Source organism: Carcharhinus amblyrhynchos, chromosome 33 (assembly GCF_965287045.1).
Source record: "Carcharhinus amblyrhynchos chromosome 33, sCarAmb.v2.hapA, whole genome shotgun sequence".
Taxonomy (NCBI): domain Eukaryota; kingdom Metazoa; phylum Chordata; class Chondrichthyes; order Carcharhiniformes; family Carcharhinidae; genus Carcharhinus; species Carcharhinus amblyrhynchos.
In genome coordinates, this window is record NC_137356.1 from 8,095,041 (window position 1) to 8,239,219 (window position 144,179).

At 45.4% G+C, this 144,179-nt stretch overlaps 3 protein-coding genes across 5 annotated transcripts; all 3 read right to left on the bottom strand.

Annotated features, from left to right (window-relative positions):
- Nucleotides 1-13,299: 13,299 nt before the first annotated feature.
- On the bottom strand, nt 13,300-32,394 carry rnf11a (ring finger protein 11a). Of its 2 annotated transcripts, none has more exons than XM_080216482.1 (3): nt 32,122-32,394; nt 17,799-17,968; nt 13,300-13,550 (listed from the first exon to the last, which is right to left on the bottom strand). In XM_080216482.1, exons 1-3 carry the CDS (start codon nt 32,269-32,271, stop codon nt 13,379-13,381), a joined length of 492 nt encoding a protein of 163 aa, XP_080072608.1. In that variant the 5' UTR covers nt 32,272-32,394; the 3' UTR covers nt 13,300-13,378. The 2 variants fall into 2 exon arrangements, with proteins under 2 accessions (XP_080072608.1, XP_080072609.1); XM_080216483.1 differs by lacking the exon at nt 32,122-32,394 and adding an exon at nt 24,350-24,554.
- A 13,128-nt stretch (nt 32,395-45,522) lies between these two features.
- On the bottom strand, nt 45,523-94,086 carry kri1 (KRI1 homolog). 2 transcript variants are annotated; one of them, XM_080216565.1, is made up of 19 exons: nt 93,977-94,086; nt 91,863-91,927; nt 90,927-91,032; nt 89,040-89,145; nt 87,670-87,721; nt 86,609-86,658; nt 84,433-84,523; nt 80,771-80,848; nt 75,270-75,373; nt 66,019-66,151; nt 64,336-64,431; nt 62,306-62,476; nt 62,103-62,178; nt 60,619-60,737; nt 57,590-57,728; nt 56,624-56,754; nt 54,132-54,196; nt 53,567-53,662; nt 45,523-46,121 (listed from the first exon to the last, which is right to left on the bottom strand). In XM_080216565.1, the coding sequence occupies exons 1-19, from the start codon at nt 94,071-94,073 to the stop codon at nt 45,614-45,616; spliced, it is 2,283 nt and encodes a 760-aa protein (XP_080072691.1). In that variant the 5' UTR covers nt 94,074-94,086; the 3' UTR covers nt 45,523-45,613. The 2 variants fall into 2 exon arrangements, with proteins under 2 accessions (XP_080072691.1, XP_080072690.1); XM_080216564.1 differs by having other exon boundaries at nt 89,040-89,148.
- A 4,540-nt stretch (nt 94,087-98,626) lies between these two features.
- On the bottom strand, nt 98,627-110,133 carry LOC145361014 (cyclin-dependent kinase 4 inhibitor D-like). Its single transcript, XM_080216540.1, has 2 exons — nt 109,895-110,133; nt 98,627-102,640 (listed from the first exon to the last, which is right to left on the bottom strand). The coding sequence occupies exons 1-2, from the start codon at nt 110,030-110,032 to the stop codon at nt 102,269-102,271; spliced, it is 510 nt and encodes a 169-aa protein (XP_080072666.1). The 5' UTR covers nt 110,033-110,133; the 3' UTR covers nt 98,627-102,268.
- Nucleotides 110,134-144,179: the final 34,046 nt, after the last annotated feature.

Below are 144,179 nucleotides of genomic sequence, written 5' to 3' on the forward strand. Positions count from 1 at the left end.
AGCATTTTTTATAACTTGTTATGAAATACTCAGCATGTATTTAATCTTATTCATGGGGTCATGGTAATGAACAAGCCTGATTTCAATCTTGTAGTCCACTGAGATGGAGGAAGGCCACTCATGCACTTTCCCATCACTGTGTACGTGGTATGTTGAGTGTACAAAGCACTGCCTTGTGGCACAGATCATGTGAATATGCCACAGTGCTTTTAAGCTAAATAACAACATTGCCTACTTTGTGTTATCTTTCTCTGACTTAACCACAAATAATTTTCAAAGGTATAGGATTGCAGTTGGCACTGGTTTGTGGAACCCAATTTCATTTCTCCTGGAATAGTACACCCATTCCAAGAGCTGACAAGCGTGCCAAACAGTTTTATGTTTCTGAGACAAATGAAAGTTGTTTGTTGAGAGCGGAAGTTGATATGGGAGCTCAGCTTTGCACTTTATGCCTGGAAATTGATTGTAGTTACATGGGCAGAGGTGGTGTAGTAGTGGCAGAGAGCCAAGCTTGTGCTGTAGGGTGGTGTTTAAATTCAACACTGGCAGCTGGTGCAACTTAAAAATCAATTAATAAAATCTGAAATTGAAAGCTAGTCTCTAATAGTCATCATGAAACTATCATCCATTGTTTTAAAAACCTATCTGGTTCACTAATGTCCTTTTAGGGAAGGAAATCTGCCATCCTTATTTGGTCTGACCTCCGAGCAATTACGGGTGAACAACAAATGTTGACGTATCGTCGTCACCCCCCCACCCTGTTCAGAGTACATTTCATTCAGGGTTGCTTCATGAGCCAGAATCTTTGGGGATTTTTAACCTTTTATCTGAGGATCAAGGCTTTGGACTTCAGTTCTCCTGATGTCCCAGTGCGTACAGAGGCGCTGTGTGAACTTATATGGATTAGAAGTAGCAGCAGATCCTTTTTCTTAAAAAAGGACAGTACTGCTGCCTCACAACGCCAGGAAGCCAGATTCGATTCCTGATTCGGATTACTGCCTGTGCGGAACCTGCACGTTCTCCCCATGTCTGCGTATGTTTCCGCCGGATGCTCCAGTTTCCCCTCTGTCTGCATTGGTCGTGCTAAATTCTCCCTCAGTGTACCCGAACAGTTGCTGGAGTGTGGCAATTAGGGGATTTTCACAGTAACTTCATTGTAGTGTTAATGTAAGCCTACTTGTGACATAAATAACAGCAAAACTTCAGTTCTTTAAAAAAAGTTACCACTGTCCACACTCAGCATTTTGCAATGAGTTCATAAGAGCAATTTCTTGAGAAGAAATCTGTGATTGAATGTAGAATAAACATGATTGGTGAGTAACTCAGTACAGACAGGGAGAGCTGTATTAGTCTGCACTGTAAGTGTGCTACATACTGTATTAAAAACCCAGAAGCCTGCACAGTTAGTGTAGCTCAAAGCACATCAGATAAATCAGTTGTGTTCATTCTTGTCTCATACTATTCACTATTTTTCTAGTGATAGTTGAGAGATTCAGGAGTAGCACGGCTCATAGACCCATGTTTACAATATATATTTATTCCTGGTGATAAAAATTGAATAGCTAAAATTGAGTTGAAGGCAATAATGTACATGCATGGGGCATGCTGGCACAGTGGTTAGCGCTGCTGCCTCACAGGGCCAGAGATCTGGGTTCAATTCCTGGCTTGGGTCACTGTCTGTGTGGAGTTTGCACGTTATCCCCATGTCTGCGTGGGTTTCCTCCAGGTGCTCTGGTTTCCTCCCAAAGTCCAAAGATATGCTGGTTAGGTGGATTAGTCTGGGATGCATAAGTTAGAGGAATTAGCAGAGGAAATATGTGGGTTTACGGGGATAGGCCTGGGTGGGATTGTTGTCGATGCAGATTCGTTGGGTTGAATGGCCTCCTGTACTGTAGGGATTTTATGTTGCATTTAGTCTGCCTTCCAGCCTGCTCATTTCCACCTGCTACCGTTACATTGTACTGTCTACACTACGTTAAAACATTCTTCAGGGGCTGAACACAACCCGTTTTTGGTACTAAACAAAAATGTTGTAAATAGCTTCCGAGTGTTACTGTGTGCACGTACCACCCCACACCAGTATCCTGTTAGACTCATAATAGTACTTACAACCAACTGACATTAGAATGGTCTGCAGCTGGGTTGAGAGTAGCTGTAACATTATGTATCATCTTTTTAGAGTTTCCTGTTGTTAACCGTTGCATTCCTGACGATTGTGTTCAGTAAGGGAGTTGAGAAATTTAGCACCGTCTGTTATGGCCCCGAATAAAGTTGGTGAAGTAAGAGAGACATCGCAGACCTGCCAGACTGCTGCTTGTCACTCGTGTCCTTTTCTATATTCGATGTTTCAGAAGAGATGTGTTAATGATTACTTTCCACCCTACACGATCAGGCCACTCGTTCCAATGAATCTTTAACTTAAAGTGTATTAATTAGTCACAAGTAAGGCTCACATTAACGCTGCAGTGAAGTTGCTATAAGATTCCTGAGTCGCCTGTTCGGATCAATGCACCCTAACCAGCATGTCTTTCAGTCTGTGGGAGGAAACCGCAACACCCACAGAGAAGCCACGCAGACAGGGGAGAATGTGCAGACTCCAGACAGACAGTGATCCAAGCCAGGAATCAAACCTGGGTCTCTGACACTGTAAAGCAGCAGTGCTAACCACTGTGCTATCGTGCCGCCCCTGCACTTTCAGCCCACCAGTCTAGTGAATCTCCCCCAACACTATCAGACCATCAATACAACTCCAAGCACTCAATCCAATTGTAACATCAACCCAGTGATGCGAGGGCACAGCTGCAGAATTAAATATTGATATTACTTTGACCCTATTGCAACAACAGTCTCCGAATATATATGAAAAAAGACAAGGTGATTGCAGAAACGATGCAAAGTGGAGGAGAAACAAATTGGTTTACAGCCGAGTTAAATGGAATTTTGCTGGCTCTGTTGTCAACTGATTAGCATGGGATACGGGTTCAGACTGCCATGAACTAAAGCTTCTATTCGGAGTGATTAAAAATTCTCACTAGAATTATACTGTAGTTATGGCCGACTCCCCATCCTTGCATATAGTGCCAGGTACAAGGAGGCAAAATGGAAACAACGAAGTGTTTGGCACTGCTGCCTTACAGCAGCAAGGACATGCGTTCAATTCCTGGTTTGGGTCAATGCAGAGACTGCATGTTCTCCTCGTGTCTGCATGGGTTTCCTCCGGGTTCTCTGGTTTCTTCCCACTGTCCGAAAGATGTGCTGGTTAGGGTGCATTGGCCGTGCTAAATTCTCCCTCAGTGTACCCGAACAGGTGTCAGAGTGTGACCAGGGGATTTTCACAGTAACTGTTAATGCAAGCCTACTGGTGGAACATAGAATCACAGAAACTCTACAGTGCAGGAGGCCATTTGACCCATCAAGTCTGCATCGCCAACAATCCCATCCAGGCGCTAATGCCAAAATCCCGCATATTTACCCTGCTAACATACACATCCCAGGACACTAAGGGGCAATTTAGCCTGGCCAATCAACCTAACATGCATATCTTTGGACTGTGGGAGGAAACCCACACAGACACAGGGAGAATATGCAAACTCCACAGAGTGACCCAAGCTGGGAATTGAACTCAGGTCCCTGGAGCTGTAAGGCAGCAGTGCTAATCACTATGCTGCCATCACACAGCTGAATATACAAAAGCTTTAATTAGAGGGAAGAAGATGGGGCAAAAATCCTTATGGTCTGTTTATCGTTTTTGAAGGGTACATTTTTACTAGACAATAATCCAGAGGTCTGGACATGTTCAAATCCCACCACAGCAACTAGGGAATTTAAATTCAATTAAATCTGGAATAAAAATTTAGTATCATAATTGTGATCATGCAATTATCAGATTGTCATTAAAAACCATCTAGTTCACTAAGGTTAGAACTGCCGTCTCACAGTGCCAGAGACCTCGGTTTGATTCCCAGCTTGAGTCACTGTTTGGAGTCTACATGTTCTCCTGTCTGCAAGAGTTTCCTCCAGGTACTCCGGTTTCCTCCCAGTCCAAACGACACACTGGTTAGATGCACTGGCCATGATAAATTCTCCGTCACTGTACCCGAACAGGCACCGGAGAGTGGCGATTAGAGGATTTTCACAGTAACTTCATTGCAATGTGAATGTAAGCCTATTTGTGGCACTAATAAATAAACTTTAATGTATTTTGTGGGAGATAATTTTTGCCTGCAGATCATTAATGCAACACTAATTGCTAGACCAGTAACAACCATTCTGCTACCATCATTCGTATCGGAGATTGGGAAAAGTAAATCTAGAGGCATTGGCTCCATCCTGTCTGTGACATTACATTGTTTAGAGCTTTGCAGTAAACACTTTCTGCTATTTTCCCTGTATGTGACTGCAAAGGGGCAGCATGATTCACCTTTAACATGGCCTGGGAGTGCCCAACTCTGACACTTGCATCCTCAAATAAAATGCAAGCATTCCTTAAATGATAAACAGATAATAAAAATGAGAATTTCAAATCAAAAGGTCTCAGTGTTGTTTGAGATGCAGTGCTGGTTTATCTCAGTTAAGGTTCTAGTGAGGTATCTGTAACTGGTTTCAGTGACCTGGAGTAGGGCTAGGGGAAAAACATCATATTGCGTTAATTGCTCCATGTGTGTGTACAGAATCTACAGTGCAGGAGGCCATTTGGCCCATTGGGTCTGCACCGATAACAATTCCACCCAGGTCTCATCCCCGTAACACCCCACCATATTTACCCTCCTAATCCTCCTGACACTGAGGGGAAATTTATCATGGCCAATCAACCTAACCTGCACATCTTTGGAGAAATTGGAGAACCCGGAGGAAACCCATGCAGACACAGGGAGAATGTGCAAATGTCACACAGACACCGACCCAGACTGGGAATCGAACCCAGATACTTGGTGCTGTGAGGCAGCAGCACTAATCACTGTGTCAGTGTGCAAAGACAGGGTTTAGCAGGTAGAGGATTTTTAAAATCATTCATGGGATGCTGGTGATGTTAGCATTTATTGCAGCTTCCAAATTTGAGAAGAGGATGATGAGCTTCCTACTTGAACCATTCAACAGCACTGTATGGGAACAACAAGTTCCCCTCCAAGTCACACACAATCATGATTTAGAAATATGCAAGCTCCTTCAGCATTTAATCTCTACAGTGCAAAATAGGTCATTTGGCCCATCACATCTGCACCAAATCTCTGATAGAATATCTTACCCAGGTCCTCATACCATGTTAATCTATCAAACCTACACATCTTGGGACACTAAGGGGACAATTTAGCATGGTCAATCCACCTGACCTACACGTCTTTTGGACTGTACAGGAAACCAGAGCACCCAGAGGAAACCCACATAGACATGGGGAGAATGTGCAAGCTCCACAAAGTCATCCAAGACCAGAATCAAACCCAGATCCCTGGTGCTGTGAGGCAGCAGTGCTAACCACTGTGCCAGCCACTGCTGTCAAAATCCAACCCCATAACAACAGTTGAGTCTTACATTGCTTAGATTGCAGAGATGCTGTGGAAAACTTATTTATTAGTGTCACAAATAGGCTCATATTAGCATTTGCTTGTCATATGAGGAACGGTTGAGGACTCTGGGTCTGTACACACTGGGGTTCAGAAGGATGACAGGAATCTTATTGAAACTTATAGGATATTGCAACCTGGATACAGTGGGCATGAAGAGGATGTTTCCACTAGTAGGAAAAACTAGAACCAGAGGGCACAACCTCAGGCTAAAGGGACGATCCTTTAAAACAGAGATGAGGAATTTCTTCAGAGTGGTGAATCTGTGGAATTCTTTGCTGCAGAAGGCTGTGGAGGCCAGTCGTTGAGTGTCTTTAAGACAGAGATAGATAGGTTCCTGATTAATAAGGGTATCAGGGGTTATGGGGAAAAGGCAGAAGAATGACGATGAAAAAATATCAGCCACGATTGAAGTCTGCTTCCTCTTTCATGGACTGAATGGCCTAATTCTGCTCCTAGTGTCATATGGTCTTAACACTGCAATGAAGTTACTGTGAAAATCCCCCAATCATCAAACATTGGCACCTGTTCAGGTACACTGATGGAGAATTTAGCATGGCCAACACACTTAACCAGCACCTCTTTCAGACTGTGGGAGGAAACCCACGCAGAGATGGGGAGAATATGCAAACTCTACACAGTGATGAAAACCGGAAATCAAACCCGGGTGTCTGGCGCTGAGAGGCAGCGGCGCTGACCACTCTGCCAAGGAAGAAACCTTGACGTGCTGCTGTGTGGCATCTTGTACATGGGGGAGCATACTGCAGCCCTGATGTGGAACTGGTGAATGCAGTAAATATTTACAGTAGTGATTGGGGTACCAATTAAGTGGATTGCTTTGTCCTGGGTGGTCCTGACCTATCGTCAGGGCCAAAATCATCCAGAAAGAGCCCAAAGGAACACACATCTCCGAGCGCAGTTTACATCCAGCACAATAACACCACAGACCTTGTAGAAATCAACTGTGTAGTTGATACTTTTATTTTCTTAAAAAATATACATACTTTTACATGATTTGTTACCAGCAGCTAGTTAAAAACTAACAAAAGTTATCATTTGTACTCAAAATACAGCATTGGGCAGTTTCCAATAGCAACATCTTGACTGAAATGTGTTCAGGTTGATCTGGGTTACAAAAATGAATTAATGGGAACAGACGTTGTCCGTGGCTGAGCCGAGGATCTTAAGATGTCAGTCACTGGGGATTTTGATGCTTGTCAGTAGCAAGGGACTGTGTGTACATATTTTGCCATATCCGTTATCACAACATAAAAAAGGCTCTTCACATTCAAATACAGACCCGGGATATCTCTGCCCACTGTGATGCAGACACTAATCGTGCAAGACAGCACACAGGAAGAACTCGGGAAATATTAGGGGTCGTTGATGTAAAAAGCCTTCTGTGCAAATTAAGCAACCACTCTAACATTGTTATAAGGTCTTACTCTTTTTGTTGGAGGTCACGGTGTATTCCCAGACAGATTCTGACAAAGTACCTCCATCACAAATGGCGAAAGCTGCATCTATTCTCTCTTTACACAAGATTTCGTGGATTAACACTGAAATGCAGTCTCCAGCCTTCGACACTCAGGTTTAACCCTGACTCAGGCGAGAGTCACTGCCTGTCATTCCAGGAAGGTGCGGACAATATCTGTTCGGTTTATGCTCTTGAACAAGTTACTTTCGCACTGCTCAGGCATTTCCCCGGGACAGCAACCTTTGTAGATCACGCTGACCTTTTAGTTAACGGTCAAATCTGCAGAAACATGGGATGACTGGTTTCTTCACCTCATGGCACAGCCCACCCACCCATTAAGGTCACCGACTCCACGGGCTTCCAAAAACTGTGCATTATTGACTATAAAAGCGCTTTTAAATGTTTGCATCCAGTATTCTCTCACCTGGGCTATCACACGATACATGTTTAATCACTGCTGCCAACTCCCAGGCAAAGGTGAAAACTATCATTCACATAACACACCAGGTGTACATTTAGCAAACTCCTGTGACATTACAAACTCCCAAGTTCTATCTATAAATAAAGGGAAGATGGAAAGTGGGGATCATTTAAGCACAGCTCACAGCCCCAATTCAATCCCCATTATAAAGTCCTGCTTTGTCTCCTCAGATTTCCATTATAAATTCCTGTGTTATAATGGAAATGTGCGTGTGCTACATTGGCAGATATAATTTCAGACATGCTAAACAAACCGCTGCCCTCGAGTATTGCACCTGACCCATTTCAATCTGGATGGTTAGTTACACGGAATTCCCTCTTTTCATCTCTCCCCTCTCCGGGGAACAACCCAGGCATCACCTCACCCCCCACCTGCCCAACAGACGGGTCAAACCGGCATTGCTCTCTCCAACTTAGTGGGGTAAGCAGGACTGACAAATCAATGCTTAAAAGTCAAGTTTGCTCCCTCACACTGCATATTCATATAGCAAGACTCCAAAATCAAACAGCCACAAACTTTAATCACGTTATAGTGCAATCCTAGAGACAGTTCAGTCTGCAACAAGATGTGGCAGTGCATGGGTTAAAGAGCACTTACAAGATTTGCCCCACCGTTGACCAATAAAGGCATCACTTGGTGTAACACTTAGCCAGAATCCAGTCACAGAATTCATTATTGGTTAGTAATAAATTAATCCCAGTTAAGGGATGTGTTAGGAGTGCTGTAATTAAACAAAGGGGTGACAGCCATATTTTATTGCCCCCCAACCCCTGTTTTGTTTTGACATGCAGGTGCCCTGAGATCTCCCATGTACCTCTTCAGCTGGTGTTTACCACCTCCGATGTTTTGCAAAGCCCTAAAAATAGCAGCCTGACCCACTGAAATGAGGGCCTTCATTTCACAGACTCCCCTCCCCGAGTCAGTGCTTGAAGGGGATCTTGTGGGTACAGGCCCCAGCAGAAGCTCCGGGTTCAACTCCCACACCAGGGGTTGATGGCCAAGGAAGGCACATTTGTAACATGGCCAAACAGGTTGATTTATCAATCTGTAAATTCTTCCCACACGCTTATGGCAGGCAGTAAGAACAGGAGAGTTTCGTGGTCAGCCATATGGAGTAGCCCTCCCCTATGCCATCCAACTTTCCAAGGCTGCTGACCTGTTCCAGGACCGAACGAGCCATGGAAACACACATTGTCTGGCATTCGCGTTGCCAGTCTGCACGTGGGGATATTCCATGAGGTCAAACATCCTAGAATCCCTACAATGCAGAAGAAGCCATTTGGCTCATCATGTCTGCACCAACTCAAGACAGAGCATCTTCCCCAGATCCTCTCCTACTGCTGTAACCCCAGCACATTTACCATGGCTAATCCATTTAACCTACTGAGAAGTCTCATAACACCACGTTAAAGTCCAATAGGTTTATTTGGAATCACAAGCTTTTGGAGCGCTGCTCCTTGAGTCACAGATGAACCTGGTGTTAAGAGACATCTTACTGTGCCCACTCCAGTCTAACACTGGCATCTTCACCCTATTTAACCTACACATCTAAGGGACAATTTAGGATGCCAATCCCATCTAACCTGCACACATCTCGGGACGCCAAGGGGCTTATTTAGCGTGGCCAATCCACCTAACCCGCACATCTTTGAGACTATAGAAAGAAACCAGAGCGCCCAGAGGAAACCCATGCAGACACTGGGAGAACGTGCAAACTCCACACTGTCACCCAAAGCCAGAATTGAACCTGGGTCCCTTACGGTGTGAGGCACTAAGTGCTAACCACTGTACCACCATGGTGAGGTAAGAGGGCAGTCATTACCAGTGCAATCATACTCCAGTCTGAGTCATCTTTTCCAAACAGAAATCAATTCTAACCAATGTTAATATGTGACTGCTTTGACTCAAACAGCTGAGACATTTAAAAATTCAACATATGAGCCCTGTGGGTGCCAATGGTACAGTGTGATAACAGCCTGCAGTATTAACTCTTCAGTTAACACCTTCCCTAAAACAGAAGTAGTTTAGATAAATGTATTTCGGACTGTGCAATTTGAATCCAAAGAGGTTTCATTCACTCACGTATCTCCCCAGGCAACATAGAAATGGGAGGCCATTCAGCCCCTCAAGACGATTCTGCTATTCAACAACGTCATGACCTGTGATCCAACTTCATCTACTCACCTATGTTAGCCCCATATCGTTTTAACATCTTTGGCTAACACACCACAGTCTCAGGTTCAAAAAATTAACAGTTCATCATAGAATCCCTATGGGACAGAAAGAGATCATTCGGCCCTCGAGTCTGTACCGACAACAATCCCACGCAGGCCGTATCCCTATAACTGTATGTTTTTACCTTGCTAATCTCCCAATACCAAGGGGCAATTTATCATGGCAAATGCACCTAACGTACACATCTTTGGACTGTGGGAGGAAACCCATGTAGACATGGGGAGAATCTGCAAACTCCACAGTCACCCAAGGCCAGAACTGAACCTGGGTCCTCGGCGCTGAGACACAGCAATGCTAACTACTGTGCCAATCAAGCATCAATTGTTGTTTGAGGAAGAGAGTTCCTAATTCCCACGACCATTTGTATGTATGTGTTTCCCAATTTCGTTCCTGCAAGCGAAAGAGGAAATACTGAAAAACCTCAGCACATCTGGCAGCATCTGTAAGGAGAGAAAAGACTGACGTCGAGTCCAGATGACCCTTTGTCAAAGCTCTGATGATGCCAGACCTGCTGAGATTTTCCAGCATCCACAATAATTTGCTTTCATTCCTACAAGGTCTGGCTCCCAAGTTTTACACAGTAAAAAGTCTGACAACACCACTGTGTTTACGCCAGTCCAACGCCGGCATTCCCACATCATCCCAAGTTTTAGACAAGCATTCCCCAAGTTAGTGACTTAGACCAAATCTGTAAATAAATAAGGCTGCCCCAGGATAGAGATGATGTGGAGATGCCAGCACTGGACTGGGGTAAACACAGTAAGAAGTCTCACAACACCAGGTTAAAGTCCAACAGGTGACTCACCTGACGAAAGATCAGAGGCCCAAAAGCTAGTGGCATTTGCTACCAAATAAATCTGTTGGACTTTAACCTGGTATTGTGAGACTTCTTCCCAGGATAAAGAGCCAGACAGACTAGGAAGGTGCTGGCTTCAATCACTGTCTGTGCAGGGTTGATGGCTCTCAGTTGAGATTAACACTGTTGACCTTTCTGAATTCTGCTGGTCTCTCAAAATTAAGGGCTAGCTGCCTGAAAACTGCTGCAACTTAGCGGGGGTTTAAAAAAAGAGCATTTTTCATTTTCTATTAACTTTCTGTTAATAGTTGTAAAAATACTGGAAATGGGGGAAGAAGCTGTTTGTTGGATAATTCTTGACTGGATGTCAAAGACCCAAGGAAGTTTGTGGCGCAGTGGGTAGCGTGCCTATCTCTGAGCCACAGTAACGTGTTCAAGCCCACCCCAGGACTTGGCGGTTATGGAAGGCGTGTAGCTAACACATCCAAACAGGTTGATTATCAGTTTAAAAATCCTTCCAACACACACCAACGGCAGGCGGTGAGAGAGAGAGGGATTCCCGATCAGCCGTGTGATGGAAAGAACATTGGCGTCCCAACCCTCACTATCCATAGCTCCAGGCTATAACATGCATGTCAAAGTACATGTTACCAAAGCAACTTGAGGCTCTTCTGGGTGAATTGTAACTCACATACACAGCCACCACCACCCCAACTACCACCACCATTAAAGATTCTTATTTACATTCTACTTGGTAGGGGAAGACAGATCCCCATGAGGAGAGACAAAGGGGCTACCAAAGAAGGGGCAATGTGCTGATACCTCCTGGTTTGGCAACCTGACTGGGAAATATTGCAATCTGGACACTTTTCCAGCATTAGGGATTGGATCGCAATCTAATCACCCTTCCGCTTGACCAAAGGGTCAAGCCCTTGTCAAATTCCCCGCTGCGTCCACAATACAACCTTGTGCTTGAAGGCAGACCACTGGAGTATGACAAGGAAGAACAACAATCATCCCTGGGCAGCCCAGTAGATGGCACCAAGTTACAAAGGCACTAGATTCAACAGGCCTGCAGAAGGACTGCATTTAAAATGGTATACAAAAAAAAACTACAGCGCAGAGAGTGAATGGAACTAAATTAGCAGGTCTACCAAAGAGCCAACACAGGCACAAAGGGCCTCCACCTGCACTGCAACATTGGATTATTCTATTCAACTGCTATTTGGTTCATTACAGTGCACTAAATTTCAAGAAATCTTGACACTTGAGCACTTTGGGTGTAAGCTCTCTCTGGTAAAGATTAAAGTGCTGAGAGATCGAATGGAAGTCCTTCTGGTCAAAGCTTCTCAAAGGCTAAGGGGGAGGGGTGGTCATTGCCTTATTTCACATGTTATTGTTGACTGACAGAAGAACTTCACCAGCTCGCTGGTCGATGACAGCCTGTCTCTGAGAAACGTCCTAAGTCCTGCCCCAGGGTAGCCTTGGCAATTTCCTCACCTGCCCAAACATACAACAGTGCAAGGAAACTCACAGGGTGGGCGAGTGGGGTCAGGGGTGGGGGGCTCCACAAAGCATTTCACGCCCAGCTGACCAGAATCCGGACTCCAGCAGCAACACTGAGGGGTGAAAAGCTGCCACCCAGCGCCCACCAAAGGACCCAGCAGACTCAGTGGTTTAAAAAGTCAACACTAACCAGGGCCATCCCTGTGCTGTCTCACTTATCCCAGCCCCTCAAGTGGCGGTTCAGAAGGGATTGTGTTTGAACTCAGCTCCCTCAGCGCCTCGGACAGCGTGAACGCCTGTCATTCCAGTGACTGCTGAACAAGTTGAGGTTCGGCTGAGGAACAAAGTGGGCACAGAAACAATCACCAAACCACACACTGGCTTAGAAATATACGAGCTGTCCCTTTGCTGTCGCTGAGTCAGGATCCAACAGCAGGTGTACCACATGGACTACAGAAGGTGGCTCACCACCACCTTCCCAAGGGAAATCAGGGGTGGAAAATAAATGCTGACCTAACCCAGTGACACCCATCAATTAATTTAAATAAAAAGATGCACCCTCTTTTGCTGAATAGTTTGACTTGCTGGCTATCTCTCTCGGGACACTACTAAGCCTCGGAGGGAGAGAGGCTCCAGACTTAATGTGTGCCCTTTGTTTCCATGGCAGAATCATCTCCTACCCTGACCACTTCCAGTCCCAAACCTGCTCCCTGCGAGGCACAAGGCAGCTGCCATTACTTACTAATTCCCAGCACGAGGCGGCAGGCACCTTGCGAGAACCTCGATGCAAAAGCAAAGGAAAAATCCATCTGAAAGTCAAAAAAAAGTACAAAAAGAAAAAAAGCTCTTCAGCCCCCATCTCCCAGTTAGCAACACAGTTCTGTGTGTGTGTGTGTGTGCTGTATGCGTCTGTGTATGTGTGTGTCTCTGTGCATTTCTACATGCGCCTGTGCATGTGTGGGGGGCCGGGAGCAGGGTAGCTAATACTGCCCATGCAGAGAAAGTTAAAACACCTGTTGTGCTGTTAGAGTGGGACTACTGCCCCCACTTTGGTTTTAATCACTTCCCTTTTAGCCAGTTAGTGTTAAGTAGAAGATTTGGCCAATTGACGGTTTTCCCAGTTGGAGAAATGCACTGTCTGGTACACACCTAAAAGCTATGGTTTATCTAGTGAGACGGCAGACTTCTTTGGTCTTGGTGAGTGCACAGTTCTTCTCCCCCCCCCCCACCTCCCCCTCCTCCACATTATTTCTCTCCCTCTTTTTTTTTTGGCAGCAAGACATTCAAAGTGCAGTGTGAGGCTTGGCGAGGCCGGGTTTAAGTCAGTTAGTCTCGTAAGACGAGAGCAAAGCCGCATCAACGGGTTCCATACATGAAGGACACGTGAAGGACCTCATGAGCCACTCGTCGATGCATTCCATGTGGTATATGTGCATACATGGCAGAAACCGGATTGGATCGCCATACGCAAAGTCCATCATACAGATCACACACCTAGGAGGAGGGAAAAGAAACACAAAGCACAGGTTTAAATGGTGTAATGTTACCGTAAAGGGGCAAAGGAGCAGGGAGAATTCACATACACACTTTTTTGCAGATGGCAGAAAGGATGGTTTAAAAATACAAAATATGAGCATGCAGATGGCAGAACTGTAGAATGTTATGGTCCATCTTTATAAATTACTGGTTAGATCTCTGCTGGAGTGCTGCACCCAGTCCAGTGGGGTGGCACTGTGGTTAGCACTGCTGCCTCACAGCACCAAGGATCTGGTTCGATTCCCAGCTTGGGTCGCAGTCAGTGCCCAGTCTGCACGTTCTCCCTGTATCTGTGTGGGTTTCCTACGGATTTTCTGGTTTCCTCCCACAGTCCGAAAGATGTGATGCTTAGATGCAATGGTCATGCTAAATTCTCCCTCAGTGTATCCGAACAGTTTTAAGTTTATTAGTGTCACAAGTAGGCTTACTGTAACACCAATGAAGTTACTGTGAAAATCCCCTAGTTTCCACACTCTAGCACCTGTTCGGGTACACTGAGGGAGAATTTAGCACAACCAATGCGCACCTAACCAACACATCTTTTGGACTGTGGGAGGAAACTGGAGCACCCGGGGTAATGCGATTACTGTCACTGTCATTAGAGAGGTAGTGCTTGATAGACTAACGGGACTGATGGTGGACAAGTCCCCAGGACTGGATGGAATGCATCCCAGGGTTCTGAAGGAAATGGCAGAGGTGATAGTAGATGCCTTAGTGATTATTTACGAAACTTCGCTGGATTCTGGGGAAGTGCCGGAAGATTGGAAAACAGCTAATGTTACGCCACTGTTTAAAAAAGGTAGCAGGCAAAAGGCAGGGAATTATAGGCCAGTCAGTTTAATGTCTGTAGTTGGAAAAATGCTTGAATCTGTCAAAGAAGAAATACCGAGGCACCTAGAAAAGAATGGTTTGATAGAGCAGACACAGCATGGATTCGTTAAGGGGAAGTCGTGTTTGATGAATTTATTGGATTTCTATGAGGATGTGACTAGTGTGGTAGATAGAGGGGAACCGGTGGATGCGGTGTTTCTCGATTTTCAAAAGGCGTTTGATAAGGTGCCTCACAAAAGGTTGCTTCAGGAGGTTAGGGGGCATGGAGTTGGGGGTAAGGTGTTAGTGTGGATAGAGGATTGGTTGTCTAATAGGAGGCAGAGAGTTGGTATCAATGGTTGCTATTCTGATTGGCGGTTGGTGACTAGTGGAGTGCCGCAGGGATCGGTGCTGGGGCCTCAGCTATTTACCATTTACATAGATGATCTGAAGGAGGGGGCTGAGTGTAGGGTGACGAAATTTGCTGATGACACAAAGATGAGTGGAAAAGCAAATTGTGCACAGGGTGTGGAAAGTCTGCAGAGGGATCTGGATAGGCTGAGCGAGTGGGCGAGGACCTGGCAGATGGAGAACAATGTTAGCAAGTGTGAGGTTATCCACTTTGGCAGAAATAGTAGGAGGGATTACTATTTAAAGGGAGAAAAGCTGCAGCATGCTACGGTGCAGAGGGACCTGGGGATCCTTGTGCATGAGTTGCAAAAACCCAGTCTGCAGGTGATCAAGAAGGCGAATGGGATGCTGGCCTTTATAGCGAGGGGGATAGAATATAAAAGCAGGGAGGTCTTACTGCAACTGTACAGGGCACTGGTGAGGCCGCAGCTAGAGTACTGTGTGCAGCTTTGGTCGCCGCACTTGCGCAAGGATATTTTGGCCTTGGAGAGAGTGCAGAGGAGGTTCACTAGGCTGATACCGGAGATGAGGGGTTTGGACTATGAAGAGAGACTAAATAGACTGGGTCTGTACTCGTTGAAGTTTAGAAGGATGAGGGGGGATCTTATAGAGACGTATAAGATAATGAAAGGGATGGATAGGGTAGAGGTAGAGAGATTCTTCCTGCTCAGAAAGGATAGCAGGACTAGAGGGCACGGCCTCAAGATGGGGGGGTGGGCAGTTTAGAATGGAGTTGAGGAGGAACTTCTTCACTCAAAGGGTGGTGAATCTCTGGAATTCTCTGCCCATTGAAGTGGTGGAGGCTACCTCGCTAAATATATTTAAGTCACGGGTAGATAGGTTTTTGACAGACAAGGGAATTAAGGGTTATGGGGAGAAAGCAGGAAAGTGGAACTGATCCACTTCAGATCAGCCATGGTCTTATTGAATGGCAGGGCAGGCTTGAAGGGCTAGATGGCCTACTCCTGCTCCTATTTCTTATGTTCTTAAACCCACGCAAACACGGGGAGAACATACAGACTCCGCACAGCCAGTGATCCAAGCCAGGAATTGAACCCAGATCCCTGGCACTGTGAGGCAGCCGCACTAACCACTGTGCCACCATGCTGCCCAAGTTTAGGGGGGGGGGGGGGGGAATCAAATGGGCATAACTAACCGTGTAACTAATCTTTCAAAGAGCTGTCAAAGGAAGGATGGCTAACACAGTCTCTTTCTGTACTGTACGAATCTTTGTTTTGATTTTCTCCTGGACAGAGTGTCTTGTAACGAATGTGTACACCCCTCCAGTGCTTCAGGGAGGCCAATTAGCAACCAGAACAGTAAAGGTGTTGCAAGGCCAAACTTCCAGATTGACCACCTGCTAATTCCCTCTCCAGTGTTAGGCAAGTGGGAAACCAGAGTGTCACACTCTGGCCACCTTCCCTGTTTCCTCTTCACCCAAAAACTAATTACATCTAATATATTTGTGGCCTACACTGTAATCAAAATGGAGTATAGAATAGCTGACATGCCCGTGAATAATGATCACTGGGGCAAAGAACCAAAGGGGAGAAAGGTTCACCTTAGCAACAGTTAGCAGGAGGAGAGAACACTAACAAGTGAACAGTGCTTCCATTTCTGCGCACTTGAAGTTACTGATATAACACTGCCTGCTGTAAACAGCAGCAACAGGATACAGAGATGTGGCTTGGAAAATTTATTGTTTCCCCTGTTCTTGATCATAGACTTGTGCTCAATCACATGGCAGAGATCTCCCCCCCACCTTCCCCAACATCTTCATCTGTCACAGTTGATTTCTCTGCCATTTGGCCATTCACCCCTTTAAAGGGGATGTACGAGGCAAGTTTTTTTTTTACACAGAGGGTAGTGGGTGCCTGGAACTCGCTGACGTGGGAGGTAGTAGAAGCAGATACAATAGTGACTTTTAAGGGGCATCTGGACAAATACATGAATAGGATGGGAATAGAGGGACATGGTCCCCGAAAAGGTAGGGGATTTTAGTTCAGTCGGGCAGTGTGGTCAGTACAGGCTCAGAGGGCCTGTTCCTGTGCTGTTGTTTTCTTCATATTCTCTCTGTGGCCTGCTATTAGCAGCCGCCCCTCTGATTTCTGTGGCTACGTCTCATCTTTCATTCCCTCCCCCTGCTGTATAAACATCTCCCGCTTCTCTATGCCTTTTAGCTTTGACAAAGGGTCGTCTGGACTCGAAACGTCAGCTCTTTTCTCTCCTTACAGATGCTGCCAGATCTGCTGAGACTTTCCAGCATTTTCTCTTTTGGCAGAGATCTCTCTGACACATTGCCCATGTCACAGCACCTCACACGCCAGTCTGGACAAATCGGCAGACTATTTGACCATGAGGACGTCGCACCTAAAACCGGATCCTATCCTCACTCAACACCCAGGTACATGCATTTTCCTTCGCATTGCGAATAGAGCAGAGACCTCAGCTGAATGTTCTCCCTCCCTATCGCACGTTCTGAGTGACTCTCACCCACCCTGTTAAAATCAGGTACAAATCGGGCACTGAACCTGGGATCTGCCAATTCCACACTGCTCAGTTTCAGACCGGGAAGAGGGCCAATCCGCTAAGTGACCAGGGAATAGTCACAAGCTATTAAGGGCTCATTTTAAGTGTGAAACATGCAGAACAGAAGGCCATTCTGCCCATCATACTTCTGCCAACTCTCTGAAAGAGCTATCTGGTTAGTACCATTTGCTTGCTCTTTTCCCACAGCCCTGCAGATTTCTCCTTTTTAAGTATATACCCCCGTTGAAAGGCAGGCGCTTTCAGGATCATGAAAAGTGACAGTGTGAAATTCTCCAAGTCTGCTCGCTGGAATATTTTGCCAGTTATTTTGAATCTGGGTCCCCTGACTGTCCCGTCAGTGACAACAGTTTCCGGCCATCCACTCAAGCAGAAGTCCACCTTAGGAGAGAATAACCAGAGTATCCCAACTCCCTTTTCCAACACACTCATACTCACTCCTTGATCTTTTTGTTTTGACTGTCCTTGCCTAGGTCAAAGCTGCCTTTGGGAAGATGTTGGATCAGGCCGAGTCTCTGTGCTATTCGGATCTGTTCTTCCTCTGTCAGCTGAGTTGCCAGGCGGGTTTGACTGGGCGTTGGATGATAAACTGGAATCTGCACCTGTTCCTGAAATGCACGCAATTCATTTGTTAGGGGTTAATCACTGTGACATGCAACAAGATTGCCAACATTCGCTCCTTCGCACAGTGGCAGCAGTGTGTACCATCTACAAGATGCACTGCAGCAAATCACCAAGGTTCCTTTGACAGCATCTTCCAAACCTGTGACTTCTACCATCTAGGAGGACAAGGGTGACAGATTTATGGGGACACCACCACCTCTGCAATCTCCCCTCCAAGACACTCACCATTCTGACGTGGAAACATATCACCTTTCCTTTACTGTCACTGGGTCAAAACCCTGGAACTCCTTCCCTAACAGCACTGTGGGTGTACCTGAGAGCGCAGCACAACGGCACAGTGGTCAGCACTGCAGGGACTCAGGTTCGAATCCCGTGCCTGGGCCACTGTCTGTGCGGAGTCTGCACATTATCCCCATGTCTGCATGGGTTTCATCCACGTGCTCCAGTTTCCTCCCACAGTCTGAAAGGCATGCGGGTTAAGGCACATTGGCCGTGCTAAATTCTCCCTCAGTGTACCTGAACAGGTGCTGGAGTGTGGCGGTTAAGGAGTTTTTACAGTAACTTCATTGCAGTGTTAATGTATGCCTACTTGTGACAATAATAAATAAACTTTAAACACTTAAAACCTATAAATGGATCTTTTAAAAAGCATGAGTTTTACCGGGACAGCACAGTGGTTAGCACTGCTGCCCCACAGCACCAGGGATCTGGGTTCGATTCCCGGCTTGGGTCACTGTGCGGAGTCTGCATGTTCTCCCCGTGTCTGCATGGGTTTCCTCCCACAGTGTGGAAGATGTACTGGTTTAGGGTTATTGACCTGAACAAGTGTCGGAGCATGGCGACTAGGAGAATTTTGCAGTGACTTCATTGCAGTGTTAATGTAAGCCTTACTTGTGACACTATAAATAAACTTTAAAAGAATGAGGACTTTTAGTATGGAAAGCTGTTGGGATCTGGATGTTCTGCCTGAAAAAGGAGTTGGACGGCTAATTGAGGATGAGGAATGTACAAGCAAAAGCAGCAACACAAATGGGCTGAACAGTCTCCTTCAATGCTGCAAGTTTGTATGACTCTATAGTTTCAAGAAGGCAGCTCACTACCTCCTTCTCAAAGGCAATGAGGCATGGACAATAAATACTGGCCTTGCCAATGGCACTTGCACCCAACGAGAAAATAAAAAGATAAACAGGGATGGGAAAATCCATTCTGCCATTGCTGAATTCCCCACTACCAACACCTTAGGAGTTATCATTGACCAAAAACAGAACTAGCCCTACACGTACAGTGGCTACAAGAGCAGGTCAGAGGCTGAGAATTTGTCCAGAGTAACTCATCAAACCCTGTCCACAATTTACAAGGCACAAATCAGGAGTGTGATGGAATATTCCAACAAGGCTTGACATCATCCAGGGCAAAGGAGCCCGCATAAATGACAAGCACCTTCATCATCTGCTCACCCCACCACTGACATACAATAGTGGCAGTGTGTGCCATCTACAAGATGCACTGCAGCCACTCACCGAGACTCCTCCTTCTTCCAAACTCAACCTCTACCACCGAGAAGGACAAGGGCAGCAGATGCATGGGAACAGTACACTTCCAATTTCCCCTACAAGCCACTCACAATGCCAACTCCGAAGTATACAACTGGGTGAAAATCCTGGAATGCCCTCCCTAACAGCACAGTGGGTGCACCTACCACACTGAATTGCAGAGGTTCAAAACGGCAGCACCTTCTCAAGAGGCAACTAGGATTGGGCAACGAATGCTGGCACTGGTGGCAATGCCTATTTCCTGTGAAAGAATTTTTAAAAAATACCTTCTACAGCAGGCACAGTCTGCTAGCACTATATGCAAGCACGCACACACCACCTAACAAAGCAACTGCTCCCCAAGGGGCATTCGGAGAAACTGGGTGAAATATCACAGGAACATTAAGCCAACAATTATACTCTGGAAACTCACCACTGTTTATCAAAATGATCAGAACTCAGGGCTCATAGTTAGATTGTCCATGTGTCTGTCTGTCTCCCTAGATTGTCTGTCTCTGGGAATTTGCATGCCTCCCCGCGTATGCATGGGTTTCCTCCCACAGTCCAAAAGAATGTGCGGGTTAGGGTGCACTGGTCATGCTAAATTCTCCCTCAGTGTACCCAAACAGGCACGGGAGTGTGGGGACTAGGGGATTTTCACAGTAACTTCATTGCAGTGTTAATGTAAGCCTACTTGCGACAATAAATAAACTTTAAACTAGATTATAAATTCAGAAATATATAACTGAAAATGGTGTTTTAATAGACCTGATAAATTACTCAACTGTGTTAACTAGGTCACTTTTTTTTAATTAACAGAGTGTGAATAAAAGAGGAACATAGAAGTCGCTTGTAGTGAAGTCATCGCTTTCCTTTCACCACTCATCCTCAATACACTGTGCATGCCTCTCAGCTGTTCCAAGTTCTGATTTAACACTTAGATAGCTATGGCATTAGGCAACTGAATTGTGACATCTTTAGCCTGGGCACTGCTCTGCGTAAATGATGCTGCTTTTTTTTGGAGATCCTTATTCTTGTGCAACTTCCTGCTTCCCCAGCCCCTCCACCACACCCAGTTTCAGTACCCTCAAAGAACCAGGCTTCAAAGCAGTTTGAGTGCCCAGCTGTGGCTCAGCAAGTAGCACTCTCGCCTCTTGAGTCACAGAGTCAAGAGTTCAAGACCCACTCAAGAAACCACAGCACATGATCTTGACTGAAGCTTCCAGCAGAGCTCTTTGAACCATAGCATCCTTACAGTGTAGGAGCAGCCCAACGGGCTCATCGAGACTGCACCCATTCTCCAAAACAGCATCTTATCCAGGCCACCCCCTCATCACCATATTTACCATGCTCAATCCACCTAACAGCTTTGGACTCTTAGGGGAATGCTGCTCTGCCAGAGGTGCTGTTTTTCAGATGAGACAGTTAACCGAGATCTTGGCTAACTTTGAATGAGTGGACAGGGAAGATCATGTAGTCACTATTTGAATAAAGTATCAGAACTTGGAGTGAAGGGGGCCAGAGGAGGCAAACAAAGGCAATGGGTAAGTGTTGGAAAGGGGTGGGGTTAGCACAGAGGCTTCCCTGTGGCCAGTGGAGTCAGCATTTGCTGTGGTTCACCGATAGCCAATAAAACTTAAATTAAAATTGCAAGCCTACTTGTGACGCCAAAAGATTTATAGGATTAAAAGAAACCAGAGTGTATTCTGGATGGCACAGTGATACAGCACTACAGACCAGCATTCTATCCCCAGCTTGGGTCACTGTCTGTGTGGAGTCTGCACATTCTCCCCCTGTCTGCGTTAGTTTCCTCTGGGTGCTCCAGTTTCCTCCCACACCCCAAAGATGTGTGGGTTAGGTGGATTGGCCATGCTAAAATGCCCCTTAGTGGCAGGGGGGGATTAGCTAGGGTAAATGCATGGGGTTATGGGGATAGGGCCTGGGTGGGATTGTGGTCAGTGCAGACTCAATGGGGCTAATAGCCTCCTTCTGCACTGTAGGGATTCTATGATTCTAAAATTGACCAAACCTTGCAGCAGGTTTAGAGCTCTGGTGTAAGAACGAATTTGTAAAGCACTGCATCATTCAATTCTCTCAACCATCCCCATTCCCCTCCTAACAAGATGTACCTACACCATATGGATTGCAGTGGTTGAAGAAGGCAGCTCATCACCACCTTCTCAGGTATGGGCAATAAATGCTGGCCTAACCAGTGAGGCCCACAACCTGGGGGTTGAGTGAAAGAGATGTGTGTTTATGAAGCAAATAGATTTGGACTACAGACACCAATACTGAAGCAAGGAGTAAAGTTGCTTTTGATATTCAATGGCATTCTGCTATTACCATGCTTAGTGCAAGCAAGGTGAGAATAACTGACATCCACAATGCACAACACTGCACATTCAAGGACTAGTCACGTATCTTCCTGAAATTACTCACTGCACCCCACTGTGGCAAAAGAAACACAGCAACCAACAGTATTCAGTATTGCAAGAAGCATGTTAGAATTATTGGGCACACCCCAATGACGATTAGAGCCCTCGGGAGCCCACTCAGCAAGATGACCTGCTGTGTCATCCCATCCAAATCAATGAGTAGTACAGCACAAGAGGCCAGTCAGCCCATGAGTATGTGTTTCTAAGAGCAATTCAGTTAGTGCAAGAGTGTGGGACTTTCTCCATATCCCTGCCATTTTTTTCTCCTACAAATTATTTATCCTACTGCCCCACATAGCCAGGGACCCAGGTTTGATTCCAGCCTTGGACAACTCTGTGCGGAATTTGCACATTCTCCCCATGTCTGTGTGGGTTTTCTCCAGGTGCTCTGGTTGCATTCCACAGTGCAAAGGTGTGCAGGCTAGATGGATTGGCCAGGATAAATTGCCCCTTAAGTGTCCCAAGATATATAGTTTAGGGGGATTAGCAGAGTAAATAGATGGGATTATGTGGTTAGCCTGGGTAAGAGTCAGTGCAGGCTCAATGGGCTGAATGGCGTTCTTCTGCACTGTAGGGATTCTATGATTTTCTTTTTGAAGGATAATATTGAATCGTTATCCACTGCCCCTTCAGGCAGCACATGCCAAATCCTGACAACTCACCGTATATAACAGGACTTTTCTTATGACACCTTGTTCTTTTTTTAAATGCTAAGTGATCCAGAGGCTTCAAGAGCGAGAATCAATGGGCTGTTAGGCTGCAAGCATGAAAGGGCCTGTGCTCACTCAGCATTCTACAGATTACATCTCCCAGCAGGATAGGGGTTACTGGACAGCGATCAGGAGCAGGGATCTCAGGTAAATTCCACCATCCACAGACTCCACCACATCCAACCTCAGAGGCTGGAAGGCCAAATATCCTGTTCACCCCATTGGGAGGTCAGAGATTCACATCACCCAACTGTCCTTTTGCCCGCATGGTTATTTTCATTGCCACTGCAGATTCAGCAATCACACAGATCTCAAAACGGAGGTGCATATTAGTAGGATGGTGAAAAAGGCATATGGGACACTTGCCTTTATCAAATGAGGCACAGATTACAAAAGCAGGGAAGTCATGTTGGAGTTGTATAGAACTTTGAAGGGGCCACAGTATTGTGCGCATATCTGGTTGCCACATTATAGGAAGGATGTGATTGCACTGGAGGGGGTGCAGAGGAGATTCACCAGGATGCTGCCTGGGATGGAACATTTAAGTTATGAAGAGAGGTTGGATAGGCTTGGGTTGTTTTCAGTTGGAGCAGAGAAGACTGAGGGAGTGACCTGATCAAGGTGTCCAAGATTATGAGGGGCACGGACACAGTGGATAAGAAGCTCAACGCAAACTGGAGGAACAGCATCTCATCTTCTGGCTAAGCACTTTACAGCCTTCTGGTCTCGACATCGAATTCAACAACTTCAGATGATTTGTTTTCGTTCTATTTTGTTTAATTGTTTTTACTGTTCTCTACCTTTTATTTCTTCCCACTCTTTTCCCCTACTTTACATCCCTTCCCTTTTCTAAACCTTACCTCTGTGCCATCCATTCCCCCGACCCCCTCCCAACATTTTCACTGTAGTTTCTCTGCTGTTTGGCCATTCACACCTTTTATTCTGTGGACTGCCATTGACAGCTTTTTCCCCTGTTTCTGTGGCTATGGACTCATCTTCCATTCCCTCACCTTACAGTATGAATATCTCCCACTTTCTACGCCTTTTAGCTTTGACAAAGGATCATCTGGACTTGAAACGTCAGCTCTTTTCTCTCCTTACACATGCTGCCAGACCTGCTGAGATTTTCCAGTATTTTCTCTTTCGGATAAGGAGCAAATGCTCCCCTTAGCTGAAGGGTCAGTCATGAGGGGACATAAGTTCAAGGTGAGAGGCAGGAGGTTTTTTTGGGGGGGTGGGGGGGAAATGAGAGGAAAAGCTTTTTTATCCAGAGGGAGGTGATGGTCTGGAATGCGCTGCCTGGGAGGGTGGTGGTGGAGGTGGGATGCCTCACATCCTTTAAGAAGTATCTGGATGAGCATTTGGCATGTCAGAACATTCAAGGCTATGGGCCAAGTGCTGATAAATGGGATCAGGTGGGAGGTCAAATGTTAGTGCAGACTCGATGGGCCGAAAGGCCTCTTCTGCAATGTATGATTCCATGAATAACAATTTGAGGCAAAGCATGCCTGCTGGCACAACACTTGCTCTGTATTCACGGATTTACACCACATATCGGATTTCATCTTATTAAAAGCTCATCATAAAAGCTTTCAGCTGAATCTGCAAGTACTGAAGTTTTTCAATGCTGGCTGCTGTGAAAGTGGCTTCAGTAAACCCACCAGTCAAAGCACTTATTTCTCACTTACTGTGCTCTGCTCTCTGTGAGCCCTTTTCCCTTTCTGTTCCTCCCGAATTCTGTTCCTCTCTTTCTTATTCTCAGCCATGATGCGCTGTCTCCCTTTCTCACTAAGCCCGTGGCTTTATCTCTCTCTCTCTCTCTGTGTCGCGCACTCTCTGGTCTTCACTGGCTTTACTGTCTCGACTCTGGTCTTCTATAAGCCTGCTGTTATTGTAGCAATCCTGTCTGCAAAAGAAAAGCCATACGGTGGTCAGTTCTGGGGCTTGATGTTCTAAAGTGCAGAAATAACATCCTCTGCATTGTGGGCAGACTATATTTTCCCACATTTTGGACAGTGTTACCCTCCTTACAGCAGTGGTGCTCATGGCCAAGTGCAGCTCATCCCCATAGCCAAGGTCCTAGATGTTATTCGCAATGCTGCATCACCATAACTCTGCCCCACACCTTCACACCTCACTCCTGTAACTGCAACCCTTTAATCTGTTAGAATCACTACAGTGCAGAAGGAGGCCATTCATGCCTGTACCAACAACAATCCCATCCAGGTCCTATCCCTGTAACTTCACGTACGTACCCTGCTAATCCTCCGGACACTAAGGGGCAATTTAGCACGGCCAATCCACCTAACCTGCACATCTTTGGAGTGTGGAAAGAAACAGCAGCACCCGGAGGAAACCCACACAAACAGGGAGAGAATGTGCATACTCCCCTGGAGTTTCCTCCTACAGGTTAGGTGGATTGGCCATGGTAAATATGCAGGGTTATGTGGATAAGTCAGGGGAGAGGGTCTGGGTGCAGACTTCATGGGCCAAATGGCTGCTTGTGCATTGTAGGGATACTATGATTACTAGCTGTTAAAAAGTCACAGAACCAAAGCAAGCAGATGGAGGTAATCACTCACAATCTGTACGAATAGTAGGACAGGCTCAAGAGGCTGAATAGCCTTGTGTTCCTATGCTTCTGCCTTTCAATCACTTAACATCCTATTAACACAGAGAATAGCACAAGATGTTGCACATTTCCAAAGATACCAAATCTGTTAATTCTGATTGCTTGAGCGCCCTGCTCCTAAACCCAACATCTGAAATACAAGTGAAAAGCGCCAAACCGTTCCCTAACTCTCATTCATTCCACAGCATTCCCAGATCTGGTAGTTGGGACAGGTGCAGATTAAAGTTCCATCCACTCAGTCCCAACAATATTGCTGAATGCCATTCTCAGACACTTCCCTCATGCAAACGGTTGATCAACAGATGCATTTGAAAGGAAAGGCGGGAAGCACCGTGATGAAAGAAATAAAAAGCTACATTGAAAGGGCGAGAGGAATGAATAAGGAATAGAGCAGCATGGTTTATAGCAGTTAGCACTGCTGCCTTACAGCGCCAGGGACCCAGGTTCAATTCTGGCCTCGAGTGACTGCTTGGAGTTTGGGGGAGACAATGGCCCAGTGGTATTATCTCTAGACTATTAATCCAGAAACTCAACTAATGTTCTGGGGACCCGGGTTCAAATCCCACCACGGCAGATGGTGGAACTTGAAAGTCAATAAAAAAAGTATCTGGAATTAAGAATCTACTGTTAACCGCGAAACCATTGTCAATTGTTGCAAAACCCCATCCGTTTCACTAATGTCCTTTAGGGAAGGAAATTTGCTGTCCTTACCTGGACTGGCCTAATGTGACTCAGAGCCACAGCAATGTGGTTGACATTTAACTGCCCTCTGAAATGGTCTAGCAAGCCACTGGGTTCAAGGGCAACTAGGGATGGGCAATAAATGCTGCCCAGCCAGTGACATCCATGTCCCACAAATGAGTTGAGCACAGTTGCTCTGACTGGATCAAGAATAAAATTAGGAAAGGTATCTTTCAGAATGTGTGCTTCCATTGCTCTGAATGGAAGAATTTGAAGAAACGAGAAACAGTAATTTATAAGGAATGAAGCTTGAACCCACTTAGAACGCCTGAATAATAACTCAGAAATGTAACTGAACTATTATAATTTCAGAAATTCTTACCAGCATCTAGTTGCAGTAGTGTTCACATCGATTTTTTTTTACTAGACTAGAATCCCTACAGTGCAATTTGGCCCATCAAGTCTGCACTGACTTTCCGACAGAGCATCTTACCCCAGGCCCACCACCCACCCTATTCCCAATACATTTACCCACTAATCCCCCTAACCTTGGGGCACTAAGGGTCAATTTAGCACGGCCAATTGTACAAGACGAAGGCACATAAAATCACAGGCATAAACCACCCCTCCCTGTTGAGCTCAATGCATTCTATGCCCATTTTGAGCAAGAGATCAGCGAGAGCATGCCCGCCACCCCGGAAGCTTTGGATGAATTGGTATCCGAGTTCTCCTTTGCTGACGTCACAGCAGCGTTCTTGAAGGACAAACCAAGGAAAGCAACTGGCCCAGATGAGGCACCCGGACAAGCACTCAGATTCTGTGCAGGCCAGCTGGTGGGGATATTCACAGACATCTTCAGCCTCTCTATACAACAATTTGAGGCCCCTATCTGCTTCAAGATGACGACCATCATCCCAGTACCAAAGAAAAGCCAGACAGCGTGCCTTAATGACTATCTTCCAACGGCTCTGACATCCATCATTATGAAGTGCTTCGAAAGGTCAGTCATAGCACAAATCAATTCTGGCCTCCCAGACAGGTGAACTGTAGTGGATCCAGGCTATCGCCACAACAGGTCCACAGCAGACGCCATCTGCCTGGCCCTGCTCTCAACCCTGGAATAGTTGGATAACAAAAACACCTGTATCAGACTTCTATTTACTGAGTATAGCTCAACCTTCAACACCATTATTCCCACGAAACTCATCTGCAAACTCCGTAACCTGGGGCTCAGCTCCTCCCTGTGACTTGATCCTGAACTTCCTAACTCACAGGCCGCAATCAGTAAGGATAAACAACAACACCTCCTCCACAATCACCCTCAACACCAGAGCCCCACAAAACTGTGTCCTCAGCACCTTACTATACTCCTTATACACCTTTGACTGTGTGGCCACATTCCCCTCCAACTTAACTTTCAAGTTTGCTGACGACCACCATAGTGGGTTGGATCTCAAATAATGATGAGACGGAGTACAAGAAAGAGATAGAAAATCTGGTAAACTGGTGCGGTGACAATAATCGCTCCTTCAATGTCAACAAAATGAAGGAGATTGTCATCGGCTTCAGGAAGTGTAGCGGAGAACATGCCCCTGTCTACATCAATGGGGACGAAATAGAAATGGTCAGTTGGGAACTTCAAATTTTTGGGTGTCCGGATCACCAACAACCTGTCCTGGTCCTCCCATGCCAACAGTATACTTAAGAAAGCCCATCAACACCTCTACTTTCTCAGAGGACTAAGGAAATTTGGCATGCCAGCTACGACTCTCACCAACTTTTACAGATGCACCATAGAAAGCATTCTTTTTGGTTACATCACAGTTTGATACAACTCCTGCTCTGTCCTAAGACCGCAAGAAACTACAAAGGGTGGTGCACGAAGCCCAGTCCACCACTCAAACCAGCCTCCCACCTCCCACTGATTCCGTCTATACTTCTCGATGTCTCAAAAGCAGTTAGCATACTTAAAGACCCCATGCACCCCAGACATTCTCTCTTCCACATTCTTCCATCAGGAAAAAGATGCAAAAGTCTGAGAACACATATCAACCAACTCAAGAACAGCTTCTTCCTTGCTGCCATCAGGCTTCTGAACGGACTTACCTCGCACTAAATTACCTTTCTCTAAACTCTACTTAAGACTGTAACACTACATTCTGCACTCTTTCTTCTCTTCTCTATGAACGGTCTGCTTTGCCTGTATAGCACGCAAGAAACAATACTTTTCACTGTATACTAATTCATGTGACAATAATAAATCAAATCAAATCCAAATCAATTACCTGACCAGCACGTCTTTCAGACTGTGGGAGAAAATCGGAGCACCTGGAGGAGACCCATGCAGACATGGGGAGAACATACAAAATCCACACAGAAAGTCACCCAAGGCAGGAGTTGAACCAGGTTCACTGGTGCTGTGAGGCAGCAGTGCTAACCACTGTGCCACCCCCTTGGCAAACTCTGCTCATGTTCACTGGGCACAGTTCCAAGGGAACTGACTGTCCTCCATTCTTTGTGTTTTGAGTCTATGGACTGTGAAGTGCATAATAGAAAATCGACAACCTGCCCCATTCAAGCCTGGGCCATGAGTACTGAATAGGAGCAGGAACCTGCCCAATTTCTCACAACCTTCACACCAATAGGTACCAACACACAAGCATCCGGGCTGCCCAGGCTAGTCACAAATCAAACGTGGACCTTTTGCCCTCTCTGGCTCAGTGGCATGACACACTAGCCATCAAATGAACCTTAAGGCAGAAGGAAACTTGGAATCTTTTAAAATATTCTCCAGAGTCACGAGGACAAAGTCCAGTCTGACATTCCCCCGTGGTACTGAGGGAGCACTACACTGACAGGGCTGCCATCGTCTGGATGAGATGTCAGACCTGAGGCAAAAACAGAAAACGCTGAAAAAGACTCAAAACGTTGGCTCTATTCTCTCCGCACAGATTCCGACAGATCTGCTATGTTTTCCAGCTTTCTGTTTTTGTTTCAGATTCCAGCATCTGCAGTATTTTGAATCATAGAGTCCTGACAGTACTGAAGGAAGCCATTTGGCCCATCAAGACTGTATTGACCACAATCCCACCAACCAGGCCCTATTCCCACCCACACATTTACCCTGACAGTAGGGTCAATTCAGCATGGCCAATTCACCTAACACGCACATCTTTGGACTGTGGGAGGAAACCCACACAGGCACAGGGAGAACGTGCAAACTCCACACAGACCCAAGGCTGGCAATCGAACCAGGGTCCTTGGTGCTGTGAGATAGCAGTGCCAACCACTGTGCCATCGCGTTGCCCATGATTCTGCTGTTATGTTAAACCTGAGGACCTGCCTATGCTATCTGGTTGTTGTGAAAGATCCCTGGATCAATTCTATTCAACGAAGAGCAAGGAAGCTCTCCCTGGTGTCCTTGACCAATAGTTAACCCTAAAAATGATCCAGTCATGGTCACGTTCGTGGCAGCTTGCTGTGCACAACTCAGCTTCCTAAACTATACCTATTACTGTGCCAAAAATACTTAAGTCGCTGCAAAATGGAACGTCTTGAGACTGAAAAAAAGTACTATAGAAATGCAAGTCTCCTAACGCACTTAAAAGTCACAGAGCAACACAACATGGAAATAGGTCCTTTGGTCCATGCTACCTCCCCTGCTAGCTTAAACTGCCCATGTTTGGCCCATATCCCTCTAATCTCTTCCCATCCACATAGTCATCCAAATGCTTTTTAAAAGCTGCTACTGTACCTGCCTCAAACATTTTCTTCCAACTCATTCCACATACGCATCACTCTCTGTGTGAAGCTGTCTCTCAGGTAGGTCCTTTTTAAATCTTCCCCCCTCACCTTAAACCTACACCCACCAATTTTGCGATTCCCCTACCCTGGGGAAAAAGACTCTGCGTTCATCCTATCTATGCCCCTCATGATTTTATACACACCTTGATACTCCTACGTTAAAGTTAATTAGTCACAAGTAATGCTTAGATTAACACTGCAATGAAGTTACTGTGAAATTTCCCTCATCACCACAGTCTGGCGCTTGTTTGGATTAATGCACCTAGCCAGCATGTGGGAGGAAACCAGAGCACCCGGAGTAAACCCACGCAGACACGGGAGAACATGCAAACTCCACACAGACAGTGACCCAAACGGGAATCGAACTTGGTGCCTGGCACTGTGAAACAGCAGTGTTAACCACTGTGCCACCATGCCACCCCAGTCCAAGGAATAAAGTCCTAGCCCGGACAACTGCGCCTTTTCACTCAGGCCCATCTGTCCTGGCAACATCCTCATAAATTTTCTTTGCACTCTTTCTAGTTTAGCAATGCATTTTCTATGACTTGATTATTTGGGAAGTATTCTATGGTTTACAAACAGTTAGAGTCACTGTTGTGCTGAATTTAGTATTTAGAAAGCACCCTGATTTAAATTTGTTGCAATTATTTGTAGCACCTATCAAATTTTTTGAACCATTCTGGCAGTGAGTTAAGAAGCTATCAGGTCGTGCTTCTGCTGTCCCTCCAGTCCCGGCTGTGGCTCAGTGGGTACCACTCCAAAGATGTGCGGGTTAGGTGGACTGGCTGTGCTAAATTGCCCCTTGGTGTCAGGGGGACTAGCAGGGTAAAGGTATGGGGTTACTGGGTGGGATTGTAGTTGGTGCAGACTTATTGGGCCAAATATCCTCCTTCTGCACTATAGGGCTCTATGACTCTCACCTCCTGAAACTGCATGGCTGTGAGTGTGAATCCTACTCTAAGAGAAACATTCTGGTGATAGGTCACAGATCTGAAATATTAACTGTCTCTATCCACAGATGCGGCCATGCCGGTGTTGGACTGGGGTGGGCACAGTAAGAAGTCTCACAACACGAGTTTAAAATCCAACAGGTTTATTTGATATCGCGAGCTTTTGGAGTGCTGCTCCTTCATCAGATGAGTGGAGAGTGGTTGTGTTTGTGAATCCAACTCTCCACCCACCTGATGAAGGAGCAGCGCTCCGAAAGCTCCTGAAACCAAATAAATCTGTTGGACTTTAACCTGGTGAGACTTCTTATTGTACTCTCTCCACAGATGCTGCAATAATTTTCTAAATATTTCCAATCTTTTTTGTTTTTATTTCACATTGGCACTCCAGTGCAGTAGTGAAGGAATGTTGCACTGCCATAACCACTGCAGGTTTACGCAAAGGGAAGTTGTAAAAAGCTTTATACAATTGCAAAAAATATATTTAAAAAAGTTAAAAACACATATATAAAAATATATTTCATTTAGTTACAGGGAGGTTGTAAAGGGCACTGTCATATAAAGGCAAGAATTTATTTTTAGAATTGTTTAGATAAAGAATTACATGGGTTGCAAAAGGTGCATTATAACCACAAAAGCTTATTTTTAATTAAAAAGGCTTCAATAAAGAATTGCATGGGGTGCAAACTGGTTAGACGACAAGAATCTCTCTCTCAACATCAACAAAACAAAGGAGATAGTCAGTGACTTCAGAAAACGTAGAGGAGAACATGCCCCTGTCTACATCAACAGGGGCAAAGTAGAACTGGTCGAGAGCTTCAAGTTTTAGGCGTCCAGATCTCCAACAACCTGCCCTGGTCGCCCATGTCCCAAAACTCTATTAATAAAGTCCTCCTCCTCCTCCTCAACTGCCTTCCCGACCTCCTCCCCCTACTCCTCACACTGCCCCTTCTCACCCACACACCCATCCCTCCTCGCTCCCATGCCCCCTGCCACCCCTCCGTGCTTCCCCCTCACTCCCCCCCACACCCCTCCATGCTTCCCCCTCACCCACCCCTCTGCTCCCCCCTCACCCACCCCCCACCCCTCTGCTCCCCCTCACCCACCCCCCACCCCTTCGCACCCCCCCATCCCTCTGCTCCCCCCATCCCTCCCCCCACCCCTCTGCTCCCCCACACCCACCCCTTCGCACCCCTCGCCCACCCCTTCGCACCCCCCACTCACCCACCCCTTTTCCCCACCCCTGCCCCCTCACCACCCCCTCCCCTCCACACCTCTCCAAGCCCTCCCTCACCGCCCCACCACCCCGCCTCGCCCCCCACCCTCCGTGCCCCCTCATGCCCCCCCCATCTCCCGCCCCCCCCCCCCCGGTATCTCCCCACTCCCCCTCACCGACCTGGTGAAGCACTGAAGGCGGCGGCTGCGGCAGCGCCAGCACCAAGCCCGGGCCCGCCTCCGAATCCGGGGCTCCGCCGCCGCCGGCCGCGCCCGAGTCATTCAGCAGTGAGATGTCATCGCCCGTCTGCGACTTGAAGCAATTGCCCATGTCTTTTTTTTAAGATCATAAAGCTCCCTGTCAGCAGCGGCGTGCTGTTGTTTATTTATTGGGTTGTATATTTATAATACCCGGCACCGCCCCGCCGCAGCCATTTTGTTTTTTTCCGCCTCTCCAACCTTGGTACCTCTCACACTAACCTGATTGATGACGGAAGAGGGGGCGGGGAGGGGTAGATTTGACGGACGTTCGGTTTCACCAATCGCCGGCTTCGCTCGACGACGCTCGCACCAATGGAGAGTGAGGAGGGGGCGTGGCTTGTCTCGACGGTACACCCGAACGTGCTGGCTGGGCTTTAATTGTCTGGCCAAGGGGTGGGGGAGGGGGCGATGCCGCGCTGCGCAGGCGCCCAGGAGGACGAGGGCGGGGCCGGACGTCAGATTGACAGTAACAGCAGCCATTCACGGGCACGCCCCGCCAAGCCAATCAGCGCCAAGGAGGGGCGGGATCAGTTAGGACGTGGGCTCAATGAATGGGGCAAACGTCAATGGCAACATTGGACTGAGTGTACAATGTTGGCTCTTTAAGGTCAAACCAAATAAACAAACACAAGTTAAATCAGGAGAAAATAAAAAGTGCATCTCGCCTAAAGGAGGGGGAACTGCCCAAACAAAATCAATGCACAAAAGGAAAGTTGAAAACATCAAATTAAAACGTGATTATTAAGATCAATAATGAACCTCAGCCCCTGCAATGCCCAATGGGCACGGAAGGTGTCAATTGCGCCTGTGGACGCCGCATACTCCCTCTCCAGGGACACCTGACCGCAAACGTAGCTGCAGTAGAGAGGCAGACAATCAGGATGGGCAACCTCCTCGATCGCCTGTTACTTGGACCTGTAAATGGCAGCAATATGGCTATCTGCTCAATGTTGGATGTAAAGGGAGGTTGTGAAAGGCACTATATAAATGCAAAAGCTTTTCCCCCACCCCTCCCCTAAATTCATCCCTCTCCCCCTAAACTTGTGCCCCTCTTATAGTCGACCCTTCTGTAACGATTTTGATCGGGCAAATGAGATTTGGTCGTGTAACCAACATTAAGGGCAATTAAATGGTCATTGGATAAACATATGGATGATATTGGAATAGTGTAGGTTAGATGGGCTTTAAATTGGTTTCATAGGTCAGCGCAACATCGAGGGCTGAAGGGCTGGTACTGCACTGTAACATTCTATGTTCTAAGAACTTAAGGGAGGTGATGACCTAGTGGTATTATTGCTAGGCTATTAATCTAGAAACTTAATGTTCTGGGAGACCTGGGTTCGAATCCTGCCATGGCAGATCATGGAATTTGAATTCAATAATTTTTTAAAAATCTGGAATTAAGTATCTACTGATGACCATGAAACCATTGGATAAAAGCAAATGACTGTGATGCTGGAATCTGAAACCAGGAGAGAAAATGCTGGAAAATCTGAGCAGGTCCTTACAGATGCTGCCAAACCTGCTGAGATTTTTCCAGCGTTTTCTCTTTTGGTACCATGAAAGCATTGTCAACTGTTGGAAAAACCCATCTGGTTCACTATTGTCCCTTTAGGGAACGAAATCTGCAGTCCTCACCTGGTCCGGCCTATATGTGACTCCAGAGCCACAGCAATGTGGTTGGTTCTCAACTGCCCTCCAAGGGCAATCAGGGATGGCAATAAATGCTGGCCAGCTAGCGACACCCATGTCCCATGAACAAATTTTTAAAAATATAAGAACTAGGAGCATCTGGTCCCTCAAGCCTGCTCCACCACTCAGTAAGATCATGGCTGATCTTTCCATGGACTCAGCTCCACTTAACAGCCCGCTCACTGTAACCCTCAATTCCTTTGCAGTTCAAAAATTTATCTAAGACTTGCTTGTAAAAGTTGTTGAGAGTTGTAGACATGCCAAATTTCCTTAGTCTTCTGAGAAAGTAGAGGCATTGGTGGGCTTTCTTAACTATATATAACTAATTAGGGATGGGTAACAAATGCTGACCTGGTTAGTGAAGCCCACCCCCATCAAATAATAAATCACGACTCACAGCAATGTGATTCACTCTTAAATTACTTAGCAAGCTATCAGTTTAAGGGCAACAAATGCTGGCCTTGTCAACATTGCACACATCCCATGAAAGAATAAAGCAAAAAAAAAGACTAAGCATCAGAGTTGCCAGAAAACAAAATTCTTCTTAATGTAGTGGGGTGCTAACAGAAAAAACAAGATGGGAGCAGGTGTAATACTAACTTACAAAAGCAATTCAGGTTAAAACTTGAAGGGCAAGTGATTGCAGGATTAAGGGGAAACATAGAAATATAGAACAGTACAACACAGTACAGGCCCGTCGGCCCTCAATGCTGTGCCGAGCTATGTCCAAACCCAAGATCAAGCTATCCCACTCCCTATCATCCTGGTGCGCTCCATGTGCCTATCCAATAACCGCTTGAAAGTTCCAAAGAAAATGCAATTAATAGGAACTTAAAACATTAAAGGCTTCCTCTTCTATGCTGCACTGTTCTATAACAGTTAACTAAACAACAATAGGCATATTTACCTCATGTTGTGCAAGTAAAGCAAGAGGTTTTCTAACAACAGTTAATGCTTGGATATTCGCACAGTTGAAAAAGAATAGGAACAGGATTAGACCAGGTCAACTGGCCATGCTAAATTGCCCCTTAGTGTCAGGGGGACTGGCTAGGGTAAATGCATGGGGATAGGGACCTGACAGGATTGTTGTCGATGCAGACTCAGTGGGCCAAATGCCCTCCTCCTGCATTCTAGGGATTCTATAGTGCAACCATGTATTTGTCCCTTAGCTCTATCTAGCTGCCTCAGTTACATCACTCTTATTGACTCTGTCTAACAAAAATTGGATGATGGCTAACTCAGTTACAAAGAGATGGTCAGAACCAAATTAAAGCAGTGGTGTTCACAGATTACTGCTTCTCAACAAGACTTCCCCCTTGTGTGAAATCAATTTGACAGAGAGAACAGTCTGAGAGCAGAAATACTGCATTCTAAGCTGAAATATAGGATAGATTGCTGAATAAAGACTATGCCAATCAGCAAGATTGAAATCCCCTATTCTGATTTCTATCAGTCAACACCAAGTTAGCTTCCAATGTCAGTTCTTTGAGAGAATGCACAGCAATGTAAAATTTCTATTGTCCCTGTAATGCAGGACTCTGCTGTGGGGATTAGTGTCTGCTTATCACGCACTGCCATCTCGGACAGTGCTGTGCCCAGCTATTTTCTGATGCAATTTGAGATGGGTTTTTTTCAGGGAGGTATCTGGATATTCCACCACCTGCTGGATGATGGACTCATCTCCCTCCTGGTTAGAAAGTCTATTGCCTCTGTGTTTTTATTGACAGATGCACCATAGAAAGAATTCTTTCTGGATGTATCACAGCCTGTTATGGCTCCTGCTCTGACCAAGACCGCAAAGAAACTACAAAGCGTTGTGAACATAGTTCAGCCCACCAAGCAAACCAGCCTCCAATCCATTGACTCTGTCCACACTCCCTGCTGCCTCAGGAAAGCAGCCAGTATAATCAAGGACCCCATGCACCCCAGCCATTCTCTCTTCCACCTTCCTCCGTTGGGAAAAAGATACAAAAATCTGAGATCACGTACCATCCAACTCAAGAACAGCTTCTTCCCTGTTGCCGTCAGGTTTTTGAATGGACCTACCATATACCATGCCCTATATACTATATGGTGGCACAATGGTTAGCACTGTTGCCTCAGAGTGTCAAGGACGCGGGTTCGATTCCCAGCTTGGGTCACTATCTGTGCAGAATCTGCACATTCTCCCCGTGTCTGTGTGGATTTCCTCCAGTTGCTCCAGTTTCCTCCCACAGTCCAAAAGACATGCTGGTTAGCTGCATTGGCCGTGCTAAATTCTCCTCCAGTATACCCGGACAGGAGTGTGGCGACTAGGAGATTTTCACAGTAACTTCGCTGCGGTGTTAATGTAAGCCTTACTTGTGACTAATAAGTAAACTTTAACTTATATTGAACTGATCTTTCTCTACACCCTAGCTGTGACTGAAACACCATATTCTGCACCCTCTCCTTTTCTTCTCCCCTATGTATTCTATGAGTGGCATGTCTGTACAGCATGCAAGAAAATGCTTTCTGCTGCATATCATGTGATAATAAATCAATTGAATTCAATTCAAACTGCGGTGATATGGTCGTCATTTGTGTCACTTGCTACATGTGGGATTTTGCTGTGTTTAAATTGACTGCCACATTCACTTATCACAGTAGCAGATGCAACTCTAGGTCAAAGAATACTGACTGGAAATGCTCAGATGGGGTGGGAAATTGTGAAACTTTATAAAGGATGCTACGCAGTGAGGAAGTTACATTATATTATCCTCTTCAAAGAATGAGCTCTTTCGCAAATGTTTCAGTCCTGGCAGTGTGTGCAGTCAGACTATTCACTCCATCACAGTTTGTCCTTCTCTTTGTCACCACTTGCTATCCCCTTGTGGGGGTGAAAGGCACTGGACAATGATCAGCGGCAAGAACACAAGGATCGAAATACTGCAGGTAATAGAGGAAATCTGAAATCCTCTATAAATACTCAGTGGGTCTGGAAACATCTCTGCAGAGAGAGGCAGAGTTAACCTATTAGGAGATGATGGCATCATGGTATTGTCACTGGACTAGTGAGTAGTGGCGGCACAGTGGCAAGCACTGCCGCCTCACAGTGCCAGGGACCTGGATTCAATTCCCAGCTTAGGTCAACGTCTCATCATAACCCTTAATTCCTTTATTGTTCAAAAGTCTACCTATCTTTGCCTTAAAAACATTCAATGAGGTAGCCTCCACTGCTTCACTGGGCAGGGAATTCCACAGATTCACAACCCTTTGGGTGAAGAAGTACCTCCTCAACTTAGTTCTAAATCTACTCCCCTTATTTTGAGGCTATGTCCCCTAGTTCTAGTTTCACCTGCCAGTGGAAACAATCTCCCTGCTTCTACCTTTTCTATTCTTCATAATTTTATATGTTTCTATAAGATCTCCCCTCATTCTTCTAAATTCCAATCAGTATAGTCCCAATCTACTCAGTCTCTCCTTATAAGCCAACCCTCTCAATTCCGGAATCAATCTAGTGAATCTCCTCTGCACCCCCTGCGGTGCCAGTATATCCTTTCTCAAGTAAGGAGACCAAAACTGTACACAGTACTCCAGGTGTGGCCTCACCAGCACCTTATACAGCTGCAAAATAATGTCCCTGTTTTAAAACTCCATCCCTCTAGCAATGAAGGACAAAATTCCATTTGCCTTCTTAATTAATTAGATCCCAATCCCATTGTGTTCTGTATTAGATGAAATTCCAAGACTGCTCACAAAATAAACTATCAGAATTTCTCACCTTGGGTGAGAAAGAGGGTGGAAAACAAAGTTTAAAGCTTATTTATTAATGTAGACTTACATTCACACTGAATCATAGAATCCCGTAAGTGCAGAAGGAGGCTATTCGGCCCATCAAGTTTGCACTGACCTCATGCCTTATTTCCATAAGCCCTCATGTTTACCCTGCTAAACCCCTGACACTAGGGACAATTTAGCACAGCCAATGCACCTCACCTGCACATCTTTGGACAGGAGAAAACCCACACAGACACAGAGAGAATGTGCAAACTCCACACAGGCAGTGACCCAAGGCTGGAATTGAACCCAGGTCCCTGGCGTTGTGAGGCAGCAGTGCTAACCATTGTGGCACCTGGCCGCCCCTTCACTGCAATGAAGTTACTGTGAAAATCCCCTGGTCACCACACTCCAGGTTACACAGAGAATTTAGCAAGGCCAATGCACCCTAACCAGCACGTCTTTTGGACTGTGGGAGGAAACTCACGCAGACATGGGGAGAATGTGCAAACTCTGCACAGACAGTCACCCAAGCCAGGAATTGAACCTGAATCCCCGGTGTTATGAGACAGCAGTGCTAAACACTGTGCCACAGTGCTGGTGTCAAGGAGGAGACAGGTATATTTCTACTTAAAAAATGGGTTAAAGGGATATCTTAGAAACCATTCAGCCCATCGAGTCTGCATCAACCACAATCCCACCCAGGCCCTACCCCCATATCCCTACATATTTTACCCACTAATCCCTCTACCCTACACATATCAGGACACTAAAGGGCAACTTAAGCATGGCCAATCAACCTAACCCGCACATCTTTGGACTGTGGGAGGAAATCAGAATACCCGGAGGAAACCCATACAGACACGAGGAGAATGTGCAAACACCACACAGACAGTGACCCAAGCCAGGAATCGAACCCAGGTCCCTGGAGCTGTGAAGCAGCTATGCTACCGTGCCATCCTGGATATGGTTACCAGTGTGCCACTTTGCTGCCCTGCTCCAGATTATGTTCCACATTAGAAATTGTTAACTTTTTTTGCACCTTTAGCAGAGACGCCACAGTAAAGAGTAGACTCAATACTCAAAAGCCAAGGTGCACATGAATAAATAAGGTATGACAGCCTTCCATCTTGTAAGATGATGATTTACACCATGGTGCGCTTAAGCATTGGCTGGTGTAGCCCAGGAGCCGCACTCTAGCACAGCAAGAAGGCAGTGGGTTGTGAAGGTGCACAATTCACCAGCCTCTGTTTTCTCTGGATCCTGCATGCCAGCTGAGCTTTTGGTTTCTGCCCAACCCTTTCAACATTCTTCCAGAAGTCAGGGCCATCAGCGACTCTCTCCCAGTTGTTGTTGTCAATATCCGCTATCATCTCTCACTTGAAGGTGTCCTTGTAGTGGATGCATAGGAGGTTGCGACCTGGTTCACTGGCCTGATTTTCATCCATCTGTGGCTGAAGCCAGCACAGATATTGTTGCTTGAGCAATGGGTGCCCGCTGATGGAATCAGCACTTCCAGGACCTCGGAGCTGGTGACCTTGTGCTGCCGAGAAAGTTGGACACTTCCAACTTTTCCCCAGCTATGGCCTAGTGGTATTTTGGTTGTCAAATAGGAGGCAGAGAGTGGGGGTCAATGGGTGCTATTCAGATTGGCGGATGGTGACTAGTGGAGTGCCCCAGGGGTTGGTGCTGGGGCCTCAGCTATTTACCATTTATATAGATGATCTGGAGGAGGGAACCGAGTGTAGGGTGTTTTGTAGAAATTTGCTGATGACACCAAGATTGGTGGAATGGCAAATTGTGCGGAGGGTGTGGAGAGTCTGCAGAAGGATCTAGATAGGCTGGGCGAATGGGCCAGGAAATGGCAAATGGAATTTAATGTTGGCAAGTGCGAGGTGGTCCACTTTGGTCAGAATAATGGTAGGAAGGACTATTACTTAAGTGGCGAAAAACTGCAGCAGGCGACGGTGCAGAGGGACCTCGGGGTCCTTGTGCATGAGTCGCAAAAACCCAGCTTGCAGGTGGTCAGGAAGGCGAATGGGATGCTGGCCTTCATAGCGAGGGGGATTGAATATAAAAGTAGGGAGGTCTTGCTGCGGCTGTATAGGGCATTGGTGAGGCCGCAGCTGGAGTACTGTGTGCAGTTTTGGTCGCCGTACTTACGCAAGGATATTTTGGCCTTGGAGGGAGTGCAGAGGAGGTTTACTAGGCTGATGCCGGAGTTGAGGGGGTTGAGCTATGAGGAGAGGCTGAATAAATTAGGCTTGTACTCGTTAGAGTTTAGAAGAATGAGGGGAGATCTCATTGAGATGTATAAGATGATGAATGGGATGGATAGGATAGAGGTGGAGAGACTCTTCCCGCTCAGAAAGGATAGTAGGACTAGGGGGTGCAGCCTCAAGATAAAGGGGGGGCGGTTTAGAACAGAGTTGAGGAGGAACTTCTTCACTCAAAGGGTGGTGAATCTCTGGAATTCTCTGCCCGTTGAAGTGGTGGAGGCTACCTCGCTAAATATTTTTAAGACGCGGGTTGATGGGTTTTTGATAAGAGAGGGGATTAAGGGTTATGGGGAGAGGGCGGGAATGTGGAACTGAGCCACGACAGATCAGCCATGATCTTATTGAATGGCGGGGCAGGCTCGAAGGGCTAGATGGCCTACTCCTGCTCCTATTTCTTGTGTTCTATGTTCTTATTATTAATCCAGAAACTCAGCTAATGTTCTGGGGACCCGAGTTCAAATCCCGCCAAGGCAGATGGTGGAATTTGAATTCAATAAAAAGTATCTGGAATTAAGAATCCACTGAAAACCAATATGGGTGGTGCAATGGTTGGCACTGCTGCCTCACAGCACCAGGCACTCGGGTTTGATGCCCGTCTTGGGTCACCATCTGTGCGAAGTCTGAACAATCTCCCTGTGTCTGCATATGTTTCTTCTGGGGGTTTGGGCTTCCTACCACCTGAAAGACATGCGGGTTAGGTGCATTGACCATGCTAAATTCTCCCTCCGTGTACCCGAACTGGGGGATTTTCACAGTAACTGCATTGCAGTGTTAATGTAAGCCTTACTTGTGACACTAATAAATAAGCGTTAACTTTTCTCTTTAACCTTCAAACCTCTGCATGACAAAGAAAGGTTTCATGTCAAAGCTTTTGCAATGGACAGGGTTGTAACCAAGGAGCTTACAGATCTGTTCTCTTTCAACAGTCAATTACTCTTTCAAATCAGCCTTCAAATCTCACAGGAAACAAGCCGGGCAAGCTAGTGACTTTGCAACATAAACTTTTCTTAAGCTCTCAATGAGCTAGAATGTTCCTGTGAAGGAAGGAGTGTTTTCCTGGATTACAAAGCATACCACAACTTGCAGAGTCACCAGATTGCAGCAAGTTGCACAATCGTAGAACAGTAGTTTAATTTTCATTTGATTAAGTAACAGAGAGGGCTGACAAAGGGAAGGATATGGATGTTGTTTATATGGATTTTGAGAAAGTGTACAACCAAGGGTCACACAATAGACTGGTAAATAAAACTGAAGTTTGTGGAACTGGGGTTTGGATAAAAAGTTGACTCATGGACGGAACCCACAAGTTATAGTGCAAAATTTCCAAATGGTTAAGATCAACATAGGAATTAGAAATAGAAGTAGGCAAATTCAGCCCTTCGAGCCTTTCTGCCATTCAGTCAGATCATGGTTGATCTCTTCCTGGTCTCAAATCCACCTCCCCACCTGTTCCCCATATCCCATTAACTCATCTATCTTTTTCTTGACCCCACACAGCGGCAGTGGTTGGCACTGCTGCCTCACAGCGCCAGGAACCTGGGTTCAATTCCCAGCTTGGGTCACTGTCTGTCTGTGTGGAATCTTCACATTCTCCCCGTGTCTGTGCAGGTTTCCTCCTGGTGCTCTAGTTTCTGTACAGGAACTGTACAGTCACTACAGTAACTGACTTCATTAATAACTGTGTAGAAGCCTGTGTGCCATAGAAGCAAATCCATGTGTCTCCCAACCAGAGACCATGGATGAACAGTGATTTCCACTGCTTGCTGAAGTCTGGGTCTGAGGCATTCAAGTCAAGCGACACCAACGTATCAAGAAAGCCAGATATGATCTAAAGGGATCCAAAGATGCCAAAACACAGTACCAGACCACGCTAGAGCCCCAGGCTAGCCTCACCGACCCCCGCCAACTATGGCAAGGTCTGCAAGACATAAGAGACTACAAGATGAAGGCATGTAAAATCACCAGCTCCAACGCACCCCTCCCTGATGAGCTCAATACATTCTATGCCTGTTTGAGCAAGAGGTCAGCGAGAGCACGCCCTCCATCCTGGAAGCCTCACATGATCTGAGGTCACCATTGCAGATATCAGAGCAGTCTTCTCAAGGTCAACCCATGGAAAGCAACTGGCCCGGAGAGAAGGTACCTGGACGAACACTCAGATGGATAGTGGACAAGGGTATACTCAGACATCTTCTACCCCTCTTTACAACAATCTGAGGTTCCTACCTGCTTCAAGAAGATGACCATCATGCTAGTACCAAGGAAAAGCCAAGCAGTGTGCCTTAATGACTATCCAGTGGCTCTGACATCCATCATTATGAAGTGCTTTGAAAGAGTGATCATGGCATGAATCAATTCCAACCTCCCGGAGTGTCTGGATCCATTATATTTTGTCTACCACCACAACAGATCCACATTAGATACCATCTCTCTGACCCTACACTCAACCCTGGAAACCTAGATGACAAAGACACCTGTGTCAGATTCCTATTTACTGACTACAGCTCATCTTTCAACACCATTATTCCTATGAAACTCAGCTCCAAACTCGGTGATCTAGGGCTTGGCTCCTCCCTCTGCAACCAGATCCTGAACTTCCTAACCACAGACTGCAATCAAAAAGGACAGGCAACAGCCCCTTCTCCACACTCATCCGGTACCCCAAAGGCTGTGTCCTCAGCCCTTTACTATACTCCTTATACACCTATGACTGTGTGGTCAAATTCCCCTTCAACCCAATTTTCAAGTTTGCTGATGATACCACCCTAGTGTGTTGGGTATCAAACAATGACAAGACAGAAAACAGGAAAGAGATAGAGAAACTGGTGAGGCAACAATAATCTCTCCCTCAAAGTTAACAAAACAAAGGAGATTGTCGTCAACTTCAGGAAGCGTAGTGGAGAACATGCCCCCTGACTACATCAATGGGGATGAAGTAAAATTTTTACATGTCCAGATATCCTGGTCCCCCCCATGCCGACAATATAGTAGAGAAAGCACACCAATGTTTCTACTTTTTTTTAGAAGGCTAAGGAAATTTTACATGTGCACTGCGACACTCACCAACTTTTACAGATGCTCCGTAGAAAACATTCTTCTTGGTTGTACCACAGCTTGGTATGACTCCTGCTCTGCAAGAAACTACAAAAGGTAATGAATGTAGCCCAATCCAAACAAGCCTCCCCCATCCATTGACTCTGACTACACTGCCTGCTGCCCCGGGAAAGCAGCCCGCGTAACGAAGGACCCCACATACCCCAGGCATATTCTCGTCTACCTTCTTGCATCGGGAAAAAGATACAAAAGTCTGAGATCATATATCAACCAACTCAAGAACAGCTTCTTCCCTGTTGCTGTCGGACTTTTAAATGGACCTACCTTGCATTAAATCGATCTTTCTCTACACCCCTAGCCATGACTGTAGCATATATTCTGCAATCTCTCATTTCCTTCTCTATGAACAGTATGCTTCGTCGGCATAGCGCACGAGAAACAACACTTTTCACTTATACATGTGACAATAATAAATCAAATTTCCCCCACAGTCCGAAAAGACATGCAGATTAGGGTGTATTGGCCGTGCTAAATTCTCCCTCAGTGTACACGAACAGGCACCGGAGTGGGGGGTCACTAACTTCATTGCAGTGTTAACTTAAATCTACTTGTGACACTAATAAATAAACTTTAAAACATTAAAACTTTTAAACTTTCCCAAACTCCACTGCGCTACGGGGCGAGTTCCACAAATTCACCACTCTCCTCACAGTTTCTCCTCACATCAGTTTTAAATCTCCACACATGCTGTCAGACTTGCTGAGATTTTCCAATATTTTCTTTTTTTGTTTCAGATTCCAGCATCTGCAGTTATTTTGCCTTATCAATTTTAAATCTACTGTTTCTCAACAGCACAGTGGTGCTGTTTCCGTCTACAAAAACAAGCTGCTGTTACAGGGAACTATTGTTTGCTTGGGTTGTGTACCCTTCAGGAATGCAGTCAATTTTTAGCTAACTCATCATGCCTTCTGATCCTACATGTAGTCAAACTAGCCACAATTGTTCAGCTTAGCAGAGTTAGTTAACCCCTGTAGTCTAGGAGGGGGAAATTATGGCCTAGTGATATCACTGCTAGACTATTCATCCAGAAACTCAGCTAATGTTCTGTGGACCCGGGTTTGAATCCCACCATGGCAGATGGTGAAGTTCGAATTCAATAAAAAAAAACCTGGAATTAAGAATCTACTGATGGCCATGAAACCATTGTTGATTGTTGGAAAAACCCATCTGGTTCACTAATATCCTTTAGGGGAGGAAATCCTTACCTGGTCTGGTATACATGTGACTCCAGGCCATAGCAATGTGGTTGACTCTCCACCATCCTTGAGCAACTAGGGTTGGACAATAAATGTTTGCTACCAGCGACATGCATGTCCCACGAACGAATTAGAAGAATGTAATTGCGTGTAGGCAGAAATATCTTCAAGTCTTTGCATAGACTGCAGCAAACAGGGCTACGCATAAACAGGATCCCTCAATACGTCAATCCTTTCATCCCTTAATTAATCTGGTGAACCCCCTCTGAACTACCTACAGTGCCACCACATCCTTCCTCAAATAAGGAGACAAAAATGGGACGAATACTCCGGATGTGATCTCACCAACACTCTATACAATCGCAGCAACACTTCTCTACTTTTATACTCCAGGTCCTTTTTCAACAAAGAAAACTGCTTCCCATTACCCTCATGGTACAAGGATCAGGGAGGAAGAAGCCAAAGGTTTAAAGGTTTGGGCAAGTGATGTAAGAGAAATGTGAGGAAGCACTCTTTTACACTACCAGGAGAACATGGACACTTTGGAGATGGTACAGAAAAGATTTACCAGGACATTGCCTGGTATGGAGGGCATTAGTTATGAGGAGAGATTTAAAAACTTGGTTTGCTCTCACTGGAGCAACGGAGGTTGAGAAGTCTATAAGATTATGAGGGGCATGGACAGAGAAGCTTTTTTCTCCCAGAGCAGAAGAGTCAATTACTAGGGGGCATAGGTTTAGGGCGTGAGGGGCAAGGTTTAAAGGAGATGTACAAGGCAATACTTTTCTTTACACAGAGGGTGGTGGGTGCCTGGAACTTGCTGCCGAGGGAGGTAGTGGAAGCAGATATGATAAAGGGGCATCTGGACAAATACATGAACAGGATGGGAGTAGACGGATATGGTAGGGGGCTTTTAGTTCAGTTGGGCAGCATGGTCAGTGCAGACTTGGAGGGCTGAAGGGCCTGTACCTGTTCTGTAGTTTTCTTTGCTCTTTGTTCACTTACCCTGAGTGACAATGATCTGGAACTCACTGCTTGCGAGGGTGGTAGAAGCAGAGAACAGGTCCGAAAAGGAAACTGAGTTGACACTTGAATAAAATAAGCCCGCAGGATTATTCAGATAGAGTTGGGGAATGGGCTTGATTTTATTGCACCACAAAAGAGCCAGCGTGGGCTTGATGGGATGAATGGCCTTCCTCTGTCATAACAACGCTGGAAAAAAAATCCTCTTCAGTGGGCTGAATGACCCTGTCATTCCGGGTTTTTCCTCCACCCTTTCTTAAGAAAATCAACAGCAGGAGATAAAATATAGTGTCGCTTTATTGGACCATTCCTGATAACAAACCAGTTTATTTTCACAATATCGTATAAAATATTCCCACCCAGTAGAAAATCAGTCTTTGCCTTGTTTTTTCTTCTCTTTCTTCTTCCGCTCTTTCATCATTTGTTTAAATTTCAGTTTGCGTGGGTTCAGTCCGTACGCCTTCAGTCTGTGACCACTGAACAAATGTCCACCCAACTTCACCTGGGAAGTGAGGAGCATATTATTTTTCTTGGCCAGTTTCTTCCTCTTCCTCACTGGAAACGTTGGTTTCTTTCGGTGGGCTGTAGAAGGGGCTGGAAATTTTTCTTCATCCTTCTCTTTGCCGGATCCCACGTCTTTTGTTTCCGCGTCCACACCACTCTTTGTTTTGGCGATCAAGAAGCCTTCATCCTCTTCGCTGTCCAGTCCAAACACGTGCCTGTCCTCAGCTTCCAGCCACACTTCCTTTGGATGTGGGTGGGTGGTTGCTTCCGCGCCTCCTTCCTCTCCCAGCAGCTGAAATTTTCTTAGTTTATCCCTTCTTTTCTTCCCAGGTTTGTTTTTGGCAGCTGCCTCATTCCTCTGTGATCCGCCCTCCCTGCAAAGCAGCAACGGTTTGTTTCCAGTTAGTACTCTTACTCATCAATCTTTAATCAAACAATTACAAAAATAAAGGATTAAATATCTTGGTATGGAAAGAAAGCACATCATAGCAATGGAGCAGATTGGACACAATCTACGATCAGCTGCAAGGACCAACAGTTCTAAAGTTAGCGACTTTGAACTGGGGCTACTGGTTATCTGTCACTAAGGTGGCACGGTGGCACAGTGGTTAGAACTGCTGTCTCACAGCTCCAGAGACTCAGGTTCGATTCCCAGCTTGGGTCACTGTCTGTGGAGTCTGCACATTCACCCTGTGTCTGCGTGGGTTTCCTCCGGGTGCTCCAGTTTCCTCCCACAGTCCAAAGATGCATGCAGGTTAGGTGCATTGGCCAGGCTAAATTGCCCCTTAGTGTCCCGGAATGCATTGGTTAGAGGGATTAGCAGGGTGAATATGTATGGGAATAGGGCCTGGGTGGAATTGTTGTCGGTGCAGACATGATAAGCTGAATGGCCTCCTGCACTGTAGGGTTTCTATGATTCTAAGTCATCATAAAAAAAAACAAGAGGGAGCTGAGCTAAAAACAGCACTCAAGAAATAAAAAATACAAAAATTAATACTTTTTGATATTAGTCTATTATGAGATGCTATATATTCCAACTGCTGGTTCAATGTGAGAAATACGTTCTATATGCCGACGCAATTTTTTGGTATGGTAACACACACACACACACACACACACACACACACACACACACACACACACACACACACACACACACACATCATATACTTAATAGTAAAGAACTCAAATATCGCTGTAAATAAAAAAAGAGATGCTATTGAAGTTTTTTTGTCTCCAAGACAGAATTGCAAGAATACCAAATCTCAAAAGGAACAATAATTTATACTGCATGAGAAAATAAAAAAACTGCTGATTAGTTGGCAAGTGGGCTCTGGTTGGTTGAGGTGTTGCCATGGAGAATGCTTTAGGAATAGTTATGTAGAAACATAGGAAGTAGAAGCAGGAGGAGGCATTTAGCCCTTCGAGCCTGCTCCGCCATTCATTTTGATTATAGCCGATCATCAAATGCCCTGATCCCCACTTCCCCCATATTCCTTGATCCCTTTGGCCCCAAGAACAGATATCTAATTTCTTCTTGAAATCACACAACGGTTAGTTATTCTGAAGCTTTGTTTAAATTCAAACCAGGCAAATTGACTGACTGGTCGAGATGTAGCAATGGGGTACATCTTAGGGAAACATTCCCCATGCTTTAGTTTAAAAAGACGCAATACCCAGCATATTCTTTTTGCTTAGAGAGAACAGGGACCCGCATATGAATATATGGAGCTTCTACCAAGGATATTTGAGCCCCATTGCGAGCCCAGATAATGCATCTTAGATTGGTTGTTAGTATATTTCTTAGCACACTCAGGATTAAGTAATATTATGTAAGCGCAGCCCAGTGGCAAAATATATCTAATGTCAGATCTATGTTCTGAGTTTTGCAAGCATGGGATGGCTGAGTACAGTCTGTATTCCTGCCTAAGGAACAGGCAATTCTGGATTTGGTGATATTTAACAAGGCAGACTTGATTAGGGAACTTTAGGTGAAGGAACCCTTAGGGAGCAGTGACCACAATATGGTAGAATTTATCCTGCAGTTGAAGAGGGAGAAGCTAGAATCAGATGTGATGGTATTACAATTAAATAAATGCAATGTTAACATTCACTTCAAGGGCACTGGTGCCTCACAGCGCCAGGGACCCAGGTTCGATTCCCAGCTTGGGTCACTGTCTGTGTGGAGTCTGCATGTTCTCCCTGTGTCTGCGTGGGTTTCCTCCAGGAGCTCCGGTTTCCTCCCACAGTCTGAAAGACCTGCTGGTTAGGGTGCACTGGCCATGCTAAATTCTCCCTCAGCGTAATCGAACAGGTGCTGGAGTGTGACGACTAGGGAATTTCCACAGTAACTTAATTGCAGTGTTAATGTAAGCCTACTTGTGACACTTATAAATAAAGTTTCTGTCATGAAAAGCAACAAAAATGTTAGTGAGAATTGGGCTTGGGAGGGATCCTGTAGCAGCACCGTCCATTTAGGCATACTTGGTGGTGTTAAAGCTGAACTCAACTGCACGAGTTTCTGGGCTCATAAGCTCAGTGAATACAGATTCAATCTATGTCACTGCATCTAGATTGCCCCAATATAGAGATGAGGCATGAACATCTATTGCTTCATTAAGCAGTACATTGGGTTGATAAGTCAGAAATATTGAACAAGTAGGTGGACATGGCTTTGCGATCGACATGCAGCTCTTGAATAATCTTTGCAAAGGTTAAGAAATCCTTCACTGTGTAATTTGGAAACCATGCTCAGAAGTGGTTGTGGCAACTCGCTCAGCCATTTGGTCAGCTTGTGTAATACAGAACCAGTTGTCAGTAAGATTGGGGAACCGGTTTGCATGTATGGGGCACAGCAAATCATGGGGACAAATCCAGATACCATATACACCGCTAACCAGCTTGCTGCTCTTACACACATTTGTGTAAGTTTTTGTAACTCACTTGCGAGCAGGTTGTTCAGTCATTCTGAGCAATGGGTCCAATGAATTTGGATTCCTCCATAAGAATAGCGTGCATTTTCTCAATACAATCAAACGTGTTAAAGATGACTATTCCCATCCATTTGTCAGACTTACGTACGGTCAGGTTAGACTTGTTAAGAGTAACAAGCTGCTTGGTGGCGTATATGATAGGATTTCTCCCCCATGGTTCACTGTACCTACACATATATATGGATAGCCTAATACACACAAAAGAAAATCTCAGTAGGTCTGAGGAGATTTTCTCTCCAGGAGAGAAAAGAAGTGACATTGAGTCCAGATGACCCTTCGTCAAAGCTAAAAAGCATTGAAAGTGGGAGATGTTTGCACTGTAGGATGAGGGAATGAAAGATGATTCATAGCCATAGAGTGACAAGCTGCTTAGAATCATAGAATCCTGCAGTGCAGAAGGAGACCATTCAGCCCATCGAGTCTTCACCAACCACAATCCCACCCAGGTCCTATTCTCGTAACCCCACATATTTACCCTGCTAATCCCCCTGACATTAGGGGCAATTCACCTAACCAACACCTCTTTGGGCTGGTAGCGTATAAGATGGGATTTTTCACCCATAGTTCACTGTACCTACCGATATATATGGATAGCTCAATACACACACACACACACACAAACACACACACGTGATGGCCCTTTATGCTCCACCTTATCTATGAATGGCTCTACTAGATGGTTGAGCTAGATGCTACAAACAGTTCTCAGCACAGTCACCTTCACAAAGACACCCACACCTTTCATAGCAATGCAGTGTCCAAGTGCTTGTTCAACATTGTTAGTCTATTAACTAACTCAATGGAGCCACTGATGTTTGTTCCATGCCACTATATCCTGGCAATCTCGGCACATTGAATATAAATCAGACAATGGCATTGATCTTAGCAACTTCTGCAGTTGAGCTCATCTTTAATGACACCACGAATGGTCATGCTTTAAGACCCAGCTCTCATTAACATCTTTGTTACTTTCGATGAGAGATGGAATGGTTCCTAACCACCTACATCCTTGCATGTTTCCCATATGTAGATCTGGTTGCTTGTGCAAGTCACATAGGGGAGAAGCTTGGACCAGTTTATGGTGAAGATGGAGGTAGAATAGGCATTTGCAAAGATGCCATTTTAGAAATTAGGGGTCTGATTCACCCATCACGACACGCAACTTTTCTGGCGGGTCCAGTCAGGAGAATTAATTCATTGTGCATGCGCCAGGAACGCACGCGTGTCTCCCAGACCCAAAGAACAGTCGCAGTCTAGACGACGCTTGAAACTGGCGGGCTGAGAGTTAAGTGATTTAAATCTTTTTTTAACATGGTTTAAATATACTTTACACATGATTATTGGGCCTGGCACAGAATTCGCCAGGCTCGATTGAATCTCCCAACCCGTCAGGAGTATTTTATTTCAGCGGGGTTTAGAGTAGCTCCCCATGTTCAAGGGGCTAGAGGGAGATCCCACCTGAGTGAAGGGGGGAATAAAAATCAGGCCCCCCCCCCCCCCCCGGGGGGTCAGGTGGTGGTGGGGTAGTGCCCCCTGGGCTTGGGCATCTTGGCAGTGCTAGCCTGTGCCCCCTGGCACTGTCCAGGGGGCAAAGTGCCCATGAACAGGGGGCACCTTGGCACTGCCCACCAGATATCAGACAGTGCCAAGGGGGTAGGGCCTAGGAGTAATCGTTAGTGTTTGTGTGTGTGTGTGTGTGTGTGTGTGTGTGTGTGTGTGTGTGTGTGTGTGTGTGTGTGGGGGGGGGGGGGGGGGGGGGGGGGGGGGGAGAATGGGCTGGCCCAGGAATTGCTGAGAGGGCCACAATCAGGCCGTGAGGGGGCTGGTGGGGGAGGACTGTGGGGGGACCCGGTTGGCTAGTGGTCGGGCTGGCCAGCAACCAGGGAGCCTGACAGATCGGGGCCACTGCGCATGTCCCCCCTCTGCCCTCTGGATTTTTAATGAGACTCAAAACTGGGACTCTTCAGTGCATGAATTGGGGAGATTCAGGTGAGAAGTTGAACTGACAAAACAGTCGGGATCTAGAACAGTTTTCCACCAATTCAGCACTTTTGGGAGTGTTGCCCTGAAAGTTTTGCACTGCTGGGAACAAACGTCTTTTTGAATACAGGAGTTGGTGTTGAGACCTTGTTGAGTGAATGTTTGTGCACTGTAGGCACATATGGATGAGAAAGGATGAGAGGGATACGGGCTAAACTGGGAGGGCATAATGGTAGGCATGAACTGGTTGGGCCAAAGGACCTGTTTCTGTGCTGTTTGCTCTATGACTCTATATGTTTGATATATCAGAATCTGTAGCTGCGTGTAAGGATTGCCTCGCACACCTTAAAGAGCTCCATCCCAGGCCCAAGTTCACCTTTCAAATGAAGCAGTCAAACAAGCTACTTATCCTCAACGTGCTTGGTGAGAAATCTGCTAATGGGCTCTCTACGGATGTCCATCCCGCAAACCTGGGTCAATATACACATTGGGATTCCTAAAGCTCCACACGCTGGCCTTTTCAGCAACATCGTAAACAGGGTCTGAGCCATTTGCTTACTATGCAAGGTTGATACTGAAATAGAACATATTAATTTTTTTTAAAGTTTATTTATCAGTGTCACAAGTAGGCTTACATTAACACTGCAGTGAGGTTACTGTGATATTCCCCTAGTCACCACACTCCGGCACCTGTTCAGATACACTGCACCCTAACCAGCACGTCTTTCGGACTGTGGGAGGAAACTGGAGAGAAATTCACGCAGACACAGGGAGAAGGTGCAGCCTCTGTGACCCAAGCTGGGAATCTAACCCGTGGCACTGTGAGGCAGCAGTACTTACCACTGTGCCACCCACAGGCTATATTGCAGGATAATGACTTCCCTGATCACATCACTGCTGGCTATTTATTTTTCAGACTCCTGAATGGGGCCAAGGCCCTCACTCTACATCCTGTAAAATGCCCAGGCTACCTCAAGCTATCCTGGAAGGACAGGTTGATTGAAATTTGAGCAACAGATGGGCATGATTGCATCTTAGGGCAGTGGATTTAAGGAAGAATTTCTACTCACAAGGAGTGGTGAATCTTTGGAATTCTTTACCGCAGGAAGCTTGTGGAGGCCGAGTCCTTCGACATTTTCAATGTACGATTGTCAGTTTTATTTAGTAGAGGAATTAAGAGTTGAGGGAGAGAGCAGGAAAGTGGAGCTAGTCAATGTTAGATCAACCACGATCTTATTAAATGACGAAGCAGGCTCGAGGGGCTAAACAAAATAGAATGGAATCCCTTCAATACAGGAGGCCACGGACCCATCAAGCCTGCATTGCCAATCATCCCACCCAGGCTCTAACCCTACATATTTATCCTGCAAGTCCCTCTGACATTTAAGGGGCAATTTAGTATGGCCAATCCACCCAACCTGCTCATCTTTGGACTGAGAGAGGAATCTGGAGAACCAGGAGGAAACCCATGCTCCTGGTTCTATTGCTTAGCCTTTTCATGCTACTACTATGTAACACGAGTGGTATTTTTCATTAACAGAATGCTGCCATCAAACCAAAAAGACATTCAATCTTACCATACACATGAGCAATGTGGTGTACGAATTTCAGTGCTGGTGTGATGTCAGATATTTAGCCCATACACCCCAAGAACTGCTGGATTGAACAGGACATACCTTCAGCTTTTGCAATGGGCAGGGTAAGGACCACATTTAACAGCCCTTGCTTGCAAAACTCAGAATAATGGGGTTCAACATTAGAAGGAGGCAAAGGCCTTGTGGTATTATCACTGGACTCAATCCAGAAACTCAACTAATGTTCTGATGACCTGGGTTCAAATCCCACCACAGTAGATGGTGGAATTTGAGTTCAATAAAAGGAAAGTCAGGAATAAAAAAAAAAAATCAGGAATTAAGAATCTACTGATGGTCATTGTTGATTGTCAGAAAAACCCGATCTGGTTCACTAACATCCTTTAGGGAAGGAAATCTGCTCTCCTTACCTGGTCTGGCCTACATGTGGCTCCCGAGCCACACAATATGGTTGACTCTTAACTGCCCTTGGGCAACTAGGGATGGGCAATAAATGTTGATGCCCATGCCCCAGGAATGAATTAAAAAAAATGGGATTCTACTACGGGGCACCACTTGCTTAGCAATGCCGAGTGTGCTCAGATACACGTACCAATTTAAGATTATCAACTGGTCTCACCATTTGACTCACTTATGCTCAGTGGATGGTACATATATTCACATGCATTGCCCTATCCTCTGTAAACAAGAAAGAACACGTACAGGCATTACACCTTCTTCAACTAAGCAAAAAATGGTTTCGCCGGGGCATTCCCCATGGACCAGACTTGATTTTCCTAGTTTGAATTTAAAACAAAAGCTTGGGAATAACTGTTGCCTGGTGCATTCCCCACAGCAAACTTGACCACTTGCCAGCCAATCAGCACCCTTTACTCATGCAGTATAAATTGAGTTCTCTTTGTGATTTCGTATACTTGCAATTCTGTCCTGTTGCATGCCAAACAAAAAACTTTGACAGAATCTCTCCTTTTACAGCTACGTGTGTGTACTAAACATATACTAAACATAGCAAATGCGGTTTCAGAGGGGTAAACAAAACTCATTCTTCCAACCGTTAAGCACAAAACTAAATATTAGACAGCGTGTGTGTGTGTTTTTGCCCTAAGTGGCACACAAGCTTGTTGTTAAAATACACCACAAACACTTAGTCATTATGATACACTTGATGAAGGTGTCACTTCCTTCTTACAATCCAGCTACTGCAATTGTGAAGATTGCTGACAATATTTGGTGTGGTCAGTGGGTCACACTTACTGCTGAGCGGAAGAGCCAAAGATCTGCTGCTTTTTCTGCAGGTTCTGAGATTTCTGCTTGTAAATCTTCAGGTCATGAAGCTCCTCTTTCTCTGTTCTGTTAAAATATAACTTTTTTAAAAAATTGGGTTCTCAGGTTTCTGCACATTTACATAATTAATTTACACAGTTTACTCATCGTGCTAATTTTATGAAGCCATTGAATACTTAAGGGCACATTCATGCATATAGGTGAACATTGACTTCGATCAGTTAACAAAACTCAAGGATCAAGCTCTGGATCTTCCTGGTCTGCCCCTCTCCGCCAGTATATTTCACCAACATCTTAATTGCACAATCACGGATGTTCCCACAAATGAGGCAGCAACTGTAATTAAAGAGGTCACATTTGGGAAATCCAAATTGTGCAAAGGAATGGATCAGGGAATAGTAAATGTTTATGCACTTGCAGGACTTGGGACTATGGACTTGGGATTTGTACCGAAGCCTGCATACTGTACATTTCGCAATCTATATAGTGTGTGCCAGGAAGTGTCAAGGCCCTTGTTTCACTTTTACTCACTCACCTGAATTGGCAGGTTTTCTTCAGCGAACACCAAGCATTAAGCTCCTTATCATCCGCGGCCAAAATCTGCAGACAGTGGGAAAAATATTACAACACTGGGTTGTTAAGATACTCCCAAGCACAGAAGCAGAGAAAACCTTCACAGATGAGTAACCAACGTCAACCTTTTCACTCGCTCCTGCCTTATGGGTTCTGATCATAGAATCCCTACAGTGCAGGAGGCAGCCATCGGCTCATCGAGTCTGCACCAACCCATAACCCCATGTATTTACCCTAGCTGGTCCCCCTGATACTAAGAGGCAATTTAGCACAGCCAACCCACACATCTTTGGACTGTGGGAGGAAACTGGAGCACCCGGAGGAAACCCACGGGGACATGGGCAGATTCCATATAGACAGTGGCCCAAGCTGGGAATCAAACCTGGGTCCCTGAGGCAGTGAGGCAGCAGTGCTAACCACTGTGCCACCCACTCTCCAACAGAGCATACTACCCAGGCCCTTTTCCCATGTATTTGCCCCACTAATCTCCCAGGGACACCAAGGGGCAACTTACCACCATCAATCCACCTAACTGCACATCTTTAGACTGTGGGAAGAAACTGGAGCATTTGGAGGAAGCCCATGCAGATATGGGGAGAATGTGCAAAACTCCACACAGACAGTCACCCAAGGCTGGAATCGAACCCAGATCTCTCATGCTGTGAGGCAGAGGTTCTAACCACTGTGCCACCCATTCTTTTGGCAAGAATCCATCCCCAGCTGCTGAGTGCTGGAATTTGTTTCATTGCAAAGGTTAAACGTTTGAGTAGTTAACCTGCCCAACCTCATAGGGTACTTAATGTCAATCAACTGTCAGTTACTGTCAGAGTGCAGGACTAGAATCACATACACTCTAAACTAGGAAAACGTTACCAGCAGTGAGCATTTTTAATGACAATCCTATAGCTTACATGTTAAATTTCTCTGTGCCAGCTCACATAAATGCCATTTTTATTGACTCTGTAGTGGCATGTTAACTGGGCTTCTAGTTCAGTGGTGCAACCACTGAACTATTACCACATTGGTTCAAGAATGCTTGAAGGGTGACACATTCAGAAAGAATCTGATCACTGGAACGTTAACTCAAGGCTGAAGTTTAGGAACATAGGAATTAGGAGCAGGAGTAGGTATACAGCCCTCTGAGCACACACTGCCATTGAAGTTGACCATGGCTGATCTGATCTTGCTCTCAACTCCACTTTCCTGCCTGCTTCCCATAGCCCTAGTCCAAAAGGCACCTCAGTAATTTTCCAATGTCAGGCACTCAAAGGAAGTGTTCTTTAGGGGTGGCACAGTGGTTAGCACTGCTGCCTCATAGTTCCAGGAACCCTGGTTTGATTCCTGCCTTGGGTAAATGTCTGTGTGGAGCTTGCATGTTCTCCCTGTCCCTAAGAGGCTTTCCTCCAGGTGTTCCGGTTTCCTCCCACAGTCCAAAAAATGTGTGGGTTAGGTGGATTGGCCATGTTAAATTGCCTCTTGGTATTAGGGGGATTAGCTGGGGTAAATGCATGGAGTTATGGGGATAGGGCCTGGGTGGGATTGTGGTTGGGACAGGCTCGATGGGTCAAACAGCCTCCTTCTGCACTGTAGGGATCCTATGAAGGCTTCACTGGCGTCTCCCATAATTTCTTGTTCACAAATGCCAAACCAAACTGAACATGGAGCTTTTTGATTAGCACAATGCCTAAGGAATATGACCAACAAAATGTGACATAAAGAAATATTAGGACAGTAGGGGGAAATGGTGACGTAGTGGTAGCTATCCAGAGGCCTAGGCTAATGTCCTGGGGACAGGGGTTCAAATTTGAATTAAATTAATAAACCTGGAATATAAAGCTAGTCTCAGTGATGGCAAACAGGATAACCATTACTGATTGACTTGCAAAATCTCATCTGGTTCCCTTTAAGGAGGAAAGCCGCCACCCTTACCTGGCAACATGGCTGACTTTCAACTTCCCGCTGAAATGACCGAGCAAGACATTCAGTTCAAGAATAACGGGTCGCAAATGCTGACCTTGTATGTCCCATGGAAGATTTTTTTTTTAAATTGGATTTTAAGGAGAGCCTTGAAGAAAGAGATCGAGGCATAAATTTCCAGAATTTAGGGGCCTAGATAGTTGAAGGCTCGGCCACCAATGGAGTTACAAAGGAAACAGTACAGTGGACCACCATCTTTTCCCCCAAACCTTGATCCTCTTATTAATCAATCAATCTCTCTCTTTCTTAAAGACACTCAATAACCTTTACTTTCGCTAAACAATTCCTCATCGACTGTGCTTTGGGTGTCTTTGCAGTTCTGTTGTCCACTTTGCTTACCATCCCAAGGCACTATATAAACACTAAAGCTTGGCAGCATCTGATGTACAGGTCTAAACAGCTTAGGGCACATTGTGCAGTGGCTTTACCCAGTCAGACACTGGAGGGCTAGGGGGTTGAAGAAAAGTACAAACATACCTCGTCTGTGCTGAGCCCAAAGTCATTTGGCACCACCTGCCTGTACCTGAACCTGCAGGGCAAGTCATCGATGACATCTTCATAATCCAGCTGGTAATACTCATCCAAGTACTGTTCAAAGGTCTCGTCCTCTATAATTAAGAGAGTAATTTAGTCAGACGCATTAAACTTGATAAAGGCCTGCCAGCAAAGGTCCATTTAAAATGAGCCAATGCCAGGGATCATATCTCCTCCTCAAATCAGAACAATCAATTCCAGTGTTGACACTGCAAGTTTGATCATCCCTTTTTGCTCTGCCAATCACTCACTCCTTTTTCCTCACTGAGCCACAGAAGCCCCACAATGCAGGAGGTGGCCATTCAGCCCATCTAGTCTGCACCAACTCTGTGAAAGAGTATCTTACCCAGGTGACTGCCCCAATTCCCCATAACGCATTTACTGCACTAACCTGCACATCTTTGGACTGTGGGAGGAAACCGGAGCACCTGGGAGGAAACTCACTTTGACATGGGGAGAACGCGCAAACTCCACACAGACTGACATAGGTGGCAAAGTGGTACAGTGGTAGCACTGCTCCTAATAGCGCCAGGGACCTGGCTTCAATTCCAGCCTTGGGTCATTGTCTGTGTGGACTTTGCACGTTTTCCCCGTTTCTGCGTGGGTTTCCTCCCACCATCCGAAAGACCTGCTGGTTAGGTGTGTTAGCCATGCTAAATTCTCTCAGTGTACCAAACAGGCAACTAGGGGATTTTCACAGTAACTTCATTGCAGTGTTAATGCAAGCCAACTTGTGACTCTAACAAATCAACAAAAAAAAAACCCAGCAAAGCTCACTCCATTCTATCCCTTGCTGCATCAACATACGCAATTTGGTTCAAAGTGTCCACTCAAATCCATGATGTTGGGTAGATGAGCTAATGAGTAATATGGCTGAAAAGCAGCACTCAGGCTGCCAAAGACACTTACTGGGATCAAATATTGGCTTTGACTTGTTGATCGCCTCTGCAAATTTAGACTTCCGTCTTTTCTTGCCCATGAGAGGAACATCTTGTTTCTTTTTCTTCTTCGAGGTCACGTGTTGGCTGGGATCATAATCTGCATCCATCTGTTAGAGAAACAATGATCTTTCAGTGCCTACGCTGCAGCCAGAGTGCAGAGCTACTGTGCAGGACAGACAAGAACAAAGGCACTTTACAGTCCTTCCGGCAGTGTTTGCGCTGAGTCTGGGCAGCATGATGGCACAGTGGGGTTAGCACTGCTACCTTACAGCGCCAGGGACCCGGGTTCAATTCTGGCCTTGGGTCACTGTCTCTGTGGAGTTTGCACACTCTGCTAGTGTCTGCATGGGTTTCCTCTGGGTACTCTGGCTTCCTCCTGCAGTCTAAAGATGTGCGGATTAGATTGATTGGCTGTGATAAATTGACCCTTGTGTCGGGGGATCAGCAGGGTAAATATGTGAGGTTACGGGAATAGGGCCTGGATGGGATTGTAGTTGGTGCAGACTCGATGGGCTGAATGGCCCAATCCTGCACTGTAGGGATTCTATGATTTTCTCCCAAAGTCTTCAACCCACTTTCCACCGAAGGCATGGATTCAAGCTGTGAGATTTCACAGGTAACGGCTGCTCTGAGCAAGCATGGATAACGTGTGCGCAGACAGGAGTGGGACATTGATTCTTGTTAACAGATCACAGCACAGGGATTGAACTTGTGATCTTCAATGATCTGAGGGCTCCCCAGGCTGTATGGCCCTGCCACCTGAGTATGTGCGCCAGCCTCGGGTTTGCAAAGGATTGGGCGCAACTGCCATGTCATCTAAAACCATCACTCATACAGGAAGAATAGCCTGTTGGGCACGACAACAGCAGGCTTGTGACATGCATGAATCTGGACCTCAGCAGCTTCAATGCAGGAAGGGGGAAAGTAGGGATTAAAAGTAATGAACATCTTCCTCATTGGATCATCAGCCAACCACTGGGACAGATGCCTTATTGAGCAGCACAAACAACTGCAGATCTGTGAGCAGCCCAAGTTCAAAGTGATTATTTTAAATGAATTAATAATACCTGTGAATCATAGAATCCCGATAGTGCAGGAGAAGTCATTCGGTCCATCGAGCCTGCATTGACATCAATCCCACCCAGGCCCTATCCCTGTAACCCACATACTTACCTTGCTAATTCCCCCCACACTAAGTGGCAATTTACCATGGCCAATCAACCTAATCAGCATATCTTTGGATTGTGGGAGGAAACCCACACAGACACAGTGAAAATGTGCAAACTCCACACAGACAGTGACTCAAGCTGGGAATCGAACTCAGGTCACTGGCTCTGCGAGGCAGCAATGCTAACCACTGTGTTGCCCCTAAAGTTTATTTATCAGTGTAACAAGTAGGCTTACATTAACACTGCAGTGAAGTTACTGTGAAAATCCCCTAGTTGCCACATTCTAGTGCCTGTTCGGGTACACTAGGTAGAATTTTGTGTGGCCAATGCACTTACCCAGCATGTCCGTTTTTTTAGACAGTGGGAGGAAGCCAGAGCATACGGAGGAAACCCATGCAGACAGGGGGAGAACGTGTAGACTCCGCACAGACATGACTCAAGGCCGGAATCGAACCTGGGCCCACTGCGTTGTGAGGCTGCAGTGCTAACCACTGTACCACCGTGCCGCCCCCAATCGTGTAAAAATAGTGCACACATGAATGCAAGATGATGCCGAGTTAACTACATTTGAGATTTTAACATCTAGGTTCAGATCTTTATTTCCAATGGAGGTGTGAACTGAGTTCAAAACACTGAACTTTAGTTTTTTGGCTGAAAAGTAATATCCCTCTGCCTTTCTGACCCCTGCCCATTTTTGGTCAGGCAGGTCTTTGGCACATCTTTCCCAAAGTCAGGATCCCCAACCAAAGGAAAACATGCATTTCCTCCCACACACAATTTCCAACTGCTACCATGAACTTTGGATCGACATTAAAAAAAAACACCTTGGAGACTCTGTGACCATCGGGTCGCACTCATATTGCTAAGGAGTTGGAAACATTCTAAAAAGGCAAGTGTGAAATGTTATGGAATCTTCAAATGTCACAATTAACTGCTGGATTGGAACATAAATGTATTTTCGCTGCAACATTCATCATTGAAATCTGACCTGCAAAACATAAGGTGGCCATTATATTGGCAGCTATTGTGTAAGTGATGTCATGCATTACAGTATTTTTTTCTCTGGAAAAGTACAGCCTAAAAGTTGCATCAGCCTCTGCTGTCATGTTTGGTGCTGTGATTTAAATTGACTGACAGTTTAAAAAAAAAACTGCTCTAGAAAGTTGAAATAAATCTCTGAAACTTCTCCTCTCCATTGATTGACAGACAGTCTGCTTCAAAATGGAAGTGGGATAGCATTCAGTTCTGTCAGTTTCAAGAAATGCAAGTGGAAGATATTGCTATAACAGCTATAGCCAATGAATACTTGGTTGGGTTTCAAAAGCCTATAATAGCATCAGCTCAGCAAGTGGTCTCACGATCCAATAACGAATGGCACTTTTAAGAAGTTGTAGTAACAGAATATGCCATTGATGTGTTTGGTTACAAACCTAATAGGCATTTTGATAAATTTATTTCAATACAGGAAGTTTTAAAAAAAACAATATCAATGATAAGCCAGTTGAATTCAGGGTTGTGCTTTAGATTAGTAGAAGTTTAATTTTTCCCAGCAATTTTAAAACAGTTGCTATTGTTATTGCATGGCTCCTGAGGCTGTACATAGTAGATGTTAGGTGACTGACCATGAAGGGTACATGGGAACATGGAGGTGTCACGGCAAATAGGAGGATGCAGTTTAAGGAGATGTCAAAATGTTAGGAGCAGAAAATTCCACCAACAGGAAGGGCCAGCAAATCTCACCCTTAGAGTGGGAAATTTCTACAGTGCAAATTTAATTTTGAAGCAAAATCAATTCACAATCAAGGAATTCAAATCAAGTGCAGCTTACAATAAAATCCGGATCCTCACAGTGTGGTTCATAACTCTCCTGCTGCCACTCTTCTTCTCCCATTTCCTCAGTGTCATCATCTTCCCTTCCTGTCCACGTGTCCCAGTTCCAATCATCTGCTGGAAATGTAAATAAGAATTGCAATTAATTGATGGCAAAATCTTACCATAATAAAATGGAGGAATGTTGTTTCCAGCAAGAAAACCGACCTGTTTCTCTCCAGAGAAATTGGTCGATTCTCTCTCCAGATCTTATGACACCATTTCCACATTCGCCGGCCAGCATTCTGATCTGGCAACTGGATGCGAGCCACCCCTATATCCCCTCCACCCATTCCTCCATGCCCCAGCCCCCTCTATCAGCCACCTCCTTCTGCTTCCTCCCTCTCATCTGCCCCTAAGCCCAGCTCTGTCCTTCCCCCTCCCTCTACTCTTCCCCTCCACCCCACTACCTCTCCCCACCCCCACGCCTCCTCTCTCTCCCTCCCTCCCTCCCACCCACCCCTAAGACCCTTCCCTACCATACCCCCCTCACTCCCTATTCTGGCGTCCCCTCTCTCCATTGCCACCTCCTCCCTCCCTGCTCCCCATGCCCCCTCCCCACACGCCACCTCCCTCTCTGCCACCACACCTTCTCTCCTCTCAACCCCACCCCACCCCCATGCCCCTTCCCTCTTCTCTCCCCTTCACCCCGCTCTCTTACATCTACCTATTTGCCCATTCCCTCTTCCTCCCCACACCACCTCAATCCCTCTCCCTTCCCTCTCCCCTCTCCGCACCGCCGCCCCCCAGTCCACCCTATTTCTCTTCCTTCTCTCCCAACACACTCCCTCTACCCCCTCCAGTCCCGTCCCCTCTCCCCCAACCACCTTCCTGCCCTCTTTCCTCCACCTCCCCCCATCCTACCTCTGCCCCATCGCCCCATCTCCCTTCCTCTCCCGACCGCTGCCTTCCAACTCATCCCTCACCCTCCACTCCATCCTTCTCTCGTATCCCTTCCCTCTCCCCCTCCCATCACCCCCACCCTCTATTCTCCCTTTCCCTCTTCCCCTACCCATCTCTCCTCTCCCACTTCATTCCCCCCACCTCCACCTTCTACCCCACTCCCTCTTCCCCCCCCCACACCACCTCAATCCCTCCCTTCCCTCTCCCCTCTCCACACCGCCGCCCCCCCCAGTCCACCCTATTCGTCTTCCCTCTCTCCCAACACTCTCCCTCTACCCCAAGTCCCATCCCCTCTCCCCCAACCACCCTCCTGCCCTGTCTCCTCCACCTCCCCCCCGCCCCATCTCCCTTCCTCTCCCGCTTCCTTCCTTCCAACTCATCCCTCACGGTCCCCTCACCCCCCCCCTTCTCCATCCTTCCCTCGTACCCCTTCCCTCTCCCGTTCCCATGACCCCCACCCTCCATTTTCCCCTCCCTCTCCCCCTACCCACCTCCCCCTTTCCCCACTCTCCTCTGTCCCCTTCCCTCCAAATTATTTACCACCAAATTCTGCCTCATTCTCAAACTGTGGTTTCTGTTCATCTTCCACTCCGTAATAGTCATCATTGAACAATTGCTGCGAGCAGAGAGAGAAAAAAAAAAATCAGAGAAAGTTTCCCCAGTCAGGAAAGCTTGCTTTTGTTTTTCGTAAAGTGGCAAAACCAGGTCTGTAAAGCGTGGTTTTTCAAGTTGAGCCTTGAAACCTGCATGAGCTGATCGTGCTTGGCTGGGTCGAAGTCCCCCTCCAAGTGCTGTTCATTGAAACCCACAGTTTCATTTCCCGTTATCTCCTTCAACTGGTTTAGCTTGTTGATTATCTCCATCCTCTTCAGTTTCTTCAGCTGCTTCAACTCCTCTTGCTTCTTTTCCTTCTCCTAATGCATGGGAACAAAATTCAGAAGTTTGTTTGTGGAGCTTTGCTGGGCTGACCAGCACTCAGTAATTTCCCTGTTGAGTTTGGATGGTTTTCTTTTCAAATTCATTCATGGGATGAGGGGCATCACTGGCTAGGCCAACATCTATTGCCCATTCCTAACTGCCCCTTTCAGAAGGTGGTGGTGAGCTGTCTTTTTAATCCGTTGCAGTCCCTGTGGTGTAGGTACATCCACAATGCTGTTTGGGAGGAATTTTGACCCAGCCACAGTGAAGGAATGGCAATATATTTCCAGGTCAGGCTGGTGAGTGACTTGGAGGGGTACTTTCAGGTGCTCTCATTTACCTGCTACCCTTATCTTCCAGATGGTAAAAGGTCATGAAATTGGAAGGAGTTGTCTAAGAAGTCTTGGTGAGCTCCTGCAGTGCATCTTGTAGATGGCACAACATTGCTGCTACTGTGCATTGCTAGTGAAGGGAGTGAATGTTTGTGGAGGGATGCCAATCAAGTGGGCTGCTTTGTCCTGGGTGGTATCAAACTTCTTGAGTGTTTTGGAGCTGCACCCATCCAGGTAAGGGACTCACTCCTCACTTGTGCTTTATAGATAGTGGGCAAGGTTTGGGGAGGGAGGAGGTGAAGTATATGCTGCAGGATTCCTGGCCTCTGACCTGCTCTTGTAGCCACAATATTTATATGACTAGTCCAGCTAAATTTCTGGTCAATGGATGTGGATAGTGGAGATTCAGCAATTGAACATCAAGGAATGAAGATTAGATCTCTCTTGTTGGAGATGATCATTGCCTGGCACTTGTGTATGTGATGGTTACTTGTCAGCCAGGCTTAATGTTGCCCAAGCCTTGCTGCATTTATACACGGACATCTTCAGTATGAGGGGTCATGAATAGTGCTGAATGTTGTGCAATCATCAGTGAACATCCCCACTACTGGCCTTATGATGGAAGGAAGGTCACTGATGAAGATGGTTGGGCCTAGGACACTACTAAGAACACCTGCAGTGATGTCTTACAGCTGAGATAATTGATTTCCAACAACCACAATCATCCTCCTTTGGTATGACTCCAACCAGTGGAAAATGCTCCCGATTCCAATTAACTCCCAGTTTTGCTGGGGCTCTTTAGCTACATTCAGTTAAACATGACATTGGCATCAACTTTCACCTTACCTCTGGAGTTCTTTTGTCCATGTTTGAACCAAGGTTGAAATGAGGTCAGAAGCGAAGGGGCCCTGGCAGAACCTAAACCGAGAGTCGGTGAGCAGTTATTGCTAAGTAAGTGCTGCTTGATAGCACTGTCGATGACACCTTCTATCTATATTTACTAATGATAAATGCTCAGGGATTTCCCAGACAGTGTGACGCACCATGTACCAAATTGTGTGTGCAGAGCTGTTTACTCCTCTGTGTTGCAAAATGCTAGTCCATTGTGTATCTGAAGGAGCCGGACTGTGGGCTGCGAGTTGAGGACTGTGCTTTCTCCAGTGAGAGAAAAGGTTGACCTTTATGCAGTGCGTGGGTGAGACTGTACAGGACTGCTTCATTTGGTGGGGTAGCCAAGACTATCGCAAGGTTCAAGTGCACTACTTACAAAATGGTTTTAAAACTGGGGGACACATGTTCAATACATTCTGCACTCTTGTTTCTTTCTCTATGAACGGTATGCTTTGTCTGCATAGCTCTCAAGAAACACTATATTTCACTGTATGCTAATACATGTGACAATAGTAAATCAAATCAAAACAATACAAATCAGTAGGAAATCTGTGGAGGAATATTTCAAACCCATATACAGGCACCATTCAGCCTGCATTGTACTTTAAAATAAATCAAAAAAAGACACTTACCTTTTTCTTCCTTTCCTTAATTTCTTCTCTTTTGCACTTCCTCCTATCGTCCTTTGCTCTGACTGAGGCTGCGACTGTTCTTGGATATGATTTTATCTTTAAGAGGAAGGAATGCATCAGTGTTTTGGAGGGCCGCAAAGCCGATGACTATCTTTTAAAACAATCAGAATGCTATGCTGAGAGTTCCAGGAGTGCACACTGCCTTTTCACTATTGCTTTGCCCAGGTCTGTGCTGGCAAAGAGCAAAGCGAGAAAGGCGAGTGAAAAAGCCATTTTATTTGGATTGGGAGCTCTCGTCGTACAGGAAGAATGTATTAAGTAAGGTTAAATAAAATTCAATACACCAAACACAAACGTACATGTTAGTGCATCTACCTTCACTGTTATAAACTGCTCTGTCAATGGATCCCATTGAATTTTCTGCATCAATTGTCATAGGAATTAGGAGCAGTAGTGGGCAAATTCAGCCCTTTGAATGGCGGAGCAGGCTCAATCAGATCATGGTTGATCTCTTCCTGGTCTCAAATCCACCTCCCCATCTGTTCCTCATATCCCTGTCACAATAACAGGGAAAATTTAGGGACTATGGGGAGATTATAGCACCTGATTGTATAGCCTTATCAAAGAGCTGGAACAGGCACGACAGGAATTATATACCATATAATTCCCTAATTTTACCAATGGTGCTCAAGGTCTGTCTACCCAGGGGCAAGCTTCAGAAATCTATTTATATTATTGAAATATGTACACTCCTGTTCTATTTTCAAAAGTAAACCGGATATATATGGCTCTCTCTCTCCCATTCCTTACATTTTTTCTCATATCATGCAACAGCACAAGGGCAAACCTATCACCTACTCATCAGGAGCACTCTGTCACCTTTCCTGGAAATAACCGAGACAGCACGGTGACACAGTGGTTAGCAATGCTGCCTCACAGCGCCAGGGACCCAGGTTCAAATCCGGGCTCGGGTCACTGTCTGTGTGGAGTATGCACATTCACTCCGCGTCTGTGTGGGTTTCCTTCGAGTGCTCCTGTTTCCTCCTACAATCCAAAGGTGTGCAGGTTAGGTTGATTGGTCATGCTAAATTTTCCTGTAGTGGCAGGGGGATTAGCTAGGGTAAATGTGTGGGGTTACAGGAATAGGGCCTTGGTGGGACGGTGGCCAGTACAGACTCAATGGGCAGAATGACCTCTTTCTGTACTGTAGGGATTCAATGATTCCATAAATATCTCCCACTTCCTTTTAGCTTTGACAAAGGGTCACCTGGGCTCAAAACATCAGTTCTTTTCTCTCCTCACAGATACTGCCAGACCTGCTGAGATTTTCTAGCATTTTCCCTTTGTGATCTCTTTTTCCTGGGCAGCCCTGCCTCATGTGGGAGCTGATATATAGTCAGGCTGTGGTTAAGCCTGACACTGTCAAGGACAGTGATAGAGGGCAGGAATCCTTTGTCAATTCCTTCCTGCTCCCCCCAACCTCTACCAAGGGGGCGCCGAGTCCAACTTTAGAGCCCCTTCCGCTAGCCAGGACCAGGATGGCTTTATGCAGCTCACTCAGCAGAACGAACAGCGGACGCGGGACTTTACTTAAATCTATAAATAAAAGAGCAGCTGTTGAAAATCGAGACCCACAAAGCCAGAGATGATATGCGACCCATAGACAAATGGCTATCAGCTTACAAATTCTGCATCGGGCTCTTCAAATCTGAAGTTATATTTCCTTTCAAAGTCCTCCTGTTTCCTCAGGAATTGTTCTCCATCATCTTCAGAGTCGTCCACTTCATCCTGAACAATCTCATCATAGGTAGGAATTCTTTGAGGTCAAAACAAGAAAACAGGAAACAAATCATAAGCTTGCATCAACCTGCCTAAAATGGAGGAAGCTTCCCGTAAACGTCTGCATTGTTATGACAGAAAAAAAATCCACTTGTTCTATATATGAATGCACAAACAAGTATATGGGTAAACATGCAAGATTGTCTTTCTCTGAGCCCCCCCACTTCAATGTCAAACATTGAAATGTAGAAGATAGGAGCAGGAGGTCGTCATCTGGCTCTTTGAGCCTGCTCTGCCATTCATCACGATCATAGCTGATCATCAAAACGAGGTACACATTGTCACTTTACACAATGAATCAGCCTAATCTCAATGAATCAGCTGATGCACAGAATGATTAATCCTAATATAAACCTAGAATGGGTGGTTCCTTGAAACATACTTGACAGAATTTCTGAGTCAGTTTTTTTTAATTCATTCATGGGACATGGGCGTCACTGGCTGGGCCAGCACTTATTGCCCATCCCTAGTTGTCCTTGGATGGCAGTTGAGAGTCAACCACATTGCTGTGGCTCTGGAGTGACATGTAGGCTAGACAAGGCAAGGACGGCAGATTTCCTTCCTAAAGGACATCAGTGAACCAGATGGATCTTTCAAAAGGTGAGTAAAAGCAGTTAAGCTGCCCTAGAATGTACAAGTTTAAGGACACATTCAGGGGGAGAGGAGGAGGAAAGTGAAGGTTTTGATTTTTAATGTTTGCAGATTAAGACTTAGCTTGAATGTCTCCCTCTGCTGCCACTAGCATCCTGCATGATGTGGACAGTGACAATGCAGTTCCTTGTCTAGTATGCCAATGTCATGCAGGGGCCAAATTTTTTTTCTGGTTTAATTGTGGGCGGCACGGTAGCACAGTGGTTAGCACTGCTGCTCCACAGCTCCAGGGGCCTGGGTTTGATTCCCGGCTCAGGTCACTGTGTGGAGCTTGCACATTCTCCTCGAGTCTGTGTGGGTTTCCTCTGGGTGCTCTGGTTTCCTCCCACAGTCCAAGGATGTGCGGGTTAGGTTGATTGGCCATGCTAAAATTGCCCCCTTAGTGTCCTAAGATGCTTAGGTTAGAGGGATCAGCGAGTAAAATATGTGAGGTTATGGGGGTAGGGCCTGGGTGGGATTGTGGTCGGTGCAGACTCGATGGGCCAAAGGGTCTCTTTCTGCACTGTAAGGTTCTATGATTTCTATGAATTGGATAGACTGGTGCAACGTCGGATGCTTCTAGTTTACAATTGCTCCATTAACAAAGCTGATGCCTCTCTATTGAGATATAGTTGGAAAATCCTGTTTGTACGTAGTCATTGGCGTTTAGAAGGTTGAGGGAGGATCTTATTGAACCTTACAGGATACTGCAAGGCCTAGTTAGACTGGATGTGGAGAGGATGTTTCCATTAGTAGGAAAAACTAGAACCAGAGGGCACAAACTCGAGCTAAAGGGACGATCCTTTAAAACAGAGACAAGGAGGAATTTCTTCAGCCAGAGGGTGCTGAATCTGTGGAACTGTTTGCCACAGAAGGCTGTGGGGGCCAGGTCATTGAGTGTCTTTAAGACAGAGATAGATAGGTTCTCAATTAATAAGGGGATCAGTGGTTATGGGGAAAAGGCAGGAGAATGGGAATGAGAAAAACATTAGCCATGATTGAATGGCAAAAGAGACTCAATGGGCCGAGTGGCCTAATTCTGCTCCTATGTTTTATGGTCTCATGGTATATAGGCCTCAACTTGATAATTGGCAGGATATCTGATTGCTGTGCATTTACAGCAGAGCTCAATATTACTTTAGTATGCAGGCCAAATTTTGTCTGCATACTCTAGTCTAATTATCTCATAACTTTTAATCCCACTTAATCTGAAGATAACGCTCAAATTTGACACAATGTTTGAAGCATTACTGGACTTTGATCTAAAAGTCTTTATTTTTTTTCTGCTCCTGTCTTGAATGGATCTACTTCTGCTGATGCAGTTTTATCTACTATTATAGCAACCAAATGGCTACGGCCAAAATACCTGACTTTTGAAACATGAAGGACATCACTGTTGAGCTTGGCACTGAATCCACCTGCGGTTTATCAACTGGCAAACAGCAGGAATTATGCCATTCAAAATAAATATACGCTTTTCCCTGAGTTTCCATGAGTTTCACTCTTACACTGGGTCAGGAGAAAGGCTGGAAACATCCCACTCTGATCTCCACCCATATCTCTTGCACAAACAAAAACATAAAAACATAGAATCCCTACAGTGCAGAAGGAGGTCATTCAGCCCATCGCGTCTGCACCGAGAACAATCCTATTCATTTACCCTGTGACTCCCTCTAACCTACACATCCCTTGACACGAAGGGGCAATTTAGCATGGCCAGTGCACCCAACTCGCACATTTTTGGACTGTGGGAGGAAACCGGAGTACCCAGGAAAATCCATGCAGACACGGGGAGAATGTGCAAACTCCATAAAGACAGTGATCCAAGCCAGGAATTGAGCCAAGTCCCTGGAGTTGTGAGGCAGCAGTACTAACCACTGTGCTGCTCTAAAGGAAAGGAACAAAACTAGAGACCGAGGTAAGATAGTCACCATAGATCAAACTGGGAATTCAGAGAGACAAAAGCAGCAGATGCATGGTAACACCACCATTTTCAAGCCTCACACAGTCCTAACTTGGAACGATATTGCCATTCCTTCACTATCTCTGGTCTAACTCCCCATCCCCTTCCTAACAGCACAGCAAGTATTCCAACAACAATGCAAAGGCAGCTCAAGGTGGCAGCTCACAACTACCTTCTCAAGGGCAATTAAGGATGGGTAATAAATGCTGGTCTAGCCAGCGACACATTGCACGAGCGAATAAATGATAAAACAATATAGGAACTTCTTTATGCAGGTAGTGGTGAGAATATGGAGCTTGCTACCACAGGAAATGGTTGAGCTAAGTACAGATGCAGTTATGGAGAAGCTGGATAATCACATGAGGGAGAAAGATTTAGAGGGTTGCATATATAAGATGAGGAAAGATAGGAGAGAATTCAAATGTAGTAATAAAGACACATTGGGGGAATGAATAACCTATTTCTGTGATTGACATCCCACGCAACGCAGAAGGAATAGCATGCAATCAGCACTGATACACCACAGAGCTGTGAGCTGTGTACATTCTGGAAGCTTCCATTTTGAGGTGGGTAATTAAGAACTGGAATCAGAAATGAAAGCAAAATACTGTGGATGCTGGAATTCTGAAATCTTAATGAACTATTTTCTTCCCTTGTCAAGGGCTTTGAGGCTTTGACCATTGAGTCAGGTGAGGTGAGCTAACTCTCCACGTATTATGGATTGGAACAAAGAGCCCCAGATAGTCTGTAGGGCAGAGTGATACGCCCTACAGCTGATGAATTTATTAAGGAAACGCTCAAAGCTAATATTTACCCATGGTGGTACCGCCTTTAACAAGGGCATTTATCAACTAAAATCTGATTCACATAAGGCACCGGTGACCAAAGGTTTGGATTAAAGGGGCGTCAAAAGCTGGAAAGAGAAGTCGCGAGGCAGATAGATTTAGAGAGGGTATTCCAGTGCTTAGGGGGTGGGCAGCAGAAGATGCAGCCATCAATGATGAAACAATGAAAATTTGGGCTATTCAAGAGGCCAGAACTGGAGAGGCACAGAAATTTATAAAGGTGGCACAGTGGTTAGCACTGCTGCCTCACAGCCCCAGGGACCCGGGTTTAATTCCAGCCTTGGGTGGCTGTGTGCATGGAGTTTGCATATTCTCCCAGTGTCTGCATGGGTTTCCTCCAGGTGCTCTGGTTTCCTCCCACAGATCAAAGCCATGTAGTTGGATTGGCCATGCTAAATTGTTCCTTTGTGTCCAAAAAATGTGCAGGTTAGGTGGATTGGCCACAGGAAATGTGTGGGGTTACAAGGATGAGAGGTCTGGGTAAAATGCTCTGTCAGAGAACTGGTGCAGACTCGATGTGCTGGATGGCCCCCTTCTGCACTGCAGGGATTCTATGACTGGAGGGGTGCAACAGCAGAACCTTCACCTGCATGAACTACTCCCCATTTTACAGTAGCAGGGGTTACGGGAGGGACATCAGTAGAGTGGGAGGTCCTTAGACCCTCCCCTTCAACCAAGAGGGAAAAAAGTAATTATTTTAAAATTTTAAGATAGCAGTTTTATAAATCCCACTCACAGCTGTCTTATATTCCACTGGCCAAATCTTCTGATGGCACATGTGATTGGAATCAGGCAGTTGGATATTTTTACCAACAATTGAGAGGTCCCTGCACCCTCCCCTTGACCTGGGTTAGGTAAGCTCTCTTTTTGGAGGGAAGCACGTAACGTTTTAACTCTTAGAGTAGCAGTTTTTAAATTCCCGCTTGTCGCCAGCTAATATTTCATTGGATAAGATCTCCAAAGATAAATCTTTGCAAACCCTCCCCCTGACCTGGGTCAAGCAAGGGAGGAGGGAAAAAAGTAATTTCATAATTTATTTTTAAACACCCGGTTTCGTAATTCCCGCTCACCCTCAAGTTGCATTTAATTGGCCAGGGCATCTGATGACTTGCTGAAGAAATTAGCCAAACAGGTTTCGAAACCAGCAGCAACTCATTATGCAACACTTCAGAGCAGCCAATCAACTGGAGAGCTAAGCGCCTGAACTCAGTAAATTGTTGTTACTCCCTCAGGCAACATTGTGTCAAGGTTTCACACATCCTTTGTCCCAGATGGCCGACCTGCCAGTGCCCTAACCTCGACATTCAACAGTTCACCCAAAGTTACGTTCAGCAAGCTGCAGGAATTCGATTCGCAAGTTAGGAGTGTCGGAACAGGAAGGAGGCACATCCAGCTTGTCCCTCCATTTGCTTACATCGTGGCTGACTCCAGCCAGAGAGGGTAGAATCCCCCCCTCCACGGTGCATAAAGCGGGCATTCGGCCCATCGAGTCTGCACCAACCCTCTGAACGAGCATCTTACCCACACCTCCCCCCCCGCCAAGCTCTATCCCTGTAACCCTGCACATTTACCATGGCTAATCCACACATTTGGACACTAAGGGAGACTTAGCATGGCCAATCACCTAACCTGCACTAACTTTGGGCACTAAGTGGCATTGTGGTTAGCACTGCTGTCTCACAGCACCAGAAACCCGGGTTTGACTCCCAATTTGGGTCACTGTCTGAGTGGAGAATGCAAGTTCTCTCCGTGTCCGCGTGGGTTTCCTCCGGGTGCTCCAGTTTCCTCCTACAGTCCAAAGATGAGCCCGTTAGGTGGACTAATCATGCTAAATTGCCCCTCAGTGTCAGAGGGACTAGCTAGTATAAGTGCATGGGCTTATAGGGATAGGGCCTGGGTGGGATTGTGGTCAGTGCAGACTCAACAGGCTGAAAGGCCCCCTTCTGCACTATAGGATTCTATGATGAAGGGACAATTTAGCATGGTTAGTCCACCTAACCTACACATCTTGGGACACTAAGGGACAATTTAGCATGGCCAATCCACCTAACCTGCACATCTTTGGTCACTAAAAGGGGCAATTTAGCATCGCCAATCCACCTGATCTGTACATTTTTGAATCCTGGGAAGAAACCGGAGCACCTGGACAAAACCCACGCAGACACGGGGAAAACCCACACAGACAGTGGCCTGAGGCCAGAATTGAACCTGAGTCCCTGGCACTGTGAGGCAGCAATGCTAACCACTGTGCCACCGTGCAGCCCAATACAGACTGATAGAGGCTCCATAGTATACCGCCTTACACCTCAACCAAATGGCCATTTTTCATGTGCAGGGCTACTGAATTGCAACATGCTATTCAGCTGTGAAGGGCACCATAGATAAAGGACCCTGACGCTGCTGCGCCAATGTTTCAGTGGGGTGATCAGAAGCAGGAACTATGGCTGGTAGGTTTCCCCTCCCCAAGTCAAAATTACAGCAATATTCCTTCACAATAAAATTCTAACAGGGTTAGACAGAGTAGATTCAGAAAGAATGTTTTCGATGGTGAGGGAGTTCAAAGCTAGAAGGTCAGAGTTTGAGGATAAGGGGTAAGCCTTTTAGGACTGAGGTGAGGAGAAATTTCTTCACCCAGAGGATGGTGAATGTGTGGAATTTACTCCCACAGAAAGTAACTGAGGCCAAAACGTTGTGTGATTCAAGAACAAATTAGATATAGCTCTTGGGGATAAAGGGGGATCAGGATATTGAATTTGATGACCAATGATCATAATGTATGGCAGACTAGATTTGAGGGGCCAAATGGCCTCCTCCTACTTCTAATTTCTATATTTACTCTAGAATACATGCTTTCAAGCTGTTTTTTTAAAATCAAGAAGCACACCACAGACACAGACAGAGACATGCACACACAGGCGCACACACACACGCACGCACACACACACACGTCATCTCTCTAACACCTACAATTATGCATACAATCCGGGAACCTCCTCCGAAAATTTTCCAGAGGCCCCTACAATTATACGTACATTCTGAGATCCTCCCCCCACATCCCTACAGTTATACACGCCCCCAGTGACCACCCCCACCCCTACAATCACAGACATACTGAAGACACCTTTCAAACAACAACAACAACAACAACAACAACAACAACGCACAGAATACAACAGGAACACCCAAAAATGAAAATGCAGTTGCAGGTTACCTTTTTGTTTTAAGATCTCCCATTGATAATTTGCAAAAATTAGTCAAACAGCCACAGAAATAGCAATCATGCACAAATAGATGTAGATCATGAATTCTCGAAAGAAAGTGTGGGTGGGTTCTGATACATTGCACCCCAATTACTCAGACCCCCTCAGTGCTGCACATTTGAAAACATTATCATAGAAATCATAGATTTCTCCCCACATTTCTTTGCTGTTAATAGAGTCCCAGCTGGTTGGTGAAGTCAAAACCAAGACACAGAGCTTTCCTTTATTGAGAGAGGTGATTGACTTTGTTCAGTCTTGCAGTTCTCCTGTTACCACTAGTGTTCCAGCTGTCACCTATTTATATGTGCTCAAAGTACATAACTTATGCCCTGCACCTGTGTATCCAGACTATATAATTAACATACCATTGTTTCCCCCTAGAGCGGACGACATTAGAGTAAAGACACTCAAGGTAACATCATCTGACTTAATCATAGAATCACAGAATCCCCACAGTGCAGGGAGAAGCCATTCAGCCAATTTAGCCTGTACCGACAACTCTCTCTCCCAGGCCCTATCCTAGTAACCCCATGCATTTAGCCTAGCTAGTCCCCCTGACACTAAGAGACAATTTAGCATGGTCAATACACCTGACCCGCACATAATGGCCTGGATTTTCTGGCTCTTCCCTCAAAGCACCCCCCCCCACTACCCGTGGTAGGTTTCCTGGCAACCAGTGAGCAACACAAATAACTGCTGATTGCAGCGGGATTGGAAGATCCTACCAGCAGCCAATGGCAAGCCAAGCCAGGGATGGCATGGTGGCACAGTGGTTAGCACTGTTGCCTCAAACCACCAGGGACCGGAGTTCAATTCCCAGCTTGGGTCACTGCCTATGTGGAGTTTGCACATTCTTCCCCATGTCTGCACGTTTCCTCCGGGTGCTTTGGTTTCCACCCACACTCCAAAGTTGTGCAGGTTAGGTTAATTGGCCATGCTAAATCACTCCTTAGTGTCAGGAGGTTAGGACAGTAAGTAAGCAGCGGTATGGGAATAGGGCCTGTGTGGGATTGTGGTTGGTGTAGACTTGATGGGCTGAATGGCCTCCTTTTGCACTGTAGGGATTCTATGAAACTCCACCTCTGGAAAACATGCCAAGGGGGATGGGAGGGAGTGGAAAATCCTGGCCAATATCTCCTTACGTGTCATGCTTTGACTGGTGTACTTTGCCTTATAATGTCTGCGTGAAAGGCCTTGGGACGTTTCACTATATTGGGTTGTTGTTACATAAATGTAAAGATATATCTTTTTTTTAATTGCTACACTAATCTTTGCAAAACTTCCAAAGTACACTCTTGCCATTTGTGTCAAAGCCAGCCGCTGAGTAAGCGTTATTGAGCTTTACCTCATAAACAACGTAGAAAATAAACTGATAAAAAGATAACAACGGTCAACTAAAATACCACTGTTGTTATTCAATTTTAAATGGCTAAAGGTGCATTGTGCAATGAAGCAGCTGATTACGTCCATAGTTCATCTTTCTACTGCACTATTAAAGATGCCATTAAACCATTTCAGATAAACGTTTTGGCTCCAACATGAACACTGTCACACACTATTACCTCAACGATTTCAGAGGTCGGACCTTATTTTCAAATTACTCGAACACCATCAATGGAACAAAGTTTTACATCAATGGGGATGAAGTAGAAAGAGTCGAGAGCTTCAAGATTTTGGATGTCCAGATCACCAACAGCCTATGTTGGTTTCCCCCCCGCAAGCCAACATTATAATTAAGAAAGCCCACCTCAGAAGACTAAGGAAATTTGGCATGTCAGCTACGACTCTCACCAACTTTTACAGGTGCACCATAGAAAGCATTATTTCTGGTTATATCACAGCTTGGTATGGCTCCTGCTCTGCCCAAAACCGCAACAAGCTATAAAAGATTGTGAATGTAACCCAATCCATCATGCAAACCATCCTCCCATCCATTGACTTTGTCTATACTGTCCGCTGCCCCAGTAAAGCAGCCAGCATAATTAAGGACCCCATACACCCTGGACATTCTCTTTTTCCCTGATGAAAGAAGGTGGAAAAGATACAAAAGTCTGAGATCACACACCAACCGACTCAGGAACAGCTTCTTCCCTGCTGCTGTCAGATTTTTGAATGGACCTACCTCGCATTAAGTTGATATTTCTCTGCACCCTAACTATGACTGTAACACTACATTCTGCACACTCTCCTTTCCTTCTTTATGAACAGTACGCTTTGTCTGTAAAATGCACAAGAAATAATACTTTTCACTGTATCCCAACACACGTGACAATAATCAAAACATCAAATTAAAATGATGGACAGATGAAAGACTTTGATGCCATCAGACCTGCTGAGACTTTCCAGCATTTTCTCTTTTGGTTTGTGAAAGAATTTGAACACTGGCACTTATCTTACCTCTCTTCCTCCTCATCGAGATATCCCTTATTGAGAATATAGTCCCGCAGAAACTTCTCTCCCTCGTCCAGCTGAGGATCATTCCAGTAATCTCGCAGATATTTCTGCATCACAAAAAATTGGGAATCCATGAAGGAATATATTTGGAGTAACTTCAGTAATTCACAAACACTTAGCAAGGTGCTTCAGTGCTGCAGCATAGCCAGAAAATAGATTTGAAATGTTATAATTCTGGGTGCTGCCTTGCAAAAGAGAGAGCAGCGCAAGCAAGGCAAGGCAAAGATTACACCATTCCAACATGAGGCCACCAAATCCTCAGATCAGTGCATTGCAGCAGTCTCGTTATCCAGTGACCAGCAGAGCCATTATCATAGAACCTCTATAATATAGAGGAGGCCAGTCAGCCCATCCAATCTACACCGACTCTCCAACAGAGCTTCCTGCCCAGATCCTATACCCATAAATCCATGTATTTACCTTGGGTCACTAAGCATGACCAATCCACCTACCCTGCACATCTTTGGACTGTGGGAGGAAACATGAATTTAATGTTGGCAAATGTGAGGTTGTCCACTTTGATAGGAATAATGGTAGGAAGGACTATTACTTACGTGGCGAAAAACTGCAGCATGCGACGGTGCAGAGGGACCTCGGGGTCCTTGTGCATGAGTCGCAAAAACCCAGCCTGCAGGTGCAGCAGGTGGTCAGGAAGGCGAATGGGATGCTGGCCTTCATAGCAAGGGGGATTGAATATAAAAGTAGGGAGGCCTTGCTGCAGCTGTATAGGGCACTGGTGAGGCCGCAGCTGGAGTACTGTGTGCAGTTTTGGTCGCCGCACTTACGCAAGGATATTTTGGCCTTGGAGGGAGTGCACAGGAGGTTTACTAGGCTGATTCCGGAGTTGAGGGGGTTGAGCTATGAGGAGAGGCTGAATAAACTAGGCTTGTACTCGTTAGAGTTCAGAAGAATGAGGGGAGATCTCATTGAGACGTATAAGATGTTGAATGGGATGGATAAGATAGAGGTGGAGAGGCTCTTCCCGCTCAGAAAGGACAGTAGGACTAGAGGGCACAGCCTCAAGATAAAGGGGGGGCAGTTTAGAACGGAGTTGAGGAGGAACTTCTTCACTCAAAAGGTGGTGAATCTCTGGAATTCTCTGCCCGTTGAAGTGGTGGAGGTTGTCTCGTTCGATATTTTTGAGACGCGGGTTGATGGGTTTTTGATAGGCAAGGGGATTAAGGGTTATGGGGAGAGGGCGGGAATGTGGAACTGAGCCATGACAGATCAGCCATGATCTTATTGAATGGCGGGGCAGGCTCGAGGGGCTAGATGGCCTACTCCTGCTCCTATGTTCTTATGAGGAGAATGTGCAAACTCCACACAGACAGGGACCCCAAGACTGGAATTGAACCTTGGTCCCTGGCGCTGTGAGGCAGCAGTGCTAACCACCGTGCCACCCCAATATTGACTATATTGACATAGAATCTCTACAGTGCAGGAGGAGGCATTAGGCCTATCAAATCTGCATCCACTCTCCGAAAGAGCATCTTACCAAGATCCAAACACCACGCTATACCTCCTCCCCTCATGCTCATACCACGATTAGTCATGGTATATAGTGCATATACCATGACTAATCCACCTAATACATTGTTGGACACTAAGGGGTGATTTATCTTGGCCAATCTATCTAACCTGCACACGTGGGAGGAAACTGGAGCACCTGGATGAAACCCACGCAGACATAGGGAGAACGCGCAAATGCCACACAGACAGTCACTCGAGGCCGGAATCAAACCTGGGACCCTGGTGCTGTGAGGCAGCTAATCACTGCCACCATGCCGCCCGCTAACCTTAACAATATAATCGGACGCTATCTGGACTTACACAAGGTTACATTTCAAGGCATTATTTTTTTCAATACACTTCCTCTTTTCATAAATCACATGTGCCAATGGTACAAAGTGATTCTGTGGTGATGGGGAACTTTATATTTCAGGGAGATACAGAGAGAGAGAGAGAGAGAGAGAGAGATACATACAGAGAGAGAGAGAGGGAGAGACAGACACATACACATACAGAGAGAGAGAGAGAGAGAGAGAAAGAGAGATATAATGTAGAGAGATATAGAGAGAGAGAGAGAGAGAACACAAATAATGTAACCTTTGACTTATATCAATGCAACTTGAAACAGGTACTAACAAGCACAGAAACAGCAACTACCTGTGCTTCATCAGCATGTTCCCATCACAGCACATTTGAGTTAAGCAATGCTGCAACCAAAAGGACAACAAAAAGCATCCAGGTTTATGGAATGCAACTTGACACAACGTCTGCAATGAATCCTGCAATTCTGTACACGTAGAATGCGCAGTGTGACATGCTGCTAAAGCACTACAGTGCAGCCTGTCTCTAAATGGGTCTAGGCAACAGCACAGCACTGACTCTGCCCTTACATCACCGTCGGGCCATCCAGTGCTAAAGGGAAAAATTCCTCGAAGTCAGCAATTTTATATTTCAAAACAGGCCCAACTAGAAGGCACTTAATTTTTGACCAGGAACGCTGTTTGTAAAAAAAGGTTTATATTAAATAAAAAGAACAAATCAGGAAAGACACTAATAGAAGTCATCATGTGCTCATTAACATCATTTACCTGACTCTTGTAATGCAAAAGATCAACCCAAGTAGCTTGACAGAAGCATGAGACAAGATGTTACTTTGGACAAATTTAAAAGTCATTGGACTTCGATACTGGTATATTCACAGGGTAGGCTCCTCACTGAAAAGCTTCACCTGGTCCAGAGGCTACACTTTAGAATCACGGAATTGCGACAGGCCAAATGGCCGCCTTCTGCACTATCATGCCTGTGCTGACAGCAATCCCATCAGGCCCGATTCCCCTTAACCCCACATACTTACTTTGTTAATCCCCCTGAAACTAAGGGGCAATTTAGCATGGGCAATCAACCTAACTTGCACATATCTTTGGACCGTGGAAGAAAACTGGAGCATCAGAGAAACCCACGCAGACACGGGCAGAACTTGCAAACTCCACACACGTATACACACAGACAGTGACCCAAGGCTGGAATCGAACCTGGGTCCCTGGCATTGAGAGGCAGCAGTGCTAACCACTGTGACACCCAAACTTTGAACACTCCTGGTTTAAAAAAAGTTGCTTTAACACTCATTTGAAAAGAAAACTCTCTTTCAAAGTCACTTATTTAAGAAGTATTCAAATGGGAAATAATTCATCTTTAAAAGCAGATTAATCCTGAGGGCAGCCAGTTTTTAGACAAAATGAAACACGAGGCCATTTTGGAATTAAAATTCGGTCACAGTACTGGTGAAACCCTTGTTGGGTAAATACAGTGAACAAATGACACTTGCTGACATCAAGAGATCCATTGTTTTGACTAGAGCCAATTCAACTCAGTTATCACAAAGGAGGTGCAAAACTTGGTGATGTTAGCAAATGTGCAGTCAACAATGGAAAGCCCTCAGAGGAGTGAAACTCCCCCGCGCATGAAAGTATTCGAAGCACAGAAACTTACAGATCTAATCTCTGATATTATTGCAGGGTAAATCACAAAATACCTCTGAGCCATATGCACAACTTCATGCAAGTGAAGTTGTTGTATTGCTACATGAAACTGTAAGAGAGATTTTTTAAAATATTAACTTCCTCCATTCCTTGAAGTCTCATCACACCAGATTAAAGTCCAACAGACATATTTGGTAGCATGAGCTTTTGCAGCGCTGCTCCTTCATCAGTGAGTGGAGGTTAGTTCATAAACACGGCAAATAGAGACACAGACTCAACTGCAAGATAATGGTTGTAATGCGAGTCTTAACAGGTAATCAAGTCTTTACAGGTACAGACTTTACGGCAGCCTTCAGGACACACGACAACTCAGAATCGCTGAGTGGAAACTGATAGCCAAGCTCTGCACACATGAGGACAGCCTCAACTGAGATCTTGGGTTCAGGTCATACTACCTGTAACCCCCACGATTTGCCTGGGCTGCAAAATTTTACTTGCTGTCCTGGCTTGAGACAATTCACATCTCTTTAACCTGCACTTAACCTTCTCTCCACTTACACTGTCTGTACCTGTAAAGACTTGATTATCTGTTAAGATTTGCATTGCAACCATTATCTTGTAATTGAATCTGTGTCTATATATGCCCGTTTGTGAAGCCAACTCTCCACTCACCCAATGCAGGAGCAGCACTCCAAAAGCCTGTGCTACCAACTAAACCTGTTGGACTATAACCTGATGTTGCGAGACTTCTGACTGTGCCCACCCCAGTCCAACGCCGGTATCTCCACATCATCCATTCCTTGAAGCACTAACTGAGGCATGAGCAACTGTGGCCGTCCTTTATGTGAATACCCAGTTAGACAGTTGCATGTGCCTGCATTATAACGGGTCACTGATCTGACTGTTTTCTCTCCTACCCACAGCATAGGAGTATTACAATCCTTTGGAGCAAATGCTCCAGCCGTGATCAGCTAAGAAAACAATTTTTCTAGCGCAGTCAAGTAGGAGAATCGCACGGGCGAGCATGCACTGGATTCATGCATGCACTCCTGGCATGAGCGCATCTCCCAGTGCTGGATTTCTGGAAACCAGCGGGATGACCAGGTGTATCATTTTAATATAAATGTAATTAGCGGGCCCAGGACTGAATTCTCTGAGTCCGTAGCCTCTCCCACTCCACCAGTGATTCACTCTAGCAGGGTTTACACGAGCTTCCTACTTCCGGAGAACAATCAGGACAACCCTGCTGGAGTGAGGTGAGGAGGGGTGGGGGCAATCTGTGCTCCTGGGCATGGGCACTCTGGCAGTGCTAACCTGTTCCCCCTTGCATTGCCCCATGCAATGGGGAATCTTGGCACTGCCCATCAAGCATCAGGTTGTGCCATGGGGCGGGGAGTCCCACTGTCATTCTGCCTAGGGAAGAAGGGAGGCCACCGATTGGGGCGGGGCAGTGAACTCTCACTGAAAAAATACCAGCTTGAATTACTCCAGTTTTCCCATGAATTCGACACTTGGAATTTTTGGGGGAGAATTCTGACCAATATATTTGAAACTTCTTTAGTGTGGTTAAATACCATATCGCGTAACTCATTTATTTGTTACAACATTCATAGCACTAAAGTGCCAGGCAATGACTATCTCCAAAGAGGGAGAATCTAACCAGAGCCCCTGAACAATCAACAGTATTACCATTGCTGAAACCAACTCTCCGCCATCGACATCCTGAGGGATCACCACTGACCAGAAATGTAGCTGAACCAGTCACGTAAATAGTGTGGCTATAAGATCAGATCAGAGACTCCCCAAAACCTTTCCATCATCTAAAAGAAGCAAGCGTGGGGAACATCTGTGCAATCATTTTTAATATTTTAAAATTTAAATAAGGCAGATTATACATACACACAGATCTCACGTCTTCACATGCCAAATTAATTGTGATAAAGCGAGAGTACTCACCATGTCTTCCATATCCTCTTTTGCTTGTAAATCATTTTGCCCTTTCAGCCAGTTAATGTAGGATTCTTCCTCTTCTTCCTTTGAAAGTGGAACAATGATTGACCATTATTGTAAAAATAAGACATTTTTGTTGAATGCCATGAGAAATGCGTTTTTGACAGAAGGGCCCCTAACCTCTTTTCCGATACGTAGATGACAGGCTTGCTACAGTCGAATCTGTCGCTGAATGTAAGAATTTCCTTGCGCACCTTATTGTGACCCATCACATAGTCAAGTTCATCTTTGAAACTGAATAGTCTAACGAGCTCCCTTTCCTTCATTGAGAAATCTGCTAATGGGTTGTCCACTACTGCCTGTTGCAAGCCTACCATTACAAAATGCATTGGAATTCCTACAGCTCCACGGGTTACCAGATTGACCTCATCAGCAATCTTGTAAATTGGACCCCAAAATCATTTGCTCACCGTGCCAGCTTAATGCTGAAACAGGGCATTATCAAAATTATCCTGAAGGAAAACAGCTACAAGATGTGCGTATTGCACATGCCTACCAACGAGATAAGGCTAACGACTTGAAAAGTACCCAATCTCAGTGTAAAGTCTTTCAGAAGTTTGAGCACTGCAGTGGACCTTTACACTAAGTGGAGTTTTCCACGAATAGGATCCTGTCGCCAAGCCAAAAACAGACACTCTGTCTCCCACACAATGAGTAATACGAAACACAGATTTCAGTGCTGGCATAATGCCAGACTGTATGTCCCAATGATTGGTGGATCGTATCAAGCAGCCAGGCTCTTCCACCGTTTGCAATAGACAAAGTACTGACTGTACTCAGCCAATCTGTGCTCAGACACTCAGAACATAATGTTGAATATTAGATGGGATTCTGCAGTTGGACAGCACTTGCTGGACAAATCCGATTTGTGGTAAGAATTACACAAACAGCCAATTTAAGATCATCAGTCAGGCTCACAATGTAGCTCACTCACATTTGCTAGAAGCTACATATATTTACATGCAGAGACCTCTCCTCTGAAGGTAAAAGGAATATGACCAGACATTGCACCTTTTTGGAATACACAAAAGCAGGAGGGAATATAGTGGTTAGCGGCTTGGGTCACTTTCTGTGTGAAGTCTGCACGGGTTTCCTCTGGGTGCTCCGGTTTCCACCAACAGTCTGAAAGACGTATTGGTTAGATGCATTGAACCAAACAGGTGACAGAGTGTGACGATTAGGGGATTTTCCACAGTAACTTCATTGCATTGTTAATGTAAGCCTATATATAAACAAATAAACTTTAAACTTTTACTTCCTGATACATTCACCATGACAACATCTTGGCCAGTCAGAGCCGACCTGCCAACTAATTAGCACCCCTTTTCTCGAGCCGTATAAATTGTTGTTCCCTATGAAATTTGGCATTCTTGCATCTGTCCTGATGACAGCAAGACGAAAAATGTCAACAGCATATCGCTTTTGTTCAGCAATAGTAGACACTTTTCACAACTGTACAACATGGAGAAGAAATGAAAATGTAGAAACAGCAAAGTAAAAGTGCGGCACAGTGGGTTAGCACTGCTGCCTTAAAGCACCAAGAACCCAGGTTCGATTCCTGGCTTGGGTCACCGTCTGTGCAGAGTCTGCATCTTCTCCCTGTGCCTGCATGGGTTTCTTCTGGCTGTTCCAGTTTCCTCCCACAGTTTAAAAGACATGTTGGTTAGACGCATTAACCTACCGGATTATGGCAACTAGGGAAATTTCACAGTAACTTCATTGCCATGTTAACATAAGCCTTACTTGTGACACTAATAAATAAACTTTACTTTGACTTTACCCTAAAAATTTAGACCGCCTGATTTTAAACAGTAGGGTTAAGTAGGGTAAATGTTGCTCAGTAACCGAAATCAACACTGACCCCAAAACCTGTGTCATTAAAATACTGAAAGTAGGATGTGTTGAGCATTAGCTTATTAATTATCAGAAAAGATTGTTCGTTTGCTGCTCATTTCAGTCTTTCCCAAGCTACCACTACTTTGAAATGTTGCACTGATATTAAGTATGGAACATAACATGTCTCATGTATTTTGACACATAAGACCATAAGACATAGGAGCAGGATTAGGCCATTTGGCCCATCGAGTCTGCTCCTCCATTCAATCACGGCTGATATTTTTCTCATCCCCGTTCTCCTGCCTCTTTCCCATAGCCCCTGATCCCCTTATTAATCAAGAACCTATTTATCACTGTCTTAAAAGACACTCAATGACCTGGCCTTCACAGCTTTCTGCTGCAAAGAGTTCCACAGATTCAGCACACTCTGACTTAAGAGATTCCTCCTCATCTGTTTTAAAGGATTGTCCTTTCAGCCTGAGGTTGTGCCCTCTGGTTCTAGTACACAATGCAGTGGAAATATTACAATTTTTGTATGGAGTGTTAAGACAACAATAAAAACGTGAAATGAAAACAGAAAAGCTGGAAATACGCCACAGGTCTGGCAGCATATTTGGTAACAGTTGATGTTTCGAGTCATCTTCATACTCAACTCGAAACATTAATTCTGTCTCTCTCTCTCTAGCTGTTGCCAGGCCTGCTGAATATTTCCAGCACGTTCTGGTTTTATTTCATAAGAACATAAGAAATAGGAGCAGGAGTAGGCCATCCAGCCCTTCGAGCCTGCCCCGCCATTCAATAAGATCATGGCTGATCTGTCGTGGCTCAGTTCCACATTCCCGCCCTCTCCCCATAACCCTTAATCCCCTCGCTTATCAAAAACCCATCAACCCGCGTCTTGAAAATATTTAGCGAGGCAGCCTCCACCACCTCAACGGGCAGAGAATTCCAGAGATTCACCACCCTTTGAGTGAAGAAGTTCCTCCTCAACTCTGTTCTAAACCGCCCCCCCTTTATCTTGAGGCTGTGCCCCCTAGTCCTACTGTCCTTTCTGAATGGGAAGAGTCTCTCCACCTCTATCCTATCCATCCCATTCATCATCTTATACGTCTCAGTGAGATCTCCCCTCATTCTTCTAAACTCTAACGAGTACAAGCCTAGTTTATTCAGCCTCTCCTCATAGCTCAACCCCCTCAACTCCGGTATCAGCCTAGTAAACCTCCTCTGCACTCCCTCCAAGGCCAAAATATCCTTGCGTAAGTACAGCGACCAAAACTGCACAGTACTCCAGCTGCGGCCTCACCAATGCCCTATACAGCTGCAGCAAGACCTCCCTACTTTTATATTCAATCCCCCTCGCTATGAAGACCAGCATCCCATTAGCCTTCCTGACCACCTGCTGCACCTGCAGGCTGGGTTTTTGCGACTCATGCACAAGGACCCCAAGGTCCCTCTGCACTGTCGCCTGCTGCAGTTTTTCGCCATGTAAGTAATAGTCCTTCCTACCATTATTCCTGCCAAAGTGGCAGATGTTTTTAATTTGCTAATGGAATGTGGACATTGCAGGCTGGGCCACCAGTTATTGCCCATCCCATTTCCAGCATCCGCAGCATTTTGCTTTTATAATAATGTGCAACTGAGCGATAAATTAGTTGCCACACAAAAAAAATTCTGTTGCTAACGGGTGTGACGACCTACATTATCCTCAGACCTGTCACCTTCCCCACAGTTACTGTGGCAGAGAGACCGGGAAATGGATAAGAAATAATCACCTTCTCCTCTTTAGATTTCACCCGCGGTTTCAGAAAACCAAAGCCATCATCATCGCTGTCCTCATCGCTGTTTTCAACAAACTTGCGAAAACTGCAGAAAGCATAGATCCATCAATTAAAAAAGCTGTGCAAAAACAATTACAATGTGCATTTTCACTAATAGTTCGTGGCCTAGTAAGTAAGCATAATGTCTTTTCCCTCCCATCTCCAAATCCTACACAGGCCATCCAGGTGGTGGGAGTTACGGCCCCTGTCAGCTGCACGTATGACACCTAGGTGAAATGAGCTCCCGTTTCACATCAAGAAGTCTCACAACACCAGGTTAAAGTACAACAGGTTTATCTGGTATCACGAGCGCTGCCCCTTCGATTCTCAGCTTAGATCTGTGTCTGTGAGGGGTTTGCATATCTGTATGGGTTTCCTCTCACAGTCTGAAAGACGTGTTGGTTAGGTGCATTGGCCATGCTAAATTCTCCCTCAGTGAACCCAAACAGGCGCCAGAGTGTGGCAACTAGGGGATTTTCACAGTAACTTCATTGCAGTGTTAATGTAAGCCGACTTGTCACATTAATAAAAAGTGCAGCGATGAGAGAGTGCTACAGTTTCAGAGTTGCTTCATCAATCAGGTGTAACACTTACATGAGGAAGGAGCAATCCTCCGAACGTTTGTGAAATCAAATAAGCCTGTTGGACTTTAACCCGGTGTTCTGCGACTTCTTATTGTGCCCACCCCAGTCCAATGCCGGCATCTCCACTTCACATCACCAGCACAGCTTCAGTGAGTCTTCCTGTGCCCCTGTTTGACCATGCCTGGAGTATTGTACAGGGAGCAGGCAGGGCCACAGTTTAACATTTCAACCGAACAACAGCAACCCTGAGACTGTAGCACTCCCTCATCGCTGCACTTTTTATTAATGTGACAAGTAGGCTTACATTAACACTGCAATGAAGTTACTGTGAAAATCCCCTAGTCGCCACAATCTGGCACCTGTTTGGGTACACTGAGGGGGAATTAAGCACGGCCAATGTGCCTAACCAGCACGTTTTTCAGACTGTGGGAGGAAACCCACACAGATATGCAAACTCCTCACAGACACGGATCTAAGCCGAGAATCGAATGCGGGTCCCTGGCGCTGTGAGGCAGAAGTGCTAACCACTGTGTCACGTATACATGCGAGTGCCATTCTAGATTTTGCTGTTTAAGTTTCCGGAATGGTGCTTGCACCCACAACCTTCTGATTCAGAGGTGAGCCACAGCCAAAGCGAGACAGCGAACATAAAGGTTCAGATGCAAAATTGGTGCCAAGTTCTGCAGAGTAGCCAATGTAACTCCCTTATTTCACAAAAGGAGATGGGATTAGGTAAAATATAGGGAAATTAGCCTCGATCATTGTTTGACTAACTATCGCATGAGGTCAAATCACATGCACTTGGTGGAATAGGAGTCATTCAGGGCCAGATTACAAAAAAAGTCAGCAGCTTGAAATAATGCATTGAAGAAATATCATGGTGGTTATGTAAAGATGATTAGGTGGACGTGTTTTTTTTTACACATTTTAAAAAATATCCAATAAAGTTTATATTGTTTATTTATTAGTCTCAAGTGAGGCTAATATTACACTTCAATGAAGTCACTGTGAAATTCCTCCAGTCGCCACTTTGGTGCCTGTTCGGGTAAACGCACCTAACCACGTCTTTCAGAACGTGGGAGGAAACCGGAGCACCCTGAGGTAACCCACGCAGACACGGGGAGAACATGCAAACTCCTCACAGTGACCCAAGCCAGGAATCAAATCCGGGTCCCCGTCGCTGTGAGGCAGCAGTGATAACCGCTGTGTAAGAGACATCTGGCAAATAAAATGTCATGTGGATAAAAACAAATTACGGCGGATGCTGGAATCTGAAACCAAAAGAGAAAATGCTGGAAAGCCTCAGCAGGTCTGGCAGCATCGGTAAGGAGAGAAAAGAGCTGACGTTTCGAGTCCAGCTGACCCTTTGTCAAAGCTCAACAATGTCTTGTGGAATTAAGAGTAATGTAGCCAGAGGGACAGGAAAGTGGTCAGAGTAACTGGTAAGGTTCAAAGGATATAGACTGGAAAAGCAATTAGGTGGACAAATTAGGAAAATTCTAAATTTCATTCAAACTTATCGCAAGGACCAGCTCCTCCATACTCACTTTTCTTTCAGCTGTTTCTGTTCCTCCATATAACTGGGGGATGTTGCTCTCTGTAACAAGACCCAACAACACCTGTCACCATCACAAAAGCAAACCAGCATTATATATATTGCAGACACTTTTAGAATAATGGTCTACAGAGACTTCTTCAGATGCCTACAACATTTGAAAGTGGAGGGGAACGTTGTTGACAAGTTCACTGAAAAATATTCTGGCTTCTCAAGCTACCAAAACCTATTTCATCAAGCCAGTTACCTTCCATGATGGCCTAATGGGTAAAGGTATAACACTGTGTAAAGCGGCAAAGACTGACTGTATGATCATAAGCTTGTATGCAGGTCTGTCTTGATTAACTGATTTCAGCAGGGAAGGAGTGGGAAAGCTTTAAGAAACTTTGGCTATGTAGCAGAGAATTACATCAGCCAGAGTCTTCTGGTGACTGATGAGTAATCCTTGCTGGAAGATACGCATACACTAACGACAAGTGGAGAGAGAGAGTTGAATTCCGCCTGTGTCACTCCCCGTTTAGAAATTAGTGAGGACCAGTTATTTGGAAAAGAGGCACATTGCTCATTCACGTGCATCGCAGCTTAGGTTTTGCTGTGTTAAGGACATTATATTATTGCAAGTTATGCTAGTGTCTCCGAGAAAGGAGAGGAGAGAGTTGTAAACGCGGGCAGATAAAAATGAATCCCTTTTTCTCCCCCCCCCCCCAAGACCATTTCGAACTACACCAAGCCACCAGATTTTATGATAGGCAGTCACTTGACATGAGTCATGAATATGTGAAAGTTTCACAGATTCAATATAGAATCATGCTCCTGGATAATCTCTGGTAGTCAGCCAATTTGTACACTTAGCCTTACTGAATCTTTGGAAATGACTAATAATCTCCGTCTGGTAACCAGAATTCTTTTCCCTTCCTGTGGTCATGCTACATTCACCAAAAAGGTGAAAAAAAATGCATAAAACACATAAAAAGCACGTACATAATCCCACCTCCCGTAATACAGGCCATATTTATAGGCCCAGGTAAATACACAAAGAAAATAACTTCCTACCTCAATTTTAACTCTTGAATCCTCTTCGTCACTTTCTTCATCTTCATATTTCCTTCGTAATAAAGTTTAAATACATTAGAGAAAGAAACAAAAAAAAATGCTCTAGTTATACACCTCCTACACAAAGATAATGGCGAAAATTGCCTGTAGGAGACACTTGGCTTCCTGAGGTAGTTTGCCCTACTTGGGTTATTTGAACTTTTGATTCCTCCTCCAAGCCTTCCTCGGCTAGAGGCCCTTAGCATGCTGGCAAAAGATGGATGGAATTCTTCTCCTAACATGAAAATGGGAAAAACATCCCTATAAAGGATAGCCATCTAACAAAATATTGGTAAGTGAGTACAATGTTGGTAATCTATTTTGGGAGGAATAACGGCAAAATGGACTATTACTTAAATGGCAAAAAATTGCAGCATGCTGCTGTGCAGAGGGACCTGGGTGTCCTTGTGCAAGATTCACAAGAAGCTGGTTTGTAGGTGCAGCAGGTAATTAAGAAGGCAAATGGAATTTTGTCATTCATTGCTGAAGGGATGGAGTTTAAAAACAGCCAGGTTATGCTGCAGCTGTGAGGCCACACCTGGAGTACTGTGTACAGTTTTTAGTCTCCTTACTTGAGAAAGGATATACTGGCACTGGAGGGGATGCTGAGGAGATTCACTAGGTTGATTCTGGAGTTGAGGGTGTTGGCTTATGAGGAGAGACTGAATAGACTGGGGCTATACTCATTGGAATTCAGAAGAATGAGGGAAGATCTTATAGAAACATATAAGATTATGAAGGGAATAGATAAGATAGAAGCAGGGAGGTGTTTCCACTGGCAGGTGAAACTAGAACTAGAGGGCACGGCCTCAAAATAAGAGGAAGCAGATTTAGGACTGAGTTGAGGAGGAACTTCTTCACACAAAGGGTTGTGAATTTGTGGAATTCCCTGCCCATTGAAGCCGTGGAGGCTCCCTCACTGAATGTTTTTAAGGCAAGGATAGATAAATTTTTGAACAGTAATGGAATTAAGGGCTATGGTGAGCAGGCGGGTAAGTGGAGCTGAGACCAGGCGAAGATCAGCCATGATCTTACTGAATGGCAGAGCAGGCTCGAGGGGCCAGATGGTCCTAGTTCTTATGTTCTTAAAATGATGGGAAAGCATGTCTTTCAAGTGCATTTTTACTTCTTTTCAAAGATTATTACAGAGACAAGTAATTGCCAGCTTCTCACAAAGGAAGCTCTCTCCCGACTAGAAGCGGCTTCAAACATCAGCCACAAATGGGAATAAAATGGAGACAAGATGGTAGCTAGAGCAAAACAGATTTTAGATGCAGAAAATACACTACGAGTTCCTACATTCCTTGACATGTTCACCATATATGACTTACCCTCCCTTCTCAAGTATAACCTTCCTTTCATAGTCTTTCAGGTACATTGGTTTCTCTTTTTTCCTTTTACTTGCAGTCGTCCCCTCATTTCCTTCTTGGTTAGATTCTGCTGACAGAAGGGTTGGGAGGTTACCGTCAGATTCCCTTTAGTAACTGCATCAATCTCCCACCTGTCTCGCCTCCTCACACATGCACCACCATCCCCCAGGGTCAATTGGTGCCAAATATTCATAAAATGAAACCATACTGGAAATCTGAAGCGGAAAGAAAACACTTGAAAGGCACAACCGGTCTGTCTGCGGTTAAAAAGAGAAAGACAGGTTAATATTTGGGTGGAGACTTTATCAGAACAAAGCATCTCACGTCGCTCGAGGCATTTGCATGCCACTCTCCATTAGATGCAGATGAACCTGTTGGACGCCTCTGGCATTTTCATTGTTGGGTAAATGTAACCAGGTACATAGCACAACCAACTATTTCTGGCACTTGTTTACCAGTGATACTCAAATTTGATAACCACATGCAGGTGTGGGGAAAACATTATACTGATTCTTACTTTGATTCTTAAACGGCTAGATAATCATCACTCCTACAGACTTCACAAAGGCTTTACTCAGTGCTGGCACTCCCTCAGCACGAGTCATTGGCCAATTCAGGAGCACATAATCTGAGTTGACACTTGCGCGTAAGTACTGAGGGAGTGCTTAACATCATGTTCCAGATGCAATATTAAAAGAAGCTCCCATCTATACTTCCTGCTGCCTCGAAAAAGCAGCCAGCACAATCAAAGACGCCACACACCACAGACACACCCTTTTCCACCTCCGTCCATCAGGAAAAAGATATAAAAGTTTGAAAGCATATCAAATGACTCAAGGACAGCTTCTTCCCTGCTGCCATCAGTCAATTTTAATTCAGGTTTTAATGCAAATAAGAACCACAGCAAATGCTGATTCCAGTAGCCACAGGAAAGCCTGCGGCACAATGGTTAACACTGTTGCCTCAGAGCCCCAGGGGACCCAGGTTTGATTCCCAACTTGGGGCACTGTCTGTGCAGAGTCTGTACGTTCTCCTGTGTCTGTGTGGATTTCCTCCAGATGCTCCAGTTTTCTCCATAATCCAAAAGACATGCTGATTGGGTGCACTGGCCATGCTTAAATTCTCCCTCAGTGTACCTGAACAGGTGCTGGAGCATGGCGACTAGAGGATTTTCAAGTAACTTCATCACAGTATAATGTAAACTTACTTGTGATGCTAACAAATAAATAAACTTAAACTTAAAGACTTTTAAATGGTCCTACAATATATTAAGCTGATCTTTCTTTTCACCCTATCTGCAACACTGTATTCTGCACCCTATCCTCTTCCTTCTCTCCTACATACTCTATGAATGGTATGATTTGTCTATACACCACGCAAAAAACATCTTTCACTGTATCTCGATACACGTGACAATAAAACAAAATCAAAATCAAGTCAAATCAAGACAGGTGGCATGGAGTCATTTGACAACTAACAGAGGAATTCTCCCAGTGTCCAAGCAGATATTTACTCCTCAGCCAACACACTGGTCATCAACCTTATTACTGATTGTAGGATCTTGTTCTGCACTAATTGGTCATTCTGTTTGCATACATTAGAACAATGCCTGCACTTCTAAAGCAACTGAAGTAATACATTCTGAAATAGTCTAAATAAATGACAAGTGGGCAAGAGAGCAGGATTTTCAAGTGGGCATTCAAATATTAAAGCTGATGCATTGGTTATCCAGAAGCCAATGTGGGACATCAACCATAGTGGGGGAAAACAACACTTAGACATTCAAAGTTGCTCAGCTCAATTAACCACTTAGGTACAATCTGGTAGTCAAACTACAACAATGCCTACCTTTCACTGCGTAAAACTGTGCATCTTTTTGGTATATTTTGGGATCCTTTTTCTTTAACAGAGATAAGGTCCTGTAGAAATCTGCGTCCAGTTGGGGGTCAGTTTCCTTTTAAAGAAGTGCAGTAGAATCTCATTAGTGGTCAGGCATATTCAGTTTGACCTGCATTCCGCATTCCACCCTCCCCCACCCGTTCCCTTCCCCTCTCCCCCCACCCCTTCCTCACCCCCAACCCCTCTCTTCCTCCTCTCTCCTCCCCCCAGCCCCCTTCCCCTTCCCACCCTCTTCCTCCCTTCCCCCCTCCCCCCTCACAGACGAACAACTCTCTGAGAGAAAAACAAATTCTCCTCATTGTGTTCCCTTGTTCTAGATCCATACAGATATTTGAGGGATTGGGCAATTCATTCTTGGAAAAGAGGCCAGAAAGCCTCTTTTCTCATTCTGCACTTTCATGTTTCTTGATCTTCTTCCCTCAGCAACTTAAATTGATCTACTGATCAATCAGTTGCTGCTGAATGCAACATCTCAGGATCTGCAAAATGTGCGCCCTATTAATCTTGACCCTTTAAGCAATTTACTGTACGTCATGCACTCTAGGAACTGTAACTTGATTTCTTTAAGACCTGCTAAGTCTTCAGCATCTCACTTTAAATAAAAATAGAATGGTGTGCAATCTTCCCCATGGGATCAAAGGAAAAAGGTTGCACTGTTACCCCCAACCTGTCCCCTTACGACTACTCAAGACTGCAACTAATCTAGGCATTTCAGTCAAGAAATCAAGAATGGCACAGTAAAAGCTGGAAAAGGAACCATGAGGTCTGACTAAGATTCCCCTTTGACCCACTAACATCCTCAGTCCCACCGCTGCTGAAATTTTCACTTTTCAATCTCTTGCATATTTATATTTTTTTGGCAAAAACTAAATTTAGCATACTTACCAGTTCACTTTCATCATCAGATTCAGAGCTGGAAGTCTCTTCTTCATCCCCATAACGATCTTTGACTGACAATCAAAGAGAAAAGGAGGTTTTCTTGTAATCTCTACAACTAAAATTCTGAAAGCATATTTATTCCTCCTTCATTCTGAACATTACAAATCCAAATTCTACACAAGAGAAAAACATATACAAAATTTGTAAGAATCTTTTTCTGCCATATTTTGTGCGTGCGCACTTTAGATCTGAACACGTGTTTTGCACCTATATCGGTGACACATAAATGGTGGTGCAGTGGTAATGTCACTGGACTAGCAATCCAGAGGACCAGAAAAATGCTGAGGACATGGCAGCACAGCAGTTGGCAGAATTTGAATTTAATTGATGAAATCTGGACTTAAAAGCGAATGACAACGACCATGAAACCATTGTCACAAAAACCGATCAGGCTAATGCCTTTTCAGGAAGCAAATCTGCAGTCCTTAACTGGTGATGACCTACACATGTCGCCAGACCCACAAGGTGGTTGATTCTTAAATTCCCTCTGAAATGGCCAAGCAGATCTTTCAGTTCAAGGGCAATTAAGGATGGACAACAAATACAGGCCTTGCCATCAATGTCCACATCCCATGAAAGACTAAATTTGAAAAAATATGAGTAACATATATATATTTTACCAAGTACGTTTTGCTGCCACTGTCTGGGTGACACAGTAATTAGCACTGCTGCCTCACAGCTCCAGGGACCTGGGTTCGATTCTTGGCTTGAGTCACTGTCAGTGCAGAATCTGCAGCAGCAGAAGCATAGAATCCCTACAGTATAGAAGGAGACCATTTGGCCTGTTGATTCTGTACTGACCATAACTGAATTGAACCAGGGTCCCTGGCGCTGTGAGGTAGCAGTGCTAACCAATGAGCCACCATGCTGCCCACAAATCACCAACAAGTCCCCATATCTGCATGGGTTCCCTCCAGGTGCTCCGGTTTCCTCTCACAGTCTGAAAGACATGCTGGTTGGGTGAACTGGAGATGATAAATTCTCCCTTAGTATACCCCAACAGCCACTGGACTGTCTCAACTAGGGGGTTTTCAGACTGTGGGAGGAAACCGGAGCATGCAGTGGAAACCCTCGCAAACACAGGGAGAATGTGCAGATACCACACAGACAAATCACCCAAGCTGGGTCTGCCATCAATGTGCACATCCCATGAAAGACTTAATTTTTAAAACTATATCAGTAACACATATATTTTACTAATGTATGACTTACTGACATATTAGTATGTTAATCAAACATGCAAATAGGCTGTGTATATATACAGCTTATTTGCATGTTTGATTAATATGCAAACATTAGTCAAACAAATATTAACTTTTATATATAGTATACACAATCTGGAATTGCCAACGTTGGACTGGGGCAGGCACACTATGTAGTCTCACAACACCAGGTTAAAGTCCAACAGGTTTATTCGTAGCACGAGCTTTCAGAGCGTTGTCCCTTCATCAGATGATCACTCACCTGATGAAGGAGCAACCTCCAAAAGCTCGTTCTATAGAATAGAATAGAATATCGAGAGTGCGAAAGGAGGACATTCAGCCCATCGAGTCTGCACCAACAATAATCGCACTCAGGCCCTATCCCCATAACCCCACTTGTTTATTCTGCTAATCCTCCTGACACGAATGGGCAATTTAGCACAGCCAATCCCCCTAACCTGCACATTTTTGGACTGTGGGAGGAAACCCACGCAGACACAGGGAGAACATGCAAACTCTATTCAGACACTGATCCAAGCCAGGAATCAAACCCAGGTTCCTGGCCCTGTGAGGCAGCGGTGCCATCATACGATGCCCTAATCGTATGCCCTAATACTTTGGTTATTTAGTACGAACAGATTAATTTTTTGTGATTACGACATTTTTTTGAAAGGGCAATATTTGATATTCGCAATGCTTTTCAGGGGATATTTTCAGTGGTTTAACCGAATTATGGAATGCAGAGCTGCAATCTGAGGCCTATTCCAACAGGCTTCGCGCTACCACGAAGCTTTTATTTATTAAAAATAACAAAACACGCGACTCCCTTCGAAAGGCGCCTAAATAGGATCTACTCACGCCGCTGCAGCTCCTCCTTCTGCCGGTATTTTTGGTAGCTGCGGGCGAAGCGCTGGTTGATGGTGAGCTCCGAACCCTCCTCCATCATCGTTGCCATGCACACTGCCTGACCCCAGCGCTGGCGGTCAAAGGTCATGGGTTACCACCCGTCACCAATCACAGGCCGCAAAGAGGGACTCACGTGATCAGCAAGCCCTTCCCCCCCCCCTTGAGAACAAGCAGCTGGGCTTGCACAAACTGGGCTCAATTGTCCACTGCCAATATTCTCAAAGGTAAATTACATATGAAATAGGAATTTTAGCAAAAGTTCATTTAAAATATATATTCATTTAATAAAAATATATATGTTTTTCATCAAATATATGATTTTCATAAAAGAATATGTTTTTCATTAAAATATATGTTTTTCATAAAATAACGTTTTTCATAAAAATATATTCGTTTATCGTTAGAATGATTTTCATAATTTTATGTTTTTCATAAAAATATGTTTTTCACAAAACAATATGTTTTTCATAAAAATGTTTTTCATAAAAGAATGTTTTTCTTAAAATATATACTTTTTCATAATGATTTTCATAATTTTATGTTTTTCAGAATATGATTTTCATAAAAATATGTTTTTAAGATGTGTTTTTTATAAAAAATGTTTTTAAATAAAAGTATATGTTTTTCATAATATATTTTTCATATATTTTGCATAAATATATACATGTTTTTCATAAAAGTATATATATGTTTTTCATCAAAGGGTATGTTTTTCATAAAAATATATATATATTTAAAACTCGCTGTTTTTAAATATAACTAATCATTTTATTCTGGGGTTGATGGGTTCTTGATAAGAGAGGGGATTAAGGGTTATGGGGAGAGGGCGGGAAAGTGGAACTGAGCCACGACAGATCAGCCATGATCTTATTGAATGGCGGGGCAGGCTCGAAGGGCTAGATGGCCTACTCCTGCTCCTATTTCTTATGTTCTTATGTTCTTAAGATGTTCATTCTGACTGGCACAGCTAATCTCACCCACATGGCAATTATCTTCCTTTTAGTCATTCCTGGGATTTGAATGTTGCTGGCAAAAGCAACGCTTATTTATGGAATGATGTGGCGATGCCGGCATTGGACTGGGGTGGGCACAAGTAAGAAGTCTCACAACACCAGGTTAAGGTCCAACAGGCTTGTTTGGTAGCACAAGCTTTCGGAGCGCCTGATGAAGGGGTAGCATTTCAAAACCTCGAACTACCAAATAAACCTGTTGGACTTTAACCTGGTGTTGTGAGACTTCTTACTGTTTATGGAATAACTCCTCAGACGCCGGTGTCCCTTCACCAAATTCCCCTTATTTACAAATTCTCTTCTACAGCTAACACGCCTCAGGTATACGGTCAGAATCCAGAGTACCAGAAGGCTTGACAAAGGTCGAACCGTTGGCTGCAATTTTACCGGCCTGCCCATTTCGGAATCAGAGTGGGCGAGGAGCAGACCATGGAACGGTCTGTTGACTTTGGGCAGGATTTTATGGATCCGGGATGAGCGAGGGTGTAAAATCCGGCTCCATTCTCTCTCCTCAGATGCTGCTGCACAGCGGTCAGCACTGCTTCCTCACAGCGCCAGGGACCCAGGTTCCATTCCCAGCCTCGGGTCGCTATCTGTGCAGAGTCTGTACATTCTCCCCATCTCTGCGTGCGTTTTTTTTTCCGGGTGCTCCAGTTTCCTCCTACAGTTCGAAAGATGTTCTGGTTAGGTGCGTTGCTGTGCTAAATTCTCCCTCAGAGCACCCGAACAGGTGCCAGAATGTGGCAGCTAGGGGATTTTTACAGTTACTTTATTGCAATGTTAATGTAAGCCTACTTGTGGTAACCACTGTGCCACCGTGCTGCTCCCACAAGGAAAGTTCCTTTTGAAATATGAATTCTAGGTTAAGTTCATTCAAAATTTTAAAAAATGTATAGTTTTTAAAAATCTCATTGTTACTAAATATGATCCCTTTTTTGTCCTGCCCTTAAGATGGGCATTCTTATTAATTTGATTTATTGTTGTCACATGTAGTGGGATACAGTGAAAAGTATTGTTTCTTGTATGCTATACTGATAAAGTATATCGTTCATAGAGTACAAAGGAAAGGATGGGGTGCAGAATGTAGTGTTACAGTCACACCAGGGTGTTTTTTTATTCATTGTGTCAGTGCGGACTTGATGGACCTCTTCTGCGCTCTATGATTTACTCATGGGACGTGGGTGTCGCTGGCCGGCCTGCATTTATTGCCTGTTTCTAGTTGCCCTTGCACTGAGTGGCTTGCCAGGCCATTCCTGAGTGTAGTTGAGAGTCAACCATGTTGCTATGTTCATAACCCTTTGTACTTTCTTATGGTGTTGGTCAGAGCAGGAGCCATACCAAGCTGAGAAACGATGTTTTCTATGGTGCATCTGTAAAAATTGGTGAGAGTCGTTGTGGACTTGTCAAATTTCCTTAGCCTCCTGAGAAAGTTGACATGAGCTTTCTTAACTATAGCATCAGTGTGGAGGGACCAGGACAGGTTGTTGGTGATATGAGTTCATACAAATATATAAAGTTAATAAAAATTTAGAAGTATAACTCCTCAGAGGCTGGTGTCCCTTCACCAAATTCCCTCTAGTTACAAATCCTGTTGTCCTCCTAGCATGCTTCAGGTATCAGTCAGAATCCAGAGGACCTGACCAAGGTTATCCTGACTCGAAACATTGGCTCTTTTCTCTCTCCACAGATGCTACCGCAAGGTGGAACGGTGGTTAGCACTGCTGCCTCACAGTGCCAGGGACCCAGGTTAAATTCCCAGCTTGGGTCACTGTCTGTGTGGAGCCTGCACGTTCTCCCCATTCCTGCATGGGTTTCCTCCACGTGCTGCGATTTCCTTTCTGTCCAAAGATGTGTGGGTTAGGTTGATTAGCTATGCTAAATTGCACCTTAGTGCCACAGGGCTAGCAAGGGTAAATACATGGGGTTATGGGAAAAGGGTCTTATGTGGGATTGTGGTCGGTGCTGATGTGATGGGCTGAATGGCCTCCTGCTGTACTGTAGAGATTCTGTGAAAAGGGATTCAGTGAAATCTCTTTACTCAGCATGGTGAGAATGTGAAAATCACAACCATAAAGAGCACTTGAGGCAAGCAGCATCGATACATTTGAGCAGAAGCTAGATACAGGCATGAGAAATAGGAACAGGAGGTTATACTAATTTTATTTGGTAAAGGGGTGTGCGAGGCTCGTGTGAACCATAAACTATGAGCTCAAACATCATGTTTGTCCTCCATGTTCTACGTAATTTAGTACAAATCCATTGATTCCACATTGTCTGTGTGGGGAGCTGTGCTGGAAGGGATCTGAGGTCAGAGACAGACAGGACACTGAAGTTCTGTCAGCTGCTTCCGAGTGTGGCTCGCCACAGAGATTGGTAAATTTAACCACGTGATTCAGACTATTAATCTCACCGCTAACCTTTGACCATTATTGACAGTTTTCTTCTCCAAAGAAAAACAAGCACCAATAAAATTTGTGCTGCGTTGAACTATTTTAAACATGAATCAGCCAGTGAATTGCTTTGCTGTGCACTGCAGTAACTGGTGCAAGGTAATTAAGTAGTGCAGTGCTTAACACTGTCGATAAATGGTACAATGACTGTTGCTCTGTAATAAACATAAGGGAAATGATTTTTGAGTAGGCAATTTTAGAAGCATAGAACCCCTACAGTGCAGAAGGAGGCCATTCAAGCCATCAAGTACACATCAACTTCTGAAACAGCATCTTACTCAAGTGTGACACCCCCCCCCATCCTCTTAACCCCACATATTTACCCTCCCTAATCCCCCTAATCTGCACATCTTCGAACTAAGGGGCAATTTAACATGGCCAATCCATTTAACCTGCACTTCTTTGGACAGTAAGGGGCAATTTAGCATGGCCAATCCACCTAACCAGCACATTGGAGTGTGGGAGGAAACTGAATCACCCAGAGGAAAAGTTTAAAGTTTGTTTATAAGTATCACAAGCAGGCTTACATTAACACTGCAATGAATTTACTGTGAAATCCCCTAGTCACCACGCTCCGGTGCCTGTTTGGATACACTGAAGGAGAATTTAGCACGGCCAATCCACCTAACCAGCACATCTTTCAGACTGTGGGAGGAAACCAATCCAAGCATTTCATCCCAAATCCAAGCAATCAGGGATCATAGAATCCGTACATTGCAGAAGGAGGCCATTTGGCCCATCAAGTCTGCACTGATTCTAACAGAATGTCTTACCCACGATCTCTCCTCATAACCCCACATATTTGCCACGGCTAATCCACTTAACCTACACATCTCGGCACACAGTGGCAATTTAGCATGACCAATCCACCTAACCTGCACGTCTTTCAAATTGTGGGAGGAAACCGGAGCACCTGGAGGAAACCCGTGCAATCACAGGGAGTACATGCAGACTCCACACAGATGGTGGCCCAAGCCGGTCCCTGGCACTGTGACGCAGCAGTGCTAACCACAGTGCCACTGTGCGCATCTGAATTGTCACATTCGTACCCCCAATATGCCATTCCGACAGAAACCAAGTGGTAAACGTAGGAATCCATAAGGCCCACATATAATGAAAAAAACTCACCATCTGTTTTAAAATTTTCCAAAAAAGTTTTATAATTTATTTGCAGACGTTTAAAATGTACAATATCCACCAGACAAATTCAAATCATAAATATAATAATTATGTGCAACATTAACCAAATTTAAAATCCAGCAACCTATAAAGTCTTCAAACATTCCCCCCAACCCCTATGCCAAACTGAGTTTAATCCCTAATTCTGTCCTGAAGCTCAGAGTCCCAACCAAAATGGGATTCCACAATTGCTGGTCTGTGCCATGCCCCTGAGTGACCATTCTCAACATAATGGACTTTTGTTTTAATATGGAAAACGCCAAACAGTTTAAAACAGCAAACTCTTTCTCAAACAACAACATTGCATCTACACAGCACTATTTAATGCAAAAGAAAAAAATCTCCATGCGCTTCACCCAGAAGAATGTAAAATCACCAGTGAGGTGGAAGGGGTGGTGGGGAAGAGATTAGGGCGGGGTAAAGAAAGCCTCACTCAAAGACTCGAGGGCTTTGAGGAACAACGACTGTAAAGAGGGTTGGAGAAGTGTGGAGGCTGAGTGGGAGCTCAAAGATGGGATTGGAGCGACTGAAGGTCCGAAAGGAGGAGGCGCAACCATAGGGAAGTTTGGAACAGGAGCTCAGTAGATGGGAAGGAAACTGAGGGTGAGGGATCATAGAAATCAGAATCCCTGCAGTGCAGCGGGCCATTTAGCCCATCAAGTCTGCACCAACCACAATCCCACCCAGGCCCTATCCCCATAACCCCATGCATTTACCCTAGCTAGTCCCCCCTGACACTAAGGGGCAATTTAGCATGGCCAATCGATGTAACCCACACATCTTTGGATGTAATCATAGAATCCCTACAGTGTAGAAGGAGGCCATTCAGCCCATTGAGCCTGCACCAACAATAATCCCACCCAGCCCCTATTCCCATAATCACCCTACTAACCCCCTTGATGCTAAGGGGCAATTTAGCATAGCCAATCAACCTAACCCGCACGTCTCTGATTGTTGGAGGAAACCAGAGCACCCAGAGGAAATCCATGTAGACAGGGGGAGAACGTGCAGATGCCACACACAGTTTCGCGGTTGGAATTGAACCCAGACCCCTGGAGCTGCGAGGCAGCAGATATAACCACTGTGCTATCGGGCACAATGTGTAACCTGATGGGATCTGGTGTTGAAATGAGGAAGCAGGGTTTCTTTCTGGTCTGTACACCTCTGGATGCCCTCAGAACCAAAACCCAGTGAAAGACAACACACACATGCTCTGCAAGAAGGAGCTATTACAAAGTCCCCTTGAGTATAGGAGCTGAATGGATAAATATAATAATTTTAAAAACTTAAACCTTTGATTCTCCTATGCATCTCATTGGAGAACCAGTGTGAGAGAGAGAGACACACACACACACACTTCTACCAGTTAGACAAAGCTAGAACACCACACAACAAAAAAAATCACCAATCCAAAACATTAACTCTGTTTCTCTATCCAACTAAAAGAGAAAATGCTGGAAAATCTCAGCAGATCTGGCAGCATCTGTAAGGAGAGAAAAGAGCCAACATTTCAGGTCTAGATGACCCTTTGTCAAAACAGGCCTTTCTCAACCTTGCCCCTCATCTGAGGTGTGGTGACCCTTCAGTTAAGCTCTTCCCCCCTCAAAGGGGAGAGCAGCTTATGGTCATCTGGGACTGTGGCGACTTTACCTTAGAATCCTACAGTGGAGAAGAGGCCCTTCGAGTCTGCACCAACACATGAAAGATCCTGACCTGCCCACCTAATCCCACTTGCCAGCACTTGGCCCACAGCCTTGAATGTTATGGCGTGCTAAGTACTTAGCTTTAACCAAAATCAAGATCCTCAGAAGACCACAAATAGAGCAGTGCAAATACTACAGAGGATATTTTAGGTCAGAGGAGATTTGTGGTAACGGAGGAACAAATTCATGAAGGGATTGAAAAATTAAGATAGGAATTTTAAAATCAAGCCATTGCTTGACCTGGATCAGGTATAGGTCAACAAACACAGTGGACGATAGGGGAACGGGATTTGGGGTGAGTAAGATAGAATGTAGGAGACCAGCCAGGAGTGCATTAGGTATAGGGCAGAAAGGTATATGAGGGATTTCTGTAGCTGAGTGGGCAGGGACAACATGGGGCAAAGCTACCCGAGGTAGAAATTGGCAGTGTTGGATATACCTGTGCTGTTGGTTCAGTGTTGTTTACCGAGGACAAGGAAGTTGAAATGCCAAAAATTTCACACAAGCATTCATTGGCTGAGCTACCTCCCTCCATTTATTTGCATTCGGCTACCACACCCAGGTGATGCTGACACTGTACTAACCCAGTGCTGAAGAAAATCTCGTTCAATACCCCAACGCAAAAGGATAAATCTGCGACCAACTCGCAGCTGCCTGGGAACAAAAGGCCCCTCGCATTCACAGGAACTCTGTTCATTCAATAGAACATTTACTATGACAATATCATTGTGGCAGCCGGGTAGGGCATTACAATCAGTACCTGTATAGTTCATACCGGCAGAATTTGTATCCTATTTGTTAAAAATATTACCAGGCATTCTGGAATCTTTAGCTCTGCTCTGTGGATGATATTCCACAGTTTTATCTACTTAACCCACAAAAGCCAGTGCTCTTATATTCAAAGAATGTTCAAATTGACAACTTAAGTCTTTCACATTTTTTTAAAAAATTAATTGTGTTCCCATTTTGGAAAAGAAAGACATTTAAAGCCATGCCTTCAGCACGAAAGATAATTAATTTCTAGGTATAAATAAGCTTGATAATATACTCCCTTTAAATATATACAAAATTGATAAGCACCAATGACTCCAATTCACTGCTACATTAACTGCTATCTATTTCCTTTTACGAGTAAAGGGAGAAAATAACACAAAGCCACTTAAATGTGTACAGTACAACTCATTTCATATTTTTTTTTACAGTACTTTAAATCATTGTAAACACACAACAGGGCCCAAGTCTTCGACCCCCTAATTCAGGAGGTTTCTCTCTTTGAGAGATGTTGTCTTCCTTGAGGTTCTCCCGAGCTGAACAGGAGCCTGCATTCCATCTCGGAGACCACCCCCCCTCAATCAGTGCAGATCTCCACATCCAACTGATGGCTCCCAGGTGTTCCGTAGACCACACTTCTCCTCCGTCAAAAGAGCAGTCCCTTGGACTTCCTCATATTGCACCCAAGTGAGGTCGTGGAACTGCACTGGTGTAATGTGCATTGAAACTTTCCTGCAAAGGCTCGGGGCTCGTAAAGCGATTATATGCAAAACACCCTCAACCCAAATGAGACTGGTAAGTTCTAGAGTGCCTCTTTATACCATTCCTTTTTCAGAAAGGCTGAACAATCAGGTGACGTAAAAAGTCAAAAAGTGGCTTGTTTTGGCTAACCTTTGGGTGAGATGGCCAGCAAATGTTTTTTGGAGGAGTTGCCACAATGGGTCAAGACCAAAGGGGGTGATTTAGAGTTGGGGGGGAAAAGAAAGGGAACATTATACAATGGGTCCACAATTAGCAGTGCAAAGTCGGAGTCCAAAATGGTGGAAAGGAAGGATTCACATCATGGCAAAGACCATGGGTTTGAGAGAGGTAAAGTACAAGCAATGTCAGCATCTTCTAACAGGGCCCGAATCAGTGCGGGGTTTGGACCTCCGTAGCATGCGACTGCTCTAACCAAGCCACGACTTCAGTTCTGTCAGCGGCCCTCGCCATGTCCAGTGGGGTTTGCCCACTGGAATTCTTGACCAGGATGTTTGACCTTGGAGTCAGGAACTGGACAAGATCCAGGTAGCCTTCTTGGGCTGCCAGGTGTATGGGAATGCAGCCCATGTCATCCTTGATGTTCACATCCGCGTTGTATTTCGTCAGGACCTTCATGGTATCCAAGAAACCACTGCGGGCCACATCATGTGCCGGAGTGAAGCCCCAACGATCCTGGATATTGGGGTTTGCCCCGTTCTTCAGCAGTTCCTCCGCCACCATCGTGCTGCCCATCATCATCACCTGGATAGAGGAGTGCAAAAAGCAAGTTCAGTTTAGGACATGAAAGTTTAATCAAGGATCTAGCCTTATGAGATCAACCTAACCATCGACAGTGTGCTCCGTGTGTAGGCGACACTGTAACATCTCAGTCTCCCGTCCATTGATTCTGTCTACACTTCTCGCTGCCTCAGGAAAGCAGCCAGCGTGTTCAAGGACCCCATGCACCCCAGACATATTTTCTTCTGTTGGGAAAAAGATACAAAAGTCTGAGATCACGTACCAACCGACTCAAGAACAGCTTCTTTCCTGCCCCTGCCAGACTTTTGAATGGACCTACCTTGCATTAAGTTGGTCTTTCTCTGTACCCTAGTTATGACTGTACCACTACATTCTTTAGCCCCTCCTTTCCTTCTCCCTTGATCTTTCTCTACACCCTAGCTATGGCTAACAGTATATTCTGTACCCTCTCCTTTCCTTCCCTCTTGATGTTTCTTTACACCCTAACTATGACTGCAACACCATATTCTGCACCCTCTCCTTTCCTTCTCCCTTAGGTTAAAGCTAATTTATTAGTCACAATTAAGGCCACTGCAATGAAGCTACAGTGAAATTCCCCTAGTTGCCACTGTCCGGTGCCTGTTCGGGTCAATGCACCTAACCAGCACATCTTTCAGCATGTGGGAGGAAACTGGACCACCCGGAGGAAACCCATACAGACATGGGGAGAATCTGCAAATTCCACACAGACAGTGACCCAATTCATACCGGATCCCTGGCGCTGTGAAACAGCAGTGCTACGCACTGTGCTACTGTACCGCTACATACTCTGAACAGTATGCTTTGTCTGTACAGCGTGCAGGAAACAATACTTTTCACTGTATACCAATACATGTGACAATAATAAATTAAATCAAGGCTTCTTTAATTGTGTCTCCCAAAGCTTATGACCTCCACCACCCAGAAGGTCAAGGGGCAGCAGCTGCATATCATTCCAATTTAAAGTTTAATTATTAGTGTAACCAGTAAGCTTAGATTAACACTGCAATGAAGTTACTGTGAAAATCCACTAGTCACCACACTCTGGTGCATGTTCGGGTAAACTGAGGTAGAATTTAGCACGGCCAATCCACCTAACCAGCACATCTTTCAGACTGGGAGGAAAGCAGAGCACCTGGAGAAAACCCACTCAGACACGGGGAGTACGTGCAGACAGTGACCCAAGCCAGGAATCGAACCCGGGTCCCTGGTGCTGTGAGACAGCTGTGCTAACCACTGTGCCACGAATTTGGACATGTAGTGCCATTGTCTCATCGTCACTGGGTCAAAATCCTAACACTACACACCACAGTGGTTCAGAAAAGCAGACTCAGCACCATAATCGAGGGCAATTAGGGGTGGGTAACAAACGCTGCACACACATTGCCAAAGGAAAAAAGTGAAGAAATAGACATAGCAGGTGGGAACAACATTGCAAAACAAGACGGAATTAATTTATTTTCATTTAAAAACAAATAGATCTTGTGTCACGATGCTCCCAGTGAGTCACAGGATGTGTTGATTTATCATGGAATTGTTTTTCTAGAATGTGTTTAACTTTGGATCCATAATGTAATAAATAAATCAATTTTTACTTTTATTAAAATGGTAATTTTGAATTGGGGGTTGAATTCCACAACTTTCTCCATTTTTCTGAGAAACTATAGATGAGTGACTTTATTAATAATATATTCCTTGGTCTATGTACAATTATTGTTATCCCTGACCATTGGAGTAAGTGCAAACGATCTGAAGTAGGCCATTCTGCTCCTCCCCTCGAGCATATTCTGCCATTCAGTTGACCGTGGCTAATCTATATCACAGTAAGATGTTTAAACCGTAAGATTCAAAGGTAGCTGATTGGAACCATAAGAGAAAATGCTGGAAAATCTCAGCAGGTCTGGCAGCATCTGTAAGGAGAGAAAAGAGCTGACATTTCAAGTCCAGATCTCCCTTAGTCAAAGCTGATTGGAGAACTGGGGAGGGGCAGTGAGACTTAACTGCAGTTGTGCAAGGGTTGGGGGTGAAGCAGGTGGGTAGTTGTGATCTTTGGGTGTGCTGCTTTGGGGTGGTCCTCGGGGATGAGGCTACAGAGACTTCACAGCATAGGATTTTGTTCTGATAAGGTTTTGTGTCACAAGTCGGCTTAGATTAACACTGCAACGAAGTTACTGAGAAAATCCCCTAGTCGGCACATTCTGGCGCCTGTTCGGGTACACCCGAGGGAGAATTTAGCATGGCCAATGCACGTCTTTGAGACTGTGGGAGGAAGTTGGAGAACAGAATACCACAGTGCAGAAGAAGCCCTTCAGCCCAGAGCACCCAAGGCAACCTACACAGACGTGGGGAGAATGTACAGACTCTGCACAGACAGTGACCCAAGCCGGGAATTGAACCTGGGTCTCTGGTGCTGTGAGGCAGCAGCGCTAACCACTGTGCCACCCTTGCAACACAGTGGAGAAGACAGCTAGGACTAGCTCAGTGGTGGACACAACATAACACAATGAGCAGCATGGTGGTAGAGTGGTTAGCACTGCTGCCTCACAGCACCAGGGACCCAGGTTCAATTCCTGTCTGTGTGGAGTTTGGATGTTCTCCCCATGTCTGCGTGGGTTTCCTTCGGGTGCTCCAGTTTCCTCCCACACTCCAAAGATGTGCGGGTTAGGTGGATTGGCTATGTTAAATTGCCCCTTAATGTCGGGGGACTAGCTAGGTAAATGCATAGGGTAGGGCCTGGGTGGGATTGTGGTCAGTGTAGACTCGATGGGTCAAATGGCCTCCTTCTGCACTATAGGATTCTATGATGGATTCATAAAGGAGAAAGTAACACTTTAGACAGGGAAAATGGCCTTTAATTGACAGATTGTGCATGCTTCCCATTTAAATTAGCAGACAGAAGGGAAAACAAAGTGTGGGGAGGGAGGTGTCAGTGGAAAGGTGTCACAGTAGCAACCACGGTTTGTTACTTTCCAAGGATCTTTGTATACATTGAATTTGATTTTTTTTGTGTGATCAGATTCTGGACATGTTTCAGTGTGCCCGCCGATCTGTCTGTCTCACAGCTGTAGAATAATGTAAACATTCTAATCATGTATCTCTCTGTCTCTCCCACAGCTGCCAGAAGATGTAGACATCGCAATTACTACCTTCCCCTGTGATTGTTATGCGTTTGGCTCCATAACAGGCCCCAGGGCGCTGAGCCAGAATGAAGTCTAGCTAGGGAACTCAGACACTTGGGGAGTGAGAGAGAAAAAAATTCTTCTGCAGAAGTTAAAAGCAGCTCCCCGCCCTGCTACCTCCCCCCCCCCTCAAAAAAGTTGTTTGGCTTTCAGAATCAGGTAGAATTGCCTTGTAACTGTCAATGGTACAGCATCCCCCATGACAGTGTACTAAGAATCCCAATCAGAGGGAGGCAAGGTACGAGGTCAAATATATGGAAACATACAAAATAGAAGCAGGAGTAGGCCATTCGGCCCTCCGAGCCTGTTCCAACATTCATTTTGATTATGGCTGATCATCCAATTCGTTATCCTGATTGCGCCAATGCCCCATACCCCTTTAGCCCCTGCAGCCCCAGTCTAGCAGCTGTGCCTTTTAGCACCCAGCCAGCTCAGTCTGTGGTGGCACCTGGAATAGCATGGGCGGTTTTAATGTCCTTAGCTGTGGAGGATGTCCTTGCTTATAGAGAGACTACAATAAAGCTTTACCAGGCTGCTTCCTGGGATGGCAGGTCTGTCATATGAGGAGAGATTAAGTCAGTTAGGATTATGTTCACTGGGGTTTAAAAGAGCGAGAGGGGAATCTCAGAAACTTATAAAATTTTAACTTGGTTGGACAGAGTAGATTTAGAAAGAATGTTCCCAATGGTGGGGGAGTCCAGAACTAGGGGGTCATGAGGATAAGGGGTAACCTTTTAGGACTGAAGTGAGGAGAAATTTCTTCACCCAGAGAGTGGCAAATGCGTGGAATTCACTACCACAAAAAATAGTTCATAGAATCCCTACAGTGATTTAGTGCCATTCTGCCCATCGAGCCTGCACCAACAACAATCCCACCCAGACCCCAACCCCAGGTATTTACCCCACTAATCCCCCTAACCTACTCATCTTGGGACATGTGGGTCAATTTAGCATGGCCAATCGACCTAACCCCCACATCTTTTGGGCTGTGGGAGGAAATCCATGTAGACACGGGGGGGATGTACAAACAGTGACCTGAGGCCGGAATTGAACCTGGTTCTCTGGCACTGTGATGCAGCGGTGCTAACCACTGTGCCACTGCAGTTGAGGCCAAAACATTGTGTGATTCCACAAAGATATCAGATACAACTCTTGGGGCTCGAGGGATAGGCGGGGAAGGCAGGATCAGGACATTAAATCTGATGATAAATATGGTGAAAGGAAGAATGGACGAGGCTTGGGCACAGAACATAGGAGCATGTGTAGGCCATCCATTTCTATCACCCTGCTCTACCATTCAGTAAGATCATGGCTGATGGGATTGTGGTCTGGATTCCATTCCCTGTAATCCTCAAACCTCCCCCCTTGTCAATTAAAAATCTGCCTAAATCTGCTTTGATTAAATGGAATGACCCAGTCTTCACTGCTTTTCCACAGGCTAATGACCCTCCAAGGAGGAAGAAATTCTCTTCATCTCCATCTTAAATGGTCAACCTCTTACTCTTAACCCGTGTCTCCCCTGATTCTAGTCTCTCCCACAAATGGAAACATCAGCCTGGTACCTATCTTGTCAAATCCCTCAGCATCTTACATGTTTCAATAAGATCCCCTCAATATTAAGACTGTTCTGGAGTAAAGTTAGGAACATGCAACTTAGGAGCAGGAGTAGGCCATTCGGCCCTTAATAACATTATTGATAACTTTACAGCCAGATTGTGGTCTCAACTCCACTTTTCCTGCCTGCCTCTACTTGGAAAATATTAGGAAATTATCTGTTTGGGAACAACTCCACCAGTCAAGTCTGATAGGAGTTCATGTCTGCAAATGGCAATTGCTCATTTTAAAACCACAATGTTAAATGCTGACAAAGGAGCAGCGCTCCAAAAGCTGTTGGCTTTTGCTACCAAATAAACCTGTTGGACTTTAACCTGGTGTTGTGAGACTTCTTACCATGTTCCTCCCACAGTCCAAAGATGTGTGGGTTAGGTTGATTGACCATGCTAAATTGCCCCTTAGTGTTAGGGGGATTAGCAGGGTAAATAGTGGGGTTAAGGAGATAGGGCCTGGGTGGGATTGTCATTGGTGCATGCTCGATGGGTCAAATGCACTGTAGGATTCCATTAATGGCAGGAGGGGACTACTGGTATCATTTCTCTAATACTATGACACCATAAAAGTAAAGTTTATTTATTAGTCACAAGTAAGGCTTACATTAACACTGCAATGACGTTACTGTGAAATTCCTCTAGTTGCCACAGTCCTGCCCTGTTTGGGTCAATGCAGCTAACCCACACATCTTTCAGAATGTGGGAGGAAACTGGAGCACCTTGGGGGAAATCCATGCAGACACAGGAAGAACGTGCAAGCTCCACACAGACAGTGACCCAAGCCAGGAATCAAACTGGGTCCCTGGTGCTGTGAAGTAGCAGTGCTAACCACTGTGCCACCATGCCACCCCCCACTGGGGGCATCAGAGCCCTGGGTTCGACACAGGAAAGGAGATCCAATGCACTTAATAAAACGGTAGCCATCCAAAATACGGTAACATATCGGTAAACTCATGAGGTGATCTCTGACATGTAGTAGCGGAGATACAAGTGATTAGCACTGCTGCCTCACAGCACCGCTGGGGGGGACCCGGGTTTGATTCCAGCCTTGGGTAACTGTGTTTGGAGTCTACACGTCCTCCCCATGTCTGCGTGGGTGTTCTCCGGGTGCTGCCATGCAGGCTCGATGGGCCAAATAGCTTCCTTCTGCACTGTTGGGACCCTACAAACACCCACAGGTGCTGAAATAGCTCATCCCACTGACATCAGGGAAAATTGGCTGAGGAGTTACAGATTGCCCCTGCTTCCCATCTCTTCAGCCAATATCACTGAGTGAGGAGGATGGGTCAGAGTGGGATATGATGGAATTCGGCCTGACATTTGCCCTGGATGCGGGCAGAGAAATAAGAACCTACTGTTCAATGCCCTTTAGTACGGAGGCGCGGGGGGGGGGGGGGGGGAGCCGGGCGAATAGATGATCTCTAGTAATTCTTCCAAGCCCGTCCATCTTTAAATGTTTCATTCCGCGCCCCCGTCCCCCGTCCCCGTTCTTAGTTTAAAACCAATCGTTACTGGTTTCGATTTTAATTAGCAGTATAAACCACAGGGACAGTGTTAAAAGTAGCTGATTAGCTACGGGCACTTGCTATACGCCCTAGACATTCCCAACATCAGACTCCGCCCTCAAATAAACATAATTACTGTAGTATTTCTCAATGGTTGTCCTTTTTTTTTAAAGGAAAGGAAACGTAGAGTCGGGAGATCTTTTAGTTCTGCTGGCTACCTCCTCTCGCCAGCCTTGCCACTTCAGGCAAACACACACACAAAATAAATTTGTTGGGCGAACTTTGGGAGGGAGGTAGGTGTTCCAGCGAGATTTCAAAAGCGGATCTTCCAAAAGCATCAGCTTCATTCACAAACCGTGAGTGCGTTACGAACCAGAAAATTGCGCCTAAAGAAAAACAAGTCCACACCTTTCGGTGTCTTGTACCCCAAGAACGGGTTAAATCTTCCGCGGCAGGTTTAACAGGCTAACATCTTCTTTCTCCCCCACCCCACCCTTCTTCTTTTCTGTGCTGACTCTACAACAGGAAATATTATAACATTGCTATAAGACTAAAAATTAATAATAAATGTCCTTTATTACAGAACAATAAATGTACCATACATTAGCAACACTAGACACATCTGTCCTATATTAATTGACAGTCCCTTTAAATGTCAACCACCTCCTGGGAAAACCAGCTCCTTTAATCGTGAGCATTAGGAAGGAGAAAAAGAGGCATCGCAGTCCAGCGAGAGATAAATTTAACCCAAATGTCAGGCACTGTCAAATCTCTGGGCAATAATGAATTCCGGGACAGCAATTTCCAAAATTTGGCCACAGACAAGAGATGTGGATTTAAAAAGGGGATTTTGTTTGTGTGTGGTGGGGGGGGGGGGTGCTGCGACAATAAACTCAGGTACAGATACAGTAAAGGTACGAGACAAGCTTTCCAACAGACAGCACCAACCTGCAGTGCGGTCCGTTGGTATTGGTTGACCGCGTTGGGGTTCACCTTCTCCTCCACCAGCAGCCGCTTCACTTCTTGCCAGTCCCCCTTCACGGCAGCCTTGGTCAGCCTGTTCCCGTCCAGTCCGTTTTTGCCCATGCTCGCTCCTCCTTATTGCTTTAAACACACACAGTATCCCCTTCCTCTCCCTTTTCTCAGGAGCTGCTATCGGGATGTTGCTGCAGTCGCTACTGTTGCTGCAGTCGCTATTCTGCCCTGGGCAGTGTCCCGCCGCTGATTGACAGCCGCGGCAACCAATAGGCGGCGCGTACTGTTGCAAATTGAATCCCAACATTCGGAGGCCGGGCGTGCCGGCCAATCAGAGGGGCAGGACGGCGAAAAGTAGCAATAACAGCCTGACGTCAGTCCTTTGTGACGCCGTCTGTTTTTATTACTTGCGCGGCTGTCCTCTCCGCAAGGAGAAGTGACAGCTCCGCATAGGCAGCGCGCAGCAAGCAGCCCAATGGCATGTATGTTAAATACAGTAAGAAGTCTCACAACAAACTACTTCTTACTGTGTTTACCCCAGTCCAACGCCGGCATCTCCGCATCATGTATGTTAATGACATGAGTCTTCAACATGCCATCCATGAAGATGAACATCTCGCCAAGGCCATCTCCCACACCCCCAACTTCTTGCCTTCAAACAACTGCACAACCTCAAGCAGACCATTGTCGGCAGCAAACTACCCAGCCGTCAGGAGACCAATGACCGGGGCACCACACAACCCTGCCACAGGCAACCTCTGCAAGATCTTCGACATGGATGCCATCATCTCACGTGAGAATACCATCCACCAGGTACACGGTACATACTCTTGCAACTCGGCCAACAGAGGGTCTCCGGTTGTGCGGCCAGCCAGCCGGCGCAAGTAACAAAAACAGATGACACACAAAGGACTGACATCAGCCTGTGATACGCTGCAGGAAAGGATGTCCCGAGGCATGGTACATTGGGAAGACCATGCAAACGCCACGACAACAGATGAATGAACACCACTTCTTTAACCTATGCTTAATGCTATCTCCACTCACATTGTTTACATCTCTGGAATTCTCTGCCCGTTGAAGTGGTGGAGGCTACCTCGCTAAATATATTTAAGTCACAGGTAGATAGGTTTTTGACAGACAAGGGAATTAAGGGTTATGGGGAGAAAGCGGGAAAGTGGAACTGATCCACTTCAGATCAACCAAGATCTTATTGAATGGCGGGGCAGGCTCGAAGGGCTAGATGGCCTACTCTTGCTCCTATTTCTTATGTTCTTAAGACTTGATTAGCTGTAAAGACTCACATTCTAATCAGTATTCTGTTAACTGAGTGTGTGTCTTTATATGCTCTGTTTGTGATCAGAACTCCCCACTCACCTGACAAAGAGGCAGAGCCCCGAAAGCTAGTGGTGTTTGCTACCAAATAAACTGTTGGACTTTAACCTGGTGTTGTGAAACTTCTTACTGAGACAACTGGTCCACAAGAATCAGGGACCTGACAGGCTCAAATACCTTCACCCACAACACCAGCTTGCAGTCACACAGGGCACACCAACAGAAAATGCTGGAGAAACACCTTTACCTTATTGCATTATTGTCTTCATATGCGCTGTTTGTGAACATGACTCCCACTCACCTGATGAAGGAGCAGTGCTCTGAAAGCTTGTGGCTTGTGCTGCCAAATAAACCTGCTGGACTTTAACCTGGTGTTGTGAGACTTCTTACTGTGCTTACCTTACTGCAGTCGGGGATCACAAATTGAAGGCAAAATTACTGCAGATGCTAGAGAAATTGTCACAACTTACTGTGGATGCTGGAGAAACTCTGCAGCTGTGGAGGGAGAGTAGAGCTAAACGATTCCAGTGTTTTTAAGGTTTATTTATTAATATTGCAAGTAGGCTTACATTAACATTGCGATGAAGTTTACTATGAAAATCCCCCAGTTGCCACACTCCAGTGCCTGTTTGGGTACACTGAGGGAGAATTTAGCATGCTTAATGCAACCAACCCGCACATCTTTTGGACTTGTGCAAGAAAATGCCTGCAGATAAGGGTGAACATGCAAACTCCACACAGTTAATTGCCAAGCCTTTGTTTAAACAAATTAACTGCTTCCTGTTGCATCCTCTGAGGCACCATCTCATAGAATCCTACAAAGAAGAAGTAGGCCATTCGGCCCATTGAGTCTGCACTGACCACAATCCCACTCAGCCTCTATCCCATGCAATTACCCTAGCTAGTCCCCCTCACACCATGGGGCCATTTAGCATGGCCAATCCACCTAACGTCATTGGAGGAAACTGGAGCACCCAAAGAAACCCCCACACAGACACGGGGAGAATGTGCAAATTCCGCACAGACTGCCATCCAAGCCAGGAATCGAACCCAGGTCCCTGGTGCTGAGAGGCAGCAATACTAACCCCTGTACCACTGTGTCACCCATTGACAGATCTGTTGACAGATCAGTCGGAATCCAGAGTTAGGATGAATGTATATTAACACTGCAGATTCGTGCAATTTGTGATGCAAAAATGCTTTTTACAATGGTTCGATTGTACACTGACAACATTCCAGTATAATATAAGGAAACACTTTATTTGTGTGTGTGTGTGTGTGTGTGTGTGTGTTCAGTCACTTGAATCCAATTTTAAGTTCTTGGAAAATGGGAAAATGACTAGTTTCTGGTATCATTCACTCATGAAAATATGGAGCCCCACCTTCAGGATTAGAGCCAACTTGCTCTCCAACTATGGCAGCAATGTGAAATTATATAGTACCTAAAATGTAGAATGTAGAAATGGTCGTAATTGCTTTTATGGGCCATGGGCGTCAACAACTGGGCCAAGATTTATTGCCCATCCCTAATTGTCTTTGAACTGAGTGGCTTGCTAGGACACCTCAGAGGGCAGCCAAGAATCAATCACACTGTGGCTCTGGAGTCACATGTAGGCCAGACCAGGTAAAGAAGGGCAGATTTCCTTTCCTTAAGTACTAGATAGGTTTTTACAACAATTAACAATGGTTTCATGGTCATCATTAGACTTTTAAATCCAGATTTCTTTTTTATTGAAATCAAATTTTACCATCTGCAACGGTGGGATTCTAATCTGGGTCCCCAGACAATTTCCCTGGATTTCAGGATTAATAGTCTAGTGACAATACCACTTCACTGGCCAAATGGTGCCACCTGCCAAGGAGGGATTTGAACCCAGGTCCCCGGAGCATTACCCTGGGTCTCTGAATTGCTAGTCCATTGACAATACTACTACACCACTGCTTAGGGAGGAGGTTCTAGGTATGAGAGAGTATTTACATTGCAGATGCCATCCCTTCTGAATTGACGTCCTCTTGCCTCTATGTTCTGCGATATTTAGAGTTAAGTGGAACTCAGCGAAAAGAAAAGCAGAGTGTTTGGTATCTTGACCACATCCCCCTCCTGTGAACCGCACCGTTGGAAATACATCAGCGGCTGATTCATTTCATGACTGTTTACAAGTTTGTTATTGAGCGAAAGCTGGTCGCTGCACTTCCCACATGAAACCACAAATATTTACAGTGGAGAATGAGGTCATTTTGTCCATTGTGTCTACACTGGTCCTTCGCTGCAGCTATCTAGAGGGGAGACAGTGGGGTCAGGGTAATGGGGGTGGAGTGGTAATCCAGAGACTCAGTTTATGCTGGGACGGAAGTGGGGGTGGCATGGGTTCAAATCCCACTAAGGCAGCTGGTGCTGGAATTTAAATGAATGGAGAACGTTCAACTCAGTCATGGTGACTAAGAAACTATTATCAATTGTTGTATAAAAAAACATTTAGTTCACTGACTCCAGACTCAAGTGCCCTTCTGAAATCATAGAATCCTACAGTGCAGAAAGAGGCCATTCAGCCAATCGAGCCCGCACTGACCTCAATCCCACCCAGGTCCCATCTCCATGCATTTACCCTAGCTAGTCCCCGGGGCAATTTACCCTGGGCCAATCCACCTAACCTGCACATCTTTCGGACTGTGGAAGGAAATTGGAGCACCCGGAGGAAAGACACACAGAAACGGGGAGAACGTGCAAACTCCACACAGACGGTGACCCAAGCTGGGAATCGAATCCAGGTCCCTGGCGCTGTGAGGCAGCAGTGCCAACCATTACACCAATGTGCCACCCCAAATGGCCTCACAAGCCATTCAGTTCAAGGGCAATTAGGAATGAGTGGGACACAGGCTAACAGACCTCCTCAGAGATGCCCACATCCAATGAATAAATAATCTTGTGCTTCAAACATTCCTATTTGTGACCCTTCCTGATCGAATTGCCCAACGTGCAGACATTTTATCAAACCTGTCCAACCCAGAGCCCTCCTCAACAAACCCCCCCCTCCCCTTCCCCTCTAACATTATACCAAATATTTCAATTGTTTTAAATTTCTTATTAAATCCACCCTCGGTCTAACCAGGTGGAAAGGATGACAATTTTCTCCTCATGGCTATTTCTTCCCACCCTTGGCCACCCTGGTAAATCAGCAGATGTTCCTTTGATCAACTCAACTCCAACATCTGGAACAACCCCCCCCCTCCCCACACAGACCTCTCCACCTCTCACCCTGAGAACCCTCAAATCCCCACCTTTCTGACCAAGCCAATGGTTACACAGTTACACTCTGGGGCAGCACAATGGAACAGTGGCTAGCACTGTTGACTCACAGTGCCAGGGACCTAGGGTTCCACTCCTAGCTTGGGTCACTGTCTGTGCGGAGTCTGCACATTCTCCCTGTGTCTGTGTGGGTTTCCTCTAGGTGCTCCGGTTTCCTCCCACAGTCGGAAAGATGTGCTGGTTAGGGTGCACTGGCTGTGCCAAATTCACCCTCAGTGTACCTGAACAGGTGCCGGACGACGTCTGTGACAACTAGGGGATTTTCACAGTAACTTCACTGCAGTGTTAATGTAAGTCTACTCGTGACAATAATAAATAACTTACACATTAAATAAAGTACACCTGCAAATATTCTTTGATGTGCCTATGTTTTATCTGATTATGTCTCTCATAAAGCATCCTGGGGACAATTTTTATTTCCTCTACATTTACAGGCATTGTTTACATTCAGACTGCTATCGAAACTCCACTTGTGCTCTCCTGATCTCAGCTCCCTCTTTACCTGTAAACCAATGGGCCAGGCACAGGAAGGAGGGGTATTAGAAAGAGTGTCCTCGGGCTGGCAGGGGGAAGATGGGCCGAACGGCCTCCTTCAGCGTTGTCACTTTTCTATGGTTCTAGTGGGGCGGGCAGAGCGCCTCTCAGTCGTCCCAGCCCTGGTTTCTGTGCACATTTTTTATCATGACTTCTTTGCACTCCGCGTCCTATTTTCAAAACCCACAATAATGTCAGCCCTTTATGTACTTGCACACGCCTTTTCAATGTAATTCTGTGTGTGTGACAAGTTGCAGTTTCGATAGCCGTGGCGCTTTACAAATACAACCCCTCTTGAGGTTTTTTTGGGCTTGAATGGTGAGCGTATGGGACACTCTTCCAAGCCTGCAGTCAAACTCATGGTCTAACCCTGACTTGCCTGGGGGAAGGTGAGGTTCTCTTCAACCACTTAGCGCATGAAATACATCTGTAAACACAACTTGCCTTCAAAGACACAGACCTTCTGAATACAATCTATAAATGGGAGTGGGAGCGGTGGGGGAGAATAAAATAAAGCAATGCCTTCTTACGCCAGGATGCGGTGTGTGTGTTGTTTTTTTATGAATGGCATTGTAAGCTTTAGCCATTCAGTCTCTGACTTTCCGCAGCGCCCCTACTCTCTTCCTGTTATTGACACTTGCGGGTGCTGTTGCTAAGGACGCACAGTGAAGGAGGTTCACTCATCGGAGAGGATAAGTAATTTGTGAAGCCAGCTTTTAGAAAGAAATACGTTCACCCTTTTCCTTGTGTTTAATCGCAGACGGCTCAGCCTTTGGAGTAAGTACAATGAGTTAAATTTACCTAGAGTACAATTAGCATTTATTCCATGAATCCATTGCATTGTTAATTTCTGGAGACCTCCCATGCTAACAGTCCCTGTATTAAGGCACAGTAAGCAGTCTCACAACACCGGGTTAAATTCCAACAGGTTTATTTGGTAGCACCAGCTTTCGGAGCGTTGCCCCTTCATCAGGTGAGTCCTATTCAGGTACACTGAGGAAGAACTTAGCATGGCCAATGCACCCTAACCAGCACGTCTTTCAGACTGTGGGAGCAAACAGGAGAACCTGGAGGAAACTCACAGAAATGTGCAGATTCCACACAGACAGTGACCCAAGCCAGGAATCGAACCCAGGTCCCTGGTGCTGTGAGGCAGCCGTGCTAACCACTGTGTCATCGTGCACCCCTCGATGTGCAGATTAGATTGATTGGCTATGCTAATTTGTCCCTTAGTGTCCCAGGATGTATAGGTGAGGGGGGTTAACAGGGTAAATATGTGGGATTTAGGTGGATAGAGTCTGGTTGGATATTCTGTCGGTGAACTAGTGCAGACTCGATGGGCCAAATGGTCTCCTTCTGCACCATGTGGGGATTGTATGATTCTAACATCCAAAACCCTTTTATCCGGCCCAGTACTGCCCAGGGAGTGCTGCAGTGCCAGAGGGGCTATTGTTTCAATTATCCAACCACCACATTGTCATTGATCATCATCAAGCATTGCTTAATTGCTCTTGAGGAAGTGGTGATGGCAACTGAATGGCTTGCTAGGCCATTTCAGAGGTCAGTGAAGAGTCAAGCCACAGAAGAGGAAAACAGTTCAAAATGTTCAAATTCTAGTAGAATAAAAATCAATAATAGAATCACAGAATTTTACAGCACAGAAAGATGCCATTCAGCCCATCATGTATGTGCTAGACGTCCAGAACCATTCTATTCTAATCCCATTTTCCAGCACTTGGTCCATAGCTTTGTATACTTTTTGTGTTTGCTTTGGTCTGGAGTCTCATGTAGGCCAGACCCAGTAAGGATGTCAAATTTCCTTCTCATCATCATAGAGTCCCTACAGTGCAGAAAGAGGCCATTCAGCCCATCATGCATGCACTGACAACAATTCTACCCAGGCTCTATCACCATACCCTTTACATTTTTACCCTGCTAATTTCCCTGACACTAAGGGGCAATTTAGCAAGACCAATCCACCTAACATGCACATCTTTGGAGTGTGGGAGGAAACGGACCACCCAGGGGAAAACCCACACAGACACGGGGAGAACGTGCAAACTCCGCGCAGACAGTCACCCAACGCTGGAATTGAACCTGGATCCCTGGTGCTGTGAGGCAGCAGTGCTAACCACTATGCCACTCTGCTGCTCCATTCTCTGAATGATATTATCAGCTCTGAATGACATTAAAGAAATTGTCAAATTTTAATGATAATTTGTTCATTTCATGTCACCATTATGACAGCTTGCAAAGAAGAATTTTTCTCCCAGTTGACACCCGGTGACCTCTCTTGGTGTCAGCTCCTCAGGTGAGGATGGGAGGGAGACCAGAGTGTAGCACTGGGCATGTCTTCATAGGATCCTACAGTGCAGAATGTGGCCATTCGGCCTATCGAGTCTGCACCGACCACAATCCTACTCAGGGCCTTTCCCCATAACCCCATGCATTTATCCTACCTAGTCCCCCTGACACAAAGGGTCAATTTAGCACAGCCAATCCATCTAACCTGCACATCTTTGGACTGTGGGTGCAAACCGAAGCATCCGGAGGAAACCCACGCAGACATGGGGAGAACGTGCAAACTCCACACAGACAGTGACCCAAGCTGGGAATTGAACCCGGGTCCCTAGCGCTGTGAGGCAGAAGTGCTAACCACTGAGCCACCTTAGAATGGTTAAGCTGCAACTACAGTCTAATCCGAGCCATATGAAACTAACACAGACAGAAATATTGCAAAACAGCACAGACCAGCTAGTGATAGTCGAATAATACTGATATTAACCCACAAACTCCTCCACAACCCACTGAAACTCAGCTTTCACGCGTTGAAACTGCAAAACAACTCTCACTACGGTTGGTGGGACCCATTTCTGCAAACGTCAATGAGATAGATGACGGGTTCGTCTGCTTTTGTCTCGATGACTTTCTTTCCTCTCAAAGCGGAAAGTGCGCGTTCATTGCAACGAGAAGTCAGGCGTGAGCCAGGCAAATGGTGAACAATTCCCATTGCTGTTTGTGGGAGCTTGCTGTGTACGCTGCATTTCCAACACTGTACAGTGAATGCACTGGCAAAGAACTAGAATAGCTCTCACGCACTGTGAGGCGAACTGTGGGGATGGGGTGGTTGTGAAAGGTACTTTTTAGTTGCATAAAATTGTAAAGACTGCAGGCTCAGTTAAGAATAAAGCCACCTGTGGAGGGACAATGACCAATAGAGCTATGAGTGAAACCTTTTAAGTTATTCCAACACAGACCTGTAAAAATTTCAGGACGTTGGCTCTATTCTCTCTCCACAGATGCTGTCAGACGTGCTGAGATTTTCCAGTATTTTTCTGTTTTTGTTTCAGATTCCAGTATCTGCAATGTTTTAAAGTTTATTTATTAGTGTCACAAGTGGGCTTACATTAAGACTGCAATGAAGCTTTTTTTATAGCTTAAAGTTTTTAAAGCCTATTTACAAGTGTCACAAGTAGGCTTACATTAACACTGCAATGAAGTTACTGTAAGAATCCCCTAGTCGCCGCACTCCTGTTTGGGTACACCGAGGGAGAATTTAACAGGGCAAATGCATCCAACAAGCATGTCTTTCAGAATGTGGGAGGAAACCAGAGCACCTGGAGGAAACCCATACAGAAACGGGGAGAAAGTGCAGGCTCTGCAAAGAATCGTAGAATCCCTACAGTGCAGAAAGAGGCCATTCAGTCCATCTAGTCTGCACCAACCACAATCCCTACCAGGCCCTATCCCTATATCTCTTTATATTTACCCACTAATCCTTCTAACCTATGCATCCCAGGATACTAAGGGACAATTTAGAATGGCCAATCAACCTAGCCCACACATCTTTGGACTGTGGGAGGGAACCAGAGCACCGGAGGAAACCCACACAGACATGGGGAGAACATGCAAACTCCACACAGACAGTGACCCACACCTGGAATCGAATTAGGGTCCTTGGCATTGTGGAGCAGCAGTGTTAACCACTGTGCCACCATGCTGCCCCCACTGTGCCACCATGCCGACTGTGGGGGTTAACCACAGCCCCTGGAGGAAACCCATGCAGACACGGGGAGAACGTGCAAACTCCACACAGGCAGTGACCCAAGCTGGGGATCAAACCCAGGTCCCTGGCGCTGTGAGGCAGCAGTACTAACCACTGTATTTTGCTTTCACCTCTAAAGATATGATCAGCTCATGTGGCCTGTGTACTGACAGGAAGAGAATTCCAGATGTTTCTCTATTTTCTTCACATTGCTGCGGTCCAGTGATGTGGACTGAAAATGAGAAGCAATCCAGCACATGCAAGCAGTAAGCATGTTAACTCTCCCGTTGCCCACATACACATACTCTAGACCCATTTAGTGGGACCTACTGGACACAAGACCACATTTCCCAAAGGCCTTCCGTCCAGTGAATTTTGGCCCTGACTTCCACTACAAGCACATCTGCAAGTTGAAAAATAACAATGGCAGAAATTGGCACTGACCACTGGGAGTCTGGAAGCCGACTGTTTGGAAAGGCACTGGAAGAGGAGATCAGAAATGAAAAGCTCTGGCAAGCCCTGAGAAAAAGCAAGGGCCAGAAACTCTTCCACCTTCTCAGCCCAGTTACTGCATCCCACCCTATCCCCCCACCTTCCCGCCCACAGCAAATGTTGGAGAGGCTGCCATGCCAAGGAAGAACTCCCCACTCACCTGACTAAGGGTCAGAGGCCCGAAAGCTAGTAGCTTTTGCTATCAAATAAACCTATTGGACTTTAACCTGGTGTTGAGAGACTTCTTAATGTGTTCACCCCAGTCCAACGCCGGCATCTCCACATTGTGACACCAAGGCCACAACAGGCAATGTTTTGATCACCACCGTCTTATGAGATGGAAGACTGTCACAGGGATGTGTACAATTTCCATGGGATGGTCGGAAATTGTGCATTTGTGTGTCTGACTTGCTTTTATTTAACATCTTTCTCACTCCACAGGCAGTCAAGCTATAACTTGAAGGGCAAACCTTCCTTGATTTGATTTGCTTTGATTTATTACTGTCACATGTATTGGGATACGGTGGCAAGTATTGTTTCTTGCGTGCTATACAAACAAAGCATACCATTCATAGCGTACATAAAGGAGAAGGAAAGGAGAGGATGCAGAATATAGTGTTACAGTCATAGCTAGGGTACAGAGAAAAATCAGCTTAGCGTATGATAGATCCATGATGGCAGCAGCGAAAAAGCTGTACCTGAGTCAGTTGGTACATGACCTCAGACTTTTGTATCTTTTTCCCAATGGAAGAAAGTGGAAGAGACAATGTCCGGGCTGTGTGGGACCCTTGATTATGCTGGCTGCTTTTCCAAGGCAGCGGGAAGCGTAGACAGAGTCAACGGATGGGATGCTGGTTTGCGTGATGGACTACATTCACAATCCTTTGTAGTTTCTTGTGGTCTTGGTCAGAGCAAGAGCCATACTAAGCTGTGATAAAACCAAAAAAGGATGCTTTCTATGGTCCATGTCCATAAGTGGTTCTAACGTCAATTTTACATAAAATTTCTCAGTATCAACACACACTCAAACCACTTTCACTGTGGGATTATAACTGCCCAATGCTTTGTGTGGAGCCTCAAGAATAGGAACTCTGGGACATAGCACCATCTATAGACTGCATTCATAACTCCCACTCACACCAATTACTATTTTGCCATCTAAATACAAGCCTGTTTAGTCTGTGTGATGATCAGAAAGTGCTGGAAAATACTCAGCAAGCCTGGCAGCGGCTGCAGAGAGAAAAACAGAGTTAGCATTTCAGGTTTGTGACCATCCCATCTGAGTGCTTGTGCAGAAATTTGTTGTTTAACAGCAGAAGCCAGACTCGGGTAAGGACGGCAGATTTCCTTCCCTAGAACTCACTGCCGGGGGAGATAGTGGGAGCGGATACAGTAGAGGCGTTCAAGGGGCGTCTTGACAAATACATGAATACGAGGGGAATAGAGGGATATGGTCCCCAGAAAGATAGGGGGGGTTTAAGTTAAGTTGGGTAGAATGGTCAGTGCAGGCTTGGAGGGCCGAAGGACCTGTCCCTGCGCTATAATTTTCTTTGTTCTTTGCTCCAGACAGAACCTTTGATGATTGTTCATAAAATCATAGAATCCCTACAGTGCAGAAGGAGGCCATTTGGCCAATCGAGTCTCCACCGACAACAAACCCACCCAGACCCTATCCATTACCCAACACACTTATCCCCTAATCCCTCTAACCTACGCATCCCGGCACACTAAGGGGTAATTAAGCATGGCCAATTCACTTAATCTGCACATCTTTGGGCTGTGGGAGGAAACCAGAGCACCCGGAGAAAACCCACACTGACAGGGGGAGAATGTGTAGATTCTACAGTCAGCGACCAAAGCCGGGAATTGAACCCAGGTCCCTGGCGCTGTGAGGCAGCAGTGCTGACCACTGTGCCACTTGGATACTATTAACACTGAAAAGCTCATTTTTTATTTGCAGATTGTCAAACTTCTCATTGGCCGTGCTAAATTTTCCCTCAGTGTACCCAAACAGGCGCCGGATTGTGTCAACTGGGGGATTTTCACAGTAACTTCATTGCAGTGTGAATGTAAGCCTTACTTGTGACTCCAATAAAACAGATGCTTTTTAAAAAACTTTAAAAATAACATTTTAAAAAGTAAAGATTTAAAAAAGATAAAACGTACATGTGGATCTTTCAAAAGCGTATCTTTTTGTTTTAGCTTTCATTTTAACCCGCTCATAATCAATTGTCTGAAAACTTTAAATTAAGAGGTAGAGAAATGTTTCATTTCTGGTGGAGGGTGTTTTGAGTGAGTTCCGCGTTTGCCGTGCGTGCTGGCGTAAACGTACGTGCTGGCGTCACTGCGACCAAGACGTTTCCCCGCCCCACTGACTTGGCGCCAGATTCAAACTGCCGGCGGTTGAGGGGAGGCCGCGTCACTGACCCCGCGAGACTTCTCTTCCAGCTGTCGGCAGCCTCTTTGCTCCGCCATTGACCACAACATCTGGATCAGTCCACTGACAGAAACGTTTTTAAAGTTAAAGTTTAAGTTTATTTTTAAAGTTTTCTTAAAGTTTTTTAAAGTCAAAGTTTAAGTTTTTTTAAAGTTTAAAGTTTTTTAAAAAAGTTTAATGTTTTCAAAGTTAAAGTTTTTTTTAAGTTTAATGTTTATTAGCTAGTGTCACATTCAGACTCCATCGTTCTGGGGCAGGGAGTTCCACAAATTAAAGTTTATTTATTTGTTAGTGTCACAAATAGGCTTACATTAACACAGCAATGAAGTTACTGTGAAAATCCCCTAGTCCCCACACTCCTGTGCAAGTACATGGAGGGAAAATTTAACACGGCCAATGCACCCTAACCAGCACATCTTTCAGACTGTGGGAGCAAACCGGAGCACCCAGAGGAAACCCATGCAGACACAGGGAGAACGTGCAGTCTCTGCAGAGACTGTGACCCAACTGGGAATGGCATCCAAGTCCCTGGCGTTGTGAAGCAGCAGTGCTAACCACTGTTCCACTGTGTACAGAATGTTGGACTTTATCCCAGGTCACCAGACAACTGCTCTGGGTCTCTGGATTACTAGTCCACCACTACCACCACAAAAGTGGTCCAGTTGCCACTTCTTTAAAAATCTATTAGTGTTACAAGTAGGCTTGTATCAGCATCACAATGAAGTTACTGTGAAAATCCCCTAGTCGCCATACTCCAGCGCCTGTTTGGGTACACTAGAGAGAATTTAGCATGGTCAATGCACCTTAACCAACATGTCTTTCAGACTGTGGGAAGAAACCAGAGCACCCGGAGGAAACCCACGCAGACATGGGGAGTATGTGCAAACTCCACACAATCAGTGACCCTTAAACTTTGACAAGCCGGGAATCGAACCCAGGTCCCTGGTGCTGTGAGGCAGCAGTGCTAGCCACTGTGCCACCCAGATCCCACCCGCTACAATTCCCATGGCAGGTGGGGATAGGAAAATTCTGCCCTACAGATTTAATATTAACGGTATCTTACTGAGGGGTAAGTTTTAAGGAGTGCCAGTGTATGGAAGGATAAGGTGTACAGGTGTGTGCCCCCTTTCCTCCCTACCATTGAGCTACCATTCTCCAGTAAGGGGAGAAAAGGTTGGACGGTTTCCACTGGTATGTCCCCAGACGTTCAGGTAGAACGTGTTATTACTGGAAACTAGAGTGGGACATTACTGGGAAAATAATAAAATGCACTCAGCATTTTGCAACAAGATAGTGTATGACATGCTCACCACATGGAACCTACTTGCTGTCCATCCAATGGTTTGAATATTGTTTTCAAAGTTTTAAAGTTTATATATTAGTATCACAAGTAGGCTGACATTAACGCTGCTATGAAGTTACTGTGAAAATCTCCTAGTCGCCACACTCTAGCGCCTATTCAGGTACACTGAGGGAGAATGTAGCACGGCCAACGCATTTAACCAGCACGTTTTAAATGTTTTTATGCTATGTGCCTCAATTAATCTTTATGGTTCTGAGTTTCACATTCTCACCACTCTGAGTAAAGAGATTCACTCCGAATTCCTTTTCACAGAATCTCTACAGTGCAGGAGGAGGCCATTCAGTCCATTGAGTCTGCACCAACCGCAATCCCACACAGGCCCTTTCCCCGTTACCCTTGCTAGTCCCCTGACACTAAGGGGCAACTTAACATGACCAGTCAACCTAACACACACATCTTTAGTCTGTGGGAGGAAACTGGAGCACCTAGAAGAAATCCATGCAGAGTTGGGGAGAACATGCAGACCCCGCACAGAGAGTGCCCAAGCTGGGAATCGAACCCGGGTCTCTGGCACTGTAGTCTAAAGCTCATTCAGGGTGCAGGACAAGTGGGTATACCCTCTGAGGACAGCACAGTGGCACAGTAGTTAGCTGCCTTGCAACACCAGGGATCTGGGTTTGATTCCAGCTGTGGGTGGCTGTCTGTGTGGAGTTTGCACGTTCTCTCTGTATCGGCGTGGATTTCCTCCAGGTGCTCTGGTCTCCTCCCACACTTCAAAAATGTGCAGGTTAGGTGGATTAGCCGTGATAAATATGTGGGGCTGCGGAATAGGGCAGGGAAAAGAGATTTGGTAAGATATTCTGACGGTGAGTAGAGTCAGTGTAGGCTCGATGGGCTGAATGGCCTCCTTCTGCCCTGTAGGGATTCTATGATAATCTAAAATCCATTTGGGGTCTCGGACAAAGGGTATGATTAAAAGCTCATTCAGGGGAGAAGTTAGGAAATAGTTTCACACAAAATGGTGAGATCACGGTTGAACTCTGCTGTGGTTAAGCAAACTCAATAATTTTAAATTTGAGATTTTGCCAAGCAACATGGGCCCAAGACAAGTCATTGGAGTCAAGATACAGATAGATCAGCCATGATCTCCTTGAACGTCAGAACAGGCTGAAAAGGTTGAATGGCCTCCTCTTGTTTCCATGACTCCTGCTGGGTGTATACTGCAGGTTAGGTGGATTGTCCATGCTAAATTGCCCCCTAGTGTCCCAAGATGTGAAGGTTAGGTGGATTGGCCTTGCTAAATTGCCCCTCGGTGTCCTAAGATGTGTAGTTTAGATGGATTAGCCATGGGAAATGTGTGGGGTTACAGAGATAGAGTGGGGGAAGAGTCAGTGCAAACACAATAGACTAAATGGCCTCTCCTGCACTACAGGGTTCCTAGACTCTATGACGGCCCATGAGAACAGTGAGAAATGCAATATCCAAGCCACAGATTAAAGAGAGTTTAATAAGAACATTGCAAATACCAAACTGTAAGTAGCTTGTTAATTATCACCAAACATATCACTGAAAAACCCTGCATTTGTTGCCAGAGAGATCCTGTACATGCTTAGCCCTGTTTGCTTCAGTCTATGTAAAGCCTTCATTTTAAGATATTTCTGCCTAAGCACAATCACATTTAAATGCTAGACTGTAGGGGTTAACTAACTCAGCTAAGCTGACTGATTGTAGTTAGCTTGACAATATGTAGAATCAGATGGCATGATGGGTTAGATAAAAATTGACTGCATTCCTGAAGGGTACACAATGCCGGCAAGCAACCGCATGACAACAGCTGCAAGGCTTTTTTTTAGACAGAAACAGCTGCGAAAAACACTTCCAATAATGAGATAAGGGTTGAAATATACTTTGGATTTTAGAGTGTTTCAGCTCAGTGTGTTCAGTTCAGTTCAAGGGCCTGGCTGAGAGGCCAATCTCCAAGTTCATTTTTTTTTGCTTTTGTCATGTTAATTTTTTAAGTTCTGTTCAATAAAAGAAAACCATTTTAAAACTCGTACCTAGTGCTTTCCTCTTGTCTCTTCAAACGAATGAACGAACATTATCCATACCCTAATTGCCCCTGAACTGAGCGGCAGTGCTAAGCCATTTCAGAGGGTCAATTATCGTGGATCTGGACTCGCGTGCAGGCCAGGCTGGCCCAAATAAAGCAGATTTTCTTCCCTAAAGGGCATTTATAAACCTGTTGGGTATTCTTTTACAACAACTTGCACAAAGATTAGCTTTATACTGTAGATTTATGAACTGAATTTAAGCTCCACCAGCCACTACATTGGGATTCAAACCAGCTTTTACAGAACATTAACCAGGGCTTCTGGATTACTAGCCCTATGACATTGTCACTCCATCACTGTTTCTCTTAAACTTTGCACTTCAATCATATTAGAGAGTTTGTATCTCTGGCCAGATATATATATATTTTTATACTATATTTTCTGATTATATTTTCATTAGATTCTTTTTGTTTGATTGAAGGAAGTCTTGTTTTGCATGATCTAGTCCTTTATGGCCCAACTTATCACATGCGTGGCACAGTGGTTAGCACTGCTGCCTCACAGCACCAGGGACTCATGTTCAATTCCGGCCTTGGGTGACTGTGCGGAGTTTGCATGTCCTCCCCTTTTCTGCATAGGTTTCCTCTGGTGCTCCAGTTTCTTCCCACAGTCCAAAGATGCGTGGGATAAGTGAATTGGTTGTGCTAATTTGTCCCTTACTGTCCAAATATGTGCAGGTTAGGTAGATTGGACTAGTTAAATTGCCCCTTAGTGTCCAAAAATGTGTAGGTTAGATGAATTGGCCATACTGAATTGCCCATTAGTATCCAAATATGTGCAGGTTAGGTGGATTGGCCATGTTAAATTGTCCTTTAGTGTCCAAAGATGTGCAGGTTAGATGAATTGGCCATACTAAATTGTCCCTTAGTGTCCAAAGATGTGCAGGTTAGATGAATTGGTCTAGCTAAATTGCCCCTTCCCATCTTAAGATTTGTAGGTGATGGGGAATAGTGGGCTATGTACACAGGTTTACAGGGTTAGGGCCTGGGTGGAATGTACCGTCGGAGAGTTGGTTCAGAGTCAATGGGACGGATGGACTTCTGAACTGTAGGGATTCTATGTTCAATAATACTCCACAGACTGTAAATTGTAAAGTTTACTTATTACTAACAAGTAAAGCTTACATTAACAATGCAATGAAGTTACTGTGAAATTCCCCTAATTGCAACTCTCCAGCACCTGTTCAGGTCAATGCACCTAACCAGCACATCTTTCAGACTGTGGGAGGAAACCGGACCACCTGGAGGAAACCCACGCAGACACAGGAAGAGTGTGCAGACTCCCCACGGACAGTGACCCAAGCCGCGAATCAAACCAGGGTCCCTGGTAACATGAGCAGCAGTGCTAACCACTGTGCTGCCCCAGAGGGGTAGCCAGTAATTACAGAATTGTATTCCAGCAAAAATCCAATTATTCCATGAGGGGGTGAGAGTGGAACATTGAGGGAAACAAAGAGATGCGAAAAATATTTTCTGGTCTAAATGTTTCAGCAGCAAAAAATGTCAGGACAGCCGCTCCTGAGGCCCGAGGCCCCTCAGTCCAGTGACCCTAATGTAGCTCGGAAACTGAACATGTTGTGGAAATACTTGGATGTGACTAGGCTTCAGCGAAGCATGGAGGAGCTGTGTGTCGAGCTGCTGAACAGGCCAGAGCTGCCTCGCAATCCGTACATGGGGTTCGTCCGCCAAATCCAACAGCAGTCAGAACGGTAAGCGGCAACAACAACTTGATTTGATTTGATTTGTTGTCACATGTATGGAGATACAGTGAAAAGTATTGTTTCTTGTGCACTACCCAGACAAAATATACCATTCATAGAGTACATAGGGAAGAAGCAAAGGAAAGGATGCAGAATGTAACGTTATAGTCATAGCTAGGATGTCAAGAAAATATGAAGTAGGTCCATTCAAAAGTCTGATGGAGGCAGGGATAAAGATCTTGAGTCAGTTGGTACGTTTTCAGACTTTTGTATCTTTTTCCCAACTGAAGAAATTGGAAGTGAGTATGTCAGGGGTGTATGAGGTCCTTGATTATGCTGGCTGCTTTTCCGAGGCAGCAGGAAGTGTAGTCGGAGTCAATGGATGAGAAGCTGGTTTGTGTAATGCACTGGGCAACGTTCATGACCCTTTGTAGTTTCTTGCGGTCTTAGTCAGAGCAGGAACCATCCCAAGCTGTGATCCAACCAGAAAGAATGCTTTCTATGGTGCATCTATAAAAGTTGGTGAGAATCAAAGCTAACATGCCAAATTTCCTTAGTCTTCTGTGAGAGTAGAGGTGTTGTTGGACTTTCTTAACTATAATGTTGGTGTGGAGGAACCAGGACAAGTTGTTGGTGATCTGAACACTTAGAACTTTGACAGTCTCGACCATTTCCACTTCATCCCCGTTGATGTAGACAGAGGCATATTTTCCACTAGGCTTCCTGAAGTCGATGACTATCTCCTTCGTTTTACTGACATTGAAAGAGAGGTTTTAGTCGTTGCATCAGTTCACCAGATTCTTGATCTCCTCTAGAAATACATTTCAATGGGTAAGATAAAGGAGCAGAGAAAGAGAGAGAGGGGTGTGAAGTTTAAAGTCAGGGACTTGCAGAGCTTTGGGCCCAGGCAGCTGAAGGCACAGCCAGCAATGACAGAGTGATTAAAATTGGAGATGTGCTACAGGCCCAAATTGGAGGAGCACATCATTTTAAGAGGGTTCTGGGGCTGGAGGAGAATCAAGATCAAGAGGGGTGAGGCCTTGGAGAGATTTAAAGACTATGATGGGGATTTCAAAATTCTTGTGCTTTCACTGTGGTGAGCAAACCCTATTAATGTTAATCAGATCCATGCCAGTTGGTAGGAATTAAAACTAAGACACAATTGCTTTCTTTGCTAGAGAGAGTTTATTGACTTAGTTCACAGTCAACACTACTCCCACTCCATTGTCCCAGCTATCCCCATTTATATGTATACAAATATCCATCACCTGTTTAACAATGTCACCAATGTCACAAAAGAGGAGGTGATGGCCTAGTTGTTTTTTCATTAGATTAATCCAAAAACTCAACTAATGTTCTGGGGACCCAGGTTCAAATTCCGCCACGGTAGATTGTGGAATTCAAATTCAATAATAAAAAAAAATCTGGAATTAAGAATCTACTGATGACCGTGAAAATTGTTGATTATCGGAAAAACCAGTCTGGTTGACTAATGTCCTTTAGGGAAGGAAATCTGCTGTCTTTACCTGGTCTGGCCTACATGTGACTCCAGAGCCACAGCAATGTGGTTGACTTTCAACTGCCCTGGGGCAATTAGGGATGGACAATAAACGCTGGCCCAGCCAGTGACACCCATGTCCTACAAACAAACAAAAAAAACATTGAAAACTGACCATTAATGGAGTGCCTGGGTACAGTAGTCATGGTTCTGTAAGAGTAAGAGAGGAAGAGTACTACAGCAATACATTGAATCTAATCATTTGTGAATTAGCACCAGAAAAATGACTTTAAAAATATAATGTTATACTTGTTGGAGGGCAAAGGATTATTCGGGGTTGCAGGAATGTAGAGTTGAGATTATAATCAGATCAGCCATGACCTTATTGAATGGGGTAATAGGCTGGAGGGGCAGAGTGGCCTGCTCCTAATTCTCATTGTACCATATCCTGGAATCTTGTCAAAGCCCCAGATGGTTAACTCTTGTCAATGGCCCTGGGGTTGTTAGTCTGCTATAATAACTGCTACACTACTATAGCCGAGTGTTACTGTCTCAATACTTGTGCTCTCCAGGTTTCAGTTAATCAGCTCTATGCCAACCGAAAGAATCCTCTCCGATCTGAACTTCCCTACGTTTTCCACTGCTATCGGGCACATATCAGGTACAGTGACTGAAGCAACTAACACTAACAGGATTGTTCTCACTGTGAGACCATTCACACAGCTTACATATACTTACTTCACGGTCACATACTGCAATGTGCACTCAGCCAAAGTACTCTCTGACATTGAGGTAATGTCACTGGTCTAATATTCTAGAGGCCTAGGCTAACGCTCTAGGTCACATGGGTTCAAATCCCACCACAGCTGTTGTGGGGAATTTAGATTCAATTAATAAAAACTTGTTATTGAAAGCTACGCCAGAATTCTACTGCCCCGTCCACCATGTAATTGGAGTGGGTGAGGGGCAGACAATGGAAATGTCCGCTGACCTTGGGTGGGAATTTCCGGTCTTGCTCTAGCGAGACTGTAAAATTCCTGCCCCTAGCCTCAGGGATAGTGACCATGAAGCTACTAATTGTTGTAACAACACATCTGGATCTGTCCTCACTCGTTCTGGTCTACATGTGACTCCAATCCCACAGTAATGTGGTTGACTCTTAACTGCCCCTCTGAAACGGTCAACCACTCATTCAAGGGCAATTAAGGATGGGCAACAAATGCTGGCCTTGCCAGCGACACCCACATCTCACGAAAAATATAACAAAACATAGCTGTGTACAATAAAAGGTATCTTCCATTCTTAAACATCTTTCATTGTATCTTATACTGAGGTTGTAATATTCTAGTCCACCCAATCATTTGATTCAATTGGTAACGTTGTACCTCTATTGAAAGCTAGTCTCAGTAACGGTGACCATTACAGCTATCAACAATTGCTGTGTAAACCCAGCTGGTTCACTAGCGTCCCTTTAGGGAAGGAAATCTTCCAACCTTGCCTGTTTTGGTCTACGTGTGACTCCAGACCTACAGCAATGTGGTTGACTCATAACTGTCCCTCTGAAATGGATGAGCAAACCACTCAGTTCAAGGGCAATTAGAGATGGGAAATAAATGCCACCCAGTCCACATCCCATGATAATTCTCTAAAAATGCACCTGATTTGTCCTCTTTCAAGGTAAAACCAAATAGACAAAATCAATTAAAATTAGGACAAAGTAAAAGGGGCAGCTCCCCAAAAGGAAGGGGAACAGCCCGAACAAAAACAAAAGTACAAAGGAAATTTAAGACACATCAAATCAAAATGTGATTGTCGGGGTCGACGCACCCCAGTCCCTGCAGTGCCCAGCAGGCATGGAAGGCGTCAGCTGCGCCCGCGGACACTGCATGCTCCCTCTCCAGGGACACCTGGCCCCGAATGTATCTGCGGTGGAGGGGCAGACAGTTGGGCTGGACAACCCCGTGGATCGCCCACTGCCTGCACCTATGCACCTGATTTATTCTTCTACTGAATCCATTGAATGGAATACGTGAGGATGGTGAACAGTGGTGAATAATTTGCAGTTAACTCATTATTGATCATTGTGCATCATCAAGCCATAATTAAAATAAGTCCAGGTGACTCTGTTGGAAAATTGACCTCTGATTCCATCTTTTCTCTCCCCGCTAACATTCTAATCATAACATCATAGAATCCCCTCTGTCCACTCAAGACTATTCGGCCATTGAGTCTGCACCAATTCCTTGACAGAGTATCTTACACAAGCCCTCTGTCCCTATCCCAGAAACCCCACACATTTACCATGGTCAATACACCTAACTTGCACACTTTTGGATACTAAGAGGCAATTTAGCATGTCCAATCCACCTAACCTGACATCTTTGGACACTAAGGGGCAATTTAGCATGGCCAATCGACCTAGCCAGCACATCTTTGGAATGTGGGAGGAAACTAGATCACCTGGAGGAAACAGGAAGGATGTGCAAATTCCACACAGACAGTGACCCAAGCCGGGAATTGAACCTGGGTCCCTGGCGCTGTGAGGCAGCAGTGCTAACCACTGTGCTACCCTCTTTTGTCTTCTCATACAAAGAAAAGGCATTTGGGTAAGGAATTGATGGAATCTGTGAACAAGGGCTAGTGCCTTCTGGAAGGATGGGTCGTAAATGTTTTTTTCCTTTTTTAAATCTGTTCACTATTGGAATCAAACTGAACTTCACTCAAGAACACAGTGTTGAGCTAGTAAAGAGCAAGAAGAGTAAACCCCTTCAATTGCTCATGTCACTGCTGAGTTTGCAGGCTAACTGATAAAAATTGTTTGCTATGATTAGTTAACAAATGTACAATCGAAGGACCTCACATTACAGAAGGAGACTATTTGGCCCATTATAGCTCTGTTGCTATGACCACGTAACTGCAATTTTCACCCCTTCAAATATTCCTATATTTTTCTTTTGAAAGTTATTGTTGAAGGGAGGCACGGTGGCACAGTGGTTAGCACTGCTGCCTCACAGTGTCAGGGACCCGGGTTCAATTCCCGGCTTGGGTCACTGTCTGTGCAGAGTCTGCATGTTCTCCCTGTGTCTGCATGGGTTTCCTCCGGGTGTTCCAGTTTCCTCCCACAGTCCAAACATGTGCTGATTAGGGTGCATTGACCATGCTAAATTCTCCCTCAGTGTATCCAAACCAGTGCCAGAGTGAGGTGATTGGGCAGATTTTCACAGAAACTTCATTGCAGTATTAACGTAAGTCTACTTGTGATACTAAGAAATAAAAAACAATTCTGTTTCCACTGCTCTTTTAGGCAGTGCTGTCCAGGTTACAGAAACTCACTGCAAAAGAAAAACCTTCTCATCTTTGACTGGCACAGACTTGATGGACTGAAGGGCCTTTTCCTGTGCTCCGTGACTCTACGACAATGACTCTATCTCATGTTTTCCTCTTTTGCCAACTCACCTTAATCTATTATCCTCATTGTATCATGCCAACAGACAGTGACTTGTCAGAGTTCTGTGACAGAGACACACTTCTGAGTTTTTAAAAAAATTCTTCCTCAGGATGTGAGTGTCACTGGCTAGGTCAGTATTTGACAACCATTCATAATTACCCTTGAGAAGACAGCAGTGAGCAGCTTTGTTGATCCGCTGCAGTCCATGTGGTTTAGATGGTGTTGTTGGGGAGGGAGTTTGAGGATTTTGACCCAGCAACAATGAAGGAATGGCCGATATATTTCCAAGTCAGGATGGAGTGAAGCTTGGAGGGGAGCTTGCAAGTGATGGTGGTGTTCCCATGCATCTGCTGCCCTTTTCCTTCAAGATGGACAATTGGAATTGCCCCTAACAATTCCTAGGCTGTTATTACCTCAAACTCCAGTGTATGGCATGTGATCTCACCCATGGACACAATGGACAGACAGACTAGAGTCATCCTACTTGTTTTGAGTTTAAACAAAGACTTGGCAATTAACTGCTCCCTGCTGCATTCTCCATGGTACCATCTCTACCAATCAGAGTGCAAGCAATCAACACTCTCTTCCCATGCAGTTGAAAATGTTGTTCCCTTTACTAGAATCTTAGAAACCCTACAGTGCAGGAGGAGGCCATTTGGCCCATTGAGTCTTTACCAACAACAATCTCACTCAGCCCCTATCCCCACAACCCCATGCATTTACCTTACCAGTCCGCCTGATCCCATCGGGCAATTTAACATGGCCAATCCACCTAACCTGCATATCTTTGGACTGTAGGAGGAAGCCGGAGCACCCGGAGGAAACCCATGCAGACATAGGGGAACGTGCAAACTCCACACAGACAATAACCCAAACCAGGAATCAAACTGGGTCCCTGGCGCTGAGAGGCAGTAGTGCTAACCACTGTGCTACCATGCTGCCCCCTAATGCCACCATGCCATCCACTGTGTCTCTACCAATCAGAGTCCAACCAGTCAACAGTCTCGTCCCAGGCAGTATAACTTGTTGTTCCCTTTACTGTTTGTGATCTGTCCTGGTGAATGCACAATGAAAAGCTTAGCCTTTCTGCAACGTTCACATTTATTTTCTCTTTCTCTCATTTGAATTTGCAGGTTCTGGGACCTCTTCCCACGTGTGGGGCCTGCCCAGCGTCCTGCGCTGTGTCTCTCCAGCGCATGTCAAACAATACAGCTGGCTGCTGGACAATATTACACCTCCCCTTGCTACCCTACATCACACAAGTGCTTGCACAGTGAGTCTTTTCTTCCTCCACCCTCTCAGAAGCCTTTGGAACCCTGGTTCCATCTCAATCTAGAGTAGTCTGCGGATCAGCCGGTCGTACTCTTGTCTCTGATCCCAGATGGTGCTGGATTTGTGCGTGCATGTCTTAGGAATTTGATAGGGTTTTTGAAGGGGTGATCAAGAAAATAAATGAGGACAGTGTGATAGGTATTGTCTACATGGACTCTAGCAAGGTGTGTGACAAGGTACTGAATGGTAGACTGGTCAGTAAGGATAGATCATGTGAGATCCAGGGAGAACTACTGCCTCAATGTTGCCTCACAGCGCCAGGGACCTGGATTCAATTTCCAGCTTGGGTCATTGCCTGTGCAGACTTTGCATGTCCTTCCCGTGTGTGTATGGGTTTCCTCCAGGTGCTTCCATTTCCTCCCACTGTCCAAAGGTGTGCGGGTTAGATGGATTGGCCGTTTTAAATTGCCCTTAGTGTCTGGGGACTAGAGCTAGACTGTGGTCGGTGAAAAATTGATGGACTGAATGGCCTCATTCTGCACTGTAGGATTCTATGGGATTTTAGGCCCATTCTGCAGCCTATTAAGAATGTTGGATAATTTTATGTGCAAGTGAAGCAATTTTGAACACATTACTGTGTCATTCTTAGGTCCAAGTGCTGTCAGCTCTTACAGGACCAAGCATATTTACTGGAACTTTCTATGACCTCCCTCCGTCTGTTGATATTCTTCTCATTTTTGTCATCATTGGTCCAAACTACCAGAGGGCCGTATCCCTCTATGCGGAATGTCTCAGGAATGATATCATGAGGATGGTCCAACAACAGAGGCATGTTGTCTTCAGGTAATCCTCAAAAATGTAAACGGGATTGGGAATTAGGTAAACTACTGTGTTGGAATAATGCTGAAATTACAGGGGAGATGATGACACAGTGACAATGTCACTGAACTAGAGCCAGGCTAATGCTCTGGGGACACGGGTTCGAATCCCACATTTAAATGTAAATTCAATTAATAATATCTGAAATTGAAAGCTAGCCTCAGTAATGGTGAGGGGGAGGCGATGGCCTAGTGGTATTATCACTAGACTATTAATTCTGAAACTGAGCTAATGTCCTGGGGACCTGGGTTCGAATCCTGCTACAGCAGATGGTGGAATTTGAATTCATTGAAAAAAATCTGGAATTAAGAAGCTGCTGATGACCATGAAACCATCGTCGATTGTTGGAAAAACCTATCTGGGTCACTGGCGTCCTTTAGGGAAGGAAATCTGCCGACCTTATCTGGTCTGGCCTACATGTGACTCCAGAGCCACAGCAATGTGCTTCACTCTTAATAGCCCTCTGAACTAGGGAGGGGCAAGAAATGTTAGCCAGCGAGCAACACCAATGTCCCACAAATGAATAATAAAAGAAAAGATGAAACTGCTGCACATTGTTAAAAAAAACTTTAGTTTAGTAAGAAATGTGCTGTCCTTTCCTGATCTGACCTATATATGGCTATGGACCCACATGTGGTTGACTCTAGACTGCCCTCAGAAAGACTCCATCCACACTCAATTCAAGGGATGCAGCAACAAATGCTGGACAATGACACCCACATCCCATAAAAGAATTATAAAAAAAAAAGCTCAGCATCTATAGAGAGAGAGAAAAATTAAGTTAACCTTTCAACTTGATCAGAACTGGAAAATATTTGGACTCTTCCAGGTTTTAAGCAGGTATAGAGCCAGCAAACAGAAAAAAAAAGGAAGGGTCTATTAGAAGGTAGGAGTGATTAAATTATAGATGGAACGATGGTGTAAAGTTAACGTTAAAGTCCACCAAAGCCTCTACTTTCTCAGGAGCGTCAGGAAATTCGCCATGTCTGCTACACCAAGGCAGAGTTATTGGACAGGGGAAGACCATATCTGAGAGGATTTGAGTACAGGAGTAGGGATGTCTTTATATAATCATACAGAGCATTGGTTAGTCTGCATCTGGAATATTGTGTGCAGTTTTGGTCTCCTTATCTGAAGAAAGGTACTCTTACTCTATGGGACGTGTAGAGAAGGTTTACCAGATCAATTCCTGGGATGGCAGGACTGACATATGAGGAGAGGTTGAATTAATTAGGATTGTATTCACTGGATTTCAGAAGAATGAGGGAGGATCTCATAGAAACCTGTAAAGTTCTAATAGGACTAGATGGGATAAATGCAGGAATATGTTCCCGATGTGGGGCTGTCCAGAACCAGGGGTCACAGTCTGAGGATACAGGATAGACCATTTAGAACAGGGATGATGAGACATTTCTTCACCGAGAGAGCAGTCAGCCTGTGGAATTCACTCCCACAGAAAGCAGTTAAGGCCAAAACATTGAATGTTTTCAAGAAGCAGTTGGATATAACAATTGGGGAGAAGGGGATCAAAGGATATGGGGGGGGAAGGTGGGATCAGGCTATTGAGTTGGGTGGTCAGCCATGATCATAATGAATGGCAGAGCAGGCTCGAAGTACCAATTGGCTTCCCCCTGTTCATATTTTCTATGAGCAAAGTCTGTGAAAACACAGAAATTTATCCTATGATAACTAGAGCACTGCTGCCTCACAGTTCCAGGGACTCGGGTTCGATTCTGGCTTTGGATCACTGTCTGTGCGGAGTTTGCACATTCTCCCAGTGTCGGCATGGGTTTCCTCCCACAGTCCAAAGATATGCAGGTTAGGTGGATTGGCCATGGTAAAATGCACAGGGTTATGGGGAAAGCAGGGAGATGGGTTTGGGTGGGATGCTCTTCTGGACAGCCAGTACAGACTCAATCGGCAGAATGGCCTTCTTCTGAACTATAGGGAATCTATGGTTCTATGGAAAGTAGATTTGAATAGAACTCCTTTTATGAGCCTTGTAGTAAATAATGTAGTCAATGACCTGGCTCGTTTCAGGTTACTTGTTCCAGTGGATGAAAATGGACAAAACAAAGTCTTCTCCAAGGTGAGTAATTCATTGCCGATTAAATTAAGGAATAACAGTTGGTTTATAGAAGCATCAGTGATATTGAATGAGTTAGACACAGGCTGGAATTCCAATTCAGTTCACAATCTGTCTCTAACCGAGAGCTGGTGCTGACCAGAGACTGGGAAAATTCCCATTCTAACAAAGGAAAGAGCAAATGGGATAATTCCACTGTGTAAAGTCCCCTACACCTCATCAAAAGGTAACTTCAATGCTACTGTCTAAAGGTAACAACTGTGTCCAGTGCTGCTCTGAGGAAGTACCACTCTGTCAGACAGTCAGTACTGAGGCAGTGCTGCACTGTCAGAAGGTCAGTACTGAAGGAATGCTGCAGCGTCAGAGGGTCAGTACTGAAGGAGTGCTGCACTGTCAGGGGGTCAGTACTGAAGGAGTGCTGCACTGTCAGAGGGTCAGTACTGAGGGAGTGATGCACTGTCAGAGGGTCAGTACTGAGGGAGTGCTGCACTGTCAGGGGGTTCAGTACTGAGGGAGTGCCGCACTGTCAGACGTGTAAATCCTTCCAACACGGCTGGCGATAAGAGTGGTGGCAAGTACCTGCTTGGTGTGAAGTGGCATCTCTCTGGCTTCAGGCAGGACTGACGAGTTTTGGAAAGAGACACAACTACGTGTCTCACCAACAACCCACCACCACCTCCCCCCCCCCCCACCCCACCCCTCACGTGTCTCCAGGTGCGGGAAGTTTTTCAAGTCTAATAAATACAATCTCAGATCGTGTCACTAAGAGTCGTTTGGGCTCAATTCAGTTCAGGATTTACTCATCCCTTTGAACTGCTCCTCTATTTCAGGATGAAGTGATGAACCGCACAGGGGCCTTCCTCACCAGTGTCCTGGCTGCCGTTTCGGTAAAACGACCCATCCGGCTTGAGTGTCTATGGCAACTGAATGCAGCAGGCAATGATTTCCACAAGGGGACGAAGCTGTACAGCCTGAGTGTGGTCCAGTCCTCAGAGGCGATTGGAAATGAGAGGTACTGAACAAGGATATGGCCTACAACATGAGTCATTGACGGGATCTACAGAGCTGTGAACAGGGAGATGAGAGGCTTAACTCAAAGGCCCTAATGTGTGTTGGTTAATGAGCTTTCTAAACAAAATCTCAATCCATCTCCCAACATCCTCATCCCTAATAAAAGTTTAAAGTTTATTTATTAGTGTCACAAGCAGGCTTACATTGACACTGCAATGAAAATCCCCTAGTCTCCACACTCCGGCACCTGTTCGGGTACACTGAGGGAGAATTTAGCACGGCCAATGCAACTAATCAGCACGTCTTTCAGACTGTGGGAAGAAACCCACGCAGACACAAAGTGAATGTTTAATCTCTACACAGACAGTGCCCCAAGCCAGGAATTGACCCGGGTCCCTGGCACTGTGAGGCAGCAGTGCTAACCACTATGCCACTGTGCCCCTTCACACACTGCGATTATGGGCAACACGGTGGCACAGTGGTTAGCACTCATACCGCACAGTGTTGGGAACCTGGATTCGATTCCAGCCTTGGGTAACTGTGTGAAGTCTGCACATTCTCCCTGTGTCTGCACGGGTTTCCTCCAGGTACTCCTGTTTCCTCCCAGAGTCCAAAAATGTGCAGGTTAGGTGGATTGGCAATGCTGAATTGCCCCTCAGTGTCCAAAGATGTGTAGGATTAGTGGGATAAATATATGGAGTTGTGGGAAACATAGCATGGCCAATCCACCTAATCCACACATCCTTGGACTCTGGAAGGAAACCCAAGTATCTGGAGGAAACCCATGCAGATATGGGGAGAATGTGCAGACTTCACAGGGCATGGGTAAGGTGCTCTGTTGGAAAGTTTGTGCAGATTTGATGGGTCAAATGACCTCCTTTTGCACTGTAGGGATTCTATGATGTGGTTTCATTTGTTTCGGCCATTCTCTGGTAAATTGGCTTAATCAGCCAAGCCAAGCCACCTTTCCCAATTTCTCTTTAAATTTAAAGGGGTGTGTGCATGCAGAACAAAAACAATGGGCCAAATGGCCTTTTCTGCACTGTAGGGATTCTATGACAGAGAGAGAGAGAGATTGCACAGAGATATAGGTAGGTTAAGTGAGCTTTTTTTAATTCATTCGTGGGACATGGGCATCGCTGGCTGGGCCAGCATTTATTGTTCACCTTAGTTGTCTGAGGGCAGTTGAGAGTCAACCACATTGCTGTAATTCAGATGTGATTACATCTGGAATCACATGTAAGCCAGACCAGGTAAGGATGGCAAATTTCCTTCTCTAAAGGAACATTAGTGAATCAGATGGGTTTTTCCGACAATGGTTTCATGGTCATCAGTAGATTCTTAATTCCAGATTTTTTTAAAATCATATTCAAATTCCACCATCTGCTGTGACAGGATTCGAACCTGGGTCCCCAGAACATTAGCTGAGTTTCTGGATTAATAGTCTAGCGATAATAATACTAGGCTATCACCTCCCCATCTTCAAAACATGAGTGAGTGGGCAAAAAATATGTAAAATGGAGTATAAATGTTGGGAAGTGTGAAGTCATTCACTTTGATTCAAGAATAGAGAAGTAGGACTTTTTTTTAAAGTGTAGGAGGTTTGGTGAGACCACATTTGGAATACTGTGTGCAGTTTTGGTCTCCATATTTGAGAAAGGGTGAACTTGTACTGGAGGTGGTGCAGCGAAAGTTCATTAGATTGGTCCCTGAGATGAGGGGTGAACTGAGTAAATTGAATCATGGAATCCCTATAGTGCAGAAGGAGGCCATTCAGTCCATCGAGCCTGGACTGACGACAATCCCACCCTATACTTACCCTGTTAACCCTGCTACCCCCACCCTCCCACCAACACTAAGGGGCAATTTAGCCAATCACCCTAACCCAAACATCTTTGGAGTGTGGGAGGTAATAAGTTGGATTTATTTTTTCTGAAGTTTTGAGATGACCTCATTGAAATCTACAGAATTCAGGAAGGGTTTGACAAGGTGGATGCTGAGAGATTGTTTCCCGCTGGTCAGGGAATCCAAAACACAGGGGTCGATCATTTAGGCCTGAGATGAGGAGAAATTATTTCACTTGAAGGGTTGGGAATCTTTGGAATTGTCTACCCCAGAACATTGTGAATGCTCCATTGTTGAATACATTTAAGGCTGGGTCAGACAGTTTTTTGGTCTCTCAGGGAATTAAGGGGCGTGGGAGGGAAAAAGGAGTTGAAGCCCAAGATTCCTAACTCTATGCAAGTTCCTTAATATATCAGAGATAGATTTATACAGAGAGGCTGAATTAAAATTTGGCAAAGGTGAACTCATGCAATTAAATAGGGAAAGTTGTGACATAGGTTTGTTGAGGATTAAATACGCACAGTGATTATTCAATTTTTCCAAGCTTTATTACTTGCTAACAAGGAGAACACACGTTCAGCACAAAAGCATACTTAAGTTTTAAGTCTGTACTAGTTGGAGTTTAGAAGGCTGAGCGGGGATCTTATAGAGACGTATAAGGTAATGAAGGGGATAGATAGGGTAGAGGTAGAGAGATTCTTCCCGCTTAGAAAGGATAGCAGGACGAGAGGGCACAGCCTCAAGATAAGGGGGGGCAGTTTAGTTTCTCAGTTTTGTTTCTGTCTTCACGGAGGAGGACGTGAATAATTTGCCGGGTGTTAGCGATGGAAAGGTGATAGGACTGGAGGGTCTTAATGACATTACTGTTACTAGAGAGGCAGTGCTCAATAGACTGGAGGGGCTGATTGTGGACAAGTCCCCAGGACCGGATGGAATGCATCCGAGGGTTCTGAAAGAAATGGCGGAGGTGATAGTGGATGCCTTGGTGGTTATTTTCCAGACGTCACTGGATTCCGGGGAAGTGCCGGATGATTGGAAAACAGCTAATGTTACGCCGTTGTTTAAGAAGGGTGCCAGGCAGAAGGCGGGGAATTATAGGCCGGTTAGTTTAACATCTGTGGTGGGTAAAATGTTAGAATCTGTCATTAAGGAGGAAATTGCGAGGCATCTTGAAGGGAATTGCTTGATAGAGCAGACGCAGCATGGTTTCATTAAAGGGAAGTCGTGTCTGGCAAATTTACTGGAATTCTATGAGGATGTGTCTCGGGCGGTGGATAGAGGAGAGCCGGTGGATGTGGTCTTTCTAGATTTTCAGAAGGTGTTTGACAAAGTACCTCACAAGAGGTTATTGCAGAAGGTCGAGGGACATGGAGTTGGGGGTAGGGTGTTAGCGTGGATAGAGGATTGGTTGTCAAATAGGAGGCAGAGAGTGGGGGTCAACGGGTGCTATTCGGATTGGCGGATGGTGACTAGTGGAGTGCCCCAGGGGTCGGTGCTGGGGCCTCAGCTTTTTACCATTTATATAGATGATCTGGAGGAGGGAACCGAGTGTAGGGTGTCGAAATTTGCTGATGACACCAAGATTGGGGGAAAGGCAAATTGTGCGGAGGGTGTGGAGAGTCTGCAGAAGGATCTAGATAGGCTGGGCGAATGGGCCAGGAAATGGCAAATGGAATTTAATGTTGGCAAGTGTGAGGTGGTCCACTTTGGTAGGAAGAATGGTAGGAAGGACTATTACTTACGGGGCGAAAAACTGCAGCAGGCGACAGTGCAGAGGGACCTCGGGGTCCTTGTGCATGAGTCGCAAAAACCCAGCTTGCAGGTGCAGCAGGTGGTCAGGAAGGCGAATGGGATGCTGGCCTTCATAGCAAGGGGGATTGAATATAAAAGTAGGGAGGTCTTGCTGCAGCTGTATAGGGCATTGGTGAGGCCGCAGCTGGAGTACTGTGTGCAGTTTTGGGCGCCGCACCTGCGCAAAGATATTTTGGCCTTGGAGGGAGTGCAGAGGAGGTTTACTAGGCTGATACCGGAGTTGAGGGGGTTGAGCTATGAGGAGAGGCTGAATAAACTGGGCTTGTACTCGTTAGAGTTTAGAAGAATGAGGGGAGATCTCATTGAGACGTATAAGATGATGAATGGGATGGATAGGATAGAGGTGGAGAGACTCTTCCCGCTCAAAAAAGACAGTAGGACTAGGGGGCACAGCCTCAAGATAAAAGGGGGGCGGTTTAGAACGGAGTTGAGGAGGAACTTCTTCACTCAAAGGTTGGTGAATCTCTGGAATTCTCTGCCCATTGAAGTGGTGGAGGCTGCCTCGCTAAATATTTTTAAGATGCGGGTTGATGGGTTTTTGATAGGAGAGGGGATTAAGGGTTATGGGGAGAAAGCAGGAAAGTGGAACTGAGCAGCGACAGATCAGCCATGATCTTGTTGAATGGCGGGGCAGGCTCGAAGGGCTAGATGGCCTACTCCTGCTCCTATTTCTTAAGTTTAGATTGGAGTTGAGGAGCAACTTCTTCACTCAAAGGTGGTGAATCTCTGGAATTCTCTGCCTGTTGAAGTGGTGGAGGCTACCTCGCTGAATATATTTAAGTCACGGGTAGATAGGTTTCTGATAAACAGGGGAATTAAAGGTTATGGGGAGAAAGAGGGAAAGTGGAACTGATCCACTTCAGATCAGCCATGATCTTACTGAATGGTGGGGCAGGCTCGAAGGGGTAGATGGCCTACTCCTGCTCCTATTTCCTATGTTCCTATGTTTTCTCCTGATTCATGCAGACAATTAGCAGTTATAGTTAATTACAGCAAATGAGAAACGAGCGACTTCATAATCCTTCATTTGCATAGATAGTCCATCAATCACAGCATAGCTTTTTGCCCTTTCTTATCCAAGAGAAATCCATCTCCTTCATTAGCATAATATGTCAACCTATCTTTTTTTTGGTATTTGTCATGTTAACTTGTCTTTGTTTCATCCTGTGGCCAGGGCAGGGAATGCAGTGTTTATGAAGCTGACACAAAGTTTAGATTAGTCAAATACTGAATCTTACCCTGAATACGCAACGCTGACCTCAATGAGGCCTTATTTGAGAATAAGCTTTTTCCATTTTTTGCTGATGGAGTTGTCATGTTGATGAAACTTAATTTCCACGGCTTCCTCGATTCCTCAACAATAAACCTATCTCTCATTCCTGTTCCCCCCTCTGCAGGATTTTTGACTTCTCCGAGCAACCTCTAATCCATCTGTATTCCAGCGTCTTCCTCCGTCGGACCCACGCTGAAGCCTATTATGGGATATATGTCCTGAGAGAGCAGGCGACGGATAAAGATTTGCAACAGCCACGGACTAAAGCCACTTATATGTGTAGGTATGGTACCGGATCAAAATAGAATTGTATGATGTAGGTATTAGTCTGGTAATCCTTCTCTAAATTGCTTCCAATACATTTACATCCTTCCTTAAATAAGATGACTAACACTGTGCACAGTATTCCAGATGTGGTCTCATGAATGCCCTGTATAATTGAAGTATAATCTCCCTACTTTTGTATTCAATTCCCCTTGCAATTAACAATAACATTTTACTAGCTTTCCTAATTACTTGCTGTACCTTTTTATGAGCCTTCTGTGATTCATGCACTAGGACACCCAGAACCCTCTACATCTCTACGATCTCTCACCAGATGGATAATATGCTTTTTCATTCCTCCCGCCAGAATGGACATTTTTACATTTCCCACATTAAAGTTTAAAGTTTATTTTTTAGTCACAAGTAAGGTTTATAGTAACACTGCAATGAAGTTACTGTGAAATTCTCCTACTTGCCACAGTCCGGCCCCGTTTGGGTCAATGCACCTAACCAGCACATCTTTCAGATTGTGGGAAGAAACCGGGGCAGCTGGAGGAAACCCATGCAGAAACGGGGAGAACATGCAAACTCACACAGATAATGACCCAAGCAGGGAATCGAACCCGGATCCCTGGTGCTGTGAAGCAGCAGTACTAACCTCTGCTGCCCATTATTCTCCATTTGCGATGTCTTTCGCACTCACTTAACCTAACTGGGTGGCACAGTGGTTAACACTGCTGCCTCACAGTGCCAGGGATCCAGGCTCAGTTCTGGCCTCAGGTGACTGTTTGTGTGTGGAGTTTGCACATTCTCCCCGTGTCTGCGTGGGTGTCCTCCAGATGCCACAGTTTCTTCCCACAGTGCAAAGATGTGCAGGTTAAATTGCTTGGCCATGGTAAATTGCTCCTTAGTGTCCCATGATGTGTAGATTAGGGGGATTAATGGGGTAAATAGGTGGGGTTGTGGGGACAGGGTTGGGTGGTATTGTCAGAGAGTCAGTGCAGGCTCGATGGGCTAAATAGCCTCCTTCTGCACTGCAGGGATTCTATGAATCTAAGGCAGAAATTTTACTGCCCCCTGCCCACCATGGGGAATGGACCGGGCAAAGGGCAGATCATGGACAATGGTGTCAATACGCAGTTGATTTGTTGGTTGTTTTGTGTACCAATAGTTTGGGACAATGAGCAGGTGAGGAGGGATGCTCCAAATCGCATTTCACCTCCTTCCAAGATACCACTCCATGGGTTTCAGTCCACAGTGCCAGGGGAAGACACTCCAGATTCCAACTCCATCCTGGAACCAGTTAGAGGGAGCATGAAGCAACAAATTGCTTACACCCCGTTGATCACCGGAGCATTCGACATTGCTTACTTCTCCATACTCATCATTCTCACGGAACTGGGAAATGCTGGAAATCAGGAACATGGACCTCAGATGACAGGCAAAGACCAAGAACTACAGGAGGTAAGAGGCAGTCTATGAAATGACTCACTCCCCTGTACTTGTAAACAAAAAGAGAGACATGCATTTATATAGTGTCTTTCACAGCCTCAAGACCTCCCAAAGTATCTTACAGCCAACAAAGTACTTTTTCCAAGTGTGGTTGC

Excerpts from the sequence above, each read along its gene's own strand:
- rnf11a (XM_080216482.1), bottom strand. The coding sequence starts at position 32,271 with ATGGGCAATTGCTTCAAGTCGCAGACGGGCGATGACATCTCACTGCTG. Across the intron at positions 17,969-32,121 it reads CGCCTTCAGTGCTTCACCAG|GAACAGGTGCAGATTCCAGT; the intron begins GTCGGTGAGGGG and ends CGTGCATTTCAG. Across the intron at positions 13,551-17,798 it reads CAAAACAAAAAGATCAAGGA|GTGTGTGATCTGTATGATGG; the intron begins GTGAGTATGAGT and ends CCCTCCTCCTAG.
- kri1 (XM_080216564.1), bottom strand. The coding sequence starts at position 94,073 with ATGGCAACGATGATGGAGGAGGGTTCGGAGCTCACCATCAACCAGCGC. Across the intron at positions 75,374-80,770 it reads AAGAGGATATGGAAGACATG|AAATATCTGCGAGATTACTG; the intron begins GTGAGTACTCTC and ends TTTGTGATGCAG. Across the intron at positions 60,738-62,102 it reads GAATGAGGCAGAATTTGGTG|CAGATGATTGGAACTGGGAC; the intron begins GTAAATAATTTG and ends TTACATTTCCAG.
- LOC145361014 (XM_080216540.1), bottom strand. The coding sequence starts at position 110,032 with ATGGGCAAAAACGGACTGGACGGGAACAGGCTGACCAAGGCTGCCGTG. Across the intron at positions 102,641-109,894 it reads ACCAACGGACCGCACTGCAG|GTGATGATGATGGGCAGCAC; the intron begins GTTGGTGCTGTC and ends TCCTCTATCCAG.